At 44.9% G+C, this 143,493-nt stretch overlaps 6 protein-coding genes across 8 annotated transcripts in view; 2 read left to right on the top strand and 4 right to left on the bottom strand.

Moving 5' to 3' along the window:
- Positions 1 to 587: 587 nt before the first annotated feature.
- Positions 588 to 11,800, top strand: parp16 (poly (ADP-ribose) polymerase family, member 16). Its single transcript, XM_018746759.2, has 8 exons — positions 588 to 909; positions 1,544 to 1,623; positions 4,257 to 4,468; positions 5,239 to 5,376; positions 5,532 to 5,738; positions 6,045 to 6,216; positions 9,303 to 9,447; positions 9,899 to 11,800. The coding sequence occupies exons 1-8, from the start codon at positions 845 to 847 to the stop codon at positions 10,032 to 10,034; spliced, it is 1,155 nt and encodes a 384-aa protein (XP_018602275.2). The 5' UTR covers positions 588 to 844; the 3' UTR covers positions 10,035 to 11,800.
- A 15,647-nt stretch (positions 11,801 to 27,447) lies between these two features.
- Positions 27,448 to 34,488, top strand: cilp (cartilage intermediate layer protein, nucleotide pyrophosphohydrolase). The gene is made up of 7 exons (XM_029253553.1): positions 27,448 to 27,499; positions 29,045 to 29,314; positions 29,688 to 29,876; positions 30,229 to 30,543; positions 30,773 to 30,881; positions 31,037 to 31,194; positions 32,018 to 34,488. The coding sequence occupies exons 1-7, from the start codon at positions 27,448 to 27,450 to the stop codon at positions 34,375 to 34,377; spliced, it is 3,453 nt and encodes a 1,150-aa protein (XP_029109386.1). The 3' UTR covers positions 34,378 to 34,488.
- A 5,455-nt stretch (positions 34,489 to 39,943) lies between these two features.
- On the bottom strand, positions 39,944 to 46,060 carry LOC108931143 (eukaryotic translation initiation factor 3 subunit J-A-like). Its single transcript, XM_018746750.2, has 9 exons — positions 45,988 to 46,060; positions 45,383 to 45,563; positions 45,168 to 45,256; positions 42,881 to 42,941; positions 42,711 to 42,805; positions 42,395 to 42,509; positions 42,068 to 42,229; positions 41,912 to 41,985; positions 39,944 to 41,046 (listed from the first exon to the last, which is right to left on the bottom strand). Exons 2-9 carry the CDS (start codon positions 45,402 to 45,404, stop codon positions 40,915 to 40,917), a joined length of 750 nt encoding a protein of 249 aa, XP_018602266.1. The 5' UTR covers positions 45,405 to 45,563; positions 45,988 to 46,060; the 3' UTR covers positions 39,944 to 40,914.
- Positions 46,061 to 48,215: 2,155 nt separating this feature from the next.
- Positions 48,216 to 64,040, bottom strand: LOC108931164 (CTD small phosphatase-like protein 2-A). Its single transcript, XM_018746781.2, has 13 exons — positions 63,865 to 64,040; positions 55,526 to 55,734; positions 54,424 to 54,562; positions 54,027 to 54,176; positions 53,524 to 53,763; positions 53,209 to 53,302; positions 52,888 to 52,999; positions 52,610 to 52,696; positions 52,391 to 52,453; positions 52,186 to 52,265; positions 51,469 to 51,595; positions 51,234 to 51,329; positions 48,216 to 50,987 (listed from the first exon to the last, which is right to left on the bottom strand). Exons 2-13 carry the CDS (start codon positions 55,709 to 55,711, stop codon positions 50,922 to 50,924), a joined length of 1,440 nt encoding a protein of 479 aa, XP_018602297.1. The 5' UTR covers positions 55,712 to 55,734; positions 63,865 to 64,040; the 3' UTR covers positions 48,216 to 50,921.
- Positions 64,041 to 66,375: 2,335 nt separating this feature from the next.
- LOC108931148 (protein CASC4-like) lies at positions 66,376 to 74,431 on the bottom strand. 3 transcript variants are annotated; one of them, XM_029253277.1, is made up of 10 exons: positions 73,313 to 74,431; positions 71,051 to 71,105; positions 70,862 to 70,961; positions 70,588 to 70,678; positions 69,930 to 70,014; positions 69,687 to 69,767; positions 69,249 to 69,557; positions 68,819 to 68,965; positions 67,579 to 67,670; positions 66,376 to 67,337 (listed from the first exon to the last, which is right to left on the bottom strand). In XM_029253277.1, exons 1-9 carry the CDS (start codon positions 73,637 to 73,639, stop codon positions 67,603 to 67,605), a joined length of 1,263 nt encoding a protein of 420 aa, XP_029109110.1. In that variant the 5' UTR covers positions 73,640 to 74,431; the 3' UTR covers positions 66,376 to 67,337; positions 67,579 to 67,602. The 3 variants fall into 3 exon arrangements, with proteins under 3 accessions (XP_029109110.1, XP_029109109.1, XP_029109108.1); XM_029253276.1 differs by having other exon boundaries at positions 66,376 to 66,959; positions 69,930 to 70,017; XM_029253275.1 differs by having other exon boundaries at positions 69,930 to 70,017.
- Positions 74,432 to 75,881: 1,450 nt separating this feature from the next.
- The window catches only part of LOC108931163 (protein FAM189A1-like), an 82,656-nt gene continuing 15,044 nt past the window's right edge, over positions 75,882 to 143,493 (bottom strand). The window contains exons 2-12 of the mRNA XM_018746780.2: positions 117,734 to 117,790; positions 90,954 to 91,064; positions 85,341 to 85,472; positions 81,859 to 81,966; positions 79,920 to 80,080; positions 78,810 to 78,945; positions 78,401 to 78,479; positions 77,429 to 78,130; positions 77,002 to 77,073; positions 76,542 to 76,873; positions 75,882 to 76,426 (exon numbers count right to left, since the gene is read on the bottom strand). Coding sequence (XP_018602296.1) covers positions 76,211 to 76,426; positions 76,542 to 76,873; positions 77,002 to 77,073; positions 77,429 to 78,130; positions 78,401 to 78,479; positions 78,810 to 78,945; positions 79,920 to 80,080; positions 81,859 to 81,966; positions 85,341 to 85,472; positions 90,954 to 91,064; positions 117,734 to 117,790 — 2,106 coding nt within the window. The 3' untranslated portion in view covers positions 75,882 to 76,210. The remainder of the gene's footprint in view (positions 76,427 to 76,541; positions 76,874 to 77,001; positions 77,074 to 77,428; positions 78,131 to 78,400; positions 78,480 to 78,809; positions 78,946 to 79,919; positions 80,081 to 81,858; positions 81,967 to 85,340; positions 85,473 to 90,953; positions 91,065 to 117,733; positions 117,791 to 143,493) is intronic.

Raw genomic sequence — 143,493 nt, forward strand, 5'->3', positions numbered from 1 at the left:
TTTGGACAAAAATTTACACTTAACTGTGTGATATTTGGCTAATAAGACAATGAGGTTGATTATATGGTACCTATTGTCATCTCTCATATGTGTGAAATCCAAGCAAAAAATTAAAGGAGAAATCAAAGACAAACCAAGTTTCCTCTTAAGAAGGTCCAACCAGAATTTCTAGGCGTGCCCATAGAACCAAAATACATGAAGAGCTTTTTCCGAGACACCTTCACAAAATGAGCACCTAGTGTCAATGTCTTTTTTAAGTCTTTGGGTGAAGCATGTACTTGGGTAAATTTTATTAATTCATTTATAGGAAATCTCATTTTATTGGTCAAAAGAAACACCAAGGCTAAAGTCCACACCTTTTTTTCCAAGAGACATTATCAAAAGATCTATTCCAATATGGCACTGTAACATGGAACAAGGCCTGGATCCTGCTGTCATATCTGTGAAGACTGAGTGAGTCTATGAACAAAGTGACACCCTCTCCCAGTCACATGACAACATCTCTGGTATACCTGCGCAGGCAGGTCCAGAGACTATTTTTCCTTGGGTCCTACACCTGCTCCACAGGCACATCCACAGACAGCATTTTTTTCAGGGTTTACTCTTTTTCACAGGCATCTCCGCGGACAGCTTTCACTGGGTCTCACTCTTTTTTATAGGCATATCCACGGACAGCTTTCTTGGGTCTTAATATTTGTGACAGGCGAATACACAGTGGGTGTAGAGCTAATTGATGAGGTCTTGCGCAGTCCTTATTGATTATAATATTGTTTCATTTTAAATTTAATATTGGCATGGCAGTTTTTAGGATTTATTTTCTGAATAAAGATTTTAATCATTGGAAATGATGAATGGAGAAATTTTTACCTGTCGAATTGGGCAGTGTGTGGAACTAGACATCTGCTGCTGGTAATTGATTAATTAATTTAATTCTGATCCGTAAATCCCTCTGGCGAATCCGGTTGTTACTCCTCGTGAAAGAATCTGTTTTTCACACAGTCCTTCAGAAATAATAACAGAGCGATTCGCTTTCTGTTTCAAAATGAAGTTACCATCTTACCTTTATCATGTCACTGCATTGGAATACCGGCTTTTATCAAAGTATCATAGAGAAAGTTTGCCTGCTGCCTCACAAAACCTTGTTTGTTAAAAAAAAGTAAGGAATTCTGTTTTAAGATTACAGCATACACAAATACTACCTGGTAAAACATTTCCTGAAAAAAATTAAAGATGGGATAGATGTAAATTGTTCTTTTTGTAAACATCCACCCAGAAAACTGCTTCACTTTTTCTGGCACTGCTTTTATACCAAAAAGCTATGGAGAGATGTCATTATTGATAAATTGTAGGATTTTACTTTGCTTTATGTATCTGTACCGTTCGGATTATGACAACGAGAAACATATTATTAATTTATAATTAACTATCTTAGCCAAATATCATACACAGCTCCAGATTTACAAACAAAAAAATTCTAAGAATTTAAACAGTACATAACATTTGATTGCTTATTTAGAAAAAAACGCCTTACTGTTTTCAACAGGCACATCCACGGACAGCTATCCTTGCTTCTTACTCCTGTGCCGGACAAGTCCATGTCCGGAGCTGTCGGGGAGCCTGCAGGTGAGTTACAGTGACCAGCATAACATCGACGTATGTGCTTATCGTTGTTGCCTGTTTATCTGTAAGCTGCAGTAGTTACATATTCTGTATTTGCAGCATTGTGTACTGTCAAAATTATCTGGTTTGTAGTCAGAGAAAATATCGTTTTCTGAAAAAAACTAAAAAGTATTTCATTTACTCACTGTCATGAGACTAAGAGCATTGATTGAAATATGACAAGTCGATACGGGCATTGTCTTTACTACTGCCGCAGTGAGAAATGCAAATGGACTTGTGCGCCTACGTTCTAGTGACGTGTTGTGAGGTAATACACGTGTGTTTTCATTCGGAGCATCCGGCGCTGACGTTGCCGTACTTCAGCTCGTGTTCGCTTTTGCGCTGACTGAGTTCCAACTTTGTGGCATTTGTTCAACGCTGAAGTTAATTTGAACCTCCGTTCCAAAGGAAAGGAGACGATAGAAGATGTTACGCAGCGAGTTTAGCGAGTGCACGGAGGAACGGGCTCTTCTCGGGGCGCAACGATGAGGAGCACACGGCTATCAACACGAGTTAGTTTACACGCGCAATGAGTCGCAACAGAACACTGCTGCGCGCCTCGAATGCAATGAATGTAACACAAACAGTGTTGAAGTGAAAAGACGTGCAGCGGGGCTTTTTCCGCCATAAAGAAACAAGAGAAAACGTCGTTAACTTAATCATGTGGAGCGAGCGATGCGAATGCTTCTCAAGATGCTAGACGTTTGACTTAATCGATCTTTGTAACCTACATTATTATTATACACAGATACAATATACAGTATATACAACCCGTGGCAAAAATTATGGAATCACCACACTTTTGAGGATGTTCACACAGCTTTTTTACGTTGTAGCAAATAAACAAATCACAGAGAGAACACAAAACAATTTTTGTTTAATAGCTGAATAGTCTGGGTTCATTAAACATACCTCAAACAAATTATTTTAATTAATGGCAATGTTTTTTTCAAATCAAGTAGAAATAAAAATTATGGAATCACTCAATGTTAAGGAAAAAAATGATGGAATTTGGTATTTGCATTTTTAAAACAGACACAAGTCAAAAAATACAAATTAGTCTGCAGTTAGAGAGCTTACTGAGCTTAACAAGCTGTTGGACTTGACTAATTGAAAGGAAACATGGCCCCAACAAGAGAGTTGTCAACAGAAACAATGGAAAGGATAATAAAACTTCTTCAAGAAGGAAATCCAACACGGAGTGTGGCAAAAGAAGTCGGCTGTTTCCAGTCAGCTGTGTCTAAAATTTGGTGCAAGTATAAACAAAATGGGAAGATAGTAAAAGGAAAACATACGGGTAGACCAAGGAAGACGTCAAAGCGTCAGAATAGAAAACTGAAAGCAATATGCCTTGAAAATAGAAAATGCACAACAAAACAAATGAAAAACATATGGACGGAAACTGGAGTCAATGTTTGTGACAGAACTGTAAGAAATCGGCTGAAAGAACTGGGATTCACATATAGAAAAGCCAAACGAAAACCAGCACTAACACCTAAACAGAAGAAAACAAGGTTACAGTGGGCTAAAGAAAGGCAATTGTGGAGTGTGGATGACTGGATGAAAGTGATATTCAGTGATGAATCACAAATCTGCACTGGCCAAGGCAGTGATGCTGGAACTTTTGTCTGGTGCCGTTCTAATGAGACATATAAAGATGACTGCCTCAAGAAAACAATCAGATTTCCCCAGTCATTTATGATATGGGGGTTGCATGTCAGGTAAAGGACCAGGTGAGATGGCAATCATGACCTCAGCAGTCAATGCCCAGGTGAGCATTGAAATTTTGGACATTTTTCTCATTGCATCAGTAGAAAATAGGTTTGGGGATGAAGTAATTTTTCAGGATGATAATGTATCTTGCCACAGAGCAAAGAGTGTTAAAGCTTTTCTTCAGGAAAGGCATATCAACTCAATGACATGGCCAGCAAACAGTCCAGATCTCAATCTGATTGAAAATTTATGGTGGAAATTGAAAAAAACTGGTCCATGACAAGGCTCCATCCCACAAAGCTGATCTGTTAACGGCTATTCAAGAAAGCTGGAACCAGATTGATGAAGAATATTGTTTTTCCTTAGTGAAGTCAATGCCTCAAAGAATCCAGGCCATCGTAAAAGCCCAAGGAGGAAAGACAAAGTATTGATTGTATTTTTTTGTTGATGATTCCATATTTTTTTCCTTAACATTGCTTCCATCATTTTTTCCTCTACTTGATTTGGAAAAAAAATTGCCATTAATTAATTAATTTGTTTGAGGTATGTTCAACAAAGCCAGAATGTCCAGCTACAACACAAAACATTTTTTGTTTAATATCTGTGATTTATTTGCTATGAAGTAAAAAAAAAAAAAAAAAAAAAAGTTGGGTAAACATGCTCAAAGTGTGGTGATTCCATAATTTTTACCAGGGGTTGTATAATCTTAATATGTGTAATTAAATCATGTAGCTATACTTGCATAATGCATTCATCATCTAATCGTCAGTCGCTCATTGATTCTCGCTCCTTGTTTTTGTCGCTGTGAGCCAGACCTCCAAGCCACATGATTCATGATAACAGCAGATGACACTTGAGTTTGTTTCCTTTGTCCCGCTGTCCAGTACCCGGAATGCAACAGCAGCACCCGCCGCCTTCGCTTGCGCCGGCCACCGTCCGCGAGCTCGTGCGCTCGTGCCTGCGCCGGGACCCCGTGGCCGCAGACCTGCGATGCAGCCTCTTCGTTGCAGCCGCCCAGAGCTACAAGCGCGACTCGGTCTTGCGGCCCTTCCCCCCGCGCTATGTCTTCGAGGACAACAAGGAGTTTGATGCGCTGGTGAGTTCACTGGATGGTAACAAGCCAGGTACAACACAGCGTGCACGCAATCCTTACATAACAGGCTTATACGGTTATTTCGAATGTCCATTATTTCTCTCAAAATTTTATCTTGCTGGTCATTCAATGTTAGACGTTTTTTCTGTCACACACTCACTACCATTAAGAGATTGTGGAGTGTAGGATCTCTGTGGTCAAGAGTCTAACCTGAAAGCATAGGACATGAGACAGGGTACATCCTGGATAAAGACATTTTGATATTTTCGCTCATGGATGTTCATGATAGAAAGAAATAGTTTGCAAGATGACCACTGACAGCTTTCACTATGCAATGCAGACAGGCATCTTACGGTTTAAGTGCTGTGTAGTGACAGTGGGTAGTGTAGTGATAAGAGCTACCACCTTGTACTTGAATGACCCAGGTTCAAATGCCTTTTGCTGATGTAGTATCCTTTAGCAGGGTACTAACCCTTACTCCAGTAAAAAAAAGAAAAAAAAAAAGTATCCAGATGTGTAAATGCGTGAAACATTTTAAGCAACTTAACACTGCAGGTTGCTTTAGAGAAAAGCATCAGCTAAATTAATAACACTACTAATAATGATAATAGTAATAATAGTACTGAATCTGCTGTTTTAGTTGTGATATTGGTTGAGATTATTAGTAATGGTCACTCTCCCGTGTTACTTTGTGCTAAGCATAATTAAGTTTCTGTACATAGTTAAATGAATTTGTGTTTTGTTAACTGCATGCCTGTGTGACTGCACCGTAGCTGGCAGACATGAGCTCCATGCCAGGAATGAGGGAGCTTGTGCGTCTGGGACCGGGGGAGGGAGAGAATCACCTGGCCCTGGCTCATTGGATCCTGTCCTCCAAGAACTTTGCTGTGAAGACGCTGCAGAGGGATGAGGTAAGGGTAGTCAGGAAGCGGTTACCAGTAGTCACCTTGGAAGCAGTACTTGGCTTCAAACAACACCGACATGATTGGGTTCAAGATTCATCTCTTTCCTGTTTACCAAATTTTGCCGTTGACCTCTGTCATCCTTCCTTGTTCGACTGTGCCAGTACACAAGAATTCGGGACCTGACAGAGTGTGATGGGACATCCATCCCAGTCCCAGACTTCCTTTTTGAACTGGAGTACTGCGACCAAATGAATGCCAAGTTTGAGAAGACAAGGGGTGGGCGTGACCTCCTGTATGCCTTTCATGGCAGCCGCCTGGAGAACTTCCACTCCATCATTCACAACGGTTTACACTGCCACCTCAACAAGGCCTGTGCTCTCATTGTTTACTTCTGCAGTATAGTAGTGATTTCAAGAAAACAAACTTATACCTCTGACTTTTATTAGGATGTACAGTATCGGAGGTATATTTTGGCTCATGTTTGTTATCCATGAGTTCTTTTAAGCATGTGTAAATGTAAAAGTGAGTTATTCCCAGCTTCAGTCAGGTAGTACTATTGCACATAAGTTAAAATGAGGCAGTGTGTAACATAATGGTAAGTTGGAGTATTAGCACTAGCGCCTCTGAGTGTTTAGTGTTCACTGGGAGGTGAATGGACTTCTTCTGCTTTACAGACCTCACTGTTTGGTGAAGGCACTTACCTCACCAGTGACCTCAGCCTTGCTGTCCTCTACAGTCCCCATGGCAACGGATGGCGGGAAAGTCTTTTAGGACCACTGCTAAGCTGTGTTGCAGTTTGTGAAATCATAGACCACCCCGATGTAAAATGCCAGGTGAAGAGGAAAGGTAAGGCTTTGACCAGACACACACAAACACAATTAGGAAAAACACTTAGCTCCAGCCTTGTACTTGTAGTGTATCTGACATCTGGATCTGAATTGCTCCAGTAAAAATGTCCAACTTTTGCATTTCAGGGAATGGCACACCAAAGTAATTATATGGTTTTAGGGCTGATGCTGCAGTTTATATACATACAAATCCCTTTATTGATGTTTTCAGACTTAATGTAGTGGACAGATTTTATGAAATTTGAAGTTGATGAGTTGTTAATGGATTTTAAGATGGAGGCTGTTGAGTGTTTTTGATGTATTATGATTATTGGAGGGTCCAAACCACACTCTTGGTTGTCGTTCTCTATCGCCCTCCTGGCTGCTTCCTGGATGACCTTCACATCTTGTCGAGCTGTCTCACGGAGACATCATCCAGTTGATTTTGCTGGGAGATTTCAACCTTCATGTCAGGGCCATTCATGCAAGCAGCCTAGTATCACTCCTGCAGTCCTTTGACCTCTCTATGTCCCAGTCCTCTGTTACTCTCAAGGCCAGGAGTCACTTCGGCCTTGTTTTCTTTGAAAACTGTGGCTTTCCTATCCTGTCCGTTACTGCGCTGCATGTCTCTGACCATTTCTTCATCTGCTTCCGGCCCTGCATCAATGCTACCAACCCCTGTGTTGCCTCTGCACCCTCTGTCACTTTCTGCTTCAAATTAAAATCTCTCTTGCCCTCTTCCTCCCCACTGCAGTACTAACCCCTCTCCCCTCTACTGCACAATTCTCAGCTATCCACAGACAATGCTACCACTGTCTTACTGTCCATCCTGTCTACCTGTCTAGACTCTCTCTGTCCTCAAACATCCAGACCAGCATATCCCAGTTCCACCCCATGAATATGAGATGCACTATATGCCAACAGGACCATACTCCGAGCTGCATAATGACTCTACGCAGTATCAGATGCTCTCTAGTCAGCTATAATGGTCTCTCTCTCCTCAGTCCTCATCCTCCTCAACCTGTCTGCAGCATTTGACACTTTTAATCACCGGATTTTACTCTCCTCTCTTGGACAGCTTGACATAAAAGAAGCAGCACTAAAATGGTTTGAGACCTGCTTATCAGGTAGATCTTACCAAGTGGCCCGGTATGGCTCTCAGTTATCTTCATAGCCTCACTCAACTGGTGTTCCTTAGAGCTCAGTGCTGAGCCCCCACTGTTCTCAATCTACACTTTTTCATAGTGTAGCGTGATCGCCTCCAGTGGATTTTGCTGCCTGCCATTCCTATGCCCTTCTTTCCTTACACATTGTTGGTTGCTTCTCGGACAATTCTGTCTGGATGTTTGATCTCCACCTGCAGCTCTCCAAACAGAGATCCTTCACCTCCAAGCCAGTCCATCCTGTTGAGAACGCTGTCAAACTGGACACTCACTTCTCTCATATTTCATTGGCTAAGAGCCTGGGTGTAACTGACTCAAGTCTTTCATCATATTGAATCCAGGATAGAATTGCTCTCGTATATAAAGTGCATTCAGCAATGATTCAGACCCCTTCACGTTTTTTTTATGTTGCAGCCTTATGCCAAAATCATTTACATTTATTTTTCCGTCATCAATATACACCCAATACCCTATAATTGGAAAGTGAAAACAGAATTTTAGAAATTTTTGCAAATTTATAAAAAATAAAAAGCTGATATCACATCGCCATACAGTACTATGCAAAAGTTTTAGGCACTTGGTTGGGGGAAAAAGCGGTAACGTGAGAATGCTTCTAAAAATGTTGCTCTTAATGAACTTCCTACAAAGGTTACTAACCATCAGTTGTCAGTAACCACTTGTCCCAAGCGGGGTCGCGGCAGGTTTGGCCAGGTCCTGCTCTCTGGTGGGTCTGGGGGTCGAGTCCTGCTTTGGGGTGCCTTGCGATGGACTGGTGTCCCGTCCTGGGTGTGTCCTCTTGCACCCTGTGTATCCGGGTTAGGCTCCCGTTTGCTGCGGCCCTGGTTGGGATAAGGGGTTTCAGACTGTGTGTGTACTTTCTTTCTTTAACGACATACAAAACCCTTACTGCAATACTGTAACTTTTTGCAAAAGCAATGCTTATAAATCTAAAATATGCTCTTTCCCATTGACACTAATGCAGAAGACATTAAATAACTGTCTAAAACAAATATTTTTGTGAAACATCTAAGTGCTTAAGACTTTTGCACAGTACTGTAAGTATTCAAAACTTTTACTTAGTTGAAGCACCTTTGACAGCACTGCAACTTCTGGTCTTATCCATGGTGATATCCCACCAGGACTTCAGCGACTCTCTCCTGTCTTTCCTTCTGGCCTCTACCATTAAACTTTTCCAGCTGGTACAGAATGCTGCTTCAAGAGTTGTTTTGACCTACCAAAGCGTTCCCATGTACGCCCACTCTTGATCTCTTTCCAGTGTCTTGCTATAGCTGCTTGCATTAAGTTCAAGACTCTGGTTACTGCCTACAGTACTATCAACAGATCTACTCTCTACCTACAAGACCTGATTGCTAACTACACCCCAACTAGACTTGTATGCTCCTCCACCTCTGCCCGCTTGGTGCTCCCACACACAAAAGGTCCAAAATCAGAAGTGCAAAGTTTTTTTTGGCTCTGGCTTCAATGTGGTAGAATGACTTCTCCCTCTCACTCAGAACTGCTCAATCTGTCTACATTTAAGAACAGTCTTAAAACCGCTTCTGCCCTCATCTCCCATGTGCTCAAAAAATGTGTATGTCATCTGTTTAATACTTCAGCAAGAAAAAACCAATATGCTTCTACTCATAATGTATGCTACAGTTGTATGTGACAAATTTACTTTACTCAAGAATCGTGTCTGCATCCAAATGTCTCATCCTGCTAGTGAAATGCACTTTTTGTATTCTCTGAAATGAACGTCGCTTTGTAGAAAAGCATCTTAAGTGAATAAATGTAAATTTTTTTTTTTTTTTTTTTTTTTTTTGTAGTTTGAATTTGTGTCCTTTAAGTACTTGATCGCAGTTTAAGAAAGTTTAAAAAAAAAAAAAAAAAAAAAACTAGTGGATATAACAGTAACACCAGAAATGTCATTGCTGGGCTTTAGACTCGGATAGCATCGACCGACAGAGGGCAAGGGTGAAGAACAGTGAAGGAGGGGAGGTTCCACAGAAGTATTTTGTGGTCACAAACAATCAGCTGCTCAGAGTGAAGTACCTGCTTGTGTACTCCCAGAAGCGTCACCATGCCAGGTAAGTTCTGGTGCAGCTGTGTGTGGGGTGGGGGGGCAGCAAAAGTAGAAATGTTCCATTTCTGTGTCATTGCTGCCTGTAGCCTTGACAGGTCTGCAGTTTTTATTTTGACCTACCTGGAGGTAGGCAGTAGCATGGTAGACTGTAATAAAGCCTCTTGAACATGTACATGATGACATTGGTTCACTTTTTTTCATGAAGAAGATAATGGAAATTGTTGGTTTTGTCTTCTGTTAGTGGTTTTTCATTAGTTCATTTATATAAAAGTTTTGCTTTTACAAAGTCACTGTTAAAGAGCTCAAAGCGTATAGTGTATTATTTAGGTACCTTACAAAATGTACCTAATGATATTGTTTTTTGCTGTGCGTAACTTCCGATGCTGCAGCGTTGTTTTGCTCCCTTTTCCTGCCAGTGTGACCTATTCGTGTGTGTGCCTGTGTGTGATTTTTAGGCATGCACCGGGAACCTCGTGGTTTGTCCGACACCACTTCGCCATCATGATGAGCCTCTATTTACTGTTGCTTGTGCTCATCGGTGCCTTCAACTCTGCTACCTTCCAGTCCTTTTGGCACAGACTCTTTCGCTGATGGAGACCTTCTAAGGCCCTCTTCCCCTGCCCACCATGTTCCTTCCCACACAAAGTGCCTTCGCTTTTATCCACAAGCAAAACGGCCAGGGGTATGTCATTCCTCCTCCTTCCTAATTCATGGGAAGGAGATCATTCTCTGCCTTATTTGCCCCACTGTATTTGTGGATGTTTGCATGTGCAGTCAGTGGTGTTGGTCTACCTTTTCATGAATTCCACATTGTTGTCGCATGGAAACATCTTTCACACAAAATGTGTAATTCTTTTTGAACTTTTTATAGCTGCTTATGTCATTCCTCTTCAGGTAATGCACTACTCAAATTGGACGGAAACTGTAATTTGTCACCATATTGTAATTGGGGATGATTTTACCAGTCCCTTTGTGTCCCTTAAGGAGTTTTACTCCTTTGAATGTTGGTTTGGTCTGTGCTGTTTGTGGAGCATAAGATATTTCTTTAATTTGTCAAGCTGTATTGAGCTATATGTGTTTAAACCATAAAGGCACTGTCCGGACTTGTCCACAAAGACCGTGAATCCTGTGCTGATATTCTAGACCTGGCCATTTGTCCTGGCTTCAGTAGAAATTCTCCAGAGTTTTCTGCAAAGGAAACAAATGGAGTACTAGTGGCATTTCTTTTAGCATATTTTAGAATGATATAAAGTTGTGCACATTGCAACTAAATGCTTTCATCATTATCTTTGTAAGTCCAGAATTTTCAGATCACATAGTGCTCTTAAATGACTGGAAGATGGCTGAGAAATCAATTATTGTAAATTTGTTCTTACCAGGTAGTTTGTCATGCTGTAGGGTCGCTTTTGTATCAAAATCATAAGACTTTTGGGAGAGACAAATTTTGTATTGATTCCTCTGTTTACTCTATTGCCACACTTCAGTATCATGCATTTGATTTAAAAATAGCAAATACTTGTTAGTCATGTGAATGTTTTTTTGTCATTGTTTTTTGTTATAATACCAGATTCATTGTAATGTATATACATTTTACACTGATTCTGTCAGTGTTACTGGTGGATTCCTGCATTGTGTAACTTGTAAAATTAGGGAAACAGCGGAGATGGTATGTACCCTCATACATTGTTAGATTATGTCTCCAGTTTGCAAGGTTTTGGTCATGCTTTTTTCATTGCTTAAGTTTGTCTGCTACTGCTTATCAAACAAATGTTTTTCCATTCTACGGACTGTTATACATTAGAGCACCCTTATACGTGATTAAAGCAGTTTAGTGCACTACTTCTCTCAGAATGCAGTTTCTCTCTTGTGTTGTCAAAGTATACAGTTCATAAACAGTTTAAAAAGAGGGTCAAAAATTTTGATTTTTTTTGGCTTGGTGTTGCAATGACTGTAATTTTCTTGTGTTGTATAAGAAAAAAAATTCCTGGATGGTTCCAGGATGAAATGAAGAAATCCTCCGCACTTCAGCCTCTGAAGGCTGATAGACTGAACTTGTGACCGAGAGGCTGTTGAACACTCCCCTATAAAGTCTCTGTTGCAGCAATAATTAAGGTCATTAGCAAGATTAGCTTCTGTAAATCTTAATGTGTGAAAATGGACTTGGTGTAAAATTGTCCTTTCCTTTGAATAATGATCTGTGCTCAGCAAGGTTGTGGGTGTCCTGAGTGTAAAGAGTATAAAGTTTGGTGTAGCAGGTAACAGCTGTTAAAATAAATCCATGAAATCAGTTTCTATGAAATTGGGGCTGGTTTTACATGGTTAAATGTTTGTCTGACCATAAGTAGTACCAATCATAGAACTTTGGTTCTAATTTTTTTTTTTTTTTTTAATGCAGAGAGTAAACCACTGTTTCAAGTCCCACTTTCTGCTCAATATGTTGAATAATGACACAGGAATTGTTACATAGTTCAAATGGCTATTAAAAAGGTATATCACAGCTTGTTACATATTGGAGAAGCCAAAAAGTATTAGTAGGGTTCAGCATAAAACTTTTATGACAATTGTTCAAAAGTGACTTGGAACTTCAGTCATTTCTTATTGTAGCACGCAGTGCTCTGGGTTCAGATGGGGCAAAGCAGGATGCACATTCATGATCAATGTTTATTAGAACACCAGCACACAGCAAGAGGTTTTGGAACCAATATGAGGGGGGGGAAAAAAAAAAAAAAACACCCTCTTGGTCCAAGGACCCCTTTTCTTCAAGGACCCGCACTTCAAGCCAGCTTTTCCAGCCTGTTTAGCCTTTTTTAAGCTTTCCATAACCTTTCACACTGTCCAATAGACACTCACCCCCTTAATCCGTCTGTTCCCACAGCGGTTGAACAGCTATTTTACATATTTCCCACAATTCCCAACTATTCACAATGAATATCTCTTCCCACTCAAATATCACACTAAGTAATGCAGGTCATTTCATTATTATCTCGTTTCTTATTGAAAGATGCTGATTTGGTTGTCATTTGAACAATTAGTATTTCTTCTCTTGCAGTACAGGTATTTGTAATAACTCTTTTTGGAGCATCTTTATAAACAACTTGTTACTCAGTAACCAGCCTCCTTGCCCCAGTAAGGTTGTCCTAAGTGGTCACAGGGCAGTGTGTACAATAGGTGTTCAGTTAAATGTGTGTGTGTGCGTGTGAGAGATAGAACAACTTTTGCTGGACCACCTGAGCAGCCTTCACAGAGGCAACTGATCTGATCTCTCCCTTCAGTTAGAATTTGGATCCGCTTTTCAGGATGTTGAAACCCCACCCCAATGTAGCAAGTGTGTGAGCTTCATTTTGTACAGGTGTAGATGTTTATTTTGTAGATTGCAAACTATGGTAACACACAGGAAAATGGACAGTAGTAGTGCCTATTTAATAGGTGGTAGTATCATTGTAATTTTTTAAACAATTTTTCAAAATTATTTTACCACTGGTCACACATTTTTTCAACCTCAGTAATTATAATGGAAAAAACAATAGTAAAAAACTAAATTTGACTTTAAACATTGCTATGTTTTAGTGTGATTTAAGTCCTGTACCCACTTTAGGGTTCACTTTCCTTTCTGTAGACATCCAGCTACAGAACACATGAAATATCCCTCAGTGTTACTCTAATAAACTAAATTAACAGTTTTCACTTTATAGAACATTTATAGAAAATCCTCTTCTGTAGCTTGTGTACACATTTTTGGTCGTCTCTGGTGGTGGCAGAGCCATTTAGGGCCAATATGCAACATGCTACATAAAGGCCCCCACCTTTAGGTTTTGGTGACACATGTCTGGGTGGTGCATTCTGGACAGCTGACTGGGAACACACTTGCCAAAGTGCTTCACAGGTGTGGTCATCATGGCCACAGCTCTGTGTGCACCTGGGATGCTGGAGCACCAGGCAGCTAGAGCAAGATGTGTGCTGGCAGGACCCATGGCATACGTGCTTCTCCAGGGCCACAGACCTGCGGAGGATGGCTTAAGTTAGCAGGGTTACAAGTTGCCTGAGGGTAGAAACAGGGTGCCTTTGATTTCATTCACCTGGCAGACCAAGTCTCGGAGGGGTGCTCCTGGCAGTACTTCCAGGTGCATTCTGGGTGGCGGGTCTCTAACCGTAGAGGGTCTTGCACTGCCCAGAACGGTGACACCTTCACTGAAGTCTTTGTTAGAATCATTGATGTATTCGTTCTTTTTGGGGGATGGAAAACAAGTTGAAAGACAAGATGGAAAACTGAAGTAGTATCACAAACTGAACAGAAAGTATCACACACCACTGCTTTTCTTTTCATTAAGTGTCCCTTATCTTTGACTTGGTGGGCCAGTGTGTACAGTATGTGATTTCTGAGCTCTTCAAACTCCTGAAATGCCTTATATACAGGTGCCCACCCATACCTACCCTATAGTAGAGTAAATGGTCAGTTGCAGTTTGATATTATAACGTCCTATGGAAAGATCACTAGTGTTTGGCTTTTTAAAATTTTGTAAATCCTATACCAGCTGGAGATTGTAAAATAATTGAAGCATTAATTACAGGTGCAATTTAGATAGACTCAATTTGTAACATTAGTTTCTGTAGTAGTAGCTATATTGAATTCAGTTTAAATGCAACTATTTATTCATGATTGCTTCATTTGACAGCTATATTGTATAAACCTATCCCATAGAGTTGGTGGAGTTTTACCTTCTCTGCAAATCTCCCGATGCTCTCTGTTTGTCTCGCCTTCTAGGGGGTCCTGGAAGACACACAACAGTCCCTTGTCACATTTTCCCACGTGGTCCCAGGCTCCTCCACCACTCTCCCCAGTGGTTCGGGCACAGACAGGGCAGCAGCCACACAACCCCATGGTCAGACCGCCCTTACGCTGCAGGCGGAGGGCACGATGCAGGGAACAGTGGATGTTCTTACAGGGTGGGCAGTGAAGCTCATGCAGGGTCTGTTCTCTGGGCCTGGTGGCCCCTGTACCCCCCACACGGTGCTGCAGCAGGAGCATGGGCACTGCTGTCAGAAGAAACACTTGAGAGGCTGTCAGAATCATTGCTTGCATGTTAACCTGTGGCTGGAAGCAGACCTGCTGCCTCCTTTTATACACCTGATACCTCATGCATTTATGATTCTCGACTCCCACCTCCACAAAAATGCCACTAGCAGTTAATGGATAATGTTTTCTTTTTTTAAAAAAGGAGTCATTGTTACTTATCAACAAGTATTATCTTCAGTCTGTGTTTTTGCTTTTCCAAGGGTTCTTCATCTGAACAATTTTCGATTAGTTTGAACAGTATGAATAAGAGCCCTGTGACGTGGCTCATGTGACTCCCAAAGTGGGGGGGGGGGCAATTCTTTGTTATAATAAGTGATTTCCCATTAGATAAGATTAAGTCCTCACTGTGTCTGCACAGTGGTAATAAAAAAAAATTGATTTACCTATGGCAGTGCCCTTAACATTCACGGACACACCTCAGACACTGGTGTGTAGTCCTTACTTGGACCAACACAGATAGCTGCCAAATTGTCCCTGAAATTACTACTTTTATAATACAGTATTATACAATTGTTGAAACAAATTAGGCTGGTAAAGAATTTCATAATTTGCCTGTTGGAATTAGAAAATGTTCTACCTAAAATGATTTTAAAAAATAAAAGAACACTGATATATGAGCAAATAGCTATTCTCTGTTCAAATGTACCTTCCTGAAAGTTGCTCAGCTGTTTGCATTTATGTCTGTGGAACTCTTTCCATGACCAGATTATAATCCATGCTTGTGTAGAAGTCCGATGGTGTTAATGTGTACAGTACTGTAACCAATAATGAATGACTGTCTGATGACTAGGTACACGGTGTAATTCTAATGGTGATGCAACATAAGGTAAAAATGGACATGTAAATTAACCCAGAACCATATGACAAGAAACCAGCCGGGTAGAAAAAAGAAACTACACTGATTTCCGAAAGTTTTTTGTCATACCTTTAGATGTTATCACTTGCTTCATTGATCTGGGAGTAAGGAAATCTCTTGAACTTCCATGTGTAAATCATTTTCTAACTTAAAAGTATTGAGAAAACCAGCGAGTTGTTTGAGTAAACTAGATTTTCCCAAGTGGTCAGTCTTGCTCCTGGAGGCCTGCAGCACCTCAAGCTTTTTCTCATCCTTGGTGCTGAAATATTGGTATTACAACCATCAGTCAATGATGTGATCAGTGACAAAACTCAATGAATGGGAATGTTGAAGTGACAACAGTACAAACCCCTCTGGACAGACACTTTCACATAGACCCCTAGCTACAGTTAAACAATTAGTTGCCATGATTCCCCTATTTAAGGCCCTTCTAATCACAGTAACAGAACTTCTCCTGGAGTAAGAGATGGCAGGGTTAAGGAATTTGTCTCCACCTACTGTTCTGATTTCCATCTTCTCGACAACTTCCAACTTACTGAGCAGAGGAGTTCCAGACTAAAGACCAATGAATCCGGAAATCTTGTGTCAACGTTACACAAACTAAGCTGTTTGTCACTGAAACTAATTGTTTTCTGTCATTGTAAGGGATGGAAGAGTAGTGTCATTTTGGAGGTCTTCAGGTAGAAGACTTTTAAGTAGGAAGTCCTGAAGAAGGTCTAAAAGTATGTGGAACAGTACATGACTACAGAACGTCACTCCTTTTGATTTACCCTCTTTAAAGGTACCAACTGGATGGATTTTTTAAGGCATGAATGTACGATTGGTCCTGTTAGTTTCTGTCGCATTTTGCATCTGTTAGGTTGCAGAATGAAGAACAAACGTGGTATGTATGGAAAGTATGGTCATGTATTAGCGTTTGTTATAACACACGTGACAGTGGGTATGATTCTCTTGGGGTCTGGGTTAGAGGTTCAGGGACTGGGTCTCTGATCTGTTATCACTTTCTGTTGTTGTTGTTATTATTATTAGTCCTTTCAGCTTTACCCCAGGCACAGATAACTCTGGATGAAATTCTCAGGGAATGATTTCATAAAAATATCTATTTCCATATATGAAAAGGATTGAGGAGTGGGACAGTGATTAATGCTGCTGCCTTGCATTTTTGTGGACCCAGGTTGAAAACCCATATTCTGTTGTAGTACCTTGTAGTACCTCGTAGAGTGCTGCTGACATAGCAACATCCAAAACACATTAAAAGATATTTCTTGTGAACAATAAATCCCTTGATAACAGAAAATGAAATAAGAACAGCATTGAAGTAATTGTGAACGAAAGGCCTGTGGAACAGATGGGATTGCTGCAGAAGCAGAACTTGTCAAGCTGCTTACCAGTCTAGCCAAAAAATCTGGAAAACCGCAAAGAAACCAATAGGCTGGAAAAAGATCTAATTACAAATAAGAGATGCAAAGGAATATGCAAACTTCTGGACAATTTTCCCAATTTCAGATGCTAGGAAGGCCATGCTCAGGGTCCCCCAGCACAGAGTGCAGTTAGACTGAAAGAGAACAGCGTGATATACCAGTGAGGTTGAGAAGAGCAACAGGAGAGGAGAGGAGCTCTGCATGTCTCACGGACCACAACCAGCAAAGCCCTTCATCATGCTTACCATGTTAAAAGGTAAAGAGGGCATACCAGAACACCTCTTTGTCCTCGCAAAGAACTCATGCACTGGACTGGAAACCTTACAGTCCTTTTTTCAGAAAGGTTAGGTGGAGAGTAAAACATAGAGTTGCCGTGAAATTTGAAGAAAACTACAGTGGTAAATTGTACTACTTAGTGAAGATGTATACGTTGACTTCTGTCTCTTGGTGAGAAATCGATGATGAGAAATGAAGAACGAGGGATGTGACAGTCAAGAGGAACACTCAAGACAGGCACTTGGAAGAGCTGCAGTGATAGTAATGCTTTGGAAGGTTTAAGGAAAAAGAAGAGGATGATCAGCAACCAGGTGGATGGATTCAATCACAGCAGCAATGGGTACAGCCCATTCAGCACTAAGGACACTGAGCGGAGGGTAGAAGTTTCTGAAGATCTGACATCAGTGAACAAAAAATAAATGCATATGTCACTGTAAGTATCATTACTTGTAAGTCACTTTGGAGAAAAGGTCTAGTTAAATAAATGTAAATAAAATGTGCATAGCACCTCTGAAGGCACCAAAGGCCGGCTCATTATATCGCCCAGCATGTTTGTTTTTATGTAATATACATATATTTATATATCTGTACAACATATGTGTTATGTTACATAGGTATATTTACATGTTTTTAAGTTTATTTTTACTGACAATTTTTTTATGAACAATTATGATGTATTTCTCATAACCTAGTTTAAATATGCACCATTATTTGTTGTATATGACATCATGACATCAGTATGCTTTGTGTGGTGTCCCAGTTACATGTCATTTTCCTCTTTTCAGTCTGTCAGTCCTAAAGTGAGATGCCAGACCACGGTAAGTCCCTCTGACCCAAGCGGTGTGCCACTGAATCAGTGTAAACCATTTGTGTGTGTGTGTGTGTGTGTGTGTGTCTTTTCCTTGCTTTGCCATCATCACAAGGGGTAGTCATTTAATCCACTTTGCCTGGGTCTCCTCACCATAGTTACTTGTTGCCTGCTTTAGTGTGTGTATGTGTCTGTATATATATATGTATGTCAAGCAGATATATAAATCTTACATATTATATACATTATATAATTATGTGATACATGAATGTATTTTTTCTAAAATTGTAAGTCACCTTGTGTCAGCCAATTAAAGAATAATAATAAATGTACTGGAGTACTGGAGGAGGTAAGTATGGTAAATGGTACTGGTATGGCAACAAAGCAGTATGTTACTAGGGAAGCGGGCCAAGTAGCAGTTAGGGATGTGGACTTGTAGCCTGAAGTTTTTTGGTTCTAGACCCACTCCCTACTGTTTTGGTAGTGCCCTTGAAGAAGGTACTTTCTGCCCTAGTAAAAATATGCTGCTGTAAAAATAGGTCAGTTATTATAAGTTGCGGAGCCAAAAATTAATGATTTGGACGGAAGGAAAGAACAGCTGGATGGTGAAAAGCGACGACACTGTTAAGACTTGAAATGAGCCGGCTTTCCTCATTTGTCCTGTTTGAAAACATCTGAGATGTGGCTCTCACAATGCAGTAAGTCATTAGTTCTCCTTCATTTGCTGTCTATTTAAAATTTACTTTGATTTTAGCAGGATGACTCTTTATTTTCAGTAGGGTAATGCGGCAATGTGTATAGCACATTTTTTAAAAAGAAGAGATGGTTGTAGAATATTTAATTTAATATTAAATGCTTTTATAATTTATAATATTTATAATATTAATTTTAATATTTAATGTTTTCAGGTCCTATTGTAATGACTTTTTGTCACACTTGCCATACATTTAATTTTCACATATTAATTTTGCTGAATAGACAGATGCTCCAGTACTGGGGGGAAAAATGTGTTATTAATAATACATTTAACACACACATCTTCAAAACCTGCAAATTTATTAAGTAAAGAATTTAAAATTCTTCACACCATTTACCCAGTAAACTGTACCTCTTTCACTTTGAGAGAGGGTGATGTCTCCAATCAGAGGAAGACATCTGAACTGAAGTCCCTTATAAATATTAATGAGAAAAAATACAACTTTCAGTTTTTTTTTTTTTTAGCCAGTCTGGATTTCTGCCCTGTAAGTCCTTTCACTCATTCAACAAGCAGGGTGAAATTTTTTAAATAATTTTAATGGAAAATCGTAAGCTGATTGTTTGCAGTGGGTTTCTGCCAATGTCTTAAGACCAGAGTATCAGGTGCCTCTGTCACTGGCAAGCCTGACATATCTCACCACGCTGTCTACATCTGGTCGATACCAAGTGTCGGTGTTCCCATTTTCCACTTCATTGGTCCAGTGAATTCAGTATTGCAAGATTCCACAAGCCAGGTGTCGACCAACTTCATCTTTTGCAGGAATGAATCTCTTTTCATGAAAGATCCCCCGACAAAAGAATCCTTTGAAAGGACTTATTTCAGTACTGCTGGGGTCTTCAGTGAGGAGTAAGGAGAGAGGTGAGAAGTATTTGAGAGGGCCATGTCTTTGTTTTATTCAGAACAAGAGAAAGGACATTTACAATCAAGCAGAAGTAATAGCTCAAATCAAGATCTGTTCTAATGTGCTTGATACAAAGAATCAAAGGGTTCATAAGACAACAGTAATATTAGGATGAAACCTATTGTGCAAAAATTATAAACTAATGTCTGTTCAAAGATGTGAAGAAGAAAGAAATAAAATTTAAAAAACCAAAAACAAGCTGAGAGATGAATATAGAGGATTGGCTGAAAATGATCAGTATGTATGTATGTAAATACATATAAATGACATACATACATCTAACATGTAGTGTATCTGTGAACACACAGCCTTATATCTGCTTAATAGCAATTTACTTTTTTGCAGGTTGTCTTTTCAGACCACGCATACAAAATCAGAAAATATTAGACATATTAATGCATAATAATGTCCTCTGGAGTAAATGAGTAATTGGCCCTAATATTTCAAGCTATGAGATGCTACTTCTCTCCAGAATACTTTCAAAGAATAAGTTAATACAAAAGTTTCCTTAACTTGCTTACAAAAGACATGCACTTCTTCCACACCTGCAAATGTATTAAATGAAGAATTTACAGTGTAGTGTGTGTAGTGTGAAGAATTTTAAACTACCTCTTTCACTTTATTTGAGAGAGGGGGGGTGTCTGCAATCAGATCCTTCACTTATGAATCATCTGATTTTTGGAGTTGGGGTACTGAACCCTCTATATCTGGCTCAGCTCCGGAACTGGTTGAGACAGACTTAGTCGCCAGTGACCACATGTTCCTTACTCTTCTTGGAAGTCCGTGGACTCCCCCGAGTCTCCGTGCGCCCCCTCTAAAAGAGAAACCTCAAATCCAGCCTGTGTACTTTTATCGCTTTTATACTGCATGTGTGATTCATCAGGGAGCATACTGGTAATGGTTACATTCCTAGGATGTGCCTGTAGTTTATGTTTTGTGGGCTTTAGGGGTCAGTTCTTCAGTAAGCGTTCCTCCAGAGCTCAATTTCAGGTGCACTGTCAAAACCTTTATAACCTTCCAGCTCTTTTGTAAGACGAGCGTGTGGGTGGAAATGACGACCGAGTACAGGTGCCTACAGAACGAGACCTACCTTCCCTCCTCCAGCTTAGCCACACGATTCTGACCTTTGCCACTTGTTTCACACCCTTCCCATGACCGGCCTGCAGCCTAAGGACCGGTCAGCACTGAACAGATTCGACTTGTGGAACTTTACTCCGGAGCCCATTTAGTATTATCATAGAAGAGTTTCAGTAAAAATTGTAGATACGTAACGGAACTTTGTGTTTTTGGATTCATTCATGCTGTTCAGTCACCAAGACCTTCTCTAAATGTACTGCATGGTTTAGGTGTTAATAGCACCCATTCATGAATACAGTGCCCACAAGGTTTACACTGCAAGATCTTTTCTCTTAAATTACGCGAGTGTTTTATGTCAGCAGTTCACGTGCACCAGCAATCATCCATGGAATGCCATGGGCTATTTGAACCCCTGCCCCAGTCCCAGTTTCTGCTCAGCCTACAGCAACTGGGCACAGGAAGCGGAATGGTAACTTAGCTGAGAAAAGCAGCTCTGAAAACACCACGCGGACAGTCCCAACCGCTCCTTAAGCGATGTTGCAATGTGCGTCCTTTTGTGCGCAGGCTGTAAAGGTTGCAAGGAACTTTCTGGAAACGCCAGCCCGCTTTCTGTAAAAAGTCCAGATCCCAGGACTTGGGCCCCTAATGATGTTAGCAGAAGCCTCTGTGTGGACATGGGCTGCTGGAAGCATTAGAATTTGATTCCCCAGAAGCTCTCGGCGGCTTAGCCACGAACCGCTGGGACCTCTCCCCTGCTTCCACCCCCCAACCCCGACCCCCAACAGACATGTTTGTGATTCTGGAGCCGGGTTTTGTTTCAGATCTTAAACAGCTTCCTCTGTGAGTTCCCAGCAAACAGGAATTTTAAAATGTATTTTTCGTGTGAAGTCAGTCTTGGTTTCAGTGATGTTTTTTTGATAATATACTGCAAGCAACTTAGTACGCTGGCGCAGCGGGTTTGGCCGGGTCCCACTTCCTGGTAGGTCTGGGGTTTGAGTACTGCTTGGGGTGCCTTGCGACAGACTGGCGTCCCATCCTGCTGTGTTCCCTCACCCTCCAGCCTTGCGCCCTGTGTTGCCGGGTTAGGCTCCAGTTCGCCACAACCCCCGTTTGGGGCAAGCGGTTTCAGGCAGCGTGTGTGTAACTTAGCAGGGTAGGTACCCAGCAGGCCTATACTATCGGCCCTTAATTCGTTCCTGAAAATGGGGTGGTTAACAGAAAGGTGGACAGTGGAAGCCCATTTCCTGTAGTTCCTTATGGGGAAAATTATAGCTGGTTACCAGCCCATCCCAAAAACCTTGACTATCTTTGACAAATATCTGTAAAATTTACATAAAACACTTCAAATAATAATATTGTTATGACCTGTCTGGACTTAACTGATATCAGTAACAATATGAAATTACATTACAGTTTATCTTGCAGTAGACGTGTATGCAATAAACTCAGCTCTATTCAACGGAACCCTACCATTCATCAGTCACTGAAGCCCCAGTCTACTACAGGTATGCTTAAGAAGTCAAAAGTCTGAGTACACCCGGGCAGTTTGGCCAATACTTGTATGGCAGAACCTGGACAGAAAGGAAAAAGTGAAGTTTATGTGATAAATGTGCTACATCTCAGAGAACTGCTGCACAAGACCCAGGAAAACATGTCAGCTGATCTCCTCAATCTTTTTAAACAAATGCCTTCTGAAAAAAACTAACCTTCAGCAATTGTACTCACACTTTTGATAAGGCATTAATCTTGCACAATGTCATTCTCCGTGCAGGCCGCCAAAACACTCTGGGCCTTGTCCTGTTGCTAGGCAACGAGCAAATTACAGTGTTGGTGCTCTTCTGCTTCTCTGTGCTCTCTAGTCCTCTCCTTGTGTTGTTTTCACTGAAAATATGCCATCTTAGGTGTCTCATTTGCATACAGTTGCCTTTTCTTAATTAGCTATAAACATTTCTAAGAACTGTTTGTTTACGGATAACAAACGTCTCAATTTTCTTTGGGAGGCAGTGTTTCGGAGTTGTGAAAGCAATGCAGGTGTGACGAGCCTGTGGGAACGGTTAAGGCTGAGTGAGGTCATTGTTGGCTTCTGCCAGCTGCCATGTCTGCCTTTTCCTCCTGACAAACACTGCTAGATTCTTCACATGGTATCTTACCACATTTACTTCTCCATCTCTCATTTTCTCTGGCTCAAGCAAGACCCGATTATATGAGCCGTTAAAGTGCAATTGTTTTGTTCTCAGATATTTGTTTGGTTTGCTGGGTTCGTTAATTCAGAACGTTGGTGGTTTTCGCGGCGTCTCCTGAGATACTTTGCAGAGTACCCAAGCAGACATGCGCACACAGTTTTTCCATACAGTGGGATTTCCTCAAAAGCACTTTGCCTCACCTTCCATTTGAACTGCATACGATTCATCTGTACAGACCAGATGGTGTCCTGAAACGCTTCATTATTAATGTCTCTACATGTGGCAAATTACTGCACGTTTCCAGACTCACTTTACCTCAGTCTTGACACCCTGGACCTAAACTTCATGAGCCAAATACTTCCTCATTTTTCCCCACACCTCAAGGGTAGCGCAATAAATAAAAATATCGTTGCCTAGGAAACATGAAGTAATATTTTGTTCATAATGCACCCTTTTCTATTTAAGCATTTCCTGCAGGGTGACATGCTTTACCTTTGACACTGGTATACATTTATGTTTCACTGTGCTTATGTCATTATCAAAATTCAACTGCTCCTGGTGTTGTTCTATTCAATTCAATTTATTTTTATAGCACTCTTCTCATGCAGTGACACAGAGCACATTAACACAGGCATAAGGCAAGAAAAACAAATACATCAGATAAGAAACAAAGACAGTTGACTAATGACTCCCATAATATAGTACTTTTATAGAGCTATAAGTAGGCCTACTGGCCACGGAGAAAAGGAACAAAAACTCCCAACTGAAAGTTGAGGGAGAAAAAACCTCTGGGGGTCCAAGGGCCAGTGGTTGCCCACCCCTCCTGGGCATTCTAGATTAAGTAACAATTCTAAACCAGTTAACAAGTAATAATGATACCTTATAGCAATAATATCTTGAATCCCCAGCTCAGCATGGAATGTCTTGTCCATCATGGCTGTTGGTCATCATCTTTAGTCAGAATGGGATTCATCTGTCACCACTGGCCAGCCTTCTCAAGTCTTATGTAGTGAGGTAGTGCTCAACAAGAAGAAAGAGCAGAGTTTGTCATTTGTAACTTAAACAAGTCAATTTAATATGCATTTGTATAAAGGTGGTAAAAACAAACACAGGTAAGAGGAATTACATTTCGAGGTGGAATGTCTGAGTGAACATATAAGTCTTTAGTCTGGATTTGAAAACAGAAACAGACGGGGCATTTCTGACAGTAACTGGTAGACTATTCCACAGTTTAGGTGCTCTATAACTAAAGGCACGACCTCCTACTGAGGTCTTACTGATCACAGGTACTTTAAGGTAACCTGCATCTAATGAACAGAGATATCGTCCTGGGATATTAGAGTCAATAATCTCACCAAGGCAAGCCGGAGCAATGCCATGTACTGCCTTATAGGTCAAAAGAAGGATTTTATAAGCAACTCTAAACACGACTGGGAGCCAATGTAACAATTTAAGTACTGGTGTTATATGGTTGTACTTCCTAGTTTTAGTGACAATTCTTGCAGCAGCATTTTGTACCAACTGTAGCCTGGATACAGTCTGGTATGGACAACCCGACAATAAAGCATTACAATAGTCCAGCCTGCTTGAAACAAAAGCGTGAACCTGTTTCTCAGCATCCCGTCTACATAGGAATTGCAGTAATTTAGCTATGTTTCTTAACTGAAGGAAACATGACTTAGTCAAAGTATTTACATGTGATACAGATAGCTTCCCATCCAACACGACACCGAAATCCTTGACACAATCCGTACGCTTGAAGCTAATTCCATTTGTTGTAAAGATTTGCGTGATTATGTCAAGAGTTTTGGCATCACCACCCACCACAAGTACCTCTGTTTTACTGGCATTTAGAGATTAAAAAAAAAAATGTACTCATCCAGTTTTATACTGGTAAAACAATTAGCTAAAGACACCACATGTGATAGATCATCAGGCTTAAACGATACATATAACTGTGTCATCGGCATATGAATGGAAATTCACATTGTGTTTGCAAATAATGTCACCTATTGGTAACATATAGAGTGAGAACAGTCTAAGTCTAAATCTTGTTAAGATTTCTTGGTTTGTGCTATGGAGCTGATACACTTACTGCTTCGCAGGGCCAAGGATGGGTTATGTGGGACCCCTGAGCAGGTCTGATTGTGTATGACTGGGAGAGGATTGTTTAGGATCCAATTTGTACTTCTGACCTAGGCTTCAGACTTGCCAGTTTCCCTCCAAATTTCACACACTGCCTTGTAAATTATATGAGGCAAGGTAGTGAGTCATGTACAAAAAAAGAAAAAAAAAAGTTCTTTAATGGTCCAGGACTGCTCCAAGTCATCACAGTGATGTATTTTTTTGCGGAATCCTAACGCCAGCCAACTATTCCACTAAACTAGAAAGAAAAATAAACCGTCATGCATTTTAAAGGTCACAATTAATTTCAAGAATCATGAAGGCTTATTTCTTTATAAACAACATTACTAGTTGTTTATAATATATATTTTTAATTATATATATTTATATATTTATGTTGTTCCATTTATTAGTTTATTCATGCAGTTTGATTTTAGAAAATGTGCCATTCTGAATTCTTAGGCATTGTACGAATGTTTTGTTTTAGGTGTTTTTCCCTTTTGTCTGACCTGATCAGGACATGAACTAGTAACTGAGTGTATTTTAACAACATGCAGAGCCCAGTTTCAACAGAAGTGGCTTGTTTTGTGGAAGTCATCTCCGTTATACAGTACAGTGTTAAGAGTACTGGAATAATTCATTTTTTTAATTACATTTTCTATTATACATTGCATTCAGAAATTATTCAGATGCCTTCACTTTTTGGCTTTTTCATGATACAGCCTTGTACTAAAATCATTTAAACTCATTTTTCCCCTCCCAAATCAGCACTCAGTACCTCATAATAACGAAGCGAAAACAGGATTTTTGCAAATCAGATCCTCTCAAGCTCTGTCAGATTGGATGGGGACTGTCGAGGGACAGCTCAGATCTCTCCAGAGACTATAGCACAAGGCTGCAACAAAAAAGTGAACGGGTCTGAATACTTTCTAAATGCACTGTATTTGATAGTTTCCTACTGATTCTCATAAAAACTTAGTTGGGAGGTGAAACATACTGAATCTCATTTGTCATCTTGGACTACAAAGACCACATAGATATGTGATATGTATGATGTCGAAGTTACTATAACTTAAAATTGAATTTATAAATGTTTTTCATAAATGTCCACTTTAACGGGCTGTAATCTGAAATCACCTTTAGAGAAAGGTCATTGATGATGTTATATAGCAGTAATAATACAGGTGCACAATTCCTTTTTTGCAAAAATGTTTATCTGGATTATTTATTTTTAAAGTTGTGTTTAACAACAAGATGAAGACATTCTATTATACATTCTAACATGATAATTCACAGTTCTGGCATTGGAACCTGGATGTTTGGCTTACTTTGCTTTACACTAATTTTATGTTAAGTTTTTGTGCACTTATTTCCAGTACTAGAGTTTTCATTATTTAGGCTATAGATTTTCTTACAGTTGGGCTATTTGGATTAGATAAATGATAGTGAAATGTGGCTGTGGGACACTGACCAAGTCCTTGCATGCCTGTACTTTTCCCCTGATGGCTTTGTCTCCACTACCCCCACCCATGTCCACACAGAACATCAGGAAGGGAGTCCACTTGAACATAAACTCTCCTCCAAGTGGAAGGAAGCCCACCCCTGTGTTGCAGATGGTGGTCTATAAAAGAGGGACGAGAAGGGGGATGACCCAGCACAGCTCAGTACGCTGTACAGACGGACGCTCACTAAGGTAAGACTGCACCTTACACCGCTCTTCAATCCTGTCATTCCCCCTTTGCCTGCTACTGAGCCTCACTCTTCTTTTGAAATTTGATGTGTCTGTGTCATAAATGAGAATATTAAGATTTTGAAGAGCCTGGGAGTTGTAGATTTTTCTTGCGGTTTTTTGAAACTGTGAATTGTGATTTGCGGAATCTCTGTGAATGTAATTTTCCGAAACTGTCATTTCATTGCAAAGGTACCATTAACAGGAAAAGAATTTTTTTTTTTTTCCCCTCACTCTCATTTTGGGGTAACTGTGTAGATGAAGAATAATGCCTGTGTAGGCTATACAGTGCTGTGTGTAGGAGCTGTACTGTACATGCCTGTGTTTTCCAGTTCCGTGCAGAAACATTTTAGATTTCCCCTGACACCCATTGATGAGTCCTGCAGATGTGTTACTTGAGAGAATCTTTTTACCTTGGTAATGTTCTTTCCATTCTGTGTGTTTGCTCAGCCCTTGTTCTTGCTGAAGGAGAAAATGTGTCTATTACGGCTTTCCTTAAAGAGAAGCAGACGGAAGACAAAGCATTCAGTTCATATTCTAGACTTCACTGCTAATTTAGCACCTCTTGAAGCCCATTGAAAAATTCCTTCATTTCAACCCACTTTTGACCTCCTTGTGTTTTACATGTATTGAAAGTTCTGTTGATACTTATTTTCAGGAAAAAAAAAACTACTGTCAAGATTGGAGAATAAGATTTTGGAATAAAATTCTCAGGTTATGGTGACATCGAGGATGTGAACGTGTCTACTTTTTGTCTACCATTGGGTTCTTCATGCTCTTCTGCAAGAGGTTTGCTCTATGACTATACTTACGGTTCCAGTTCCCCAGCGGGTGGAGGTCATCAGCCAAGGTCAGAGGTCAACAGCAACACCTCCGTGCAAGGATGAGCTGCCGATCATCTGGTGCCGCCTTTCTTCTCATCGTTGAAGTGTTGTCGCGCACCATAGCACAAGGTCTGAATCTGTTTCTGAACGTTTCCATCTGTGTGAGTGTTTTTTTTTTTCATTTTTAATTTGAGCCTTCAGTCAGATAGCAGTCTTATAAACGCAGCTGGTTAACCTTCAAGCAAAACATTAGCAAACACTTGATCTTTTGAGATTTTGATTCAGATGGATAAAGAGCTAAGTATAAAACTGCCTGCTTTTTTAGCCACCCTTGATAAAGGCAGCAGCGAAGCAAAGCTGTCTCCACTTCCGCTGGAAGAGAGAAGTGTGATATATCCCCTTACATTCCCTTTGTCCACACCCACCATGAGGGTTTGTACATGATCCCTCAGAGGTACTGCAGAGACCCCTGTCTGGCACAGTGTGCTACAGTGAGCTGGTGAACCCCTGCTGAACCTCAGCAAACAACCACTGCAGGGGCTGGAGGCCACTGGGGGAATGGTGGTAGGGTTCGGGGGATTTGGCGCTGCTGCAGGCGCCTAGAAATGCTCAGCGATTTGGCCGATTTAGAAAACTGGAAAACTCTACGCAGATTTATACTGTTATCAAAGCATAAAAACCAAAAATACATTTGCACCTCTTCTCTATAAAGAAAGCTTTTGAAAAGGGGGTAATTTCAGGCAGCTGGGAGCAATTTTTACAGGAGCAGATGTTTTGTAATCGCTCTGTTCAAGTTATTTGTCTGCAGTTTTCTTAGACTCCTCATTAGTGGTTATGGTACGTACATATTTCATGCAGCACAAGAAAGGTATTTCATGTTATTTTTAAGCAGCAAACCAGAAATTTTTAGTTACTGCAGGGATTCATGCCTGTGGAACAGAAGGCAGTGGCAGTTGATGAAGTAAAACCATAGCTTTACATACCTTTGGTTTTACACAATTTGCATCTTTGCAGTTTATCGTTTTGTTACAGCTGCATCTTAACTGAAATGGTTAATACGTTGTTAAAGATTAGTGTCCTGTCCTGGAATTTTCAAATTATTTGGTGCCACTTCCAGATTGCAACCCAAAGACAAGTGCAGAAGGAGGCAGTGGTACAACACTTCCTTACACTCCTTTACCATGAAAACCACAAGTGGTCACTACCAGTTGAATTCAGCTTGACTGCACTTTCCCTGGGTCTGGGGTTCAAGTCCCGCTTGGGGTGCCTTGTGACGGACTGACGTCCCGTCCTGGATGTGTCCCCTCCCCCTCCGGCTTTATCCCCTGTGTTGTCGGGTTAGGTTTCGGTTCACCGCGACCCCCTTTGGGACAAGCGGTTTCAGACAATGCGTGCGTGCGTGCGTGCTTTCCCTACCTACCCTCACTTTTCATACTGCAGTGAAAATCTTTTTTTTTTTTTTTTCCCGCCACACTGTGGTGGTGATGTCGACTTAGAACAGACAATGAATTTCTGTAGCACTAGAAAAACCCATTTTGCTCTGTACAATGATGTTTCCCTTCTTCATGCAGACGACTCTGAGTGGAGCACATGGTTCAATGTGGATCACCCAGGGGGTCGTGGGGACTACGAGCAGCTGGATGCCATACGTTTCTACTACCGTGACCGTGTGTGTGAGCAGCCCTGGGCCTTGGAGGCACGTACCACCGACTGGATCCCAGCACACAGCACTGGAGAGAAGGTCCATTCTGACCCAGCACTGGGCTTCTGGTGTAACAATGCTGAGCAGCCAGCTGGGAGGAACTGCTCCAACTACGCTGTGCGCTTCCTGTGCCCCAAAGGTGGGCTCAATAGCACTAACATATTGTCATATATAAAATATCTTTAATATGCCAAGGATACTGGTAGAGGATTTACTGTTATAATGTGTACACTTTCCAAGTACAGATGCTCACTTTTGTAATAGTTATGTTAGAGTATGGTTTCCCTCTTCAATATTCAGTGCCACCTTGTGTCTTTATTGATGTTTGGGATTGCTATGGCGACATAAGTTGTGTGAATTCTAAGATTTATTGTGGTTGTGAATCAATGGTTACCACTGCCCTCTGGTTGCGCGGAGCAACGCACAAATGTTGGACTTGTTCAAACGAAGCACTTTATTCTTTTTCCAGTACTGAAAAAAATCGTGATCTGTTTTTTGTTGTTTTCATACAGGACACCCTGTATCTGCAGTCCAGGCTTCATGGGGTCCCTGGTCTGACTGGAGCCATTGTCCTGCCCAGTGTGGCCAGGTGGCGGTACAGGTGCGCTCCAGGAGCTGTAATTCCCACTCCCACCACTGGGAGCAGCAGTGCAGCGGTCTGACTGTGGAAGGCAGAGTATGCAAGGGGCCAGAATGCCCAGGTCTGAAAGACCAGGTGTCTTTTTGTTCTTTATGGAAACCCACACATCCATACACATATGCAGCATCTTTTATACTTGAGATAACAAGACTACCCAACACCTTGAGACATTTGAAGATACCAATTCTGAATTAAAGGTTGCAGTCATTGCATACAGCCTTAGCAAGATGCTAAATAAGGAATGTTTCCAGTAAATATACCTCTTTAACTATCCTTGAGATAGACTCCTGCTAATAAATTCAGTAGCAGAGCACTGCGAATGTATACAGTTATTCAGTTTCAGAGAACGTAATGAATTATAAGTACTGGAATCAAGCTGACAGTGTAACACTGATTTTGTACTGCTGTTGCAGTGTGCACCCTTAAGTGTGGTATGGGGCAGGTGAATGCAGAGTGTGAAGCCTGCATGTGTGAGGACCACCTTCTGCTGGGTTCCATTCGCAGAGCTGGGGGGCTCCCTGCCCCCGGGGCTGCCATCCTTCGGGATGGCCCTGCCCCTCGACTGCTCACGCTTTCAGACCACAACGGCCACTTCCGCATCCCGGGCATCTGCCCCGACGGTAACACCACACTGGTGGTCCGGCTGCAGAAGCACGTACCTCTCTCCTTCGTCGTGCCTCATACCATGGCGCACACCTCTGTTTTCCACCTCAAACTAGACAGAGCAGGTAACACGATACAGGTGTACTTGTGGTTTGTGATGAGTCTTCTGCACACGTAGTAAGGTGTACATAGGAGTGCGGTAAGAGCACTTATTGAGGTAATCATTCTTATGCAAAAAATGAAATTCTTACTTAATGAGCTACCAGCTATTTGTCTTTGTCGCGTTGAATGGCTTCTCTTGACTCATGCACTCTGCGGTTCTTCATGGCCTGTCTGACCTGCTATACCCCATAGAGAGGCTCCAAGTGGTGAAGAGTCCAGAGAATAAGGTTCGACGACTGGGCCAGACGGCTGCTTTCTGCTGCAAGGTGTCTGGATCACCGGAGCCTGAGCATTACCAATGGTAAGAAATTCCACCTCTGCACTCATCTCCCATCGTTTAGATGAAAGTGGCTATTGCCAGATTGAGGTTCTCTTTTTTTCTTAGCCGTCCAAACCTGTCGTTTAAGTTTGGGAATTCAAAGCGATCCATATAGTCTGTTGCTTGTGTTATTCCAGGTTCCACAACGGCACTCTGCTGGACCAGAAGCAGCTGAAGTATGACAGCACGCTAGTGCTGAGGAACCTGCGCATGGAGCAGGCCGGGGTGTACTACTGCAAGGCCAGCAATGAGGGTGGTGCCATCAAGTCCAAGCCAGCCATGCTCACAGTCATAGGTGATCTCTCACTGGGAATCCATGTCACTTCTCTATTAAGACAGGATGCAGTCATGCTGGCTGTGCAAATGTGGGCTGTTTCCTAAGTACCAACAACAGAAAAAATTTGCAGTCTTGTATACTTTTGTTTATTGATCACTGTTGAGCCACTAAGGTTCAGGATTCTGAAAGCAACAAAAATTTTGGGCATCTTGAAGTTAGATACTGCTGACAGTAACTTAGGTTCAATTTGTTTTTGGGCGAGATAAAAAGCAGAAAATGTGTATAAAGGGTGTGCGTTACACATGGACAATAAAGGTACAACTTTTCTTCGAAGTTTGTCTCAATTTGCAATACACACTGTTGTTGGTTTACTTAGTTACATTTAGCTTATCCTTTCTCCAAAGCGACTTACAGTGTTAATCTACCTACAAATATTTACCCATTTGTACAACTGGGTAATTTTACTGGAGCAATTTTAGAGTAAGTACCTTGATCAAGGGTACAACAGCCGGAGGTGAGATTTTAACCTGCGACCAAAGGCAGCAGCTCTAACCACTACACTACCAGCTGTACTTAAAATGGGAAAGGAGATGTAGCTGTATAAGTATACAATACATAAATGAAAAAATACATGGCATGAGGTTTTTCAGCTATACTCATTAAATGCGTAGCCTGCACTGCGTGCACTTCTTAACTGACAACAGGTTAGTCAGTAGCAAGAACTCACAAATGGGCATTCATTTGATACAAGGTGAAAAACACTAAGCAATAAGATAACATGTTATTTGCTAACTTTAAAATAAATGTTTGTTTTTACTGTTTTATGTTCTCCTTTCATCAGGTGCTGAAACACCTTCCTGCAACCCTAAGCCTAAATCCTATCTGATCCGCCTTCCACATGACTGCTACCAGAACACAACCAATTCATTCTACTATGATGTGGGAAAATGCTCTACGGCAGCATGTGTGGGCCAACTGGACAGTGGCATTCGATGCCAAGACTCTGTGCAATTCTGCTGTGGGGTGGCAAAGTTGGAAGAGAAGCAGATATCTTGCCAAGGTTATAAGCTTCCCATCATGGTGACCATGCAGTGCGGCTGCCAAAAGTGTGTAGACATGAAGGCCCTTGTGCGTGGACGGGCTGTGGCTGCAGACAATGGGGAGCCTATGAGATTTGGGCACATCTTCATGAACGGCATCAGAGTGAGTCGCACAGGCTACAAGGGGACCTTCTACATCCAGGTTCCCTCCAACACAGAGAGGCTGGTTCTCACCTTTGTGGACCACATGCAGAAATTCATGAACACCACTAAGGTGCTACCATTCAACCATAAAGGCGGAGCCATTTACCATGTGGTAAAGCTGCTGAGGAAGAAGGAACCGGTGACTCTGCGCTCGACAGAGACCAACATGCTCTCGCTGGGAGAGGTAGAGTCTCAGGACCCTGTTGCTCATATCCAAATCCCACCTGGTTCCTTCTATCGTGAGAATGGAGAGGTGTTCATGGGCAACGTGAAAGCCAGTGTCACTTTCCTGGATTCTAGAGATCTTTCCACGGCAGCTGCTGCACCAAGTGACCTAAACTTCATCGGTGAGGAAGGGGACATGCTTCCTCTGAGGACCTATGGGATGTTCTCTTTGGATTTCCACGATGATGACACAGGTGAACCTCTGAACGCAGGTGAGGTTAAAGTGCTCCTGGATTCAACTCAGGTGAAGATGCCTGAACACCTGAACACCATGAAGCTGTGGTCCTTGAATCCCAACACGGGCCTGTGGGAAGAAGAGGGGGACCTCCGCATGGAGAAAAAGCAACGAGGCAAAAGAGAAGAGCGGACATTCCTAATTGGAAACATGGAGATCAGGGAAAGGAGGCTGTTTAACCTTGATGTTCCAGAAAATCGAAGGTGCTACATGAAGGTCCGAACCTTTCGCAGTGAGCGGTTCACTCCCAGTGAGCAGGTGGAGGGCGTGGTGGTCACATTGATCAACATGGAACCCTCAGCAGGCTATTCATCCAATCCCCGTGCTTGGGGTCGCTTCGACAGTGTAATTACTGGACCTAACGGTGCCTGCCTGCCTGCATTCTGCGATGATCAGAAGGCAGATGCATACACTGCATATGTCATGGCTAATATGGGTGGGGAGGAGCTTGAGGCAGTTGCATCTTCTCCTAAATTCAATCCCAATACTATTGGAGTCCCTCAGCCCTACCTTGGCAAGCTCAGTTACAGACGGACAGATCATGAAGATCCCAGAGCGAAGAAGACAGCCTTCAGTGTCAATGTAGCCAAGCCAAATCCGAATGCAGCTGAAGAAGGCAATGGCCCCATTTATGCCTTTGACAATCTCAAAGAGTGTGAGGAGGCCCCTTTCAGTTCAGGACACTTCCGTTTCTCCAGGGTGGAGGGAGATCGGTACGATTACAACACTGTTCCTTTCAATGAGGATGACCCAATGAGCTGGACGGAGGACTATCTGAGCTGGTGGCCCAAACCCATGGAGTACAGAGCCTGCTACATTAAAGTCAAAATTAATGGCCCTCATGAGATCAACGTGCGTTCCCGTAACATGGGTGGCACCCACCCTAAGACTGTTGGTCAGTTGTATGGGATCCGAGACACCCGCAGCATTCGTGACATGGACCAGCCCACCGTCTCAGCTGTGTGCCTGGAGTTCAAATGCAGTGGGATGCTCTATGATCAAGACCGTGTGGACCGCACCCTGGTGACAGTGGTGCCCCAAGGCAGCTGTAAACGTGATGGTGTGGGCCCCATGCTGCAGGAATACCTGGTCAACCATCTCCCCCTTGCAGTGAATAACGACACCAGCGAATTCACCATGCTAGCACCACTGGACCCACTGGGTCACAACTATGGCATCTACACTGTGACTGACCAGGACCCCCGTACAGCAAAGGAGATCGCACTGGGGCGTTGCTTTGATGGCACATCTGACGGCTCCTCCCGAGTCATGAAAAGCAATGAGGGCGTTGCGCTCACCTTCACCTGTGTTGACCGGGAGGTGACCCTACAGAGTACCTTTCAGGCTCTCCAGAATGCTCAAGGACCGGTCCTGGTCAGCGGTGTCCGAGAAAGCAGGAGGAACCGAAGGCAGAGGGGAGGGTCCGTTGCGCTTCGTAGCAGCCGCAGGCGCAGCGCCAGGAACCCCAAGGCTACTCTTGGCAGGGTCAGTGGCTGAGCTCCAGGGAGCTGCATAGTGATTCCAAACCCCATAGACAGGAAGTACCGTAGCAAATGCCTTGAACTTTCTTACAGTGCACGGTATGTATTTTAAGGGTGGGAAAAAATTTTCAGCCCCTCTTTGTCTTGTTAATTCAGTTTTGCTTTAATGAGCTTTTCAATTTTTCTAACTGTAAACAACTATTGTCCATAGATCTAATGTGACAAATATTTACTACTTGAAACTGTAAATATTGGGATATTTATTATACCAAACAGCAAGTGGTCTTGTGCATTCTTGACAAATCCCTATTAAATTGACAATGTTCATTTTTTGTGTTTTGCACCTTTTCACAAGACCATTTTCTTGTGCTAAATAATGTTCTAAGTCAACTGCTTTGGTTTTCCATCACCAGTTGCTCTCCAAACACCCCATTTCTCAGACAACATATTTGTACACGCAATTATTAATTCACACAAGCAACAGAACCATTTGGAACTCCTCTTTGAAAATATTTTATTTATTAATGTACATTATCTATAAGCACAATACATTGAGAAACGTTCAATTCATGCAAAACATACAGCCCAAAACACATGCCATGGCCCATACTCTAAAAAAAAAAATTGTACCACCACATATCCTTACATGAGTATGGTCTGAAATACATTACATCCATTTCATTGTATTCTTTAATCACAACAATACATTTAGATGTGTCCATGCAGAAACACTTAATCTGCACAACAAATGTACTATATTATTTCAGACGACTCATGTAAAACTATAGTTTTCACTCAGAATAGTGTCCTGCGGTCAGCCCACACTGCTCTCATTAATGATCCTTTTTAACAGCTGCTTTTCTCCACAGAGGTTTACAGCGCTAGGTTTGTACCCTATACTACTTGTGATGCTTTCCTCATGTGCGCAGCTGGGTAATTTTTACTGTATCGGTTCAGGGTGAGTATCTTGCTCAACGGTAGGATTCGAACCCGTGTCCTTTGGCTGCAAGGCCAGCCAATATGCAACCTGCTGCCTCTCAGACTTCCAGCCACACTTCCTCAGTTCATAGAAAAAACACGTTTTACATTCCTACGTTTCGTAAAAAGACCCTGGTACTAGGGCGGCACGGTAGTACAGTGGGTAGCGCTGCTGCCTTACAACACCTGGGGTGTTAAGGAGTAGGTTCGAGCTAATTTGTGTGGAGTTTCCGTGTTCTTCCTGCATTTCCTCTGTGTGCTCTGGTTGCCTCAAAGTCCATTTCCAAATTCCATGCATCTCAGGTGTGTCAGTTTGTCCAGATTTAGATTCCCTTTAGTGCGTGAATACATGTATGCAGTTACCTTGAGAGGGACTGCAATCCCTTCCAGTGTGTACCTTGGGGCCCAAGCCTCCAGGATAGGCTCCAGACTGCCGTGACCCCAACTTAGTGAAACAGTCAATGACAGTGAGACTATATCACTCCAGTGGTGAGAAAAACGGTGAAATGACCTACGACACACACACACAGAGGACTGGAAACTCGAGTCCATAGTACATCCAACTCCGTCTGAATGCGTGAGCAGTACTGCACACAGACAGTGCGGTGTTGAGACACTCGCTCGTTGCCCGAGAGGAAGGGAGAAAGTGAGTCACGTGACGGTCATCCGGGTATCCGGAGTGGCGCGAGAGGCGCCTTGATGCAGCGCGGGGATTCGACTGGCGTACGGTGCCTCGCAGAAGTTACTTCAAATTGAAAATAAGCACATTTTTCTCGCATTTTTTTCTTCAAGGAAACCGAAGTAGAGCTGAGAGGCAGGTAAGTCGCCGTTTTACCTTGTTTCGGCAGGTGCGGAATGGGCCCTTGCTAGCCTAGTTCTGTATGTTAGCTGCCGGCCGACCGCCCGCCTCACGTCAACGTCACAGCACGGCACACTGTTTTTTCGTAACGTTTTTTTTCTTCAAAGAAACACTCGACGAAAATGGGAAGTGTTAACCGTAATATTTCCTTTCTGGAAGCTTTGGTTTGTACAAAATAATACTCTAGTAATTTAATAATACAAATTCAGCTGCTCCTCCCAATCAGTCTGCCTCAGACGAATTTGTATGTTGTGTGTGTCACGTCACACAGTGAGTATTTGTCAAGGGAACAGCTGATTTAGTCAAGTTTTGTCAAAAGTAATGCCAAGTTTTTACAAATCAATTTGAATTACTTGCATAAAACACAAAATAGAGAGCACAAGTATTCGATGTCAACAAAAATAGCTAAGATTTTTCTTTTTAACTTTGAGGTAGGTTACGGTAACTTACAAATAAATACATAACTCCACAAATCACTGTATCCCTATTTGGATGCCTCTTGTTGTCATCCAGGATCACTAACAGTCTGTGGGAGTCTGGGCCACCAACCCACTGGTGATGGCTTTTTCAAATTTCCTGAATTATTCTTCTTAGGTTGGAATATGATCAGATTATTGTGCAGGTTCTTATTTTCCAGCTCATCTACTTTTGCTTAGTATAGCCCAGTTTCTCACTTCAGGGCAGCTGTTGGTTGACTGTGTTACAACTAGGAGCAGAACTGAAAACAGCTGTTTCTTTGAATGTGTCCATAGCAACTGCTCTGGGCTGCAGGTCAGAGTTCTTTTCCTTGGTTCCCTCTTCAGCTCTTTTACCTTTCTGAGAGCAATTTATATATTCCTTCAAGGAATCCTTGCCTTGGAGAAAGATGTAGCAAAATCTGTCTTCCTGAAATCAAGAGACAGAAAATGATCAATATAGATGTAGATATCTAGAGCAAAGTCAGAATTTAAGCAGCTGTCTGAATCATACTGCATGGCACCCAAAACCTATGTATTTTACTGATATTTAAACAGCTGTTTTAATATTTAAAAGGAGCAGGGATTTATACTAATCAGTAACTGTTTCCACAAAATCAATATTGCAGTAACAAGAATTTGATTAACATAATGAGGAATCACTTGATCTAGCTTTGGCCTGTTTCTCTGCTTGCTTGAAGTTTGACTTGCTGATTGTTTATTAAAAATATTCAAACATATGTTGATTAAAAACTGAATTGAAACAATCTGAATTATGGTACCTGTCCCAATATTTTCTCATTATACATGAAGTTAGCTCTTTCTCAGTTGGTGATTTTTGTGATTGGAAATGTATTTTGGATATATAACACTGTATACTCATAGGTAGTATCATAGTTTTATATTGTTATGAAAAAATGTCAAAATAATTTTCAAATGCATTAATGTGAAATTAGTGTTTCTGTATTCATTGATAGGTTAGAAACTGTGTATGTAAATTATGGATTTGTTAGACTGTACATTTATTTTACTTGTATCTTTATGGAGTGGCACAGGAGGTAGTGCACTTGCTTCACATGCCTAGGCTGTGCAAATGGACATAGGTTTTCTGTGTGGAGTTAGCATGTTGTTCCCTTGTTCATAGGTTTCTTCTCACAGTTCCAGGACAAGAGGGTAAACCTTTATGCACCTACTTGTGTGATGTACATAGGTTCATGTACTGGAATGTGACAAATTATCTGTGCTTTAGAATCACATGTCTGCATCCAAGTCTCTTTCTGTTGATGTAATGCACTCGTATTTTTCTGCGAGATGTATGTTGCGTTGGAGAAAAGCGTCTCTTAAATGAATAAATGTAAATGTAGGTGTGTCTGGTCAGCTAATGACCCCAAATTGCTCTTAATGTGAGAGTCTGTGCATGTAGCCTGTGATGGATTGGCATCTTGGCACAGGCTGCTCCTTACCTAGCATCCTATTTTTTGAGGATAAGCCCCAGTCCACCACAACCCTGCACTGGTCAAGTGTACTACAGTTGGTTGAAGTCCAGTAGCAGGTCTCATACCACAGTTTACAGGATATCTGTACCCCTGGGACTAAGGAAGCAGGACTGGGCACCAAATTGCGGGTGATACTGTGCAGACTGTGGATATTAAACCTGGGAAGGAAATATCTAGTGGGCAGTAGTTAAAAGTTGGGTATAGAGAAGTTGGGGTATGGGGGTAGTGTAAATAATGATCTAATGGACATTCTGAGTAAGATGAAGGGGACAGCTAAAATGAACTGGACAGATTAGGGAAGGTTATTTATAGCTATGGGGCGGGTTGGAATAATGCAGGTGGGGAATAGCAAAGTCAAGGCGGCAGGTAGCGATAGAGGTTCCTTCAAGAGAAGGCTGCTTAGAAAGTGAGAGTATTAGTTTATTACAGGTGGAGATAAAAACATGATCAACTGTGTTAAGGAGGGCGAAGGCTCTTGAGAAGGAAGAGGAGGAAAAATGAGAGAGTCAGGGTGGTGTTTTTCAAAGATCCATTTTAATTTAAATAGACCTTTTTTGGTAGGGAAATTTCAAATGAGTTTCAAGTTGCTCAGAAGGAGAGAAATCTCTGTGGTGTTTTTGGACTTGGTCCTGAGATGTGGAGCTGTATGATGGTGTTTCCTTTTTTTCTTTGGAGCGAGGTGGTGAGGTTGGTGGTGCTGGGCCTTGTGTACAGCCATTGATATATGATTTGAATGTAAAGTATACAGGGCAGAACAATAAATTATATTAACATGCCATCTGGTATCAGTTGTTGTGTACACTGTACTAGTATAGTACATTTACATTTATTCATTTAGCAGACGCTTTACTCCAAAGCGACGTACATCTCAGCAAAAATACAATTTGTGCATTACATTAAGAGAAAGAAACATGGCTGCAGACATGTGATTATTAAGTAAACCTAGTTTACTTTCCACTTGATGCATCGATGTTCATCACTCAAGTAGGTGCGTAAAATGCAGGATAGATGAATGCTGATAACCTCCTACCAATTTTTTTTTAAGAATAAGGTACACAAACTAGTAATCACATACAGTGCCAGAGGAGCAGCTGTGTAAAGGCCTATCTGGGGAAGATCATAAAGTTACGGTGCATGAACATTTACACCACACATAAGCTGGAGAGATCTTGGGTGAAATGGGTCCAGAAAAGGTGAGTTTTCAGACCCTTCTTGAATGCAGACAGTTTCTGCAGTTCTGAGTGAGAGGGGAAGGTCATTCCACCACAACGGAGCCAGAACCGAGAACCTCTGCGGTTTACCTTTCGTGTGCGGGACCACCAAGCAAGCAGAAGTAGACGAGCGAAGGGGTCTGGCTGGGGTGTAGTGGTTGATCGAGTCTTGAATTTGATTTGGGCAGCTATAGGAAGCCAGTGCAGAGAAACGAGTAGAGATACATGGGAACTCACTGGCAAATCAAACACAACTTGTGCAGCAGCATTCTGAATCAGCTGTAGAGGTTTGATGGCAGTAGCGGGAAGTCACCATGGCCTGGACAAGTAGTTGGGCAGAGTTGGTTGTGAGGTAGGTAGGGATCCTATGAATTATGCAGCGTGTATCTGCAGGACCAGGTTGTGGCTTCGATGTGCTGAGAGAAAGACACACTCGAGTCAATCGTTACTCCCAGACTCTTGGCCGAGGAGGTAGGCAAAATGAGCGAGTAGTCCAGTTTGATTGTGACAGGAGGAGAGGCTACGGAGCTGGAGGTGGTGATCAGACATCGATGCCCGATGCTCCAGGTGGAAAGGAGAGGAAGAGCTGGGTATCAGCGTAGCGGTTCAGTTGGTCCCAAAAGTGACAGAACAAGCAAACAGAAACAAATGCTTTTTTGCAGAATGATTTAATTAAATTATGTATAAAACACAGCAGACACTGTGCCCACTTGCACTGTTGACTTCTCAGCTTTTGTAATTCCTTATAAAGCATCTTCTAAAATATTAAAAACCCCAGTGTTTCATATGTATTATAGCGCAAATGAAAACACTGGGACATCAGTCATGAGCCAAAATCCGTTAACTTGCACATCACAGTGCTGTGGAAACCATTTTCAAGAAACCAGTTATTTGAAGATGTCCAGCCCCTTTATTTAGTGGAAAACATTTGATGCCTTGAAGCAGTAAATGCTGATAAATTTTGTTTCTGCTCACAAAGAACCAACACAAGTGTTTTGTGAAACATCCTGGAAGGCTTGACATGTTTACTTCACATTTGTAATTGATTTTACCTATTTAGTTTTTACAGTTAGTATTTTAGCCAGCCAACTTCTCTTTGCATAAAAGCTATGTGTGGAAAAAAATCAGATGATCATAACTAATTTGGCAGTCTAGCTTTGGGGGGGGGGGAATGGAACATTATGTTAGAAATCGCAAAAATGTAATATGCTTAGGAGCTGCAGACATTCTGGCTGAAGTATTTGCATAGATGGTCTAATTCAATTACACAAAAATGCTGTTGTCAAAAAAAACTTATGCAGGTCTTCAGTAAACTGCAGAAATGGTATCTAAACTTTATAGAAGTATTTTCTAAAGAAATTTGAGGTGTAGTTATCTTTATTCTCCAGGACATTAGCTTTGGAGGGGGGCCACAATGGACACAAAGGCCTGAGGAGTTCTCTGAAGACATTTTTACCCATGAAGACCAAAGACAAAGGGGGTCTGTATTCCTACAATAGTGTTGAACAGACTGAGTGGCTGAAAGGAATGAGGTGGGTCAAGGTCCAGCCTTTGTCACATGAAGTCCTCAAAGTCTTGCACATAGCCTCCATCAAAGTCCCCATAGGCCTCCAGGTCATCCTTTAGTGTGGCCTTTAGGCCTCCCCCTGGAAGGACACCTTTTTTCTTCTTCTTTGCCTTGTTTTGCTGTAAGAGCAAAGGTCAAAGTATTAACTGCACCCTAACCACCAAGGAATTCCTGGCAAATGTGTGTAGATTTGTTTAGCAGATGCTTTTCTTCAAAGCGACTTCCAGTGAACTCTGTGTAGGGTTACCAGCCCACACCCTTATTCACCAAGGTGACTTACACTGCTAGATACACTACTTACAACATAGATCAGTAGAACACACTATGGGTGAACCTGAACAGCATGTCTGGAGGAAACCAGAGCACCTGAAAACCCACATCTTCTCACACCACCCAGGAGCTGCAAAACAACAGTGCTGCTTGCTGTGCCACTGTGTAAAATGCTATACTGGCCTATGTTACTAGTCCTTTAACAGACAAATTTAATATGACCCCTTTGTTCTGTGAAAAAGAGCCTTGGTGGTAGGTATCAAAGGCTGTTATATTTGAATGTGTGACCTTTAGGTCCAAAGGCAGCAGCTCTAACCACTATATTACCAGCTGTACTTTATTTTTTATATAGATTAATGTAATACATGCATGGTGTAAATGTTCAGGCACTGTAACTTCATGAGTATCCCCAGATAGGCCTTTGTACAGCCCCTACTTCGGCATTGTTTGTGTATTATAATAAAAAAAATTGGTAGGTGGTTATATGGATTCATCTATCCTGTGTATTATGCACCTATGAGTGATAAACATTGGTGCACCAAGTGAAAGGTAAACTAGGTTTACTTAAGTCACATGTCTGCAGCCATACCTCTTTCCATTAATGTAATGCACAAATTGTATTTTTGCTGAGATGTACGTCGCTTTGGAGAAAAGTGTCTGCTAAATGAATAAATGTAAATATTACAATCAAAGCTAAAAGTGATCATGTGTTACCTTTTCCTGCTTCTGTTTTTCACTGAGTAGTACTGTCAGAGAGTTGCTAATTTTCTTTAGGTCTTCCACTTCCACTGGAGAAAAATGTGTAAACATAAATAGAACTGTCTGCAACACTGTTAAGGTGTACATACTAAATATAAAATTAGGACTCACGTGAAAGGCATAGGTCTCGAAACAATGACTCCAAAAAGCTGGAATAATGCACAGATTTTTCATATGAAGATATTTTGTCTTTCAGCAACTTCTGAAACTCTGTAAAGTCATCTTTAGAGGATGGGTTCATGGCATCAATTCCTGTAACATTATTAGTTATACCTACAAAAAGAAAATGGGGGGGGAAGCTTTTAACACAGCTTGCTCTTAACTTTGATTGCTAAAAACATTTGATTTAGCTGATGCTTTTCTCAAAAGTGACTTAGAACCCTAACCCTGCAGTCCTATTGTAAGCTAAATGAATAAAAAAAAGTCTGCTGCTCTTACCAAATGCCTCCTGTGCCAGTTCCAGATCTGCCTCTTCCTGCAGCTTCCTTACTCTTACTTTTTCTGCCAATTCTTCATCTGGTGTAAGCTCTTGGTCTTGTTTTGATTGTGCTACCTGGGGAAGAGCATTTGTCCATGCTGAACCCTTCAATCTTCAAAACTTTGCTACATGGTTCAATATGTGTAGAAAAAAAGTTTACTTTTAAACATGTACCTTCCAGTATGTCTACATTCTTGATTTGTTTGAATTTGTAAAAATCTAAGTACAATATTTGTATTTAGAATGACAAAAACAAACCAAAAAAATTAATCTTACCGTTTCTTTCATCTCATCTTGTTTCTTCATTTGTATACTTTCTTTCGCTTTTATTTTTTCACTTAGTTTTTTTTTCTCTGGTATTTTTACTTCTGAAAAAAGAATTAAAAGCAAATAATACATGTCTGGAAAGCCCCCCCATTTTTTTTTTTTTTAAGTAAAGAATTTTACCAACTTACCTTGTTTTTTCATTTCAGCCTTCTCATCCTCATCTTCATCATCCCAGTTTTCCTACAGGATGAGACAATAAAAATTAAAAAGTTAAATGTCTGAGTCTGTAGTTCTTGGCTTTAGCATCTTTTTTTTTTTAAAGCCACACAATGTAACAACAGTCTACACCAGTATTAAACAATGAGTTTTTAGCATTAATGTATGCTTGGTTAAGGGGAAAAAACTTGTCATTCAATGCAAAAAGATGGGAAAATATATCTATGTGGACTTATCCAAATTTTTGTTCGTTCATTCAACATACACAGGATATGATGATACAGCCCATGTGCTTATTACAACAACTGTACACAAGGCCCAGTCCAAACAACATTTTGGAGGTATTTCATTGTGGTTGTCAAGTGGGCAGCTCCCTTTGTCGGTGTTGCATTGAATGAGGCCCATGACACCTCAGGAAAACTGGACAATCGCTGTGCACTGCAGAGAAACATACGGTAACTACGCAGCTCCCATGCATTGCATGCCTCCAACGCTTTGTGCAAAGTTTCGGCAACTCAAATGCTTTTTTTAATTTCTTCACACTTTTTACGTAACTCCAGCTTTACGCAAGTCAGGGATTGGGGACTGTCTATACAAATTGCTGTTACACACGAGAAGCATTACTTAAAACAAAACACACTGACTTTCAGAATAAGGAAAGCCATTTTACACTTTACAAAACACAAAAAGTGAGAAAACACACAAGTCAAGGTTCTAAATACCCTCTACTAAAACTAGTATAAACCTACCGACAACTGAAAATGTACAGTCGTGTGCAGCTTAACGATGTTTCACTTAATGACCGACCGCATATGCAACTGTGGTCCTCTAAGATTATAATGGAATGAAAACTTATTGACTAGCGACATTGTAGCATGTATTACTCACGTGTTTGTGGTGGTTCTGCTGTAAACAAACCTACTGCACTGCCAGTTGTATAAGTATAGCACATACAATAATGTAAAGTACATAATACTTGATAATGATAATAAACACCTATGATACTGGTTTATGTATTTATTATACTGTACTTTATCATTATTTGAGTGTACTCTACTTATAAAAAAGTTTACTGTAAAACAGCATGCTGTGTTACGCCAGCAGCAGTGTCATAAATTGTGTTTACCGCATCTCTTGCATTGAGGCTATACCATCTAGGTTTGTATACTGTAAGTACACTCTATGATGTTCACCTAATGACATTTTTCAGAATGTATCCCCATGTCTGTACAATATAGATATTCAACAGGTACAACAGCCACGTGAAGGAAAAACTATAGAGCAGGCAGACAGATATACACACACAGTTTCAGCCCATTGTGTCTAGGGACAATGGAACCCAAAGTCCCCCTTATTAACTCCTATTAACCTACCGATGACACCAGAGGCCCCAATAAGACAACGATAAGTCGAGTTCAAAGGCTATGCAGTGAACACTGACCATTCGCCCCATGGCTGATGCACACAAATTCCATTACAAACCAGTCACTTTGCAACTGCTGCCTTAGCACGTGACACTCTCTTGTCAATGTAAATGACACCCAAAATCGGTTAACTTTCAACTCAGCACTTTTTTTTATTTTTTAAATAACCACTGACTGACTCGACTGAGCCATCGACGGCACCCAATCCAATGGCAATGCCGGACCAACTGGAGCCCCTAGGCTATGTGACACTATGTAACAGAAACACCAGGCACGCGCCGCCACAGCGACTCGGTACTGATGCAGTATCGGTCCGTCGCGATAGCTGGAGCGCGCGGCCTCCGTCGCCACATAAGCGCGCGCGCACGCGCAGGCGCCCCCGAGTCCCATCACCTCCTCCTCCTCCTCATCACGATACACTGATTGAAACGCGCACGTCCGACACGAGTCCCGGCGTAATTTCCCGCTGAGGATTTTATGAAACACGTACCAGAGTGGTTGCCTGGCAGTGGCAGTACATTTTTTGCGGACAATACAGGCGAACACTGACTACTCATTGTCAGTTATTTCATTAAAGCTACTGCCTGGCTTCACACGAATCTGTCTCCCCACATGTGAGGCGCCCAGCATTCGAATCGCAAACGACGGTCGACATGTGTGATGTAGCCAACTTAGCGAAACTAGCAGGCGAGCTACAGAAACAGAAATAAGTCTTAGCAGGAGGAGAGCTGCACACAGCCTGAGCCTCCTTCCGTCGCCGTCGGCTAACAGCAAAGCAGCGCAGTGTGAGGAGAGGAGCGAGCAGCAGCGAGTGCAGTTTCGGTACCTTCACATCCTCCTCCTCGTCCTCGCCTTCCCATCTGTCCAGCGCTGCCGCCTTTTGGATCGGTTCGTCCGGCTCGAAGTTGTCCGCATCTACAAAAGCACGCAACACATGGTCATTTACTACGTCCGACAGAAGCCTACAAAAACTATATATGCGCCAACAGTTACGGTTTCCAGCCGCGTAGCCAAAAACATTTCAATCGGCGCGTCACTCACCCCACGAGTCGACGTCCGCCATCTTGGCTGTGGTGTCTCGAGCGGAGCCGAACGGCGCGGGAACGACACTCGCCCTCGTGACGACTACAGCGGAGGCCCCTATTCGTGACCCGCGGTGCTTGTGCGCCCCCTGCTGGTGGGCGGAGGGACACGACAGCGATTCGCAGTGTGCCGAGCGAGTCTGCGCAAGTCAAGGGGGTAAAACAGTGCCGTTTACGCCCATCCAGTGCCTTGTACCTGTGAACCTGTTCCCTGAGAAAAAGGGAAAAGCACGCGACGCTACTGCAGGGTAGGTCCAACACCAAGCGCACAGTCCCGGAGGTAATTTAAGAGGTAATTTAAAGCGGGTGTGTGAAGCCACAAGTGTGACGTTTTACCTTTTTTAATAAAGGTGGAAAGACCTACGTCTCTCAGTCCTCCAGTGTTGCAGAACAGGATGCGAGGAATAAGCAAAGCAAAAAAGCTAAAGTTAATGTCTCCTTATTTTCCCGTCATTTTTACAAACGCTGCTGATGAGGGGGAGTAAAAAAGTGCGCTGCCTGGGGCACTGTATAATTGTACCCTGTACTCTAATACCCTGTACCCTGCTCGGACAGTGTACTCACCCTCCACCAACTGTGCACACAACATCATGGCTCAAGGTCCTTCGGCCGCATTCCGTCTGAACACCATGTTTTACCATGTCGCCAGTGGCGTCACTAGAGTTGGTGTCACCTCCTGTGGACCTCCATCCCATCCCATCCCATACCAGACCATACAGAATCCTTAATGTTATTTGTCCTAGACTAATGTTACTCATAAATCGTTATTGCCCTCTATCACTGAATGTAATGAGGATAGTAGTGATATAAACAACTAACAAAATTAAAATGACACCTTTAAATTACAAATATCATACGCACAGCCCTAATCATCATGTATTTAGTTTCATGTGGGTTAAATGAAAATTCGGTAAGAAAACGACAGAATTCTAAGTTAAAAAGTTTAAGAACTACATCAAAATTATGTTTATTGTAACGTTATTGATACAGGTTCACAAATACTAATGACCACAATATTGTAGCTAAAACACCACAAAGTGTGACAAAAACAGCAGCGACGACGAAAACAAGAGCGCGTGTTTGTAGCGCGTGCGGACGAAACCACGTGATTCAAAGCGTCACTGTAATTGGGTAATAATGAGAGCTCCGAGCGGAGCGTATCGGAAGGTTGAAAAAGTAAATGAGTATCGAGTTTTACCCTCGTAGCTATATTGATACATGGAAACTGGGCTTTATTACGAAAAATGTTTTTGCTTTTATAAATACAAGGATAATTTTTATAAAAATAATAAATTTCTGCTGAAACACTGCACAAAATTTTTCACTGCACTGTCTTTTTTGTGTCACCCGGTGCGGTCCGCAACCCCAGTGACGTCACTGCGTGTCCCAGGGAAGAAAAGCGGCGATGAACAACACGTGACACATCGGTACCTTTTTAAAACTGCCGGACACACTATCCGACCGACACCTGCCGTGTCTCCCGGTGTCCTGTTTCACATATTATATTGTAACGGCCTCTCGTTACTGTTTTAGGAGGGGGGAGTGTGCTTAATGTAAATAGTTACATTGTGGGAATAATGTGAAGTGTGGGTGTGCAACCACTGGGGGCACTTCGGGGGAAAATAGTGGGGGGGGGGAATTGTGTTTCTCAGTGTGTTAAGAGAACCTGGGGTCGCTAAACAGGTTGGGAAAGCCGGCTGTAAGTGCAGGTCCTAGAAGAAACAGGGTCCTCGGACCGAGAGCATTATGTCTCTGGTGCAGGTGTTGTAATGAGTCATGAGTGCTGTCTCCGCGTCCTTTTTCGCCCCATCCAAACCCACGGTCCTGCGTGCCACATTGGCACATATTGTCTCTATCCAGACATTATCTATTCCGCCTTAATACGCTTAGGGTTTCTACTGGGAGAGCAAGCAGTTGATACAGTAAAACAATGAACATATTTACACATTTGAAAAAAGGTGCATTCTCTGTTCTGTTTTACTATCGTATATCAAGATTGCAGTGGATTTCTAGTAAAAGAGATGGTCATCCATTGTTTTATTAAGCAGGTGGAAAAACTTCAAAGCAATTAAGTTCACTGGAAGAACTTCAGAGGCAATGATTTTTCTTGATCTTCTGCCCAGTGAGTGGCTCAACCAGTGACATTTCAAGAACAGCAGTAACTCAGATTCTAACCCCCCACCCCTCACATAAAGCTAATAATTTGACAAAGTTCATAATGTAAACGTTTCACTTCAATGTACTGTTACAGTAATTCAAACTATGTCAAATTAATTTGGAGTCAGACGTTCCACACACAAGGAAACTGACACAATGAGGCAAGGGAAAGAAACGCACGAAAAACAGTTTTCGGGTTTCAAAACTTTAACTTTTAAATTCTTCTCCATTGAAATTTTATATACATTTTACAAGAACGACAGAGTAACAACATAAGATGCCCCAATACATGCAAAATACCGCTGCGTAGACTGGATTTTAAAAAAAAAAAAAAAAAAAAAAAAAAAAAAAAAAAAAAAAAAAAAAAAGTGAAACAGTTGCTGTTTTCTGCAGAAAAAACTGCCATGATTAAAATTTAATGAAAGATTTTCCTCACAGAACAGGCTTTTTCTACATGCTAGTTTTTTAAACAGCTATGTGACAATGTGCTAGACCTACATACATATAGTAAGAAAAAAACCTGATGTAAAGTTAAAATCTTCATTAACACTTAAAAAGTAGACATAACATGCCTCAAAATCAAAAATACAAAAATTAAAATGTTTACTTTAAAAAGATCTTCCTTATTTTAAAGTTTTTTTTATAAAATGAAGCTGCATTTATTTTGTACAACACCATTGTACAGTAAAACAAGTACTACAAATAAAACATTAACTGGTTGTACATTTGAAATACTTCCCCACCCCCATCTTTCTCCATAAAATCTCTACTAGTCTTTTAACAATCATATAAAATGAGCTAGCTCTTCATAAGAAAAGTGCCAGAACCCAATAAAGAAGGGGAGGTCCTTCCCCAGCCCCATCTTCACACCTCACCCCAGGGGTCAGCACAGGTGCAGATGGGCAAAATCTCTGGGCTTTACAGGGAGGTCAGAGCTTGCATATTTGGAGTTTACCGAAGGGTTAAAAGGGATGCGATGGGAACGAGGCAGAAATACATTTCAAAAGTCAGCCTGCACCCATGGTTAGACGTTACATGTTCCGTGACATTTTGAAAGTTACACTTTCAGAAGAAACACTGCTGGTATTTTGTGTGTTCCCATTACACAGACACACTAAGGATAGATGGAGTGTTTTGTCCCTCACCTCCCAGTGAATAAACAATGATCATCCACTACTCCCGAATAATATAAAATTCTTCATCGAACCACATTACAATCTCCTGTCTGAAATAAGATATTGCCTTTAATGATGCCTTCCAAAGTAATTTCCACCATGATTTTTAAGGTTTTACTCATCCACACAGTCTGATGCCCAGGGTTCCCAAACAAGGGTCATATCCAAAAATTTTTCAGTGTTTTCCTTTGGCTGGTGTGTAATTTTCCTAACTGCTTTAATGTGAACAAACCTTAAGACAACAAAGGAAAAACCAAGTCAGGAAAAAACCAAAGTGTTAACAGGTCCTCCCCACCCCCCATCCCTATACAAATTTTGAGAGCTTCGGGTTGTTTTGTTCGTTTTTGATTGTCACCCACTTGCACGCTAAAAGTAAACTGCATGTTCTGGGGGCTTCACACTTTCTAACAATAGTTGTGGAAGGTTAAAATAAATAAAATACAAATCAGGATTATACAACCCCTTGTGCAACACTCAAAGTGGAGAGAGCACAGAAAGGTTAAGAAGAAAACATACATAATTACAACTTTGTTGCTTAGGTGACATTCACTTAGCTGGGCATTCTGCAAGAGGAACACTGGGCAAGTACCTTGCATTATGGTACTACAACAGTGGTGGGGAGGGGAGCTTAAACCAGCAACTTTCTCCTTGCATCTTGACTCCTACAGTAACAATACGTGCATATTTTTGCAGTAACAGGCAAAAGCTCACCCTTCTATATGAAGAACCACATTTTCATGAAATGTATGTGGCCCTTGGACCAAGAGGCGACATTGACAACCAAGAGAATGTGAAACAAGTAGAAAGTCAGCACTCTGAAGCAGACAGGAGACTCATCCGGAAGAAAAAAAAGACTTCCCAAAGTTACAAACCAAGGCTGGAGGGGGGAAATAAGATTGCGTTCAGCTGTGCTGATGAAGTGTGCCACCAACATATGGGCGCTACAGAGTTTCCAACAGGTGAAAAGGAAACCAACTGGCCAGCCCACGCTACATTGGTCTGTTTTCTTTCAGAAACTCTCCCCTCCAGACCATATAGGCCTGTGGATATAATGGAAGGGTAAGGTTGGCTTAAGATACTTTATTCCCTGGGGAGAGAAGGTGGGCATTCTAGAAGTCTCCTCAGATACCAGTGGGCTATCAGCTGCCTGCAGTGTGATACATCCATCCTCCATTCAGCACTAGCTCTCCTGCACTGTATGAAGACAGCTGCTGTGCAACTGGCAGGGGAGCATAGGACCAGAGGAGTGTGCGTCACTTGCCCTTGCGGTATCCTGGTGGGAGCTGGACACACGACTGGAGCTTGGTGTAAGCCTAACTGGGATACTTGGACACTGAAGATTCTTGTCATGATAAAGCCTTCACCATGGTTTAGACATCTACTGCATCATGATTTCTTCAACCACACTATTTCATACAGAATACTTCTCTTGAACTATAATGGAATATCTTGATACAGAAACTACATAAAATTCATGTTTTGATTTGACTTGGATTAACTAGTCACATTGCCCTTCCCCATAAAAATACATATTTTTCAGGCAGACAGATGAGGGGAAATGGCAAAAAGCATTAGGTAAAATACTAAATCTATTGCCAAAGTCTAAAAAAGCGTTTAAACTAAAAAGGAATGCATACTCCTCGGCTAAAGAAAAAAAGTTTCAAAAATCTGAAAGGGAAATGTATATGTACATGTCTTTTTACTGGCAATTCCTGTTGAGTCTGTAGCCAGTGAGTGTCAACAGTCCCACTCGAAGCACCAATCATAGTGAGGGCAGTCCCTTAGTGCGCAGCGCAGTGCAGCGCAGTCCGTCTGCACCAGCAGCAGCACCACTGACACCACCACACTCTGCCACTGCCAGGCAAAGTAAGGAACTGCTCCAAAGAGGAAAAATGCCAGTCAAAGCTGAGAAACTTTCTTGGTCTTGTCTACAGTTAGGCGAGTATATTTATAATATATTTATATATATATATTTATACATTTATCTGTTATTTAAAAATTTCTATAATTAGAGGTGTTGCTTCAAAAAATCTGACTCTTTTTTAAAGCAATGTAGGATTTTTTTTTTTTAAAAAAAGGTAAAATTTCCAACAGTGACGGCAATTTTGTAATCCAAAGTTTTTAGGCTGCTATGAGCTTGACTTGCTTTATCCTCACATGTTTGGCTCAGTCCGGTGGCAGGAGGTCATGCAGACGAAAGCGTTCCCGGATGTGAGGTCGTACGTCCTCATTCTGTGGGAGAGCAAGAAAGGCATAAACACAAAGGAGAGGGCTGCGGTTTCAATGCTGGGACAGTGCCTACACTGCACTACTGATTTGTATTTACAAGTGAATTGTACAGTAGCTCATGAACTAGTTGTGGATTAGCTATCTCATGCTGGCTTCCATGCATCATGGTCTGGTTTAAGAGGGAGAGAAGAATCCATATATTCTCATGCCCACCATTTTTTGTAAAATGAACAAAAAGAATGTGGATACCAGTTCAACTAGCTTTTCCAGGAAAGGAACCAGTTTCAGGAGTTCATTGTCATTCTTATCCATGAACCAGCTCTCAATGGGAATCCCGTTGGAAAGCTGTTGGGGTACAGGTATGTGTTACCAAGCCTTCACAATTTCTTTAAAAACGAATAAAATACATTCAACCCTGCTCACAACAATGTGAAAGATGGATACAGAAAAAAGAGAGAGAGAGAACTTAGGTGCAGGAGCTCACCTGATAGGCAAAGGCTTGAGGTGAATTGTCAATTATTACAGTCTTGGACAAATCCCTCCCGAGAATGTTCAGGTCTTTAATGTAATTTCCTTGTACACAAACACAATGCTCACGGAATAACCTGTGCCTGAATTCATTTAAAAAAAAAAAACAAGAAGAAAAAAAATTAAACCATTGCTGGGCTCAGTCAGTGTGCAGCACACTGCTGGAAATCCTGTAACCACAGTTAACTAAACATGATCTGTGAAACCACCTCAAAAAGTATTAATCGCCACATCACCAGAAGCAGGCACTAGTAGGGCATTTTTTATTCATTAAATATGTTGCTGGTGTAGGGTATGTGTTCATGGCAAGGGAGGGCTAGAAGTTTACAATTACCTCCTTTCATACATGTCTTTGGACTATGGGAGGAAACCCATGACAGCAATGGGAAAACATGCAAAATCTACACAAACGAAGTCTGATTCAAACCCTGGTCCCAAACCACAGCACAAAAGTTATAAGGCACAAAAGTTTCCCACCGTACCACAGTGCTGCTAACATTGTACACCCATTGTTTAATGAAGTGCAATTATTTGAAGGGTGAGTTTAACCTGTGACAGCTGAATGTAACAACATACAAAAGATATATATATATATATATATATTTTTTTTTTTAAGTTTTTCAGCTGCCAGGGTTGGTGCCAGTTGCAGGAGAGCAAAAACTCCTCTGCTTACCTGACAAGCTGCTTCTTGGGATCCAGGATGTTTAGCAGTTTGTCAGCATACACTTTCTTAGAGGCAGTGAAGAGAATTATCTTTTTGGGGAGTTGGGAAGAGAAGGCTCAATCAGATTTACTACACTACAGACAAAAGTAACAAGGAAAAACAGGCGATCAAAGACAAGCTCGAATAGCCACAGCTTGCACATAAAGTCTCTTACCTCGTAGATTTGAGACATTCGCTCAAGGAACTCTCTGAAGAACGGCCTTAGTCGCACATACACCTGCACGCAAGGACACACAAGTCAAACTGTGCTGCACCTTCTCTGGACTCGGGCAGTCTGCCACATCGGCCCTGAAAGCGTGTCTGTTGGAGCTAAAATATGTATGGAGGGAAATAAATGAATATGATATAGCTGACAAGGAATACAAAGCTCTACCTGGTATATGACGTCTTGAAAGAGGACTGGGAAGGTAAGAGCCGAGTCTTCCAGCTCGTTCAAGCTACAGTGCACTAACGTTTCATCCTGGTAGGGCAGGAGAGAGAGAGGGGTGGGGGTGGGGAATGCACTTCAGCATCCTACTGAGTACTCGTCAGAGACGTCTCCAAAGAGATGCCACCTCCGTAAGCAACTTCTATTCTCCATCATTAGATCTTTTATGAATAATAGATGAGATTTATGTGAATGCATCTGTAGGAGGCACTGCTCCAACTCACAAGGTCCAGGACAAGGGAGAACTCAGGTGTGCTGCGGGTCTTGAGTGGGAGCGCTGGCTTGCGGGTCAGTTGTTCCTCAGTCAGCGGAGGCACATGTTTTATGAAGAAGTACCTGGAGAGCATGATCTACACTCAGTACCCAGAGTAATGACTCTGGCACTCAGAACTGGACACCAAGGGGGGGGGAAAAAAAAAGCCTTGGACAGGACTGCTTTCATCACTTTTTAATCCAACAACTGAGCATCAAACCATGTTGTTAAGCATTTTTGTTATTGGTGCTGACCAGCTATGTTTAAGAATCTCCAAGATGGCTTTACTTACGGGTCAAAGACCTCCCAGTCCTCCTCATAAGCGCCCTCTGCAGGGGCTGCAGGTGGGGCATCTGAGTAGCTGCTGTCTGCAGTGGATCCAGGGGCTGCAACAAAAGGGGAAATAATTTGTATTTAAATTTTAAATGCTTTTTTAGGGTGACATCAGGCACAAAACTTCTCAGGTCAGTTCAATTCAGACCAGCAAAGTTAATGTAGAAGCACTAAAAATCTATAAATGTTTCCACTGTAGTTACATACAGCGAGCATATTGTGACAGGCGTGTGTTTTTGCATGTTCAACTCCTATATACTCCCTCAATGCATACCAGTGAGAGGTGGCAGGTCAGTGCCTGTTACCATCTCCCCCTCCTCCACAGCTCCATCAGAGGGGGCCAGGGATCGCAAGGGAAGGGACAGGGCCTGGCTACCAGGGTACAGAGGAATACTTGTGGTCTCTGTGGACGTGGCTGTGCTGGTTGGGGTCTCCTCCACCTGTTCCATATCAAGCTGCTTCACAATCTCCTCTGCTTCCACTGCCTGGCCAGGGGAGTCTGAGCCTGATGTGCCTTTTGGAGGGAGGAGCCAGCTTATTACTTTTGACAAAAGGGTTAATGTTAGTGTAACCCTAACGCTGCCAAAAGGAACTTGTCAGCAACGTTCACCCAGAATTCATAGCAACTTAACTCCATTTCAAAACTGTTTCAGATGCACTTCCTTCACTTTAACATCATGTGACACCACTAAGACTGAGAACCATCTTTTTTTCCTAGGCTGTTCCATGTAACCACATGCAGTTCTTACAATGCCAAGATGTGTGCGGGACTATTACCATTTTTGCTGGCTGGGGAGAAGAAGTTGAACACTGGAGAGAAAATAGTTCCCAAAAGAGTGGTGCGAGGGGGACTGCTCACAGCCTCCCCTGACTCCTTCAGTTTTCCATTGGGCTTTGCTGGTTTGTTTGGACCATGGTTGGTGGCATCTAAGGACATTAATAAAATGGCACTAATACATCTTCCCACCACATAACACCATTAACATAAATCTAATTGCTGCAAAAACACTCTGGATTTTTTAACAAATGTCAAGACAAATTTCTACAAGTGTGTGCGAACTCATTTTTCAGAGGTATGACTTCTTTACTAAAAAGAGAAAAATCCATACAAAAAAATATTTCCACACCAGTCCCCACCCCTCCCAAATGGGAATGCCATCCACCCTGAGCTGACCTCCATTGACGGGCCCTCTCCGACGGGCCCTTGGGATGGGTGTGCCAAGTGCATCAGCTGACTGTGGCGTGGAGGAGATGAGGTCTTCATCTAGGTGGTGGTCAATGCAGCTCCGCTTGGCTGGGTTCTCATGCTCCACCTGCAGGGTAAGAGGTGTCACGTGCAGTCGACCCTTTCAGAAGTTCTTAATTCTTGCATACAAGTGACCAGGGTGCACTCATTATCCCCAGGGTTTTCCAATATTAACTCCTGACAATTATTATTATTTTTAAAACCACAAATACAACTTATTTCCTATTTCAGTTCTCAAACCCTCTCTCTTATGACCTGTATCAAAAATTTATGAGGTGAGCCTGACATTTTGCAATGAAACAACCAAATATACTAAACAAGCAGCTGCAAAATATTTAGGATACCAATAGATTCTTCTTCACAACAAAAGTTTCCATTTTGAATATCCAGAATAATTAAATGGGGGTAGCTAACAGGGTAGTGTTTTGAGCTGCTGCGTTCCAAAGGTCAGAGGATCAAATGTTACCTAATGCTGTCATACCCTTAAATTGTAAGATACTTACGTTAAATTGTAAAAAACTCAGTAAAATTGACCAGCTGAATAAAATGCTTACAGAACTGTAGGTAGCTTAACAGTAAGCTGCTTTGAAGAAAAGCAACAGCTAACTGAATACGTACATGTAATCTAGCTCAGGTTACAGACAATGCCCGGCAATAAAACACATGAAAAAGTTCTGAATCTGAAACTGGAACCTATTAGCAACAAATCCCAAGGACAACACTGTCAAACATACTGCACACCGGTTACATCCAATCCTACACACTGTCAAAGCACAACTGTTCCAGGACCACGGCTATTCTTAGAACCTGGCTGAAGTTCCCGAACATGCAGCAACATTCCTGGCAGAACATGACACTTAGCCCTGACAAACTCTGAATTTACATCCTAAATTACAACTAGCACTGGGCAAAATTTGGAGGAAAAAAAGGACTGCTTGTTTTCAAATAACAACTGCTCCTGAAAGGTGACAAGTCATTTAAGATTACAAAATTTGCAGGACGTTTGCTGGAAGGACCTGTTTCTGTGTACCTTAACAGCATTTCCTCTGATGAACTTCTTGATGGTAGAAAGGAGCCCTGTATCACTCTTCTCCATTCTGCCCCCGCCCGTTGGGGTGCACTCCTCCACTTCCGAATGTCTCCGCTTGGTCCTGGATGGGCGGGGAGCATGGGCAGGACTCGGCTGCTGAGAAGCCTTACGCATTCTCAGCCTCATCGTCTTGACCGTTGCATGTAAGACTAAGAAGGGGGAAAAAAGGGGTCAGAGGGCAAAACAGATACACACACAGGAGTGGAGACAACGTTGAGTGTGAGGTGGAAGGCAAACACAGCTGTTTGTTTACTTATGCAATTGTGCAGCAGCTAACAGTTCAGAAAAGGAAAAAAAATGGCACACAGTTATGTCAAAAGTGGAAATCCTGAAAACATTAAAAAAAAAAAAGCCTGCTTTGTCAACAAAAATCAAAACTATCTTTCAGAATGTACCTTGAACAGTACTATGAAAACATGCCACAGTGAAGGTACCACTTACTCATAAACTGCCAGTGTATCTTATCTGCATAGTGGACTGAAGGGAACCCTGTCTCCACATGTGCGGAGTGCATTAATCCTTATATCATAAAAGCGTTCATATTTCTTGCATTTTTGGTCTTTACAAGCGTATGTTTGTGAAGGTCAGAGGTCTTTTCAAAGATCTCTGGAGCACAGCTTTGCAGATGTCTAATCTCCTGCTTCCTACAGTTGTGCAGTTACATGGGGGAGGGGAAAACTTACACATACCAATTAAACCATGCCCCTTCTTTTTAGACACGCTGGCTCTCACCAAAATGCTTTCTTTTAAAATCACGGCAACATTTTCCGAACTACTGAGCAGTTCCTCGACTTATCTGACACCGCTATCCCCTTGCAAGGAAAAAAGGAAAATCCTAAAAGTAACCAGAGCTCCCCACCATCCCCCAGCGCCACGGCTTACGCAACACCACTGACTGAAAATGTGCTCAGACATGTCCAGAGCGCGAAAGGCATGCAGCCAGCAGAAGCCATACTGCACCAAGCCTCAGTAACACAGCCCCCAAAGCAAGTGTTAGCCTCATCTTTTACAGTGTTATTGTCCCTTATGCTACATCTTGCAAGTGTGTTAACACCACACTCAACACTGGGAAAGTGTAAGCAAAACAAAGCCTTTATACATGATGAAAAAAAACACCGCTTTCCTGAACTTGCAAAATGAAAACATAAGTATGCATGAAAACAAAAGACTATCAAAAGTAAATATTGATTAAGGAATGTGAGAATAAAAACAAGTGCACATTTGTATAAATTTTTCTTGCTGTATGCCTGTGTTAAAGCGCTCTGTGTCACTACGTGAGAAGAGTGCTCTATAAAAATAAAAATAATAATATTAACATATTCTGTACTACATTAAAAAAAAGCTATTAATATTAATAAACTTACACCAACACAACATAAATTTATTTATACAAAAAATAAGGCAGCAGGACACATTTTCAGAACTACACCAGATATTTTCCAGTTCAATACTCAACTTGTTACCCTTGCTATGACCCCTAGAGTGCATTTGATCTTGACAGTAGATGCATGCAAACCATGCACTCAAGCTGTGGACAATGTGAGAAAGACACATAGGTTTACCTTACCATCACATACATTAAAACAGGCCATCACCCTGTGAGCCTGGCCTCAACCTAAGTACACATATGTTTATAGCAGTCATACAATACAACATCTATCACATTTTAGGGCATCTGATTGGTTTATGGAAAACAACTATGCTGTTCAACTCTGACATTTTTTCCTTGCTAAAACTGAATTAGAAAACGTATTCTAAGTATGGACCTTACTCGTACATACACAGCAAGTTCACATATTTATTACGTCCACAGTAACAGTGGTCTAATTTGTTTAAATATACAATTAAACACAATGGTTGTAGCTATATATCTATAAGCTGCGCTTCCATAGCTGCATGCATGTATTCTAGCCCTCTATTAAGGATGCACTTCCATCTACCCTTAGCTATATGTTGCTTTGCAGAAAAGTACCTGTCAAATGCATAAATATAAATGTCTATTAAGCGTTTGAGTTTAACGTTAATGTTTACTGCTTTTCAGCCAACAAAGTGCATTTTAATAATTTTATGTGCCAATCGTGCATCATCTGTTTTAGAGAATAACTTTTTCATAAATCTGTTGCAGAGTGATGTACTTTCTGCACAAAGTGAAAATGTTCTACTGCGAAAAGTCATATTGCATACTACTCAAGCAAACTAGTGTTTGCATAAACTTGCAGCTTTAAAGGACAGCTTCACATTAAAATATTGGCAATTACTAGAATGTTTTAGTGTGAGGCTACAGGGATGACTGCAACCACAGACAACCCACTACTAGCAAAAACACTCCACCACAGTGAAGAGTTAACAGCCTGAAGCCAAAAGAAGAGAAAGGATGTCCACCTGAAAACGTATAGGCAGCAGGCCAGAATTGCTGTACTGTGACAAGGAAAAAGACCCTCTCCACAACCCCCATATGTCCTATTAACCAAGGCTTGAAGGACAGAGCTGTCAGTCAAAGTGGGAACAATGGGCATATAAGACGACAATGGGAGGAGACCCAAGACAAGTGATAAACCCTGCTTCAGAAAGAGCCCTTTCAACATAGTGGGAGAGTCCAGCAGTCACTAAAGTCACAGTTTTCCTCCTGCTATAGAAAAAAAATTAAAGGAAGACAAGTATGCAGACCTCACAATACAGACAGTCTCCGACTTGCGTAAATCCGACTTGGGTAAAGCCCGAGTTACGTAAAAAGTGTGATGAAATATATATTATATATATATATAAAGAGCATTTGAGTTGCCGAAACTTTACGCAAAGTACTAAGGTAAAACGTTGGAGGCATGTGACGCGTGCGAGCTGCGTAGTCCCCATCTCCCCAGTTACCACGTGTTTCTCTTTCTGTCAAATTGTCTTCAGTGCACTGCGATTAAGTCCAGTTTTCCAGGTATTTTTGCCATTAAAATCACGGCCAGCCGTAAACGCTCAATTGAAAAGTGAATGAGCTCATAAACCAGAGCAGATTGATGTGGAAATAAAACAGAAAATAAGGAAATATGAAGGTGGTCAAGCTATAAGCAATATCATGCAAACTCGAGTTGTCTGTGTCAACAGCGAATACTGTTGTGAGGGATTCTGCTCGTATACAAGAGCACGCGAAAAGAAGAGCATCCATGCAATGTACGATAAAAAGAAAAAGATGCATTAAAGTCAAAGTTGTTGTCTATTGTTGTCACTTCAACCATATACAGCTGGTACAGTACACAGCGAAACAAAATAACATTCCTCCAGGACCACAGTGCTACATAAAACAACACAAGACAATAAACAATAAACCAAGTATTAGCGAGATGGAAAAATTAGTAATGTTGTGGACGGAAGAATAGATCCAGAAACATGTTTACTAACCCTAATGACGATCCGAACAAAGGCACAAAACCTTTATCTGATAATCCCGATACGCAGTCATTTGCTGCAAGTAATGGTTCGTTTGCAAGATTTGAAAACAGCGCAGGTTTTCATAACATTACGGTGTCTGAAGAGGCTTCTAGCAGCGATATCGGCCAAGCAAAAAAGTTATCCTGAATGGCTAGGAAAAGTTATCGATGAAGGTTCATACTTGTGCAAACATGTTTTTAATGTTGTTGAAACGGGTGCATACTGGAAGCAGCAAAAGTTGCCGAAGCTGAAAAACAGGAGGCAGGAGAACCAGAGGTCGAACCCAAACGGTTCCTCACAAAAGAGATGGTCACAGCTTTCTGAGAACTATACTAGTTTTTGGTTCTGTTCAGAATGTGAATCTCTATGCATCTCGTGTTCTAAAAGTACAAAAATCAAGTGAGGATGCCGTTGCTTGCAGTCAGGAGGTACATGAACACAAGAAGAAAAGGTGCTGCTCACACATCTCTCGACGGAATCATGGGGAGGGCTGAGAAACTGAACACAGGTCAGCAGTGACCTCAACATGTCATACCAGCATCCAAATGTCAAGACTCAAAAAATGAAAATGTTCAGCCCATTGTCCCACCACCTTTATCATCATCAATTTTCTCAACATTAAAGTTATCCAGTAATTAATTTTGGTGAATCCAGAATGATACCTGTTAAAGTACAGAATACTGTACACTGTAGAGTACCAATTTTTTTTTTACTTTTATTATCTTAAGTGTTTGTACTATAAAGTACTGAATGTTTGTTATTACAGTATACTCGCACAAAAGGGGCAGCTGGTAGAGTAGTGGTTAGAGCTGCTGCCTTTGGACCCAAAGGTTGCAGGTTCAATTCCCACCTCCAGATGTAGCACCCTTCAGCAAAGTCCTTACCCTAAATTGATCCAGTAAAAGTACCCAGCTGTATAAATGGGTAAATAGTTGTAAGTACCTTAACATTGCAAGCTGCTTTGTAGAAAAGCATCACCTATATGTAATGTTAATATTTAAATTTTATACAGTATTTTTCAGTATCTGTTTCTTTAATTTGTATGTCCCTTAGTAATGTATTGTCTGACAAGTACTATATGTTTTAAGTGTTTGTGCTATAATTGTGTATACAATCGTTGGAGAAGGGGCAAATGTGACATAGGTAAAATCTGACTTACGAAAGAGTCTGAAGAACAGAACCATTAGGGAAGTCAGGGACTGTGTACTTTTATTAAAATCAACTAAAAACTGCATTTCCAGTAACAGCATCCAAGAATGCTCTTACATTGCCATCTTAAGCCTGCATGAAGGCCATTAGGAACCAGCTACACACTAAAAAATTAAAATTAGGGGGGGGAAATCATGTTTGCAATAATGCTATCCAAGCACAGCTCAAAGATATGGCAGCCTACCCGCAAACACACGCTCTGAATTAGAGAAGGCAATTATGGGGGACGAAGTACAGACACAGACAATAGCTTTGTTGCTGCTTCGCAAGTCCCTCTGCCTATTTTTACCAATCCATGGTATGACTCATCTCCAGCTCCCAACACTCACCAAAGAACACCAGTCATGCTGGAACCCTCCAAGGTTAGCCTTCTCTCACACACACACACACACACACACACACACACACACACACACACACACACACACACACACACACACACTATAAATATATTAAGCTGATGACAGACATCAGACCATTCTCTCTTCCTCCGGTTACACCACCACCGGACCCGTTTTCTGAAATTACAACCAGCTGTTGCATATACACAGACAAAAAGTACATGCTCTCACAAACATACAAATCTGTTCTCCTTTAAACACTTGTCCTTTTTTCATTATTATGATGGATTCATTTTGCTTGGCAAATTATTTTCCCCCTATTTAATGAATAAAAAATTCAAACAGAGTATCCGAATGTCTTGTAAGGTTGGCAATAAATGAAATTCATTTTTCACAGCTTGTATTACCTAATTTATTAATTTACAAAACTAGCTGACAGAATTTTGGTATGAGATATCAAAAGTGAAATAATAGTCACCTTGCCCCATTTTTGAGATTTCCCAAGGTGAAAGAACTGTTGCCTCTCCACACCCATGTCCCAGGTGTTAAACTCATAACATCTGCTGAGACTTAGCAAACCACTTCAGAATTACCTACAGTTTGATGAGCAGAACACACAAACCCTCAAAACCAACCGAGACACAAACCACTATAACTCGTTTGTGTGATGGGGATTTTCTGGATTCAAATAAAGACAGGTTTAAATTACTCTGATAGGTATGAAAGCTTGCTTTTATAAATGAGATTATGTGTCAAACTGATCAGACTGAAGTATCTGGCATCTTCAGCTCTTCAGTTGGAATGAATGAAATTTATGACGCACAGTGGAGCAGCAGGTAGTGCTGCTACATCGTATTGCCTGAACGGTGCAACTGGATGCATATTCAATAGAGACTCAGTCTATGTGGAGTTTGAAGAATGTTCTCCCATTTTTGCATGGGTTCCCTCTAAGTGTTCTGGTTTCCTCTCAGTCTAAAGATGTGTTTCAGATGAATAGGTGACTCTCAAATTGCTTTTAGCATTTGTTTATGTATGTCTTGCAGGTTTAGTGTAGTGTATCTAGCACTGAATTGATTGCATGAAGGCGTCAGCTAAATCCTACATTGTGCATGCCTTTGGAGAAAAGCATGTGCTAAATAAATAAATGTAGATATTTAAACACTGGCAACTGAAAAGAATGCCTAAAGGGTGTAAATTACCCACTGATACACAGTTAAAAGCATGAGTTGCACACAAACTTATTAAACCTTGTAAAAGGCCATTTTTTTGTGTCAGAGGAACAAAACTGAACCAAATAATTATATTTCTCTTACACTGACTTACACAAGGTGTATGAGATGTCAATGCTACAAATTCAGCTCTTCCCTACGAAGACTAACAACCACGTTGGTGCCGGAAAAGGGATAACTGCTGAATTGGTGAGGTATGCCATACTCACACAGCAGGGTTAAGAAACTATATTCAAAAAAAATAAAAAATTAAAAGAAAACAAGAGCTGTCCCTTGTGAAGAGGACACTGCAGCAGGACACAAATCCATACCGGTGCAGACACCAAAAATACCAGCATGTTGATACGTTTCAAATACAAATGCTTAATTGAAATCTGAGGGCTTTGGTAACACACACACACATTTTCAGAACCGCTTGTCCCTTACGGGGTCACGGGGAACCGGAGCCTACCTGGCAACACAGGGCGTAAGGCCAGAGGGGGAGGGGACACACCCAGGACGGGACGCCAGTCCATCACAAGGCACCCCAAACAGGACTTGAACCCCAGACCCACTGGAGAACAGGACTGCGGCTTTGGTAACGACAAATATAAATATTATCGTTGCACTTGTTAATATATTCAACTGAAATTGTGCTTAGCTGGCACTCTTTCAAAATAAGCCTGAAGATAATCATTTTTGTCCAAATTGATCCAGCGCCATTCATAACAGCACTGCCCTCAGAATAGTGACAGACGGTACAGTTCAGCTAGACTCTAGAGAGAGTGTGACCAACAGAACAGTAGTGAAGTTACCCTCACGGAGAGGTACCTACATCACTGTACAGAGCCCAGAAGCGCTCCCCGCCAAAAGTGCTCATCCCGACTTTATCTGAAATGTCAGCGTCAGGCACCAAACTATCAGGCACGTTGGGTTTGTGAAATCGGCGGCTGTGATGCTTCGCAGTAAAAGCGGACTTTCCATCTGAACTCTGGCTGGTTGCGCGCGCACGTGTCCGGAGGAACACAGTTTACAGTTGAACCACCTGGCTGGCGGGAGATCGCGAAGGAAAGGACTATGTATGATCGCACACGTAGGAAGTGCCTGGGCACCGAGGGGAGACCCGGCGCTTAACACTCGGTTCTGAGCCCAGTCTGCTCTGGGCAAGAAAGGAAGACACGAGAAGAGCAGGCGGTCTCAGACAAAGAGCAACGCCCCCCTTGTGAGGCAGGAGGACGGATGAAAGCAGCCGAGTCCGGGCACACAGGAACCAAACACGGAGCTCCACGACCAGCTAATAGCACAGACAGAGGAGCTCAAGGCGAAGCGCTCCACCGCGCCCGTCCGCCTGAAACAAGGCACCCCGACACGGCTGCTGTGTACTGCTGGCGAACAAGCTAAGGAGGTCCAATGGATGGCCTTCCCCACGGCGAGAGGGGCGGGGACGTGAGGGAAACTCGGAGTGTCTCTGTACTCAAGCCCGAGGCGGGGGACAGAAAAACAGGGCCTCGGCTTAAAAAAACTCCATGATGTTTCAAACATTCAAACATTCCCCAACTATGCTTCAGTCAGTGTACATGGTGGTAAACAGCGCCCTTCATGAACACACCTACCTAGTCGACGGTGTGTCAGCCAGCAAAGAAACACAAGTTCCCGCAGGTGGCTAACTAGCGCTGCGGTGGCTAACTTGTTAGAGGCGGCCAGCTATAATTAGCAACACATTAGCTTTCCGAGATTCAGTTTTTGATAAAATACTACCCATCAGACACAGCAGAGCAGAGGGACGATTCCTTTGGACTGTACCTAACCACACGAACACTGTGACTGTGCCTGTGTTGGCATTCATTGTCTGATTAAAATATCAAGACAGTCCCCCCCCTCACTTCAGATGACATATTTTCAAATTTCCCGGAGTAAATCAGAGAAGAGCTGAGATTTGAAACACAATGAGCGCGTATCGCTAGCTGGCTAACGAGCTAGCTACCTACTGGAACGTGTACACCGCTGCTAACGTTGTTACCTATGATCGCTGGTAAATATTTATTTACGCGACACCACATTCCCTCACAGCGAAAGCAGGAGGGCCACCTCCGCTCTTACTTACGTGCTAAGGGCAGCAGTATCTCGTCGCCGCGGAGGCTGGGTTTGCCTGGTAGCTGTAGCGCGGGGGGGGTGGCCCGCTGTCTCTAAGCCGTCTCTAGTCAGCCGTATTCAGGGAATGTCCGTCCACCTCTCCGCTGCGCCTCTGGACGCCATTTCCCGCCTCCTTGCCGACGCTCAATGGCGAAGACCCGGATGAGCCGAGCTGAGCGTGCGCGTTCTACGCGCGCTGCCCATCGCGCACCCGTTCAGCAGAACGCTTCCGAACACCTGGGACGGAGTCGAGAGAGTGTTCGTCGTCGCTGCGGGTTGTCATCGAGAAGCGGGAGAATGCCGCTGCCAGAGCTGTCCGGTTTGCCCGAAATTTGTCAAGGCGACATGATCAGCAGCTTTTCGGCGACTATCATGCTGAAAAGCGCGCCGGCTCGTGGCACAGTCTATCTGTACCGCAGTCACGTCCAGGAGCGCGCAGTGAGGGATGAGGGAACGGTGTAGGAAAGTTTTTACATGGTAATCCTCCATTTGCCAGTTCTTCGGCGTTTGTATTGTATGATTTTACATGTACCTTTCATTGGCCCAATTGGGTGCTGTTAATACGCTTTAGGAGTTAAAGAGCCAACGAGAGCAACGAGAATGAAAAACGAAGACGTTTTTGCTCGGTAGAAATTGTGATGAGCACGCGCTGCTGATCGTCATGGTAATATCATCTTTAGGGGATATCATCCACGTGACGTGTTGTTATAACACTGCGCAAAAACACGGAAGAAAAATCTTGCTGCTGTTTTGAAAAATACACTTTACTAACCTTGGCTTTTTTTGTTGAAATGGAGTTGCAAGAGTTGATTGAAATACTTTTCATTAAAAAAAATCCACGAATAGGTCCCCATAAATCATAATTTGAACTACAAAGCAATTATACTTTTTTATTGAATGAAAAATAAATTATAGAGGTAAAATAAAATCCTTGTCTTCCAGAGTATCCGTTTATTCAGCAAGCACTTTTTTTCCAAAGTGCCTTACAGTGTCAAGTTTGTACACTAATCTACTTAGAATGATGAGTAAATCATGTATCCAGCTGGGTCATATTTCACTGTAATTTATACAGCTGGTAATTCTTCAATTAGGGGTATGTACCTTGATCAAGAGTAGGACACAAAGCGCAGGAATGGATTTTGGATGCTACAATTACAGAACAATGGCTTTAACTATCATGCCACCTGCTGCCCCTATCAGGATGTTCACATTTGTCATGTCAAACAGCACAGGGTGTGTATTAGAAAACCCATCTGTAACCTGCTCCTAACCTCTGTAAGTATTCATTAATTGTGCTGTCCAGTACTGCTCTGTGTGTGGGTTAGAGATCACTGAGTATTCCACCTGTGGATCTCCATTCAGAAAACATGGGGCTGAAGGGCCCCATGTCCACGCGTCAGTCGGACTATGTAGAGCCTGGCTCCACGTGCGGTGCCAGTGAGATAACGCTTTAATGAAGGCAATTTAGTTTTAAAAACAGCAGATGAAGAGTTCAGATAAATGTTTCTATACTAACGTAACCATGGCACATTAACAATGTCCCTCAGGCCAAGAGAGACCAAAACATACATTCCCTCCCACCAGAAAACTACAGTTTCCTCACTATATCCATAGAAAACAAGCAACATGTATGAAGCAAACACTGTGAATGGTTTCTAACATGTTAATACAAAAATTTAACATACATTCAATTGTTTAGGATGTATCTAATGGCAAAAGCTGAAATTCAATTTTTATACATTATAATACATCCTGGCCTTTTCCTTTGCTGATCTTCTCCTTCCAGCTTTATGCCATTTTCAAAAAATTACAGAAAAATTTCAGGAAATATATTAACAAGTGCAATGATAATATTTATATTTGTCATCATCAAGCCCTCAGATTGCAATTTTACAATCTTATGCTCTAATGTGATATGATGAATTACAAATTCAGACTTGCTGCACAGATTACAAAATGAACCATCTTAACTTCTGAGTTTCCTTTACACATGGTGTACATTCTGTATCCTCAGTGTACTTTAGTAACATACCTGGTTACTAAGCACCTGTAAATTCATTTTGGGGGAAAGATGTCTATCAAATAAATACATGTATATGTAGATGTCACCTGGAAACCATGGACATATTACACTAGTTCTCAGGCTACTCAGTAAAATTAATCATTCTGCCAACAGTCTGAGAAGGGTGTTATACAAAAAATACAATTCAGCATTCTGTAGCGAAAGTGTGGTTAAGAATCTTATTTCAGTTATCTGCAAACTATCTTCAGCAGTTAAAACTGACCTCTTTTCTTGTTAATATGTACACAAAACACTTAAACTGTGGAAAAAAAAAAAAAAAATGATAAAGCAGAAGGTGTACGCAATACCAAAAACCTTTGTGTAGCTATAATCACAGAATACAGTTTGTTACATGTATACAAGTGTTACATGTAAACATAACTAAAACAATGAAATTTACTGTCTTACGGTGAAGTATGATGGGATATTTCTTCAGCTGTTCTATTAAAAAAACAGCTACACAAAGGAAGAATGAGTTTCCTTTAATAAATTAGTATCAAAAGTTGAGAACAAAGTTTTTGTGGCAATAGGTAATACACACCTTTATTTCTAGGACGAAATCTAAATCTAACAGCCATTTTAATGACTTGAAAGATGTTTGCATACATTTTACAATATGGTTTATCCTTTCTGTGACAAGGAAGATCTCACCTTCAGTTTTGCTATGGAATTTTCCTTCAGAGTTAATGTTTTTAGGGATCTACTTCAAGATTTTAGAAACTGCATATGTAAAAGATACAAAGGGCACATTTAATAGAACAAATCTCAGTAAATTAAGGACTTCTTAATGCCAACCCCAAACTCTGACATTGCACTGATCTAGTTCATATATTTCATCAGGATTGTTTCCAACACCAGCTGGTGTGAAGGCAAAGTGTTCTGCTGCACTCACAACACAAGTGCTGTCCACTGAAGCACAGTAGTGATGACTTCGTGGGCTGTTCAGCTGTCAAAATGTGCCACTGTTTTCTTACAAGGTGTGATGTACTCAAAAAAGGCTGCCACTGCAACCAAGAAGGAAAAAAAAAAAACATGAGAAAGATAAGATGAATGTCCTTGTACTGTGCAGCAGTTTAATTCCCATCTGTGTGGCAAGCCATTACAGAAATCCCCACTGAGACCATGCTGTATTGCTCATAGCCTGTGGCTTGTAAGAAAAATTGAGGAAAAACAAATGTTCCTTATCAAACAACATTTTTTTAAAAGAACAAAAAATTCAGTTCATATGCATATTTTGCAACAAAGAAAGATCAAATTCTATCCCCAAGATCAGGTTCTTGCTGAGATTGACTGGAAGCCTAGACAGGTAATCCATTTTGACTGCAGAAAATGACTCGTAAAGGATAAAATAAGGGGGGGAAAAAAAAAAAATCCTTCATTCCCTGTAAGAAATAAAAACACAAATAACAAAGGACTGAACTTTTAAATAATAGTATAAACAATATACCCAAGTAGAAATACTTACTGTACATTTACATTGCTGCCTGACAGCTTGAAATGTAATTTATAAAAACTACGAGTAATTTAAAAAATGATTTTGTGCACTAATCCATAATAAACATACCACTCTTCACTATTCAATCTCAAGACAAAATGTTTTTACATGTACATATCCTTTTCTACCTAAATTCTCAGTCTCACAAAGGTTCACAGCATGTCCATGGCTTGGTGTCGCTTCATCTCTGCACCATTTTTCATTGCCTTTTGATCTTCATCTGCAATAGCGGTGAATGGGGGGGGATGGACAAGAGAAGAAAAAGACATAAGTTCTGGGCAGGCGGTGAGATGTAGAGAAAGATATAGACAAACTCCCTCAAACATGAAGCAGCTGTTAATGACAATTATAGAAGAGGAGCATCTCTCATATCTGTACAAAATCCTGAAGGACTGAATCCTATGGGTCAAAAGTCTAAACTCACTATCATGTGAAAATCCACTGAAGAAAATTAATGAGAATGTGTCCCTGATGTAGATTGCCTTTCATCCTGCAGTGATCACATGCAGTTTGCTGTGGCCTGGTGGTAGTGTCAGGGAGACATGATGAACTGCCAATCTGGAACTGATTACACCACGGATACTGGCTAGCACCACCATAGGCACACAGCAATCAAATGTTGTTCTGCTGAAAACCATTAGTTTATCAGCTCTAGCATCACCTTGGAGGTGGCTTATGATGGCTTCACGGTGCTTAAAACATCTTTTTATGGGGCCGTGTGAGCTGCACCCGACAGCTTTCTCATGAAGGGTCAGGAAATAAGTGTTTCTACAAAGACAAAATGAGTCTCCTGTTCTTTGGTAATTGCAAAAAAAAAAAAAAACACCACCATTTCATAGCACTTTACATATGAACTGTTTAGTCATCATCAAAATAATCATCCCCTTCCCTAAGAAAAAGAATTCATTTAGAATGAATGTCCTCTCATCACACAAACATCTTCACAAACTGGAGGTTTAGCGGACTTGATGCCTGGCAGAGACGACATCCAGAATTTTCCTCAAGTAGGTCCATAAAAAGTGGAGAAGCACAGTTTTTCTCTGTTCAAGAGCCAGATCTCTGCTGTTCTATTACGGCTGGAGGTTTGCTCCACCGTTTCAAGTATGCTTCTACATTAATTAAATGTTGCTAACAAATGAGGTTACACAAACGGGTAGATGCAAGGAGTAAACTGCATCTGAAAAATACTAATACAGCAAAATACAACCAAAAAAAGTTTACCCACCAAGTACCATCACTACATAATTATGTAAAATATTGATTACACGTGAAAAATGAAACTGCAGAAGTAACAGCTTGTATGCTTTATAAAGCAAACGAGATGGAGTGCTAGGTGAAAAATACCACCATGCACACAATGCCACTCACTTTGACCATGTTGGGGGAACTCTGCAGGGTGCAGGTTCTTGTTGACATCCTTCTCCATAGGTTTTGCCAGGACTTGGATAGGTTTGAGAGCTGGCTGGTGTCCTTCATGTTTTACTTCCATACCACCAGTCTTTACACTGTCAGGAGCTGAAGAAAAATGGGCTAAGGCAGAGTCAATCAGCCATACATAATGCCAGTTGGGAGAAGTCGTGGCTAAATCTTAAATAACTAAAAGGTTCAGATCCCAGAACCTATGAGTTTTAATGCAGAACAGCAGGCAAAGCAAGGAGACAAACCAAGGAGTACAGGCATACAAGTCAGCTGTGCATGGTTAAGCTTACTGACATTGTCTACATCCACTGAAGGAACGCTAAAGACATGCTGTTTAAAAGAGAAGTGGGTACTAAAGATGGGCAAACTACTCTCTCACCCTTTATCTGTCCATGCTCCTCCTCTTGTTGCTCTACATAAGCATCCTTCTTAATACCCAGTATGGGCTTGTTGTCCAAGACCAGTTGATGCTGCTGGAGCAACTGACCCTCATGGTCACCCCCATTGCCAGCCCCTTTCTCTAGCTTAGTGTCCACTGTTGGGTGAAGTATCCCCTTTCCCTTCTGGGCACTCAAAGGGTCTCTGGGGAGGTCTATCCCATGTCCAGGGACATCAGCTCCTGGCTTCTGTACCATGACTGCTCCATGACCCTGGAACTGCATCTGGGTTATGGCTGGTTTCTTCAGGGCTGGGAGGATAAACAGAACTGACCTGGTGACCCTCTGATGTAGTCATAAAAGAATCACTGTGAACAGCTAAATATCACACATGATGTGATGTGTGTGGCTCTGGAAAGGAGAGGCAGAGGGTGGCCTACCAAACTGGACATCTTCCAATTTTCCCACTCCATTGTCCTCAATACCAAGCATACCAGTGTCTCTGACAAGCCTATCAGATTCTTTTTGGGGCACACAGGAGGTGGAAAGAGAAGCAGTTAGGCTAAGGTTACAGCTCTGCACAAAAACAAAGTACCTGGAAGAACTTCATTAAACCAAATATTTTGCCAAAAGAGGTACTGCTTTGATTTCACTAAGTAATATATCCAAGCAAAACAAGTTACCTTTCACATTAGGAACATTCTGCTGATTCCTGGCATCCTCTGGGTGTCCTCCTACTGCTGCCACACCTTGATTATCCAACAAGTTCTGCTGAAAGGGAAAGCAGCCAAGCTTAAAAACAAATAAAGTACAACCACTGGTACATTACCATTTAAGGAGTGGGATCTTCACAGAATGATTTCAGCCAGTGAAGAAACCCAGATTACTACAGTAAACCATACACCTTTGGAGCCCATTAATAAAAATAACCATTAATCAAAACAACAAAAAAGTAAAAGAGGCTGTACAAAAACACCTTTCAGACAACAAATGGGTTTGAGAAACAAACAAGCCAAAGGAGAACTGATTAGACACAAAAAATGTTTTTCACCCTTAACCACAACAAATCGCACAATAAAAATGTGTCAGTTTGAAAACAAAGTGATATTTAAACCAAATGACACATTCAAACCTTGAGAACTGTGAGAGCAGTTGTGCACAGTGACAGACACTAGGTGGCAACACCTCAATGAGAAAGGATGTGCTGCACACTGTGGACACTGAACTGTTGCAGCTCAAGTACAATGATGTTCATGGAACTACTAATAACTCAAGATTCAGGAAGTGGACTTTTTTCCCCCTCTTTTTTTGCTTTCAACCAGTGGCCCACAGAACCCTCACCTTCTTCAGCTTCACCAACTCCTCTTCCAGACTCTTCTTCTGTTCCATGTGAACCTGTTGCAGTTGGATGATTTGCTGCTTGCACTGTGAGCTGGCGCATGTGGAAAAAAAAGACATGTATTCATGCACCAGGCGCAAACACACATACATGAGTGAGCACACAAACAAAGCAGACAGAAACTGTAGCCAACACCAAGTTGCTAAACAGGGATTCCACTGTAAATTAAAGCAAGCAGAAAGGTTTAGTTGCTGAGAATGCTTCCCCCTTACTTACCTCTCATATTCAAGTTTCTTCTGCAGTGTGGTGTTTTTCTTCATCTCATGAAGCTGGCTCTCTTGTTTCATGAACTCATCCCTCAGCTCCTTTAGCTGCTCTGTACACACAGAGTTTCCCCAGTGTCTCAGTTTGTTCTACATGGTGCACAGTAATCTTTAACGAGCAGTAGCTGTTCATTGTCCTTACCTTTCAATCTCTGGATCTCTGAAATGTGTGCTTGGGATTCACTCTGAATTTTCATCTTAAGAGAGGAAAAAAAAAGAAATATGATTTTTAAAAAAAAGTGCCACCCAGTCAATTCCCTGCCCAACCTCAAATTATTACCTTGCCAACCCAGTTCAGTAGGATTCTTGTGTTGACTTGGTTCCCAGGCAAGGTGAAGGCAAGATAACATGAAGTAAAAAAATTCATTCACCTCAGTATTTGCATACAATTATACCACAACAATTGTGGTTTTCCAGAAAAGTTACTGAAGCAGGGGAGCTAGGACATATAGGAGAGGACTGCTGGAAGGATTGACAGTAACTAACGTTTCAAAGTCTCCTTTAAGATTTTGAGACCAAGCTGGTGTCAAGAAGAACAGGAAGAAAAATCAAGTGTCACTTAAAGAAGTTAATCATTGCTGGATAGTGTCCCAGCACAAATACATTTATTCATTTAGCTGACACTTTTCTACAAAGCAACTTACCAGTGTTAACATATTTACAATTATTTACCCATTTATACAGCTGAGTAATTTTACTGGAGCAATTCAGGGTAAATACTTTGCTCAAGGGTAATACAGCTGGAAATCAAACCTGTGACCTTTAGGTTGAAAGGCAGTAGCGCTAACTACTATGCTACCAGCTGCCTAAATGCATGCCATCTTCCTTTTTCCATTGTAAGTGATCTTCAGGGAGGAGAAGGGGGGGGGGGGGGAAGTGCTACAATAGCTTGGCACCCTCGAAGCAAGGATCAGCTGACAAAGACAAACATTTAAACATTCTGGCTGCTTCAGACTTCTTGGGCCCTTATACAGATATATTCTCCTGAGAAATCCTTTCTGGTTTGTTCATATCCAGAACTGAATATTGGAATGCACTTTTTACAATATTTTTCCTTATATAGAGTAATTTTCTGTAGGATAGGGTACATTGTGTAATTTTCACTAATCCTAAAGTTAAAGACCGGGGCAATACCAAATGCAGGTAAGGAATGTCAAGAGAATTCCAAGAAGAGGCTCAGGCATGATGTCTTTATCCATGGTATGTACTCTTAAAATGTTCAGAAACACCTTCTTATATGAGGCTGGAACTGTTACAGCAAACAAGAATCAAAGATGATCATCTGTATAACATAATGTGTAGTGTTAAAATGTAATTTAGGTTGTAGTAGTCATTGTTTGGACTGAACTGTTTTAGGTTCAGTACGAGGCAGAGTTATCTTCATATGCAGGACACTGTTCGGAACAGTCTTCTGTTCAGTCAAGGCAAAATTCCTGACTTGACCCAACACATAAATCACATGGGCAAATGAACATCAAGATGATTACTGTAAGAACATAACCTGACAATGTGCCATTTCAGCATAACTTAACAGGGTAAAAACTCTAGGGTGCATGGCAGGAATAATAACAGAAGGGACAAGCAAATGTATTGTTCTTTACAACACCTATACTGTCTGCTTTGACATAAAATGAACACCAAACTGATCTGTCTGATGTGTGAACTTCCCTGAGTGATACTCATGACAAAAAAAAAAAAAATCTCAACTTAAACACCAGTAAAAAGGCCAGCTAGACTTCCCTAGGGCAGTGTCATAACTCAGGCCTACCATGGACAGTTATGGATATAACTAGTATTGAAGACCTTGCGTGTGCATGTGTGCGCGCGTCTGCATCCTGTCCTGGGTGTGTCCCCTCCCCTTCCAGCCTTACGCCCTATGTTGCTGGGTTAGGCTCTGGCTCCTCACAACCCCACTTGGGACAAGCAGTTTCAGACAATGTATGTGTGGTGTGTGTGTCTTATTGTACAGGGTGAGCCTCAAGAGTACGATTTCCATCTGAGGAAGGAGCTTTGGATTTGTGGTGAATCCGCAGGTTCCTCTGAACACAAAGGGGAAGAGCCGACCGGAAGCGCTGAGGCGAGCGCACGGACACCCGTGGCACCTGTTGGAGGGGCGCAGCCGGCTCACATTTAACTGTTCAAACATCCTGCTCTTGTGCTCCTTCGCGGATGCAATAATAAATGAGCACAGCAGCATGTGAGCTGGGGTTAGCTTAATGTGGACAAACAACCATAATACAATACAGAGGCAAATACCTGAGCTGACGAGTGCTGAGGAAACAGCTTAGTAAAGTTAACGATAGCCTGCGACAGTTCTGGGCCTGAGTGAGGCACCAGAGGTGTCAGGCTCGCAAATCATGTCGCTCTTACGCGTTCAAGAAGTGTTTCCAGCCCCTCTCCTCACCTTTTCGTCCGCGCACTTCTTGTTCTGCGCTTCGAGCGCGCGCACGTTCTCTCGCACGCCCTCGTAGTCGCTCTGCCGCTTGTCCGCCTCCTTGCGCTGCGTGTCCACCTGCGCCACCAGCTCAGCGTTGCGCTTCTCGAGGCGGCCGCGCGCCGAGTCCGTGCGGCGTGCCTGCGCCTGCGCCTCGGCCAGCTCGTCCAGCAGGCGCGCGCGCTTCCTCGACAGGTCCCAGCAGTTGAAGGAGAGGAAGAGCACGAGCGCCGCCAGCGCCAACGCGACAAAGGGCGGGAAGCGGAGCCCCCTGCGACCGCCGTTAAAGCCCAGCATCCTTGAGGAGCGCGCAGTCAGTCCAGCGGCTCGAGCTTGTCGGCTATCTGTTCTTAACACTTTTACCTTCCCTCCCAGTGACAGAGCTACCTGCGAGTTGTCATTTTCCTACACACTACCTAGCGCCTTGCAGTCTCTCTTGAGTTTTTCCTTCACTATTAGTGCCCCCTCTGTAATTCAGATGTGATCCAATGACAGCCTGAAATTCAACTATCACCTTAAACACACACGTATATTATTTGCACTCCTCACCATCTTAAAATGTCCCGTCATTCACCCATCCATGACGAACAGTTAACAGTTGAGCCCACGTCTAGCTGTACTTTATTCGCAACGGAAGCAACACCAATTTAAAGATAAAAAGACAAAAGGAACTCGCAGCTTCCTTTTTTTACATTCAGACGCGCTGTTTCTCACTGCGAACTGTGCTGCTAGGAACAACCACTTTTGTACACTAAGTCCGATGTCATTGAGGAAAAGACCAGAGTAACTCGCGTAATAAATCCGTCCGTGTCCTTAAATTTCTAATAGAACGAGAACATCCTTGTATTTTTATACTCCCTTTTATCTTGTAGTCTTCCACTCTTTCTTTGGCGGAGGTGTTTACAGCCAGACATCTGAAATGCTGTCTGGCACATTAAACAAAATGGTAAAAATATATACGTGTACGTATGTCTAAAATGATAACGCGGCAACTTATTCCGCGCCCCCCTTATTGGATGTACTGACGTCCTCACCAAATCCAGACGCGAGGTTTCGATCCAACGCGCAGCTCACCCGCAGGCTGCTCAATTAAGGAAACCGAACAATCTCAAAATCCAATCAATAGACACGTCGGAAGACCACAGGCGTCTCCAATTGGCCAACTCTAAAGGTCCCGCCTGCAAAATGAAAGCAATTGGAGCGGCTTCGTGATGGGCGGAGCTGCAGTGCCACTCAGCGCAGCCTGTTTCTAGTTCCGCGTTCGTAGGCAAGGCAGCGTCTGCCACATCCCACACCCCGCAGTGTGCCGAGGGACCGGGCGCGCGCGCGCGCGCGCGCGCGGCCCCTTCTGTGCCTCGCGCTGCGCTCAGCCAATCCGCTGGATGCCTGGCTGAACGGCTAAGGCCACTAGGTTCGTTCATTTCAGCCGACGGCACCGTCACTCTCGGTCACTCTTCATATTGTTCTATTACCGACGCACCAACTTAACCATTAATTAGAGCAAACTGCACAAAGTGATAATGTATTACTAACCAGCAAAATAAATAATAAAATGCTGCTTGGATGGGGAGGCGCAGTGGGTTAGGCTGGGTGCTGTTCTCTGGTGGGTCTGGGGTTCAAGTCCTGCTTGGGGTGCCTTGTGACAGACTGGCATCCCATGCTGGGTGTGTCCCTTCCAACCCTGCGCCTTGTGCTTCCGGGCTTGGCTCTGGCTCGCCGCAACCCTACTTCAGATAAGCGACTTCAGTCAGTGTGTATGTGTATGCATGCATGCGTGTCTGTGTGCTTGCATAGGGCCTTCAGTGTTCTTACCCCCTGGCAGTGAAAACAGGGAGTCCTGCTTGTGAAGATCACGTGGCGGACCGACCGGATGAACTGCAGTATTTCACATTTTGCCTACATTACACTGAACACAATGACATAGAATGCATGGCTCAGTTTTTTTTTAATTTTGACACATGGACTTCAGAAGGGTTTCTTCAACCCAACTGCCAGGATAAACTGGCTTTTCCAGTAGCAAGAAAGCTGAGAAATCGGACTCCTTTTGTTCCTGCATCTGCTGTTCAGCCTCATACAGTTGTACGTCCTCTTACACCCTAAACGAGGATCAGCAGCTTCGTCGAAATTGCTTGCTGTGATCTTTTCCATCGACTCCGTGCCAAAGAAAAGAGGAGGGTAGTGGAGCATGGTAGCCGAGAAATCAAAATGCTTCGGAAACATTATTTACTCAACGAAATGTTTTTTAAGAGTACATGTGCACACTTGAAATATTTTGTATCTTCCTTGAATATGCAGTAATTATATTTGTCTACTTTTTTAAAAAACACATTAACAGGAAATGCTACAGTTTTTCAGTTATTTCTAGGAGTGGAAAGATAATTAGAACCACACAATGTAAAAAGTTTTCTTTTATTATTGTAACACTGATTAAGAATTGCAACACACTGCAGTTAAATAAATAATCTGAAGTTTTGAATCCTATTGTATCGGTCAGCAGGTTGAACTCCTACAGTTAAAGCCCCTGCTCTTGAGGGGCTCACATTCACAGTTGCATAAAAAGTTCCTTTTTCTATTTAAAATTTCATATAAAATTCTAAGATTTCCCTGTTAGATTGACCTAAAAAGTCCTTAACTTTTTTTTTTTTTTAAACCTCACTTTGTTTTGTACATAAGGTAAGAAGGGCAAACGTCCCATGAAGGCAGATATTTGGGTGTATTTGATCAGTACAAAGAACCTGTTACTCTCCCAGATGTTCTTGCTCCATCAGGGTGGTCCTCTGTGGATGAGAGACTTGATCATCGCACAATGTTGTGCGACAGAGATCTTTCGTGGATGGAGGTCAGTGCAAGTGCAGGGACCGTCAGAGGTCAGAGGATGGTCTCTCGGCACACGCTGACAAGCCGCTGAGGTCGGTCGGACAGCAGGGCCCTAGACGTGGTGGAGCTGCCATGGGTACCATTGCGAGGACGGGGATGGCGCAGGGAAGTGGATGGAGAACTCAGAGCCCCGCAGCTACGCAAGTGTAAGTCGTCGCAGTTGCGCTTCCTGGAACTCTGAGGACCTGGAGGTGTTTGCTTCATCGCCTGGAGAAATAACAGATTAAAGAAAAGTCATCAGTTATTTATTCTGTTGTTGAAATGTTGGCTCAGTCAAAGGTCTCTGAATTAAGAAACTTTTGGAGCATAGCTTCAGTCTCACCCGGTCAATTACGTTGGCACTGAATATGGCCTCTTCCATGTGCCTCTCATCAGACTTGATGACAAACTTGATGCTGTTGACCACCTGCTGGACTTCTGGGGGAAGGCTGCAACTAGAGTGCTCCAGGAACTTGGCTACCAAGATTTTGGTGTCCTTGTAGGTCTTGAAGTCGGCTAGCGAATGCGGCCGCTCCTTGGAAACTGTCTGCATGGCTACAGGCTTGAGGCGGATGTCCACTTTCCCACCCTCCCTCCGCTTCCTGCGGCTAAGGGGACTGTGTTTGCTCGAGTCCTGATAGGAGACCACCACTGCTGTGTGCTCTGGGCAGGCCACTGAAAATGAGCAGTGCACGTCAGCCTTTCAGGTTCAGCACATGCGTGAAAACGTTTCAGCTGACTACGTGAAGAAGGCGTGCCCACGGAGGTCACGTGCCCATGGCTAAAGCTGCCTGGGTTGTTACCTGTCTCAGGTGAGGTCTGTGGGGAGTCTTCAGGTGGTGGATTACGAGCAGAGGCAGTTCCACAGCCATCGCCTTTTGGGCAGAGACAGATAGGAAAGGATAAATAGCCTGGCAATAAAAAGCAGAGTGACATCCTGCTTAGCCTTTCAGACAAGTGGGAGAGACAGAAATACCAACAGTGATTCCGATCACGATCTACGGCTTACTGGAAAAAAAGGGCAGTGTAATTTTCAGTCACAGACACTCTACACATTTTATGAGGCACACAGTTATTTTGGATTCCTGTCCAAATATTCATTTCTGAAGCCACAAGGATATCAGTACATGCTGTGAAATATACATTTGTATCTCCTAAGTGTCTTTGCAGCATTTGGGACCTGGGTGGCCTGTTATTGATGCACATTATACATAAGGGAGACTCACGTACTTCGAGCCATGGAGGTACAGGAAATAGGGTCACTGGTGGAGCGCACGATTCGGGCCAGCTTCGAGTAGCACCTGCCCGACCGGCGGGGGTTGGGTCGGTCGGAGGGGGAGGAACTGCTGAGGGCGGAGCTAGAGGGGGGCTGCGAGGCCGAGGATGATGAGGAGGGTGACCATACACTGAAGCACAGCTTGTGACCGCAAGGTCGGGGGGGCGGGGAGGGGGAGGGACAGGCAGAGGGACTCGGAGCAGAGTCGGTCACCGCTGGAGCGGTAGAAGCAGAGGCAGAGGTGGAAGGAGAAGGCAGGGAAAGAGCTAGTGTCCTACTGGCTTTCTCTCTGGAGTGTGTGGGTGTGACTCTGGCTGGCTCCTCCGTCTCCAGCGCGCTGATGTTTTCCGAAGACCAATCGGGGGAGCGGTCTTGGGTGCAGTTGGTGACAGAATCCTGAGTCTGGGAGGACTCGCTGTAGCCACCATCGGCGTCCTCGCCGCGGTGAGCACAGTGGACAGGGCCGTGGTGCCGAAGTGAGCAGCGGGCGCTGTGCTCCAGGCTCGTGCAGCTGCCATCGGTTGGGGCGGTGCGCATGGTCCCATAGGGTGAGGAATCGGAGGTGGAGTGCAGGGAGCCCAGGTCCTCTGAAGAGCAGCTACGATACGGCACGTCTGCCACCTCGGACACGATCAGCGAGGCACTGTCTACCGAAGCTGCAAGGTCAGGCCACAGCCGTAAGGGTCAGCGTACATCCCGCATGCTTCAAATTATCACCTGAATTGTCAGCACATCCTTCAAGTTACAGTACGTAGCCCTAAAGTGTAGCTAACAGACAATTCAGTAACAGAACTGGAACTTTTTACTGGCATATTTCTCACAGGGGTTTACTGAAAGGAGTGGACAGGGCTGACAATGAAAGAAGGGTGACAAAGGACACAGGGGGACGATGCAGAATCCACCCTTGTGAGCTCAGTTGCCCTCACCCTGAGTGCTGAAGCCAGCTGTTGTGTTTGGCTCACAGAGGCTGGACTCCGTGGCCTGCTGCTCTAAGCTGGTGGTGACCTGCAGGGGGCGACACGCGCACACAGGAAAACACAAACTTCCGCTTACTGCATTGAACGTATTGCAGCTGCCTTTTCAGTGTATCGTTTCCATGCATCCCTATCAAGTATTTGAAAATAGCAGAGCAGAGCAATTTTCCATAAGCAAATGCAATGTTATTTTTCCCGTTAAATGAATGGACCTTTCACATTTTCAGCTGGACGGAGGGCAGAGCTTATCTTCTTGAAAATATACAGTCAAACATAGGACTTTGTGTCAGAAAAAGGAGAGGCTGACAAAAAGGTATTTGTTCTCCAGTTCATGCAGTCAAAGAGTGCTGCATGGCCTCACCTGGCTAGCTGGAGTCTGCCCCACCACAGCTTCATACGGTGGGGGCAACTCAGAGGGGTAGAGGGTCCCTGGGCTATTGATTGTGACACCATAGATGGTACTGAAGGGGGAGTGGGGAAAGTCCAGATGCAGACCCCTGTAAGAAAGAAAGAGACACACTGGTGAAACTGGCCCCTCTGACATGCAGAGAGGCACGGTGAGATGCATAGGCCATCAGTGGTGTCTCAGCTGGCCAAGGCCAATGCATTCCTGTGACATTGCCATGACTGCCCTCAGTGCAAAGCTTCGCTCCGCCTGCTGACATCCTCCAGCTGGGGACAGCAGGAGAGCACAGCGGCAACACACGAGAGATACGTATTTACATTTATGCCTTCAGCTGACACTTTTCTCCAAAGTGACGTACAATGTTGAGTTATTTAGTTATTTATCCATTTACACAACTGGGTCAGTTCTGCTGGAGCAATGTAGGTTAAATACCTTGCTCAAGGGTACTACAGCAGGTGGTCAGATTTGAACCGGAGTCCATCAAGTGGAATGCAGCAACTTTAACCGCTGTGCAACCTGCTGGTCCTAGTTATATCATTATATCATTTTATAATTTATTGCTTTTATTTTCCCAGCAGATGCTTTTACTCTTGAATACCATGACCAATATCATGTAAACCCTTACCCAGCACACTGCCTGCTGCTGCTCCTCTCTTTCATCAAATGGTTCTATGACAGTGGCTTCACAAGAACATAAATCAAAACGTTTGTTAAAGTATTGTGGCTGCACTGTACTGTGTCTTTGACCGGTCCACAAACAAGGTGGGTCCAGCCTAATCTTTTCCCTCAGCTGACCTGTGATAAAAACTGGTCCTCCAGGCTCTATGTGCAGCTGACAGCAGGTTTTCTGAGCTGGTGCGGACAAACAACTGGCTGGTATGAGCGAGAGACGTAGCGGCACTGCGGATGTGCAGGCACCACCACGCCGGCTTTGATGCAGCATTATACCGCAGCTCAGAGCCTTTAGGCTGGACTGCGATTCATATACACTGAATAAAGTGTAGCTAGAGCAAGGAAAGGAGAGACACTGGACAAGAGGGGCTTGGGAAGGGTGTATCACTGTACCTCTGTGTGTCCATGCCGGGGGTGCAGGTGTACTCCGGAGGATAATAGGGTGGTGGGGGGATAGGAGGGATGAACTCGTCAAAGTCGAGGGTCTGGTGCAGGAAGGATCCGTGAGGGGGCATGCAGTCGGCATTCAGGGCACGGGATCTGTGTGGCATGAACTGGTACAAAGGGGAGGGGGGGGGGGGGGGGGGTCACCAGAGAGACTGACTGACAGGTTTTATCCTGGCAACAAAGAAAGGAGCTCCTAGCGATTGCATTTCTGATTTGAGTGAACAGAGTCATTATCTGTAAGCATGCTTCATCAGCGTTGGCGAATTACAAAAATATCAGCGGTGATAGCACCGCGAGTGCCGCCTCCCGCCCCTGCCCTGTCACAGGCAGAGAAACAGACAAGGTAAAAAAAAAAAAAAAAAAAAAGAAAAGAAAAAAACTGCTCTTTAAAAGTGGAGGATAAAAAAAGCTACGTATGATCAAAACAAACTGCAGAAACAAGCACAAACTAGGGATTACGTGTTGAAAGACAGACGCTTACAGAGAGAAATGCCAGAGAACGCCGGCGATGACAACAGCAGAACGACGCTGTGAAGCGTGTTTATGTTTGAAGGCTTGGATGAGCACATCGGTTTACAATGCAGCTCTGCTGTCTTTTTGTGAAACGGCGCCGCTTCTTGCATTGCTTTCCTCACAATGAGCCAAATGGCACCAGCTCAGATTGTCTGATCTCTCCTGGACCTCGGCCTACTCGCTCTCAGGCGTCGCACACTTCTGTCACTCAAGATTCAAGAAATTCTAGGTTATGCGTCCTGCCTGCTTTTGGCACCGAGTTTGGATGTGTCTTTTTTAACAATCCCTGCTCATTGCTGCAAAATGCCCTATTTTACTGCATCATGTAGCAACGACCCCATCTGCTGCATTGTTCGCTGCTTATTCTGCAACGAGAGACACTTTACAAGACGTTCAGTAAAGGAACCAAACAAGGTTGCTCTGACCTCACGCTGATGAAGTTGGGACTGAAGGTACACAGTTGATGCCATTAATTCCCCTGACTTTGACAGCACTGCAATAGACTGGCACAGGTCCGTGGAGGGACCGAGCTGCTGAAATAACTGTCAGTGCTCCGACTGCTCGCAGAGCCACCACACCCCCCGAGAGGAAACAAACCTTCACCTGCAAAGTGGAGCTACAGTTTCTGCTGGTAAAACTCAGCTCCATCAATCACAGCCTTTGGCATTCACTGATCCCATCTACAAGGCGACACAATTTACTGCGAGCGCCATAAAATGAACAAAGTGTACTCGTATATACTATTAAAATTTTATGTTCGCGGAACTTTATTACCCTATAATCGAAAGGTCTCGCTGGCGAACGTGGGTGGACGTATTAAATTGGTGTCAGTGACATCTGTGTTCTCCCCTGCTCTCGTCCTTAAAGCAGAGCATACAGGAGATAACCTGTCAGCTGTCATCATGTTTGATGAATCGATGTGCTCTAAGGCCTTGGGAAGCCTGTGGACGTTCTCAAAGACCGTTTTAATTTCCCTAGATGACTCAAAAGCATTGCAACCTGGAGCTTTTAACCTGGAGGTTGATTCACTTCCAGTGAGGAGGAAGGAAAAAGGTCATTTTAAGGATGAAATGTAATTTGGGAAGAACCAAGCCAGAAAAATTCTCTAAAATCCTCAGCGGTCCCATCAGAGATGGAGACTCTCTCTCTGTTTTAGGCACTCACATCCTCAAAAAGAGACTCAGCACTGCTCCTTTTAATCTCCTTTTACATATTCAGCACCTCAGTGATGGTTCTGTAAAAAAAAAAACCATTAGTGCCGATCCCTGCGAATATACTGTAGCAGCGGAAGCAGAGACTACATGTGAAGCGCTGAGGACAGGTCAGGACTGGTCACAACCGTGACAAGATCACGAGATGTGACCAAACTCACCATGTGCAGCACATCGGTGGAGACCATCTGCATGCAGCACATGGCTGTGGCCAGAGCGCAGACGATGGTGGAGACGACATTTAGAGCACAAACGCTGAACAGCAGCTCCTGCCAGGGGGAGAGGAAGCGAGGGAGAAGAGGAGGGTGGAAGAGGAAAAGGGAGGGAGAGAGACACCATTTGCTCTTGTTGTAGGGAAGGAAGGGTTTTATTTTTAATCTGTGAGCAGAACTATACTTGAGGTGATGAAGACACGTGGGAAGGAATGAAAGAACAAGAACAGGGTCAGTTAGTCCACAAACTTCCACACACACAAAAATAAAATAAAACCTTACTGGGCACAGCCACTAAGGTGATGAGAAAGAAATAAAAAGATGATCAAACTGACATAAGTTTATGTGTAATTCCAACCAGTACCATGAACTGGTCCTACACATGTAAGAATCACACTAAGTGACACTAAATCTTACATGTCAAAACTGAAACTTCATACACAACACTTTTCTCCAAAGTGACTTCCAACATTAATCCAACTACAGTTATTTACCCATTTATACAGTTGGACAATTTTAGTGGCACAGTTGAGGGTTTATATTTATTCAGCTGACACTTTTCTCCAAAGCAATTTACACTGTTAAGGTTACAATTCTTTACCCATTTATACAGCTGGGTAATTTTACTGGAGCAACTGAGGATAAGTACCTTGCTCAATGGTACTACAGCCAGAGGTGAGACTCAAACCTGCAACCTTTGGGCCCAAAGGCAGTTGTTCTAACCACTACGCTACAGGCTGTCTCCTGTAAGGATCTTGTTCAAGGGTACTGCAACTGAAAGGGGATTCGAACCTGCGACCTTCAAGTCAAAAGGTAACAGCTATAACCACTACACCGCCAGCCATCCCTTTATTATTTATTTCTTTATATTTTATTTAGGTGTGGTGTGTATTTAAGTGTATGTATAACTAACTGTATTATTATGTGATTCAATAAATTTCTAGTACAGGTACAGTATATATTCATTTTCACAGAAGTTGTCGCGGGCCGCATTACATGCAACGACGAGGTGCACATCGCACACCTCCAACTTCATGAGGAGAGCACAAGGAGCGGAGTAACTTGTATTCTCACACACACACACACACACACACACACACACACAGTTTCTGAACCGCTTGTATTCTCATCTACCTCAGTTTGAGAAATTCGGTACCTTGTATGGACAGCGGCCCTCACGCCGGAGACCGAGCTGTTAATTAATACTGGACTGTACGGTTTCGGAGGGTACTGACCTGAGAAACCACTAGCACAATGCCTACAAATGTCCTTTTGACATCTCTCTTTTAGATGTGTCCTGCATATAAAAGCCTGCGAAAAAAAAAAAAAAAAGTCTGTCTCTGCGCTTCTCCACCTCAGTAGCAAATACTCACAGCAACGGCACGGAAACCTCTGACGGTTTTGGCTGTCAGGTGGGGAGCGTGACTCCCATATCGCAGATGCATAAATAACTTGAGTGAGGAAAGCTGCGCAGACGGTGGCGTGGGAGAGAAGACGTCTCTACCTGGGTCGTCTGATGTGAGCGGCGGCTCGGCACAATCTGCTGCTTTCACAGACCTCCTTCGACTGGATATGCATAAGAAGCACTTCAGCATCGCTCTTCCCATTAAAGAACCTCTCCCGCCACATGCATACATTACACATCAATGGCGCATATCCACCTCTAATTTCACCTCACCATATCATAAGGTTGGTCTACAGGCTCTTTTTTCTCTTGTAACAAGCGGTGCCTTATTCATGCAGCATTTCAAAACATCTGGCCCCCAGGTGTGAGTGGATAAATAAATATGGTGTCCTCCAAGCAAATATTTTTATACATATTTCAGCAAAGCTGTCAGAAGTGAGCCCGTGACTAACCTTTGGGCACATCAGTATGAGACTTGTTGGCGGGCCGGCGTGCTGAACATCTACCGAGCCCTTTCCTGCGACAAGCCGCAGGCTGAGCTGCTTATGAGGCGTGGATGTGAACGAGAACCGCGGCGCGCGCGACGAGCAACCGGGCATCCTGGAGCAACGCAGGGAGCATATTAGTGCTAACAGTAGCTGGGGAAACAAAGAGTGCAAACAAAAGGGAGTGCAGCGTGCACGTGCAATTATCTTCAGCAACAATTTATCTGCAGATTTGCTTCAACCCGATGAGGATTTCAAGTCTTAAACAAAGAAACAAACACACTGTCTGAAGCTGCTCATCCCAAGTAGGGTCACAGCAAACCAGAGCCTAACCTGGCAACACAGTTTGTAAGGCTGGAGGAGGAAGGGACACTACCCAGGATGGGACTCCAGTCTGTCACAAGGCACCCCAAGTGGGACTCAAACCCCACACCCACTAGAGAGCAGGCACAAGCCAAAACCACTGTGCCACCGTATCCCCCATCTTAAACAAACCAAAAAATTAAATGTTATTGCAGCAAATGTTGATCGTAATGTTTTTCCATCTCAGAAATTGTGTCATACTCCAGTTCTCTCTCACTAAGTGTCTGTCGCGTAGAAGGGCGTAACAGGGAGAAGATAATGGGAGACAGATGGAGAAACGCGTTCTCACCATGAAGGACAATACCTATTAAGCTTCTAGAGATTAACGCCTTTGACAGTTATTCTCGGCATATGACTTTGACCACACGCAGCAATTTCACAGCAACCTTTAGCAGCTCCACAGAAAGAAGTACAATTATTTTTGAGACAAAAAAAAAAAACATGCTTTTAATTCCAGATTCCCATAATGAAAATGCTAAAGTAAAATGCCACCGGGCGCTTAAAACATGGTGATCAATAAAAAAAACAAAAAATGAGTGTTGTCTCTTTCTAGTAATGTATTAGCCAGCATTTTAATTCCACCACATAGTATTGATGTAGCAGTGTCAGAGACTAAATCCCACACAGCGCCTTCCTGCCAATGAACGCGAACCCGGAGCTTTGGAACGAGACCAAGGGTTCATGGGGCGTCCCTGGTTAGGCGCACATCTAGTAAGAGAAAACACACGGCTTCTGTTTCCTCTGAGCAGTGCTCACTGCCCCCGAGTGTCCTGGAGTTTAATGTCTACAGCGGCTTCGCAGTCGTTGCTTTCATCTGGTGCTGAGCACAAGATCCACGCCGCCTACCGAGACCTCGGTTTCTTATGATACTGTGAAAATGTACACAGAGACACCTCTTCAACACTTCAAGGCAGATGGGGGATGTAAGACCAAGCAGTACCTTGCTTACACAGCGGGACAGACCTGCTCTCACTTCTTTCTCTCACTCTCTGTCTCACACACACACACACACACACACACATTCAAGGGAATCTCAAACTACAGAATATGTCTCTCATGCAAGCAAACACAACATCAAAGTGTAAAAGAGCTACAGAGCCATTGCAGAACACCCTGCTGATGCTGGAAAGAGGAGAAATGGCACGAAAGCCGTGGTGCGGTGCAGGACAGGGGCCCACCTTGAGGCGCAGCCGGATGGTGTTGCAGTCATGCAGGGGGTTCAGCTTTAGGGTCTCGCCCAGGTTGGTACAGCCCGAGCTCCTCTGGTGCAGCTCACAGCACAGACACACCCCATCACTGTCAAATTTGATCTGTTGGAGGAGAAAAAAGGACCATCTGATGAAGTCACATGGTACGGACGGGCAGTCCTTTACGTTTTTAGGGGCAGCAGGACCAAAGGTCGTGACGAACTGTGCCCCTAAATTACTATTATTAATTTAAGTGACACCTCTGTCCAAGGCAACTTAAACGACGTTTCTACAAGGTACTCACATCTGTCAGCTAAAACACGCAACTCTCCTACTGCTGTTTTCATTTCCACACCTATTGAAGGAACCAGAACGTCAAACGTGACTCATTACGTTTATTTATCGAGCTGATACTTTTCTCCAGAGCAACACTGCACATCTTACAATACTTCATGCATGAATGGGTAACTTTCCCTGGAGCAATTCAGAGTAAGCACCTTGTTCACAGACACTACAGCAGTAGAGGGGATGTGAACCTGTGACCTTCAAGTCCACAGACAGAAGCTCAAACCAGTACTCTATATGTTGCTCTGACTAAGGGGCCCCTCACGATTTCCAAAGTAGGGGATTATACTGGGGTGGTTCACCGTACCTTCCTCCACACGTCTTTAGACTGATGGGAGAACGCGCAAATTCGGCAAACGCTGAGCCACATTCGACCCACATCCAAACTCGAGGCCCAGCGGCCTTCCGATACAGCTAAATTGCTAAGAAATTCAAAAATTAACCGACATCCCCCTGCGCGCGTCACTTTTGACGAGAGTCTCATAAGCAAATATATACCAGCGGGTACGCGGACAAACATCGCGCCGCCATTAGAAACAATTTTCTCTTTTCATGCCCTTTTATCGGAAGAGCAGATCTGTTCTGCAGTACAACAGACACCAGGCATATGTTTTGCCAAGTGAGATTAATCTACACAATTGTGTAAAAATGCAGCAATTCAAACAAGACAGAACACCTGGTGGCCTATATACAGGAAAACGACGGTCGCTCGGGGGCCTTACAGTCAAACAGCGATCCTCCTGGCATTCCTCTGTAATCAGCGGAACCACAATTAAATGCAAAATGTCCTTCTCCATACAGTCTTTATTCCGCTGCTGGGGCCAATCTGCTCAGATCACCTGACACCTGCAGGGACACCACCACTCTTGATTACTGCGTGTCACAGCTTGCTGGGTGACACAGCCCTGTGGGGAAAGCGGGAAAGGACACGCTGTCTGCCGTGGCCCGAACACAAGAGGAAGCATGCGGGATTTTCTCAGGAAGTGGCAGACAAATTACTCCATTAGTATTTCAGTCACTGCAAGAACATCCAGCGGGAGGTGGGGGGGGGTCTTGTCTCAACACCAGCCCATGTGTGACAGTAATAGAGACAGACTTCCCTGCTTTAGGACCAGCTAGGACCACACTCCTGGTGGTCTCTAGCAGCTGCTGTCCTCCCTGCCATGGGTTTGCCCGGGCCTTCTGTGCTCCTCCAGTGGCAATGGACACGTTCCTGTTCTTCTCCTCGCATTGGCCACCTTTCTTTACCCTCTTCACTTCTCAACCTCTCCACAACTCGCTCATTTCACCTACTTCATTGGCTAAGAGCCTGGGAGTGATCGACTCAAGTCTGTCTTTCAACATATCGAAGCTAAAACTCTGTCCTGCAGATACATACGTAACATTTGCAGGATTTGCCCTAATCTCACAGCCAACTCTATGCAACTCATGGTCTGCGCCACGGGGACATTGCGTCTGGTCTACTGCAACTCTCTCCTGTCTGGCCTTCTGGCCTCTGCCATCATACCTCTTTAGCTGATACAGAATGCTGTTGCACACGTTGCGTTTGATCTGCTGAAGGGTTCCCATGTATCACCCCTCCTCATCTCACTCCATTGACTTCCTATAGCTGCCACATCAAATTCAAGACTCTGTTTACTGCCTACAAAACCATCAACGAATTTGTTCCCTGATACCTACAAGACCTGATAACTTACTACACCCCAGTCAGACTGCTATGCTCCTCCACCTCCTCCTGCTTGGTGGTCTTATGCACAAAAGGTCTGAATAAAAAGTACAAAAATTTTGTTCCCAATATGGCAGAATAACCTCCCTCTCTCACTCATAACAGCTGAATCTCTCTCTACATTTCAGAAGGTTCTCAAAACTCACCTCTTTCGGACTCATTTGTCCCCTGATCTCCTCGTGTGCCCGATAAATGTGTACTACGTTATTTGTGTAATAATTTTGAAAAAACCTATATGGAGCTACTTGTGTAATGTACACTGGTTTATACAGCGATATGTGACAAATTGACTGTACTCAAGAATAACATGTTGGCATCCAAATCTTTCCTTATATTGCACTATTTCTATTGCTCTCCGAGATCTACGTCACTTTGAAAAACATCACCAAAGTGAATAATTGTAAATCATTTCTGTTGGCTCAAAGGCATCATGGACTTAGACCAGATAATGCAAGCCCTCATTGTGTGTGCGCAAATATATATGTACGTGTGAGAGAATGCCTTTGTGTGTGTGTGTGCACTACACCTGAAAACTGTTATTCCTGCTAAGTAATAAATATTCAGAAACTAATTCCGCTTCCGTGGAACAAAGTCCATGCATCGGTCATCATACACCTTAAAAGCAGCATTTAAATGATGTGACACAACTAGTGACTGACATGTAGAATAACCTCTTTGTTTTGTTTCACACAATTGGTTCTATTTAAAAGTTTTAATGAACGCTCTTTACATCAAGTAACCTTCAGGGGATTAGTGACACAAAAAGTCACTGTTTTGCAGTCTGTTATAAAACAGGCGGCATGAATCGCTTTTGACAACAATGAGGTGCTATGAAAGAGGTATTGTTGTTTCCATGGAAACTGCCCATATCCTCTAACAAAACGCTTGTCTGTTTTTCGTATCGTCTATTATGTTTTTACTTAAAGAAGCACAAGCTATATTATCAGCTCATTCAGAATATCCAGACTATAAACAAAAACATCAAACAAAGAAAAAATTATTTGGAATGACAATCACCAACTGCAGGCAATGATGGTGATGGTGATGATCAAGTCGAGAATAGGCGACTCCCCTACGTCACTGTTCAAAGGAACGACGATACTGGATGCATAAACAAAGTTAATTAAAGCTTGCTATTATGAATAATGAAGAAAAGGAATCCATTGTGTCCCGAGAGCAGCACAAAGTACATAGTGGGGTACCGTACAGTACGGCCTAGAAATGGCCCACAGAGTGACTTCAACTCAACGGTACTTGCTCTGTCTCATAACTCGCGTACAACTCGAACCTGACTCATAGCAAGCACTCGAGTGCTTTCCTAGATACGGCGGGGAATGGAAGTGGTTTATCACTTACCGTTGCCTTTTCCCACGCATATCTAAGGGTGCAAACACGGGAAGAACACGCAAAGTCTGCACATCCTGAGCTGGATTCAATATGCACGGAAGAAAATATTAACATAAACCTGTGCAATGGCACGTGTGACCCTTACAGGGCAACACTTGATCAAAATAGCTTCCGCAAGCACAGGTACATATGTAAATGAGTGCAAGTATGTAGAACTAAGCTATTTTAGTCACTTGGGATAAACTTCTCTGCTAAGAATAGAGATTTTAAAAAAATCAGCAATAGAACAGGCAGTTTGTACAGTTAATTCCATACAGAGTCCATAGTGTCATTTTACCTACATTTATACAGACATCCCCCGCTGGTTAGTCCTTGAGAAGGTGTTCAGATGGGAATGGGTAACATGGGCAGTGGATTCTGCCAGTGGAAGCTGAAGCCAGTTCCTCTTCCCAGTCTGAAGCCTCCCCAAAGAGCCACGACATGAGGAGCGGCATTTAAACGTGAAAAGTTCACCGAAAAGGGCACGGAGCAGCACGGTGGCGAGTCTCTGTTCACAAGCCACAGCTGCTCTCCGACAAGAGAGAGAACCGCACTCTAATTGATGTAAGCTGAAATCCTTTCATAAAACATGGCCCTTATTGAGGGCATAAAAATAATTTGTGCTAAGTTGCTATTAAAAAGAAATTTAGAAAATGAAATTAAAACTTGCTGATGAATAGTAGGGCTACAGCAACGAGGTCAACTCCTTTAACAATAATCAGAGGCAGTGAAATAAGCCCAATTTCAAAGGTCAATTGCTAGTTTTCTCTTTGCACGTCCACGAGTATATATAGAGAGTTTAATATTCCACATTGCTGAGATAATTAAAATGTAATAATGTGAGGGGCAGAATCAACATGATCTCTGACACTCTTCAAAGCGACCTCAGAACTCTCTGTAACATGCAACGAAACCCAAGCGGTTCGCCACACGTGCATATGCAGAGGTGCAGGACGTGACACACCACCCAGACGCACACGAGGCTCAAATGAGGCCTACCGCCACGTTGGCCGAGCACCCTGAAGCACCCCTGGAGATGAAGCCAATGTGCGTGCGAGAGGAGCACCCCTCTCCCTGTAGCCTGAACTTGCATCGCTCTCAGAGGTCAAAGGCCCTCTGCGGCCGGCTGTCTCCAAGATGCCAAGTCACGCGGCACGCCACTGACCTCCCATCATTCTCTGACACTCTATTAAAACAAATGAACTGGGAGCCCCAGGCATGTACTCTAATGTTTGCATTTTGTAACCCTGCTGCGTTCAGGGGTCCCCCTCTCTCTCTCTTTTTTTAACGATCGCCCGAAGTGTGGCGCGGTTGCCAGGATACTGCAAGTGTTCATTTCCTCGTCCTTACCTTCGACATATGGCGTGTGACCCCCATGTGCCAGGCAAAGCCAGCCACTGATCGCAGTGATGCTTGGGAAAGGATTCAAATAAGCTGGCCTATGCCTCAACAAAGGGAAATATTATTGACGGTCCAGCTGCACGAATGAGAAAGTTGTTCCCCAGGCGCCAGAGGTTTCATTTTTTGATAATTGCGTTGCGAGCCCTGGTGCCTAACAGAGCAAGAGTAAAGCACTTAATCATAATATTGGCCAAGGACTATACTGACAGGCGCTCATTTTCATTCACAGGTTCCAGTAGTTGGTGCACTAATTAGAAACATATGAAAGACCTCAGGGTGCACGGAGTAAGACCAGAGTACCACATTACTACCCACACATGGCTGGCTGGGACCAAGAAAAATTGTCCAGCAGGTTCCTGTAGTTGTGCCTGTAAGTATGGATTCCTGGCCTCAGGGATGGACTCGTGGATTTGTAACGGAGAGACCGAGAACACTGCAAAAGGAAGGTGCCGGAATCTGTTATCGCCCACCAGGTGCTAAAAAATAACTTGATAAAACAAACTATATGGGAATTTTAATAGAGCTTCTCGACAGATTATTCCCCTATATCATGCAAGGTACTCGGAAAAACAATATTAAAAAAATCTATATTTTTTCCATGTAAATTTTTTCACAAAGCCCAACCAGCATACTTGCCGCCAGCACCCGTGTCTGAAGGAAATGCCTTTTTTCCAGGGTAAATGAAACCGTGGCTTTAGGAGTCTGCCCATGGATCTGCTGGGAGAAGAAGTTTGTCAGGCCCTTACCAGCTGGCAGTCCTCCAGGGAGTTGACCAGCTGGGCGTTCTGGCAGGAAAGGATGGAGCCGGCCAGGTTGAGCATCACGCACACGGCCGACAGCAGCATGAAGAAGGTGATCTGCGCGGAGGAGCAACAAATGTTCGTGAGAGAGGAGGAGGAGACGCGGCACCGACAAACAACGGGGCCTCTTCGTTACAGTTCTACCTCGGGGGGAGCAAACCATCCCAACCGCTTTGTCCCTCAGCTTTGCAGATGTTCAGGAGAGAAAACAAGCAATTAAATCTGTGTAAAAAGTGCACAAGGCATAATTATGCGTGTCAGACTTTTCCCACAATACCCCCAGAATCCCACTGCTACTCAGCAGCAGGTACACACCTCATGCGCCAACAGCTGATTAGCAACGGCGAGAGTCCCCCACTAACCCTAAGTCACTCCTCGGTGGCGCTTTCTTGGCTACGTCCCCCAGACAGACCCCCACTCGCTCCCCCGCCATAAACCACAAAGGCAGCCAGGTCCACGGTGCTCATCCTCCCCTTATTAACGCCCGTCCGCCGAGTCTCGCAGCCCACCACGTGGGGACATCTGTCCTCTTACGGGGCACCCAGGCTCTGTATGGCGGGCTGTGAGCATCAGCTCAGGTGTCGCAGGTGGGCTTTGACGCTGTCAGACACCCGGGTGTGGAACTCGGTGACACACAGGCCCACGCGCCGAGCTGCACGTCAGCCGCTGCCTTCCTACACAGCCTGGTGATTTACCACAGTCCTCCGCCTCCTTATGGTACATTAACCCTTGGATAGCCGCAGGAGAGGGGCGGCGACGTGATGCAGACACACAAGCTCAGCAGCCACAAAGACGCGCACACACACACACACACACACACACACAGATAAGTAAAGAGTGGTTCTGTGTCCAGCAGCCAGCTGAAATATTTAGTCACTATATTAAAAAGACAGAAATCTCAGTATTTTTGGGAATACAGAGCGACCGGGTAGAAGACGAGAGCTGCACTTTCTTTATAATTATCCACAGTGTACACAACATTATTGAGCACCCCCCCCGCCATTATTTTTACCGTAAAGTCAAACAGACAGCACTCTCATTGAAGGGACATTAATGACAGGTTAAAGGACATGTTGCAGACAATGACAGAAACAAGAAGATCAGGCATAGAACAGACCCCCGCTGCGATTCTGCACACCTGAAGCTGCTGTGAGGTTTTCGGGTAGCCAGAACCTGCAGGAGCAGCAGGTGCGCACCACTTCCATAAATCCTCCAGTACAGGGGAGAGGATTCACAGTAACGCAGGAATTTATACGACAATCCCTCAATCTCCACACTCCAGTAGGGAAGATTTCAGACAAAGGTTTTCCCGGATGGCTGGAAGGACGCCCACGGGAGGGGTGAGGGGCAGTACACGTAGTGAACCAGTGCCTTGTCTCCAGCAGCTCTCTGTCATCTGGGCGAAGCAGATTGACGAGCGCCCCTGGCTATACGACTCTGAGCTCATGACATCATTGCGAACACACTCATCCTGCCTTCACCGGGGGCCACGAGCAGCGCCAGTCACCCCTACGCTGCCGTAAACCCCTGCCCAACCACCGGCGACACGTCCCTCAAAGGAATCTCAGCCAAACCATCCTTACCCAGCTCAGCTCATACCAAAGAAATGAGGGACGAAACTAAAATGAATTTTCAAAGTACTCAAGATGCTGCTTCCGGATTCTTGTTTGCGCTACGATGAATTTCATCGAGTTAAAGGAACCTTTGAAGCGTTTCGTATTCAGCGGGGGTACAGGTGTTGATTTATCGCATAGAACTGTGTTTTCCCGCCGCTGGACAAACGGAGAAACTGGACTGAGGAAAGGTGCTGTTTGAGCTCTGGGCCACAGTGCAAAAGAGGAGTATCTACTCAACACAGTGGGAAAAGTAAACAATAGCCACATGCAGTCATTAAATGTAAATATTGATTTGAGTTTCATTTTGATAAATAAATTAATGTAAAATGGTATTTATCAGACACTTTTCTCCAAAGCAACTTCCAATGAACTCTGCATAGCGTAATCAGCCCACACACCTTATTCACCAGGGTGACTTACACTGCTAGATACACTACTCACACCGGGTCACTCATCCATACATCAGTGGAGCACACACTCTCTCTCTGTCACTCACACACTGTGGGTGAACCTGAACAGCATGTCTTTGGACTGTGGGAGGAAACCAGAGCACCCAAAGACTTACACTGCTAGATACACTACTTACAACAGGTCACTCATCCATACATCAGTGGAACACACTCTCTCTCTATGACACTCACACACTGTGGGTGAACCTGAACAGCATGTCTTTGGACTGTGGGAGGAAACCAGAGCACCCAAAGACTTACACTGCTAGATACACTACTTACAATGGGTCACTCATCCATACATCAGTGGAACACACTCTCTCTCTCTATGACACTCACACACACTATGGGGGAACCTGAACAGCATGTCTTTGGACTATGGGAGGAAACCAGAACACACCCATGCAGACGGGGGGAGAACATGCAAACTCCATGCAGACTGAGCAGGGATCGAACCCACATCCTCTCGCACCACCCAGGCACTGACGCAGCAGTGCTACTCACTGTGCCACCATGTGCCCCCATTTAAACAGGGCAGTGCATAGCATCGTGTTTAATGTCACACTGCACAAGAGGGACCCACGTTTGAATCGTCACTCCCGCCGCAGTACCTGTAAACGAGCTACTTAACCTCAATGAATACAGTAAAAATGACCCTGCTGTATAAATGGATCAATAACTGTAAGTGCCTCAGTACTCTCAATCCATTGTACAGCAGTATGGTGGCACAGCAGCACTTCACAGCCCCTGAAGTACTCATTCAGATATAGGTTCAAATCCAGCTAAGGGTGTGCGGAACGTAAACGTCCTCCCTGCATCCACGACCCAAAGACACGTGACGAAGAAGTCAACGGTACACCGCTTGCGTGCCCTCCATTCGCGCAAACACTGCGTGAGTCGAATTGGATTCTGCGCACTGACCCATATCAGCACGCAGACCTAACGCTGTAATTTACTTTGGGGGAAACTATCAGCTAAATGAAGGAATAATAACCGACGCAATCAAGGTTGGCTGTGTCAATATTTAGAAAGCAGAAGTTATCACGATAGAGCGGTAACAGACAAAGGGCTTGGCTTCACGGTCAACGCTGGAGGGAGCCGTGTCATGGTGTCGCAGCCCTGGCCCACGGTCGCGGCTCCTTAATTAAACTCTGTGCCCCCACGCCGCTCCCTTCTAATTGCCATGTGGAATCGGATAGTGCAGTCGAACACGCGCTCATTAATTACAGCCTGGCTGGCGCTTGCATGTCGGGAACACGGGGCTATCGGGTAGCACTCTCAGGGTGTCGGGTCGTTGCCCGTGACCGTTTAACACGTCCTGATTAAAGCCAGAGGTGGACTCTCACCGACTTTGGCTGCTCAGCGGTGGGGGAGGGTCACGGGGGCGACACACAAGATGCTGACGGTTCCCTTGCTGTGGATTAGTTACCAGGTGTGGCAGGTCACAGGTCTAGTGCGGGGCGCCGGGCTACTGGAGCACTAGAGGCTCAGGGTCCTCACATGCATCCAGACATCCCCAGACAGGGGCCCCGGTGAGGGAGATGGGGAAGGGGGGAGGGGGAGGGGGAGGGGGGGGTTGGCTGCAGCACAGGCTGAGATTTTGGACACTGCAATGCAGGTGCAGCAGGCGCATGCACACATGAATGCTGATGAGCAACACCTCCCACCTCCAGCTCATACACAGACACAGACACACACCAAGCAAATTCCCCCATGCAAGTACACAAGCGCGGACACTCAATACGGTAGCGCTGACGACGTAGTCCCTGAAAACAGACACACCTCACACGTGGCCGGCACTCATAACAGCAGTTTCAAATCTTTCAAATCTAGACTCCCAGATATAATGTTTCAGCAACGTCTTATCACTCGACTTATAAAATGCATTATTAAAGCACTGGGCACTTTGGACTAAATGTACTACAGAGTAGACTTGTGACCCAACACAACATGATTGCAATTGAAATTCGACTAGAAAATATAACAGTGCAAGTTTTAAAATTCATAGTGATATGCGCTCGCTCTCACACACACACACACACACACACACACACACACACACACACACACACACACACACACGAGTCCAGCCACTCACGGAGCCCTTTCCCACAACCATCTACCTAGCTGCTGGGGGAGGGGTGGCGGCTCGAGAGAAGCTGGATTCATAATCCATCAGTTGCTTAAACCCTAGACACGGTGTCGGTCCGAGTCGAGGAAACACACGGGTACTGTTCTCTGCGAAAAAGCAAGATCAGCAGAAATACACTTGTCCCACATAAAATTCAAATGCCATTTTTGAGCAAGTGATAGGAAACCAAGCAAAACAACTAATAGATGGTACGTGGCGGAAACGTGTGGCCATGTGGTATCTGTACCTCAACGTTGACACTGACCTTCTGATTGGTTTCTTCACACCAAACTCTATTCCCACCCACATCACATTTACTAAACTTAGCTGATGCTTTTCTACAAAGTAACTTTGTAGAATGATCTCTTTAATCTCATGAACTTTGATCTCTTAAGTTCACGTAAGGTAGAAATGTTCAGGCCCGTAAGGTATATACGTTCACGATTGTGCTCGGATCAGTCCTTTACAGAGCCACTCCTGCAATGTAATGTAAATGTTTATATGTATGTATTTCCAAAAGAAAAAAAAAAATTACTAGGAAGGCGATTAGGAATCGGCAATATTCTGGTACAGTTTTATGCAGCTGCTTGTGTGATGAACATCGGTGCATATGGTGAAGAAAATAAACTGTACTTAAGAATCATACATCTGCAGATATGTCTCGTCATCCTAACGTAATGAACACATTGTATTTTCTACGAAATGTACATCGCTTTGGAGAAAAGCATCTGCTGAATGAATAATTGTAAATGTAAACTTAGTAGAAGGATTTCATGATTTACCCATTTATACAGCTGGGAAATTTTTACTGGAACAAATGAAGGAAAGTACCTTGCTCGACAGCATTATGCGGGATTGAAAACCATGATCTCCTAACCCCGTGGTGTCAGCACTAGACACTATGGTGCCTGTTGCCCCTCTAAATTAAAAACAAAACAATAATCCAGTCTGGTTTGTTTTTTTAATGAATCCTAATTCCTTGGAACAACTAAAAAGAAAAGGTGTGGCAGGTGTTCTGAGAGATGGAGAGTGTTTATAGAAGAGTGTGGAAATCATACAGTGGGAGGGATCAAGGGTGTGTTTCGGAAGGACCGCTCTTGTGCTCCAAGCCAGCAGGTGCCGTCCGTGATCGCCGTGGGTCCGGTCAGTGGCATCGCTGCTAAATACATCTATTGACGAGAAAGGGTCAATAAAGGAAAAATAAACAGAGTTAACGTGGAGAAGAGGGAGAAAATGACCCCTGAGGAGTTCATTAACGTAATTAGCCATGACAGCGCATGCCAGCGTGGTGTGAGATGATTAATAGCTGTATTAATGGGGTTCCTCTGGCCCTGAGTGGCCACATGCCGACGCCGCTTGCATTTCCTCCTGAACTGAATTGCTATGGTAAACAAAGTATTTAGGAAGTGGTGATCCGCATCACTCTGACATCAACAGGAGTGGATTTGCTGGGGACACCTGGAGAAACGAACCTGAACTTTTTTGTTCCTACTGCAGAGACACACACACACACAAAAGACATGTGCAGCTCAAAGGCTTCTCAGGGGAAAAGGTTCCCCCAGATGCTGTTGTCCAGCCATAAGGTGACTTGGGGGAGCAACGGAGAGCAAGGACTACGGTTATGTGTCATTTCACCGTTTCCGCCGACTGTCCCGAAAACACTGCAGTACCGGCAGTGCTGTTCATTGCAATGATTTACTACGGTCCCGCCATACTGGGCCTCTTAAGTGTACGGATTTACACGACGTTTCTTCAGTAAACATGCACTCCAGTCAAGTTGTACTTGCACAGGCATCTTACATACAGCGACACGTAATTCATGTTCTCCATCCAAAGATAACGAGGGGGACGGTGTGAGGAACATTCCTTTTTACCACGTGCACCTACTCACAGGCTGCCGTATTGAGTCCCTGGGGTGGCTGTGCTAGTACCACTGAGCAACGCCTTTCCCTGCAATTCCTCCAGTAGAACAAGCACAGGACAAACAGGTAAAATAATATGTTTTTCTGGGTAAATGAAGCAGCATGGTAGTCAAAGTTCCAATTTGGCTCAGGGGTGTGGAGCCTCCACGTTCTCATCGTGTCTAGAACCCAAAGAGACAGAAGGTGGAAAGAAGGCAACAGTAAACCGTCTCCAACTCTGTGTCCAGTGTCCGGTGTCGGAATGCATTTCAACTTCCTGCCGCTGATTATAAGAATCTGCTTTGACCGCGGTGAGTCTAGTCGTGGTCTAAACATGCAGTAACTTCTGTCTCCGCAAAATAGGTCTAGATCCGTTTTACTGCGCTCACCTTCGGAAAACATCGTCCGGAAGTACTTTCTTTTGATATAGTCTGTCGGCACGACTGCTGAAATGTATAGAAATGGGGAAACTGTTGAGATTTTGTATTTTTTAAACCAGTATAACACATTCAAGTGTGTCTCAACTAAGTTTAGGGGGCTTGTACATTTTTTAAAAGTAATAATTTCACATTAATTTACATATATAGTAATATTTGAGGTTGTATGTTATTGTTGTTTCCTTTTCTACTAATTTCAGTTTCGCTCGATTCCAGCTGCATCCCGTGCTGAACTGGTGGATGCGGAATAAATTCGTCGTTCAGCAGCCGCACGCGTTTGGGAAGAGTTTATCCATCTGTTCGGTTTGAGCAGGGCAACTCTTAGCGAGGGCAGAACATCACCACCCCCCCATCACGAACTGCGCATGCACCTGCACAACAGTACATGAACAACACACGAGTATCGATGTAGGCCCAACTCACAAGGCACAGGTTCACATTAGCGGCACCGCCCGCATCCCGTCTCTGATGCCACGCCCTGCTGCGGAGGGAAGTGCGAGTCACACGACACTCACGCGGAGTTAAAGCAATAACTTTAATTAACTTAAATACACTTTAACAAGTCGAGACAGTTAAGAACGCCCCGCTTCGCCCGATTTTGTGCAGTGTGCATACCTGTGAGACACCGACTCATTTCTGTTCCGCTGCACTGAACGTTTGGGCCGTGGGTTAAAACAACGGTGTGTCACGGTCATGTTATCAAAGTCTCCTGTGAAGGCAAGGCGGTAGGTAAAGGGAGAAGAGCAGTGTATAATGAGGTAAAAACAAAGGATAGTGAGCAATCAGAGAACAAACCTGGCGGCACAGCTCAGGACAGCTCTGCAAAATGTGACGCTGGCAAAAGCAATTTGGCGCTTTGACCTGACGGAGGCTGGAAGCACAGAGTAATTAAAAGAGTGCGCCAAGCCAGATGCCTTTGGGGCACACGGCTCTATGGGCACGCGGCGCAATTAGCACCAAATGGATTTCATCCCGGTGCCCTCAAACACATCGCCGAGCCGCCTAACAAATGTTGTTCTTCAGCGCCATTAAATCCCCCTTTTCCATTTCACAAAGGTCAAAATAAACAGCGTCTACGTTGATCCTGCAAGAAAACAATCATTTTGTGACATTTCGGCTCTTAATCAACGAGCTTCTCCGTGGCCGAAAATGCAGAAACTGTCAGTCAGCGCCGGCCTGTCGGACAACCGTTTCGGCATCTCGACGCCAAACCCGAGACTCTACGATACGCGTTCTTCGCCCCGTCTCACATCTCACCTTTGGATCTCTGCAACGGTGCATTAATCCCCTGGTGGTGCACGCCAAAGGAGCCTCGCAAGCTTACGATCCCACTAATAAAGCCGTTTAAACAAAAGCATAGCGACTAAACAGATTTTAGGTTCTTTCAGTGCTTTTCTTAAGACTGAAGATCCCTTCGTCCAAGTCAAAGGTACGGCAGAGGACCTGCAGCAGTCATGAGAACAGTCCGCACGTTGAGCTGGTTCCGCAGTGAGTTTCTTTTTAAAATGTGGCTCCATAGATTGGAATTGAGGCTTCTTGAACTGTCAGTAGGGGGTGCGGTGGCGCAGTGGGTTGGACCACAGTCCTGCTCTCCAGTGGGTCTGGGGTTCAAGTCCCACTTGGGGTGCCTTGTGATGGACTGGCGTCCCGTCCTGGGTGTGTCCCCTTCCCCCTCCGGCCTTACGCCCTGTGTTGCCGGGTAGGCTCCGGTTTCCCGTGACCCCGTGAGGGACAAGCGGTTCTGAAAATGTGTGTGTGTGTGTGTGTGTGTGTGTGAACTGTCAGTGTAACAAAGCAGATCATCGAGAAACGGGTTTAGGGCCAGCAAAAAGGACGATTTTGGCCACCGATTTTTACCTGAAACGAAAGCAACGTAGAGGCAGAAAACATGTGACAGGATACGTGAGCAATGAGGTCAGAGAAATAAAACAAGAAGAAACTGCAATTCCACTGAAGGAATGACAAATAGGGCGGCTCGACAACGCCATGCTCTCGCAGCGCCAGTCGCTAAAGCCAGGCTTCTACATGAGCCAACAGTAGGCATGTTTAAAATAAAAATGACGTACATCCACAACAGACTAACGCACCTGAGAGATTTAAACATCACTTTGCAGAGATGTGACGACTGTTAGTTTGCACACCACAGGTGGTCCTCACACTGCACTTTGAGAACCACTGGCTTAGAGACCCCCCCCCGGTTCCGTGCTGGTCGTCACTGCATGGTGGCACAGCAGGCAGTGCAAATTCAGACGGACTGATCGCTCCAAACCGACAACGGCGCAAGAATGTGCGCGCAATTGCCCTGTGACAGAGCGGTGTTCTGTCTAGTGTGTACCCCGCCTCGACAACTATGCTTATGGCACAGGCTCCAGACCACGGCAACCCTGTACCGGACAAGCAGTTACCAATAACGAGTCAACGCAACCGCTGGTTTGATCGGTCATTTTTGGTCTTTGCCACACATTCCACTTGTGCGAGATGCTGGATTTCTAACGGGTCACTTCAGGTTAGAAGTCTGGCTTCTTGTGCAGAGTGTTTCCTGCTGCTCTGGGCGCCGAAGCGGAACACTTTAGCGAGGGTGTGAGAGCGCGTTGCTGCTGCGGCAGCGCTATCGGAGCGTGGGCCGCCAGCCTGTTGACACTGCCCTGGTGTGCCTCGTTGACAGCCGCTGGCAGGGAGGAGTCTGGGAAAGGGGCACAGACTCCGGCCTCCACAGTCTGCTGCTGTGCAAATTAGTATTTAGTTGGCAGCAGCTCTGCGACAAGACATCATTTATTTTCAATTAGATGAGCTTGTAGGATCTGGGCGGACGTTTTTTCTCTTTTTTCCTCCACGCACGAACCTCGGCGTGTCACCAAGATGCCGGGCCTCTGTCTCAGCCTAGCAGCTCCCGGTGGTGGAGAAAGCCCACCTACCTGCCCACCTGCTCACCTCCCCCGGGGTGAGACAGAACAACGGTCAGAGTCTTGCTTGTCTGTAGCTCCACACTAGAATCCTTCAGCGTGCTTTCTGATGTGTGAACAAAGCAGATGAGAAAGGTGAGGGCATCTCGGCAGGTACGTCTGTCTCACCTCTGCCCAGCGGGAAGAAAGATGGAGACGTTGAGATGTCTCCTTAATCACGGAAAAAAAAACAGCGCGCCTCCATATCCCAGGTTCCACACTACATCGTCTCACCCCAAACACTACTTGGTTCTAGCGGGTGCAGGGCTGGAATTATTGCAGTTGAAGTGAGGGGAAGGGTCTCTCTGGCAGTGGCAGCTGAGTGAGGTGCGATGGGCAGCCATAATGAATCCCATCCTTCTAGTGTTACCTTTGCCAAAACGCGTAAGATCTCGAAGCACATTTCTTGTCCCCGGCAACGAGCGCAAGCCCGACTCCAGCACAGGTCGCTTTCCGTAACCCAAAGGGAGCACACCTTCCGCTGGTGTTGAAGGCTGAAAAGAGCGAGACTCCCACAATGCTCCACAGTGTTCATTTGGCATCACAAGTAAACAACTCATCATCAGAAAGATGTGGAACGCTTATCTGACCAATCGGACGTCAGCTGGACACGTCGATCCGCTGTTTACATCTTACAGAGAAAAGCACCCAGGAGTCGGTTTCTGACTTATGAGCAGTCTTGAGCAAGAAGAGAATAAAGTCATCACAGGTCAGCGCAGTTAATGTACTCTGTCCTCCAGCACTGGCAGGAATAACCAGCTGAAACAGCCCAAGGCTGTACAGAGTGTATCAGAAAATGAAACAAAAAGACTCTATAATGGGACAAAGTTACTTGTGAAGAGGGGGGCGCAGCGGTGCAGTGGCGCAGTGGGTTGGACCGGGTCCTTCTCTCTGGTGGGTCTGGGGTTCGAGTCCCGCTTGTGGTGCCTTGCGGCAGACTGGCGTCCCGTCCTTGGTGCGTCCCCTCCAGCCTTACGCCCCGAGTTGCCGGGTAGGCTCCGGTTCCCTGCGACCCCGTATGAGATAAGCGGTTCCAAAAGCGTGTGTACTTGTGAAGGTAACTTTGCGCTCTTGTGCAAAAAAAAAAAAGATTTTTAATCATCTTCTGGAGAAAAGTTCTGACAATGTCTCATTTTCTACATGCACGCTGAAACATTAAATAATCAACTGCAAAGACCAAACACGAAGCCTCCAGGAGAACACGTGAGACGCCACTGTCAAAATTGAATTTTTTTTTTGTTGCCACGCTGCTGTCCTGCTCCTCACCTTAAACACTGTCGCCGTGGTCGCCATTTTTCAGGAAGCAACAGCGCTAATAAAACAGCTCAGTAAATGCCCTTTTTCTTTGATATAAGCATCTCTGCGAAGATCTGGGAGGGGAGAGCGCGGGGGGGGCCAGACATGACAGAAGGAGAGCATGGAAAACAGAGAAGGAGGACAGAATGAGGGGAGAGGGTGACAGTGCAAACAGGGCTGGGGAGGAGATAAGGGGCGGATGTGCTCAGAGAGAGTGATTGTACCCATCTGTGTAGCACTGCCCTAGGAGGAGTGTATTACAGAAGCACCCCCCCCCCCCCCCCCGATGGCTCATTGATTGAATCAAGCAGAGGAGCGCAGAGGGCCCTGCGAGGGTCAGCCTGTGATTAACCCACACTCAACTTTTAATCAGTTTCTGACCTCTCTCGGTGAAGACAACGAGCGCGGATGGACGCCTCGCTCTGTGGGTGGAAGTGAGATTCGGCTTTGATGGCTGCGTCTCCCAGTAGAATAAGTCGCGTGTGTGTGCGCGCGCCCGTGCGAGACAAAGAGAGGGAAAGGTGCCAAATGGGATGAGACAAAGGGAGATGGCATTCCCAGAGAACAGTGCCACGTGGAGAGGACACACACGCACACAAACACGCACGCACACGAAATGTAAGGGCAGTGCTAAGAGCTCTGGAGAAGCGATGGCAAGAGCACAGTGAATGAAAGCACAAGCACAGCGCTCAACAGCACAGCTCCAGCAGCACTGCTGGGAACAAGAGGAAGAGGAGGCAGTCGTCATGGTAACTAACGATATGTCCCTCACCCTGACATGCAGCTGGTCAGCAGAACGTAAAAGGGACCTTCAAATGACTTCTGCAGCAGTAACATGGGACAGGGATGCTCGAATTGCCTTCCCTCAGCCTCAACAATTGTACTTTGCAGTCCCTCTACAAATCTAATCCTGGAGGCGTTGTGTTATCATAAATCAAAGAGAGCAAGGCAAGAAATGCCAAGAGTGTGTGTGTCCAAGCAGAACAGAGCAGTGGGCTTCCTTCTCAGCCAAACGCCTCAATCGTGAGGCAGACGAGCCATCGTGCATTTTTATGGGCTGTCTTCAGCTGATGCTGCAGAAGACTCGTACAAACAGGCAAGAAGGAACTGTCGGAACAGCATAAAGAGCAGGTCATCCCAAACCTGGCGAGACAGTAAGATCGCTTCCTGCCAGCCGTCCATCGGCTGCCACTGGGACACTCTGGTATTCTCTCAGCATCAGTACCCGAGTCGCAGCTCTGTTAAGGACATGAAGGGTGCTCATTCGACTGCCTGGAGGGGCCCCGCTGTAGAGGCCCTGTGCGAGGTACTTTACCTGAACTGCAACAGTAAGGTACACACTGATAAAAACTGAGTCCCAGAAACATAAGGCGCTAAACTAGTCGGGGAATACTGTAGATGGGACACCAGTTCATTGCAGGGTAACCACACCTGCATTCACTCACAATGTCACACCCTACAGGCAACATAAACCCACCTCAAACGTGTCTTTGGAGTGTGGGAGGAAACTGGAGCATCCAGAGGAAATCCATGGGAAGCCGGGTAAAACATGCAAACTGCACATAGATCGAGCCAACACCCGAGTGCGCAGCTCATAACAACGACAACAACAACAACAATAATAATAATAATAACAAAACAGGGATTCCAGAAGAAGGACTTTGTAATCAAGGCTGAAAATTGAGCAGAAGAGAACACTGACACATGGATAAGATGCGTTTCCTGACTAATCCACTGTATATGAATCCAGCTCATTTCCTAATGACATCTGCCAGACATTAAACACCTCTGGGGGTCTAGAAGAAATGCATTAGTCAATGTCACCTAAAAGCTGAGAACTCCTCCACCCTCCTGTGCCCACCCCACCCCCCACTAACAGAGGCTCTAGAGCATCATCCGTTAGGAACGGTGGTGGCTGAGGGGGGGTTGCGCTCTTTGGCCGGGATGCACAGAGGGAGTAATCCGCTCTCAGAGGAAGGCAAGCTAAAGGGGATATATTTTTGTTTATTCCCAGCCTGATCCATCTCAGGCACCAGTCAATTAGAAAACCCAATTTGGAAAGAATGGGAAGCGCAGATGGGAAAGGACCCTGCGCTTTCCTCGGTCAACGTGAGCTCACCCTTTCAAACAGAAACAACTGATAAAATCAGAGAACAACGGACGTATCGGGGGTTGTATGTAACGAGCGAAAACCACAGCAAGGCGTAACAAATTAAAGTTATTAATGTGAACTGAAGGAGCGCATAAAAATAAGAGCTAGCATTTCAGTGAAGTGGCCTATAATTAGCATTTTGGGATAATAAGCATTTTATGTGATCCTCACTTAGTGACACACAATTAGTGTGACACACTTGTGCTTCTGCGATGCGCATTCTCAGTGCAACAAGGAGGTGATGTTTGAAACAATAAGTGTGATTAAATGAGGAAAATTAAGTGTGAATAAAATGTGCACATTTTTAATGTGACTTTTGGGGGAGGGTGTGCACCGGAATGAACACATCACGCACAGGGAGCACTTTGTGTCTGTGCACATGGAGGCGCGATCTACTGCAAATTTAAATTTAAATTGATTCAATACAGCGCTTTTCCCACTCACAGTCCTCTCAAATGCACACTGTACAAATCCCCAGAGCATGTGAAATCTCACGTAAATCAACATTCACACTAATCAAAAGCTGTGTGTTTTCATGACCTTCTTTTTTTCCATACACATTTTCCTCCAAGCACAAAGCGATGGTGGGGCAATAAAATGCCTGTGAATGGGGTGGAGTTAAAAGATTGCCTGTGGATGGGGGGGGTCTGGGCTGGATGGGCAGGCCGATAATGAGAGTAACACAAAGCAGCACAAAGCCCAAGGACAGGCGAAATGCACCGCGATGGCGGAAGGTGCAGGTGCGGTGGGTGGCTCGTCTTTGGGAAGCAACTGCATTGCGTTCCCCGAAAGGTAAAAATGTGAACGCCAACTTGGAGACCTACATCAAAGATCATTTATGCAGGGCATATTGGTTCAAAGTGGCACATTTCAACCACCCTCGCTTGCGAAGAAAGCATTCTCAAATCAACAGGCAGCTCATGCCCGAAATGAAAGCACTGTGAAATTGGGCTTTTTTCCTTGCAGAACGTGAGCATTTGCTGCTTTGCCGGGGAAAACAAGAGTGGCGAAGGGCTGCCAAGCACGGCCGGAGGACACGGGTCACAGATACCGGGTCCTTGTTCGGTTCTGAACCTTCGGTCAAGTGCCTCACTCTGCAGGATTCTCGGAAACCTCAGAAAAACAAATTAACAAAAAAAGTATGACCTGACAAGACTCCCTGCTGATCGTTCTGACTGTATGCTGCCAATGTGTGTGAAAATGTATGTGGTGCTTATGTAAAAGTGCACCCGAAATAAGCCCATCTCTTTTTAGGAGCTTCAGAAGGTAGCGAAAGAAATTCGTTTGTTTTCTGAGTAGCTGTCCGTGGTGCTGATGCGATCAAGCTATAGTAGAAATAACAACAGAAAAATGATGTTTCTGTGACATGCAGCGCGTGGCCTATGTGGCGAACGTGCCCCTAACGCTGTCTAAATGAAAAAGAAGACATCAAAATAATGAAATTAAAACACATTTGGTCTACAGACATGCCGTCAACACATTTTACATCTACTGTCTGACTGTACGAGACTGTATATGCAAGATTATGTTGGTGCCATAATATTAAATAGCTGTCTATACACGAGGCATCCAGAAGCTACCCTGCGTCTCTGACCAAGGTCTTTGCTCTCACAGGCATGCAGAATTTTTCCTCTGCTCTCCAGCAAAATGTCAGCCCATCAACAGACAGACATGTAAATAAGGAGTTTCTCAAAGCGAACCTTGGCACCCTCTCTCAACCCGGTGCTATTCAGATATCAGATCGTTCTCAGATTTCAAATGTTCCACAAAAGATGTTGTTCCAGCAGCAAACTTTATGCAATTATTTGCAAAAAAAAAAAAAGGCATTCCTGAAACCATTCGCCCCTCTCACGTCAAAGCCTTGAGAACAACAGATGGAAGGTGTCTACAAAGGCATTCTAAACTGTAGCCACAGCATGAATTAGCTGCTTCTTCTCACAAAGCATATGTACATACCCTGTGTGACTCCTTTGGCACTTCAAAAGACATCTGACACCACCCTCAGCTGGTGCTTTATATCCATACGAAACTGACCACGTCTCCACTTTTCTACGTAACTGCCGCTGTACTTTTACTCCCTGGACAACAGTCCTTCATGAAGTTGCTCTACACTCAAATGCACCTTGGTTCTTCCTCTGGAGTCAAGCTGGCTACTGTGTTCTATCACCTTGGAGCTGGCGGATGCCACCTGGCACACTGTATGTGCTGTGTGTGAGGATTAGATGCATGAGCCATCTAACCTTAATGGATTTGGTGTGGATATCTTATGAATGTACTGTATGTACAGTGTGTATATGCTCTATGCTTGCTGTGCCCGTGCTGGGTGTTTACATGCTGTGTCTGTGTGTCTGGTGATTGTGTTAGCTGTGTGGCTAATCTGTGTACACATGAGCTACATCCTTTGGTGGTTGTGTGTCCCGTGAGCGTGCTCTTACTTTTAAGCCAGATCTTAGAATCGCCGCATTTTAGAAACCCTAGTTAAGAAAAATTAGAAGAGCATCGGAACCCATGGGACTACTGGCCTTGAATGGGTAAAATTTTTAAGGACCACCCTCAGTCCTTACAACGCTTTGTCAACTACCAACAACAACAACAGAAGGACCACCGCATTACAAACACTACTACCATATGACCACCGCTCATGGAAAATGTGTCTTTCCACATGCTACATACTGCATCTAAAACGTGTGGCACGGTGGCACAGTGAGTAGTGCTGCTGTATCACAGCACCTGGGTGGTGCGAGAGGATGTGGGTTCAATCCCTGCCCAGCTGGTGTGTAGTTTCCATGTTCTCCCTGTGCCTGTGTGCATTTCTTCTGGGTGCTCTGGTTTCCTCCCACACTCCAAAGACATGCTGGTCAGGTTCTCTCATAGTGTGTGAGTGACAGAGAGAGTGTGTTTCACTGATGTATAGATGAGTGACCCATTGTAAGCAGTGCATCTAGCAGTGTAAGTCACCTTGATGAATAAGGTGTGTGGGCTGATAACACTACATAGAGTTTATTGGAAGTTGCTTCGGAGAAAAGTACCTGATAAATAAATAAATGTAAAAATGGGGCATGACCCAATGTGAACAGTGTTAAGAAAAGTGCTGAGCATGATGGATGTTTGGAGGGTGTATAGTGTCTGAACCCAAATGCCCACACATAAATAAAAACAGTCCCCGTACGAAGCTTGGGGGAACACCTGAGCTTTTCCACGCTAAAGCATTCATAGCACCCAGATGCACAGCCGGATATTCACCCCTATGGTACATAAAGGTGTAAATTTAGTTTCATTTAAGAGACAGCATCCCAGATGTGTCCAAACAGGCCTGGTTTCTTCCGCCATCAAAGCAGCGGCATGTGTCAGAACATTAAATGACTTATCCCCAAACTGTCCCGCTGCACTCCATGTCACACCCCTCACAGAGCAGGGGCACAGCAGAGGAGAGGCCATGGGAGGAGAGGGGGGTTCAGCTAAGGATGCTCCGCCGGTGCCTGTGCTGCTGATCAAAAGCTGGAGGCCCAAAGCGCTTGACGGCTTAGCAGCACTCAGTGCTCGAGCGAAGAACTTGGGTGTGTTCCTCTTAAACCACAGAGGTAATAGAGCCTATCAGAGGGGAAATAATACGATTAGAATGCCCTCGCTGCACCCTCCCCCCACCCATCCCGCTGGTGGTTCATCACCATGACTGCATGCGGGTTGCGACTTTTCTAATCTCCGTGCGGATGAGAGGTGCTCGATTTATTTTCCTGTGGTGCGTGCTCCATCACGGCCCTCTCTCTCATATTTATTTATGCGATCGCTACATTGAAACGGGTGCCGCAGAAAGCATGACGTGTCAACACCGCCGGAAAGCGCAGCTTACGAAAACACGCACGGTTGTTTTGTGAAGTCACCTGCGCGCAACGTGCCGCCCGTCACGTCACCTTGTGACTGGATGCTAAAGAGACAAGAGGACAAGAACAAGGACACGGACCGAATAGTGGCTAAAGGCTCGGTGACCACCAAACTGAAGCACCAGAATGCAGGTGAGGAACTGTTGCTCTACCTTCGGGAAACATTCGTAAAACATCCATCGTGCCACTGTCTCCAGATCAGCACCTGAGGACAAAGGGCTAAAGCGGAAATGTGAGCGGGGCTAAAAACGAGAGGCTTACACTTTTTCTATGTCGTCTGTATTTGCCACGAGCAAAAATGTTGACGTGAGACAGGGATCCACTTTTGCATCGGAAAGGCATGTTGGCATGCAGGAAGGCATATTCACCACAAAGAAGTGCTTGACCCCTTCAGCACGGTGGGAGATGAGCGTGTCAGAGGCCACTCTGCGAGAGCACCAACCTACACCCCACTTTCATTACTTTATACGAGATGTCATAGAGCGGTGCCTCGGATGTCGAGGTTGCCCACTGTGATGTCCGAGTTTTGCTTTTTGAACTTTTCTGCAGTCAGCTTGAGGAGGCGCGGTGGCGCAGCGGGTTTGGCTGGGTCCTGTTCTCTGGTGGGTCTGGGGTTTGAGTCCCGCTTGGGGTGCCTTGTGATTGAGTGGCATCCTGTCCTGGGTGTGTCCCCTCGCCCTCCAGCCTTATGCCCTGTGTTGTTGGGTTAGGCTCCGGCTTGCCACAACCCTGCTTGGGACAAGTGGTTTCAGACTCTCTGTGTGTGTGTGTGTGTGCGCGCGCGCGCGCAGTCAGTCCCCCATGTAGAGGAACCGTGCAGGCCCCGCAGACTCACCCAGGGAGCATATGAGGAAAAGCGAGGGCGAGAGCACCTGTGACAACTGAGAGGGTGACGAAAACAGCAAGAGCGGTCTCAGGGCAGCGGCTACTGGGAGTGACAGTGACAACAGCAGTGATGGAGAGGATGACAGGAACAGCAAGGTGAGAGCGACGGTGGGGCTGACAGAGAGAGGGGTGGGTGGGATGGAGACACTGTAAGTGACACAGGACGAGAGGGAAGCAGACACTGTGAGTGACAGACAGAGGAAGAAACTAAGACAGCCAGAAGGGATAAAGACAGCGAGAGGAACTGAGACGGTGGCAGTGACAGAGGCAGCAGCAGGGACAGAAACAGATGCAAAGCAATTACTAGTGTTCAAATGACTGCTATCTACTGTCCTTTGCTAAGCTGCACAGAGTGGACTTTTGGACCAGTTCCATTTCCACGTTGCTGCAGCACGGAGCCAGTGTGTCATGTTTCCTCACACACCTGCATTTAGTAGTAAAAGACAATAGAAGATGGACCAAGAGCCCTTCAGTAGGGCACCTTTCACCGCTGGCTTACAGCTACAGAGGCAAGCAGTGAAAAACAACATTAGTCATTCGTCCTGTTGCTCCATGAATATAACATTATCCGTGTTCTGGGACCGCAGGCCATGGAACCTGTGACCTTCCCCACAAGGACTGTGACCAGCATAATCGCGCTTCCCCTTTCATTTCCAAAACCGCCGAGAATCACGTCAGACCTCCTTCCTGCTTCCTTTCCCCATCCCCAGTAAGTGCTTCCACATGCCTTCCTTTTTACTGCAAACGTCTATCTGCACACAGGTGAGCAGCGTGAAGAGAAGAAGCGCGATCCAGTGTCCTCCAGGAGCTGCTCAGACAAACACGCGCTCAGAGAACGAGCTTCTCCTTCCCCTTCGATGGCGGGCGCGTACAATGAAATACAGCTGAAGTTAACATAAACGGTGCAACGTTCTCCTTGCGAGGAGACGCTGCGAGGTGACCAGAGCGCTGCTCTGGAGGCTCTCCGTGGAACCGTCAGGACACATCCTCGTGGAACGATGGGTGCGCTGCATGGCCGACGTCCCGGTTGCCTCGCCAAACATCCACTTCGCCGCAGATCACGGAGCGTTTCTTCACGCCGCCACAGTGATTACTCCGCTTCGGCGCCTGGGGCGTAATCAAAGCTGTCAGCCCCACCCCCTCCCCCCACACCCACCCAGCTCTCTTCACACGCCGCCCGTCTAATCAGTCACGTCAAGGAGCAGATTAGCGAGTGATACGGAAGCCACTCTCCCCCGGTGCTTGGGGACTTTTGTTAGCATGACCAGGTCGTACATCATAAGCACGCGATGCGGCGCCTGGGCCTGCCCGGGACAGCACTTCGCCCACCTCTTAACTATCGAGACGCGTGTTGAGTTTTACCCGCGATACCTTTTGGAAGACGAAAAGCACCCGTTAGACTTGGAGTGAGAGATCTCACAGGCCTCGGCCATGTAATCCTCGGTATCCACCTGGTTTTCCACACCCTTCCGCCACTCATTTTTGAGTTTTACTCATCCCAACCCCACCCACGTGCTGCGGACCAGGGTTAGCGTTACATTTTATTGCATTTGAATTCTTCAAAAGATTTCTTATCCCCGGGAGGACTGCCAAGCGAAGCTAATGTTCAGCGGAGCAGGAGCACCGTGTTAATCTTCAGTGTCACCTCGGGTGGCAGGCGAAACGGCAGGGGGGTTAATCTCTATTAGCGAGGCAGCATGTCTCCGCGTGGGGATTACCTCCGGAAGGCCCGCATTGATCTCGCTACACACTGGGAGACAAGGGAAGCCCCGCATGGAAACAAAGCCTCTCGACTTCATAAAAATATCCCTTTGTTGTAAAAAATGAAAGCGCTGCAATCGATAACATTTCGACAGGAATACAGAGTGGAATTTCAGGGAGCTAATGGCTCCGCGAAAACTCGAACGCGGGATGTTCGTTGGGCTCTCGCATTACAGTCGGCGGTGCTTCCGTTAGTTAGGGACCTGGAAGCAGGTGTCGCGGCCAATCAGCCGAGCGATCTGTCAATTACTCCGCTCTGTAATTATTTATGACTGGGGGCCTTCGCTAATTATTTCATCAGGAACCTTCTTGAACAAATATACTGTCTGTTACATGTACTGCTGCGAGTCCTCCATTGCGATGTCTGCTACGCAAACAGGTAGAGTGAAGACAAAGGCAGATGAGTGTTGCGAGGGGCTTCCACAACATGACGCTACTTAGAAAACTACCGTATTTTCACAGCTACAGGCCTTATTGGATATGTAGCCTCTGACCTGGTAGCTGGAAGCCCAGGTCATCAGTAGCTGGCATCGCTCGAGAATGCTGGGCATTGAGGTGAGAGCGCAGACGGAGGTGCTGTGCGTAACAGATACCGTCGGAGCGCTTAATGATTCATGAAGCGCTCTGCTGCCAGGCGTGGGGAGGCTGAAGAATGATGCCATTGTTGTTTCCGTCAGAAAAATCGAAATGATTTAAAAAAAAAAAAAAAACATACCTGCCCGAAACTGCTGCGGTGACAGGAGAATGTAAACCATTCGTCACAAGCAAACTCAGGGAAGGACCTTCGTTGTCCACCATTACCTCCTGTGCTGCTCTCATAACAGTAGCCAAGTGACACTTCCACACGTTTGCGAAAAATAAAAGATTCTGCGGAAAGAGACACAAATTAACAGAACACACAAAGCCACTGACAAGCCTGGTGCCCCAGTCCAGCTTTGTCGCTTTATCAGAACGTGCCACTCCTTATTCTGCCAACGGGCACAGATGCTCATGGCGAAAGCTGTGTAATTTGTGTGTGCGTGTCTCACAGGAACTTGGAGTGAAGTTGCGTCTTTGCCATTACCCCGGTGCTAAAGACGTTCCTCCGAGAACTGCCTTCCGGCTCTACATGTGACCAGTACAGAGGTGAGCGGAGCGGAGTGAAATGAAACGAAATGAAACGAAACAGCTTGTGGCGAAGCCGAGCTCTGGCACCTGCCTTAATTTGCTCGTATTCAGACACGCAAACAGAGCCAGATTTCAGGACAAGCGTCCACCGCCGTCGCCTTGCCAGGATCTCGATCCGCGCACGAAAGCGGGGGCGCCGCCGACGGAGCACACGCAAGAGCGAGCGCGACGCTGCGCCGAAACCGGTCCGAGCTGGTTCTGCGGTGACCGGGTGTTCACCGCTCCTCTGGATGACGAGAGAGCTGATTTGAGAATGCTCCTTGCCACATGGGATTAGCTGTGCGATAGTATGAGTATGACAACACATTTCTTTCCTCTGAAAGGCCTACACTCAGATGTGCAAATCACTTGGCTGATCGCTCGCGCACAGGACACACACACGCGCGCACACACACAGGGAACAACGCACGTGCATTTTAGAGGAGGCCGGATCCACGCGTTAAGCCTCTTCACGCCGATTGCCTCCGATGCCCGGTTCTCAGGGGGTCACGACGACGCCTGACAGAGGAGTCCGCGAATCTGCGGCAAATCTGCGCCAGACCGCGTGCCCATCTGTTCCCAACGCCCGGAGGAGGAGTGCTCCCGAAGCGCCGAGCAGATCTTCGACGCCAAGGCGGGGCTCTGCTACACTGGAGATGGGGTACCATGGGCGGCGAGCAGGCAGCGTGTTGCACGAAGCCATCCCTCCTCCCCTCCAGATGCACGCTTCCCTCCAGACTTGGACACAATAGCGGGGGAGCAACCCCAGCTGCCTTGTAGAGAGGGCCTTCATGGCGGAGCCCGTGCGAACAATACCATTTTCTCGTGATACGGCACTGAGAGAAAACCGAAACAAACCGCTCTTTTGTGGATTCGCTGCTGTAATTTGTTTACGTTCCAATTAAACGTTTTCATTGTGCTCTCTGAAGCGCCGCACCATGAGGGTAGCTGATGGATGGCTGCTCTTCTGCGGTAAATCTGTGCCATTCATAAACTGCCAGTCACTAAGCGGATAGGCCGACTCAACATCAAATATTCATTCTTATTAATAGTTACCTTTTCGCTTGCCTGCATTTACACCGGTTCCTTCTTCCTTGCAGAATGAAACAATACGGGTTAATCGCTCAATCAGCACCCTGCATTACGAAGCACTGATGCACTTTGTGTTCCAGTCCCAATCTATCCCTACCTGCACTGACACAGTTGCCACAGTGAGGAAGTTCAAAAGGAAGATGTGGGGCTTCCAAAGGTGCCAAGGGGCAAACCTCAGCATGCTTTTCTCCTCCATCACTGCGGACTCCTTATGATGACACAGCACGAGAAGAAACGGTAGAAAACAGCTGCTCTGACAGGCGTTCCCCTCCGACATCAGCAGCACATTGGCCACGCGGTGCCCTGCTGTTTCGTCGTGTGAGGGCCCGGATTGTTCTGTCGCCTGTCAGCGCTGGGCTGTAGACTGCAAAACTGGGAAAAAAAATTAAAGAAAAATAATAATAAATACATAATAATGAAAAAACTCCCAACCCTGGTGCGGAGCCATACAGGAAGTGACAGTGTGCCTGTCGGCTGATTCGCCTCTGCTGTGGCCTCTGCCCTGAGCAGCACCCTGCCACAGACGAGACATGCTGCCGCCACTGCCGAACCCGATTAAAAATTCAACACGGGTGCGCAGCCACTCCTGTCACTCCAGAGAAGCTGTTAGCTGCGCCGGAGCACCTCTTTTTGCGAACGAAGCAAGTGAAACGGCGAAGGAGCTACTGGCATGAATGTAATTCACCAAGAGGGCAGAAGAAGCGGCAGTTGGTTGGACATCCCGGACAGCAGCGCTGTGCTCGACACCCAGTGAACTGCCGCCAGCGCGACCGTGAGCTGGGAGCATTGGGTTTGTCGCCCTCAGAATACCGACTGGAGCTTCTTTCAGTCAGATTGTCCCAGTAGTGGCAACTTTGGTTCCGGTTGTGGAAAGGTTAATGGATGCAGTAGACGCCCAGCACAACCCCCCACAAAGGCGGTAGGGGACTAGGAAACACTGCACTTTCCAGGATCATTCACTTGCAGTGCTAAATGCACGAACCCGGCTAGGCCATGCGAACGAAGAGGTCGTCGGTGATGAATCCGAGCCTGCGGCCACGCGCTGCACCGCCGGCTCCTATAATGTGGATACACACCGGCAGGTCCGTAGGGAATTAAAAGACACCTCAGTACCTTTTTCATTTGGCACTCTGCCTCACCCTCGCTCGCTCACATAATGGAGCTCTCTCCATTCCATTTGCCGTTTAATTTAAGCGCTGCACGGCACTCTGGGAAAAATGTGAACGTGTGCTTCATAATACTGTATAGCGAGGAAAAAGGAGAAGCACATCAATATGTGAAACGGGAGCGATTTAAGCCTTATTTGCGGCCCCCTGCCCAACCATGCTCCACCAAGATCTAATCCCCGTGCCCACGGCTCCATTACAGGTAATTAGACCTGCAACACCACTCTATTTACCTTCTGTCCAAGTGGCTGCTATTTGCTGCCTTGTCTCATCAGTTAAGTGCACCCTCTCATCTGCGGTGAAACTCTTAATGTTATGGCAAAGTCAGCATTCGCTCCTCATACTTCCAGCTAAGGGTGGATTTCAGCTTTTCCAAATGTTGCTTGGTAACCTTCCTTTAAACATCCCATGTGCTTTGAGCTACTACTGTTACTAGAGCTATAATCTCTCTCACACACACACACACACACACACACACACACACACACACACACACACAGACAGTCTGAAGCCACTTGCCCCAAGAGGGGTCTTGGCGAGCCAGAGCCTAACCCGGCAACACAGGGCGCAAGGCCAGAGGGGGAGGTGACACACCCAGGACAGGATGCCAGTCCATTGCAAGGCACCCCAAGTGGGACTCAAACCCCAGACCCACCAGAGAGCAGGCACATGCCAAACCCATGGCACCACCATGCCCACCTAGAACTGTAATATTTACCATAATAATTACCCTGTTTCATACAACAACTGTTCCATGAAATCCTTTGGAGCAAACTAACAGTTTAATTTTTCTGCTTCTATGTACTTGTTCTTTTTTGATGAACTGATGGAACGCATGTTAACTGCTCTTACACACTGTCAAAGATCTGGTCACCTTTATGGAATTTTTCTTAACATAGTGATAAATAACCCCCCCCCCCCCCAACATACTACAACCTTTTGCTCTTGTGTTGTGTCTGTATTTAAATGTATTTGCATTTCCTTGGTGTGCTGACTCTGTCTCTATATTACTCTGACCCAGTCTGCTCTGTACAGCCGTTAATTTAAAAAAGGAGAAGAAACTACCCTGTTCTGCTGCGACGGATTGGCGTCCCATCCAGAGTGAGCTGATGAGACATCCGGCCTGTAACGATAGTCGCTAGCATTGATAAAAGGTACGATTACTCCACTGTCCACATTCACACATAACATGTGCCCAAGAGTGTGCACATTTCCCCTACCTCTGACAGCTCACAACTCTGCCATATAGCAGTTTATTCAAAATATTCAGTACCGTGCAAAAGTTACAGGCAATTAAGGAAAAAAGCTGTAAAGTGAGAATGCTTCCAAAAACAATGCTCTTAATTAATAAACTTCCTACAAAGCTTAGTAACCATTCATCATCAACAACCGCTTGGTGCGGTTGCCTTGGCTGGGTCCCGCTTTCTGGCGGGTCTGGGGTTTGAGTCATGCTAGGGGTGCCTTGCAATGGACTGGCGTCCCGTCCTGGGTGTGTCACCTCCCCCTCTGGCCTTGCACCGTGTGTTGCCGGGTTTGGCTTTGGTTTGCCGCAACCCTGCTTGGGCTAAGGGGTTTCAGATAGTGTGTGTGTTTGTGTGTGTACTTTCTTTCTTTAACAACATACAAAACCCTTACTGCAATACTGTAACTTTTTGCAAAAGCAATGCTTGGATCTAAAATGTGCTCTTTCTCACTGACACTAAGGCAGAAGCCTTTAAATAACTACACACATGACACACAACACACACACACACACACACACACACACACACACACACACACACACACACACAGTCTGGTCCCATACAGGGCTGCGGGAAGCCAGAGCCTAGGCTGGAGGGGACACACCCAGGACGGGACGCCAGTCCATCACAAGGCACCCCAAGCAGGACTCGAACCCCAGACCCACCAGAGAGCAGGACCCAGTCCAACCCACTGCACCACCGCGCCCCCCATTAAATAACCATCTAAAACAAATATTTTTGTGAAACACCTAAGTGCCTAGGACTTTTGGACAATACTGCAATATTAATCAGGAACTTATTAGTAAAATCCAAGTTGTTTTGTCTTTACCCCCCTGAAGCTTCCCTGGCTGAGCGGTGGGGAATTCGACATTCACTCTGCTCCCTGCTCTTTGGGGGGGTGTGGGGGGGTCGGATTGGTGTATTTGATTGGGGGCTGCTGAGCAGAGCAGTGTGAATAGAGGAGGAGGGGCTGTGATCTACTCCCCTTCTTATGAGTCACTACTGAGATGAAGTTCACTCTCTCCCACAGAGCCTTAGGGACAAGCTACAGCCACAGAAAGGGTAAGCCTGTTTCAATGTACCCCCCTCCTCCGCAGATTCAAAACGACCCCTTGGAGTCCATAAAGGGCAAAAGTAAGCAGTGTTTGGAGCAATGTAGGAACATGCTTTTTCTGTACTTGAGGTAATTAAATATCAGTGAATTAGAGATTCCACCTTGAGTGCTCACACAAGATTGACATCTGATTTAGAGGGCTGACTGTGCTCCTTGATTTCGACCTTGTTTCCACCACAATTTACTGATCTCCAGCTGTGTCCACTGCTTGGCTGTTAGCAGTACCCTGCATTCTGTGCAAGACAGCATCCAGAGGACAGCGCGGTTCCTCTCGATGTACAGCCAACCGCTGTTTCTTACACCATCAGTTACACTGCGGTACAAAGGAAAGCTCCTAGTGGTCTCATGTCAACTGTGCTCCACCCTTAAGTGTTTCTCAGTCCCCACCGGAAGACGACAGAGGTCATACTCGAACCCTGTGATGAAGGTGTCTCTGTATAGCTGTGCCTGGTGCACAATGGACAGAGCTGCTGGCCTGAGGTTTTGGTGTCTTGTTCCTTGGCTGAGGCACACTGGGAAGTCATCAGTACCAAGGCAGAGCTTCGAAACTTTGGGGTGAAATACAGTGAAAGAACACCAACGCCTCCGTGCTGGGTTAAGATCCGACTGACAGACACTAGTGACCTCAATCCCTAGGCTCATTTGTTTTGCCTTCATTGCCCACATTAACAGAGGGTAGAAACATTTTGTTGTGGAACACACTGCCTCCACTTCTCATAGTACATGGTAGGATACCTACATTAACCACAAATAGCTCCAATGAGATCTCCACAAACCATAAGAGCCCTGCAAGCACAGCAGGAATGAAGCATAAAACCTCCCAGTATTACCATCATGGAGAGAGTAGAAACATCTATATTTAGTCATTTAACTGACAATTCTCTCCAAAGTGACTTACAATGTTAAGCTACTTACAGTTTTCAGCCCATTTATAGAGCAGGGTGATTTTACTGGAGCAATTTAGGGTTACGACCTTACTCAAGGGTACTATAGCTGGAGGTGGGATTAAAACCCGCGACCTCTGGGTCCAAAGGCAATGGCTCTAACTGCTACACTACCAGGTGCCCCTACAGATCATAAGATATTTACCATATGATCGTAACGCAGTATAAGCAGGACAATGTTCCATAAGTGTTCCATTTTATTTATTTTTTTTTTAAACTCAGGACAGCGGATGTGGATTTAGTAACTGGGCCTCAGGGAGCAGAGAGATAAATAAATAAAAAAAAACCTTTCGTTTTTGAAGATGTCCTTTTCCAGGTCACTAGTTTATGTGTTATGTCCACCCTCAGGGACAGGAGAGCTGTGATGGGCTTTTAACACTACTTCCCAACAGAAACTTGCCACCTTTTGTGACCACAACATTTCATCCACAGCGCCCAGAGGGCCAGAAATGGCAGCCCAAGCCAGGCGTGAGGGTGGGTCGAAGGGGTGGGACGGCGCTGGGGTCGGGTGCCTATTTTCAGAGAAGGGGCCGACCGCATGCTGCGGGAGAAGGGAGGGGGTCACTCACCACCAAGGAGAGAGGTCTCTTCCAGGACACCACTCCGATGAGGCCCGACAGCAACACCTGCAAACAAACACCACCGCTGTCATCATCGCCATCATCATCACAGCTGAGCCAGGACGACAGAGAAGCAACCAGCAGCGGGAATAGGGAAGCCACACACAAAATGCTAAACATGGCTACAAACTTTACACTACTGAGCTGTTTAGCAGCACTTCTCCCCACACAGCTATACACACAAAGCACTTAACACACATGTGAAGAGGTGCCTGTTTTTCAAAAGTAAATTGAGTTAATCTATTGAAACCAGGCCAGATTACTGCACTGGTTTTCACCCCTGGTCCTGACAGACTCCTGTATATGTACCTATGCTGTTTCATCCCATCTCTGTCACTGACCGATCGTATTCGACCGACATGTTGGTTTAATTGCAAGATTCGGACAACGTAGAACTCAATTTAAATTGAAATTTTATTTGTCACATACACAACCATACTTAATACGACATGCAGCAAAATGTTTTTCCCGACTGTCCGTAATACATACTAATACCACACACACACCCTGTCTGAAACCGCTTGTCCCAAGCGGGGTCATGGTGAACCGGAGCCTAACCCGGCAACGCAGGGCGCAAGGCTGGATGAGGAGGGGAGACACCCAGGACGAGATGCCAGCCGGTCACAAGGCACCCCAAGTGGGACTTGAACCCCAGACCCAGAGAACAGGCACAGGCCAAACCCGCTGCACCACCGCACCACCCCCCCCATATTTATAGTATAGATAATAAAAACAAGGCAATACAAATAAAGTAGAAATTAGAAACATACTACATAAATATGAGGAAGATATAATGATAAAAACAGGAAAAAATGAAGTAAGATAAAAATATAGTGCTAAAATAAAAATACAGTGATCTAAAAATGTGGAATAACAAAAATATGATAAAAGTGAATAATATATATTTTATATTATTATAATTATTATATAATATAAAATATATAATAATATATTATTAATCATATGTTTTATTTTTAGATATGGGGGGTGTGGTGGCGCAGCGGGTTTCACCAGGTCCTATTTTCCCGGGGGTCTGGGGTTCAAGTCCGGCTTGGGGTGCCTTGTGACGGACTGGCGTCTCCTCCCCTCCTCCTCCAGCCTCGTGTCCTGTGTTGCCGGGTTAGGCTCCCGTTCACCGCGACCCCGCTTGGGATAAGCTGTTTCAGACAACGTGTGTGTGTGTGTATTTCTATATTATATATATTTAATATATATTTATGTATATAATATATATAAAATATATATACATTAAATAGAAATATACAGCAAAATAGAATATATCTGAGGATAAAAATGTGACACGGTACAGATCTATTCAAGTATATGTATGGAATGAATGTAAAGTCCAATATTAAAGATTAAATAATAAAAAAGCGCAGCGTGTGCAATGTTGTGCAAAAAATAAAATAAAATAAATGTTACCTGAAAAATACATACAGAGCGAAAAGATTGGTAGATGTTCGGTTACTTTTTCTTCTCATTACATGCGGGTCATTTTTTAAAGTGAGCTGAAATTGTGCGCACAATGAGTGAGCCTTTCAAAAAACAAGTAGCAAGTGATGTGTTTTCAAGTTTCAGCAGTTTTCAAATGCTGTAAATGAAAGATTTCCTTGGCGGAAAAAGAGCACTAATGCTTTTCTCATAAACAGAAACAAATTTAGTTTCACCCTACAGTAGCTCTTCTGCATCCGGGTGCTTTAAGTATGTCACTCGGCACATCAAGAGCCAACAGGAAAGTTCCTGAAATGGTCCACAAACACAAAACTGCGCACAAGAGCCCATCTTGCCAGGATGAGGGCTGAAAACCCGTGGTCACCACCATGGCATCAGCACCTCCAGCGGAGTGAGAAGGCAGACAAAACCACAGGGCTCCAAACTCAGCTCTCTATTATGTCTCTTTTTTGTAGTTCCTCTAATTTTTCTTTTTTTCCCCTTAATTATTACCCATATTTGCAATTTATTCCAGTCTATTTATTTTATTGGTAATAAAATATTTATTCTTGCTTCTTTATTCGTTTGCTCTTGCTTATTGTTGTTGACAAATATGCGGCGCTTTCATAATGATGTAATTATGGAAAAATATTCAATTTTAGGAAGTACAGCACATTAGAGTCAAAATTATTACCGCTCTAAACAGCCATACATACAACCATGTTCTGTAGTGGCGTTCACTGTTAGGGTTGTAGTGCTTACACATAGCATGCATACATATACACACACACACACACACACACACACACACACACACACACACACACACACACACACACACACTGTCTGAACCGCTTGTCCCCAGCGGGGTCGTGGCGAGCCGGAGCCTAACCTGGCAACACAGGGCACAAGACTGGAGGGGGAGGAGACACACCCAGGATGGGATGCCAGTCCATCGCAAGGCACCCCAAGCAGGACTCGAACCCCAGACCGACCAGAGAGCAGGCCCCGGCCAAGCCTGCTGCGCCGCTGCACCACTGCATCCCCCCTTAGCATGCATATAAACAGTACAAATTAATATCAGTAATATGTGCAGCAATACTAATAATACAGTTTTTTTTTTTTTTACATTTTCTGAAGTTTCCTTTCCTGGAATTCCAGCATTCGGCACAGTTGTACCAAATTTAAAAATACATCTTAAATGTTTATTTAGTTTCTTCTTCATTTCCATAAAGCAGAAAAAGAGAGACGCACGGCCCTGACTTTCAATTGTTTCTCATGAATGATTGATCCTCCTTCCCGCTGGGACAGAGAGACAGACAGAGAGAGAGAAGGGGAGACAGGCTGTCAAGGCGCTCACTCAATCATGTGGGGGATGGTGTGTGTGTGTGTGGAGGTGGGAGGACGCGGTTTTAAATCCATGCCGCCAATCTGACCCCTGAACCCTGCGTGGGCCCGTTTCCCCCAGTCTCCCGTTTGTTGCTGTATACAGCAGTTGGAAGCTCCCTCTCCCTCTCCCTCTCCCAGGAGAGAAGTTCATCCAGCAGTGCTACACAAAGCTGAGAGACATGAATAAATCTCCATGTTGAGTATGACGGAGAAGCTCCGCTATCTCGGTGGCAGATCTTCTGGGACAGCTCCTTTTATCTCTGACGTTTTGCATTCCTATCGGGACTCTCGGATAAGGACGGAACCCCCCAGCCCGCCCCCAACCTCCAGCGTGCCTGCAATGTGGGGAAGCAAATGTGTAACGCTGCCTGTTCGAGGGGTGACTTTTTCGGAGCCCTGTCTGACCACAGACTACGAGAGGCTGGACTTATCGTCATGGTATCTTTGAGACCCACAACATGAAGAGACAGCGCTCAGGGGCACGGGGGGTCATGGTTTGAGGTAGGAGCAAAGCAAAGTACGAGAAAAAGCATGGTCAGCGTCAATGCACAGGGGGTTTCGCTGACCACAAGGTTGCAGGGTCAACTCTCAGGAGGGAATCATGGAGCTTCAAGGTGCTTCACCTAAACAGCATCAGAAAAAATCTCCAGTTGCATAAATGAATAAACCTTATGCTACATTTATCTGCCGAGAAATGAAATGTAACATGTTGGGAGGAGGACTTATTGAGGGAAAGCGGCCTTGTGGGGGCCGCGCTTCCTTTCCAGGCAGCCTTTGAATGTCACGCTGGCAATTTCCACTCAACCCACTCAGATGGACCGAGACCAGGCTTACCAGATTCGACGGATAATTAGCAGCCCAATCAGACCGAAATGCGGCCCAAATCTCAAGAAACTGCAGAAGGAAATATTTTTCAACAAGTTGTGGTTGCGCGCGTGTGTGTGTGTGTGTGGGGGGCGTCTGACAACTACAGATGTCAGTTCATTTATTCCCAAAGCTGCGCAAATGCTCATAAGTGTGGGGCGGAAGTGTGACTATGTTGGTCACATTTCTCTGAAAGAAGGCCCTCTCCGCCCGAGATCATTAAGATGCACTCGGATCTGGACATGAGAATATTCACCACGAGCATTCATTTCATCTCCCGAGACACACAATATCCTTGCTTTTCCATCAGGATTGCATTTCCGTTCTTTCCTGCGGTGTTTCAGTTGCGACGCTGCCAGAAAGCCACTACTACGCTGCATTCGTCCGTTCTTGGTGGATTGATCGGTAGCCTATTATCTCACTCTGTGAGCCACCCCCACCCCCCAACCCCACACCTTGAGATGACTGTTTAACTTCCACCCCAATGTCAGCCTGTAAGGTACTGCTTTAGCCAGACAGTGACTGTGATTTAAACGAAGTGACCCTGGACATTTTCAGAAGTCCACTGCAGAAACCTAGACAATATTGACACCATAAAAGACCTGGGTAAGGACAACCCAAAAATATCACAACATGCTCATCAGCCTAATTTTCCTGCATAAAAATCTGAAAAGAAGCCTGAATGGGTGCGAAACTGCCTAATCTGGCAACAGTGACTAAGACACAGGACTTAGCAACACTTAGCAACATGATCTTCCAAAGCCTGTCTGTTTATCCCTCCGCTCTCCAGCAGCAGCCAGACAGTCTTCTCCACTGTGACAGAAACACACACACACACACACACACACACACACACACACACACACACACACACACACACACACGTGTATTTAGAGATGAATGAATGAATAAAATAAAACTTAAAAAAAAAAACCTTCTGTCACCAACACACAGCACTAAATGTATCTTTTACCCAGAGAAATGTGGAATAAATTATTGTCCTCCTCCACTGGAGACACGTCACAGAATGTTGTGAGACCAGCTGTCCCCAGCAAGGACGGGGAGAAAGGCATGATTCTCATTCTCTGGTTAAACACGACATCTCGCTTACATCTCAGTCTCACTTGAGTGTGTTGGAGAAGAGCTTCTCGACACCTACACAAGGACGCATAAACGCACAGTCGCACAGGATCACGCACGTACGCTCAAATTCCAGCTAGTGACATGATTTAAAGCTGCTCCCTTGTGTTGTGACAGGTGCCCGGCAGCGCCGGTCCTGGACACAGCCACGGGGAAGTAAGAAAATGGGAGCCACTCCGATGCCCTCACACAGCTGCCATCTAGTCATTGAGAGAACATTTTTTCCCAAAGCGACTTACAGCGTTAAGCCACCTACAACTATTTACCCATTTATACAGCTGGGTAACCTCTTTTACTGAAGCTATTTTAGCATAGGTACCTTTCTCAAGGGTATTATAGCAGCGGCTGAAAGTCGAATGTGCGACCCTTGCATCTGAAGGCAACAGCGCTAAACACGGCGGCATCAACAGCCCTGCCAGTCTATTCAGACAGAGAGGAGGGGGCTCAGGGCCCAGGTGTAGGTGGCGAACGTCTATCTTCCCAAACCAGATATTAGCGAAGCTCAGGAGGAGCAGTGGAAGAGCTGGACACGTCGACACTTGGGACTCAGTGCCAATTAGGCTTGGCTGTTCTCTGATCCCTCCCCAGCAATGAACACACCCATCCTAATCTTCCTAGTGTGCGGGCGGGGGGGGGCCTCCTGGAGTCACATATAATATTTACAGCCAGTCATTGCAATTATGTCTTCGGCTGTAGCATCACATTATTTCCCTGAAATTACCGAGGTCATAGCCACCCTCAGAAAAATGCTAGGGAGAGTACATGCAGCCTTTACACATCCTCGCGCAGACTCCGAGCCAGGCGGTCTCCACTGACACATCTGACCATAGGCCCAGTCCCTACCATAAAATACAGACACACACACACACACCAGTCTGAACAAGCGTTTAGAAATCAAGGTTTCACACGCATCCCTCCGACCCGAAGGGATGTTTCCCTAGCAACGCTCGGACATCACACTGGCCAGAAACCACAGTTCGAATTTTCCAGTTCTTCCAAAGTGCCGGTGTGTGTGTGTGAGAGTGTGTGTGTGACTGTGTGTGCGCGCGCGCCACTTACACTCATAAACACATGGCACTCCAGCCAGCATCCCTTGGGGATGTGCTGTTCACTACATTTATCTGGCACATTATTAGATGGTATTTTAACGACGTGCCTCTGAATCCTGTTGGGTGACGCTTCATGCTCTGGTAGCACAAGCTGAACGATGGCCACTGAGCGACAGGATGTTGTGTTTCTCTCCTTCTGCTCTCAACGAAGGGAACGAGCCAAGACCCCGCAGACAGTGTGCTCTGTGGGGGAAGAGGATGGGAGGGGCAGGAGTACGGCACACTGGCCAAACCTGCCGTTCCCAGCCTTTTCTGCGACGGCGGCGGCCTGCTCCGCTGTCCCCAGAGGCCTCGGGCTGCGTTGCGGTCGTTGTTCTGTTTTCGGCACCTCTGCAGTCGTGGTGAAAGGTGCGGTGTCGAGCACCGTTATCGGCTTTCCTACCTCCACCGAGCCGACGCAAGCGCTCCAGCGTATCTGCGCATTTAAATGTGTTTTAGGACGACAAAACCCAGTCTCAACAACAATGCCAACAAACAGCTCTTCCCTGTTTATGAAAATGAACACATGCTCTTTCTTGTACCGACCAAAGTAGGAGGAGTTTTAACACGGCCAACACGACCAACATCAAACTCAAACTGTCCGGCAAACTAAAAACAATACGGACGCCGCCCGGCACCTCTGTGACATCACGTCAGTATCGCCTCCTCTCGCCCCTCCATTTCGGTGAGATTTCTACGTGGGTGCAGTCAGCCCTTCTCCTGCACTTTCCCGGTCTCGCACATGCACGCGCACCCCCTCCCTTTCTCCTCTCCCATCACGGCAAGCTCCAAAAACGCACCTCACCTTTATCGCCATGGAAACAGAGGAACAAGAACAGCTTCCCTGGTGCAGCTGGAGGTGGGGCATCAGTCGTTCTACCTGTGGCAGCCTTCGTTCTCCCAGGCCATCTTTCACAACTCCCTCCATGACGGATGAAGCGTCGTTCCTCAACTCCCTCTGCCGCTCACCTCCACGGTTTCCAACGCCTGCCAACTGACCACTTTCCGTTATCTAAAATGACTGAGATTTGACAAGTGTTATAGCTGAATAGCACTATGATTGCTCTCATTATGGGGTGATTATTATTCATTAATGTTAATTATTATTCATTAATCAGTCTTAATGGAAATTCATTTATGCACGTTTCCAAAGCAGCTGAAATCTGCTGAAGGCCTCGTCAGTTTGGTTTTAAGGTGCTCCGTCCTGTAAATAAAGCCGTAACTACCAGGAAAATGGTACGCGATATCACCTAGACACACAACACGGAACGCATTAAGATAAATGAAATGCACCAAAAAAGGTTTGTTTTGAAATTCTACCAGCCGAAACGCAACAATAGAAGGAAGAGAAAGTTAACAGGCGATCTGAAAGGCACTTGAAATACCTGTACAGATATTTTAATTAGCACCAGGTATGGGGTGCTGCGTAGCGTCACTGTCGAGGACGTTTCGTTTGCAATGTGCAGGTTGCCGAAGCGAGTCCCATGACTGCTGTAGTGGTCACGGGCAAGATAGCTTCCCTGAGCTGCTCTGATAAAAATAGCCAGTTCCAGAGTTTAGTGAAAAATTTCACAGTAAAGCACTCTGAATGAAGGTGTCACCTAAGCAATGAATCCAGAGTAATAATAAAGGCCAGGATGACCGAGATTCCATCTGGGAGCGTTAACCTATTTTACATTACAGTGACCCCTCCATCTCTCCTCCAGGCTGCAATGAGATGCTGCAGTTTAGAGGCACACGCTGTGGAAATAGGTCTGACATCAGGCTCTTCTATCTTGGGAAAAAAAATCCAATGCCTCCTTTAACACAAGAAAATATGTCCTTGAAAACACACTTCTCCAACACGGATTATGGGAGAAGCGCAACGAAGGCATTCGGATCAGAGTCGCACTGCTTCCGCTTAGTGTCCTCATTGCGAACAGCAGTCCTTCACCCCATGGGGACTCTGTGTGTGTGTGTGTGTGTGTGTGTGTGTGTGTGTGTGTGTGTGTGTGTGTGGGCGCACGTGCATGTAAGGTAGAATAAGTGAGCCTTCAGAAGTTCTACTGTCCCACTAATTAACAGGACTGATTCATCACCAGCCATTTAGAGCTGGTTTTATTACCTGTGCTTGTTTTTTCATTTAGCTGAGACCCTGGGGACCATGAACACCACAGAGCTATTGAACATGATCAGATGTTAATTCAATAAAAAAAGAATGAAAAAAGTGGAAGTGGAAATAAAACATATGACTACGTATACTACGCTACGGTACACCTGGCAATGGTCCTCAGCAGACATGAGAAATGGCTACAAGGGGTTTGACATTTCTAGAAGACCCCTATTTCTGCCAGGCTGCCTCGGATTGAGCAAACTCTTCTTGAGCGGAAAACAAAACACACAAGAATGTATTTTTTTTTTCTGTCTGACAGCGTGGAGCACCGCATTCTCTCCAGGTCTCATTGCGTCCCGCACAGTGAGCGCCTCATAAGAGCAAATAGCGCTTGATTAAAATGACAGATTTGACACCCCACCCCTCCAAATACGAAGAAATCAATCCGGGAGCACAATAATCATACACGCGGTATGAAGCAAGAGGCCGTTATCTCGCCTCTCAAAGAGACAAGATCGCAGCTCTGTCAATTGCTCATTACAGAGTTGGAAACAAAGCCCAGGGAAATATACAGTGAGGGTGAGAGATAAGCCCACCTCCTTTGCCAGAATCCGCTAAAGTTAATTGAACAAGGCACTTAAGATAACCAAATCTGCACACAGATTTCCCCTGACGGAGGAACAGCGGACAAGTGTGCTCACCATTTCCTAGGAAAACCGTCCCTTGGGGTTGGCCAGCAATGAGCCAAGGTCACCAGTGGAGCTCCACCTCAAACCTCAACATGATCCATCCATCAGCGGCTTGGTTCTCAGCTACCTACTGAGCTTTGTGCATTTAAAAAAAAAAAAAAAACAATTTTGGGGCCATGTTAACCAAGTAATAGTCAACTGTTGCTGGGCTACCATCACCGAGCAACAAGATAATTGACGAATAAGAGCTCTTGTCATAATCCTCAGCCAGCTCACTAAGAAGAGGCTTCACATGCGGGACTGTTTGTTCTCAAAAAACCTGGAGAACAGCGGAGTTCCTGAGTGCTTCCTGAAGGAAACACGGCGGCATCCCCTCACCTACACTTCAGCTACCCCGGGTCGTAGCCAAGTGAACAGGGTCTATTGAAGGAAGTGAAAGCTGGCAGCCACCCTGTGGTGTGTCCCTGTGTCTTCCCTGGGGGGTGTGATGGACAAAGACCCATCAGCACCACCTTCTCCACTCAGTTGTCCACACAAATCAGAGTTTCAGTGGGTGAAAACCAGCTTTTACCTCCGTAAACTGAACGGCTGTCAGATACTGTTTTCTTGACCCCAAACGTAACGTTCACAGGTCTGGTAAAGGGGGAAGGAGGCCTCAGGTGTGGCTGTGTGTGTGTGTGGGTGTGTGTGTGATGAATGCGCTGTGGCGGCAGTTCTCTTCCATTATCTGATTTCCTCACAATAAACAAACATTTGATGAACGTTCCACTAGAACTGGAAAATACTGCAGTAGGAGCACTTAGATATTTCTCAGAGTTGTCTCAACGTGGTAATAAACCCTTTCCAAAACAGAGGTCTAAGGAAGGTACTGGGTACTTATTACGGTAAAGTGATAACGGTACAGTCATTTGTCTCTTATTAACCAGTGTCTACATGTCTTCTGGAGATTTCTGTTGGGTAACTTTTCTTAAAAAGTCCATTTGTATGGCCCATGCATGTGGTAATGAATGCATATTTGAACAGGTTTGAATGTGGAAGCAGATCAAACAGTTTTTACTGTACCATACCTACAGAAAAAAATGACAAACGCATAAAACCGTAAATAAGGGGAGCATGGTGGAGAAACAGGTAGAACATGTGCTTTGCTCTCCTCTGCTGCAGCTCTGGATACAGGTTTGAACCTGGCTTAGTCTGTGTGGAGTTAAGCATTACTCTCTATGTTCTCAAGGGTTTTTCTCGGGGGCTCTGGTTTCCTTCCGTGGTCCAAAGGCATGTTTCAGAATTTGTGATTTTAAAGTGCACCAATTCGTGTGAGCGAATTGATGTCCGACTGCTCTGCAATGGACTGGCGCCCCACCCGGATTGTACCCAACCTCACTCCCTATGTTTCTGCTACAGGCTTCTCACCACTGCGACCCTGAATTGGAAATAATAGAAGGATGGATATCACACACACACACACACACATTTCAGAACCGCTTGTCCCATACGGGGTCGCGGGGAACCGGAGCCTACCCGGTAACACAGGGCGTAAGGCCGGAGGGGGAGGGGACACACCCAGGATGGGACGCCAGTCCGTCGCAAGGCACCCCAAGTGGGACTCAAACCCCAGACCCACTGGAGAGCAGGACTGTGGTCCAACCCACTGCGCCACCGCACACCTGCACAGGATGGATATCAATAAAGGAAAAAAAATCTTCAGATGACAGAAATTAACATTCAGGTGCAGGAGATCCTTCATTCCTAACAAACTGAAACATTTTGGCAGCAGATACAGCAGGGCTACGTTCCACAAGTGCAACCCAGCACAGCACAACCGAGAATCGGTGGCAGTAAATGTGGGTTTGTTTTCGTGCTTAGTGACGGTCCAGCTAAAGACACATCAGACGGCACAAATCCTCTGGTATTCAAAGCGTATGCACATAGGCCACTTAGCCTGAAAACGGCTAATGTAAACATGTCCCATCCCTGCTCATACACACATCACACGTACCAGTGCAAATGTTTTCTTTTTTAAAATCAAAGCACTTCACTCTGAGATAGAGCCTAGAAGGAAAAGTGACCCATTGCACAAGGCCTCTAATTTAACCACAACTTGTGTTCTTATAAGGGCACTAATTACAGCTTTTCAGTAATTATAGGTATCAACTCCTAAAAGGCACAAGCCTAGACTAGATATAAAGACGTTTTAGTATTCCCCGGGGATTCCATGGTCTCAGGATTTGAGTGTAACAACTGGGCTTGACGTTGAAGGCAAAAAAGTGCAATTATGAAATCTTGTGCTAAGAAATAGAGCAGTTATCATTTAAATTTACCATTCAGAAACGTCTTGCAGTTTAGAGTTTTAAACAAAGAGAGGCCATTCCTGTGAGCAGTTCCACAGTGGGGAATTTACGAAAATATAGCTTTAACACATGCTGGTGTGCAGACAGTGATGCACGTAAAAACAAAAAGCTAGGCTCAACTTGCCAAATATTGAACGTTTGTACGTTACAGTAACATAATTATATTGCTTCGTTTCGCTGCATAGCAGACAGTTTCTTTTTTTATTTTTGCAATTTAACTTAAGGTTAAACTTTTGCATCGTGCCATTAATTATTCTGGATATTTCTGCTAAAGCAATTTCAAGGCAAATTTACCACTGAAGCAGGCTACAGCAGACCATTAATGGGACATCAGTGTGCAAACTTTTGGATAAGTTATGTTCCTTAACCACTCCACTGAGGTTACATCACACACACACAGACCCTGAAACCACTTGTCCCAAGTGGGGTCGCGGCAAAGCAGAGCCTAACCTGGCAACGCAGGGCATAAGACTGCAGGGGGAAGGGGACACACCCAGGACAGGGTGCCCTAAGCAGGACTCGAACCCCAGTCCCCCCAGAGAGCAGGTACAGGCCAAACCCACTGTGCCACCGCACCCTTATGAAGGAGACAAAATGCGAGTTATTATCATGGACTGAGCCATTCCACCCAAGTTTAATACCACCAGTTTCAAAATAAAATCATTCAGAAACACCCTATGCCTTGTTTACATGACATTTAATCCATAAATTCCAGACTACATAAATCGTATGCCTTTAACAGGGGATAAGATGTTGTTACCTTGGAAGCCGCCCTACTGTTTGTCATACGTTCGAGTGACTCCGCACAGAATCATCCTGAAGACATGAGAATGCGGGCACGTATCTGTAGACCATGCTGTCGATGCAGAAGAAACATATGAGTGTGTAATGGGGGGTTGGGACTGAAGATCAGGAGCCATCAGCATGGCAATGGGTCCTGAGAGCTTAATGGAGCTGTGCTGTGCCAGTGGGGGATATGTTGGGGCACAACAGAGGTTCTGCGTTTCCCATGATAAAAAGGTCCAGTTTGTTCCCATCTCCCCTGGATGGTCCACAGTGTTTGGTCAGACTTCTAATTCTAAATCTTTCTGGGAGACCATCAACGTAACAACAACATACGTGCAGCGGAGCATTAAATCAGAACCAACTCAGTTACATAATAAGGCAGCTCATAAAGGCAGAGCATCAAATAAACATGCAGTTTTTTTTTTTTTTTTTTTGACGTCAACACTGTGGACCGGAGACGGTCTGAACCTGTCCACACAGGAGACCGGCACAGGTGCAATTACTTCATATGCCAGTTCAGCAGCTCAGTTCAGACATCCTAGCCTCCCGTGGACTTCAGAAACACCACCACGGGAATCGAACGTTCGCTGGTGTGTTTTGCGTTGAGGAAGTCCGAGTGAGCAAGGACATGACTTTGCCCACCGACCTGGAACAAGAACATCAGGAAGGCTCCTCCTCGCATTGAAAATTAAAGGTCATGTGACTATAGTCTTATTTAAAAGCCACAAAAAATAATATGGCCCTCCCACTCCCAGCTGTACCTGCACCAGTGGACACATCATCATGTGCCCTTATACAGAGGTGCTGTTGTGGTGTTTGTGCACAGCCCTCTATGTGGATTAGCTCGAGGCAAACAACACTGGTGTTCTTACACACTTCCATTTAAAAAGAGGACAATATTGCCCTTTTGAGAAACCTCGGCATTTTCATCTATTGATCCCTAAAAAGAACAGAGATTATCTTTGTGCTCCCTCTGTGGCAGAGAACATGAAACACTGCAAACTGGCTCTTACACCCATTAAATCCATCCCATTTGCTGGAAGTGTAATAAATTAAACAATGACAGTGCCAGAACTCAAGATATTACGATGCCCTCCTCTACAGCCTCTGCAGAGCTAATTTTCTGGCCGGTGTCCAGCGAAGCAGGGCAGTTAAATACATACCAGTGCAGCATATGGTGTTGGCGTTCCTCATGAGCTGGCCAGGACTACAGTGTGACTAAAGTGTGACTACAGTCTACAGCTACAGTGCAACTGGACTCTTAAAGAAGGAGCATCACCTGCATACACAGTTGCAGCTGCTGCATACAGACAGTTTGCTCGAGGGGTCAACCTTCTGTACTGACCGACATTCAGAAGTCAGAGGGAAGGTGGTCGGTACAGTGGCACAGCGAGTAGCCCTGCTGTCTCACAGTGCCTGGGTGGTGTGAGAGGAGGTGGGCTTGATCCCTGCTCAGTCTGTGTGGAGCTTGCACGTTCTCCCCGTGTCTGCGTGGGTTCCTCCAGGTGCTCTGGTTTTCTCCCGTAGTCCAAAGACATGCTGTTCAGGTTCACCCATAGTGTGTGAGTGACAGAGAGTGTGTGTGTTCCACTGATGTATGGATGAGTGACCCAGCGTAAGTAGTGTATCTAGCAGTGTAAGTTACCTTGGTGAATAAGGTGTATGGGCTGATAACACTACATAAAGTTCATTGGAAGTCACTTTGGAGAGAAGCGACTGCTAAATAAGTAAATGTAAGATGTTTCTTTTGCGAAGAATCTCAGTTGAGTCGGGATCTTGAACACGAACCGGATGCACCGACAGAGACTGGCTTCTTCAGCAGAGTACCTGGAAAAGCTCCAGGTTCTGCTCTAGAGATCTGCTGGTCTCAGCATAGAAGGGGCCTTCTCCCAGCAAGTCCATAGGTATCAAGGGTGATGGTGGGCGTAGCCTTGGAGCCCTGGCCCTTTGTGTTCATGCACAAATACTAAAGTACATCTGTGAAGTTGCCTGTGTTGGCATTAGCGTCACAGTGTGCTTTAAAGTACGGAATTATTAAGACCCATAATTTGCAGTACTGGTAAAGGCATTGTACTTGCTTCCAGACAAACACACAAATTGCCCACGGATTAGTCTCACTCTCAAAGCCAATTATACCCCCTTTTCCCGTTGTCGGATCTACCACAAAAGATATCATTTAGGATTATCAGTTAGTCGATTCCAATAGAGAAGACAAGCTGTTGTATTGGATTAATACGTATTTTCGGTATGCGGCTAATATATTCAAATTACAACTATGGAACTTTTGGGGGGAACCAAATTAATCCTTTATCTAAGCTCAGCTGAGTACAAAGAGATTTCAAGGAGCTTTAAGGCAATAGGAATCGAGTCACCGCAATTTCTGAAAACAGGTCATCAATAAGAACAAATATTGACATTAAAAGAAATACTTTCACTCATTTGCGTCATTTCTGTGAGCAATTCCCAGCATCCGAGCAGCAGCCCGACGTGTTTGTTCTGGTTTGTTTTCAGGCGCCCAAAAGTTCAAAGGACTTTTAACTGAAAAATAAGATTTCCGAGTTATGAAGCCGTTTGAGGTCTTTTATAATCTAAAATGGGTTTAAAAAGTGATAAAAAACATAATAAGAAAAGCAAATCTGCAAAGTCTTTGCCGGCGTTCTTCGGTAAATCTCAACCAGAGGTGATTCTGACAAGCGTGAGAGAAGAAGATGTGTTTACATAGCTGCTTTCAGCTCACATTCCGTCTGTTAATGGGTGAAATTAAAGTTTTTTTTCTTTCTTTTATCAGCACTTCATAAGCACAGCAAATGGGGGGGGACAGGTAAGGCCCAAACGGCTCATTAGGTATTTGTTATGTGTTGTCGCCAAGAGCGCTGCATTTCGAAAGGACAAGGACTGCGTGCCCAGCAGAGCAGGCAGTCGGCGAGCCTCTCCCACCGGAGAGATTAAAGGCCTCCTCCCTGTCGCGGCGCTCACAGTGAACCGAGAACATAATATTCACGAGCGGTTTCCACTTCACTTAGCCGCCTGCGTCACCCAGGCTGCGTTTAGACGTCGGTCCCCGGCTCCCTGTGGCTCAGCGGCCGCCAGCTGTCAGTGGGGTCCACGTGGAAAAATGCCACGGCAAGGTGGCCTAGGGTAACACACACACACAAAGTGTAGCAGGTCCCACTCAAAGGTCCCAGTACATCGACATCGATTCATTTTTGCAGACGCTTTTCTCCAAAGCATTTTACACTGAACACGATGTAGTATTTAGTCGACACCTTTACCACCCGAGGTGACTTACAGTGCTAGATACACCAGTGACTTGCTCATCTACACATCGGTGGAACACACTTCCTCTCTCTCTCAATCATACACACGCTACCGGTAAATCAGAGTCACCAATTAACTTGAAAGCACGTCCTCTGGGGCATGGGAGGAAACCAGAGCACCTGGAAGAAATCCAAGCAAACACGGGGTGAACACGCAAACTCCACACAGGCACAGCATGGATCAAACCCACGCCCTTGGCACCATGCAGGCACTGTGCCACTGCACTTCGTGACTTTGCAGTTCAGGGGCTGTGTCATGCATGAGAGGTAGCATGACACAACGGTGGAGTGCGCGTGAGGGAGGGAGGGAGAGAGGAGGGCGGAGCACAATGGGGGTGCGAGGTAGACGTCTCACCGTTCCGCCGAGTCCTCCTGCGTCACATTTACTTTCCTTACTACCACATCACAGGTACAATCCGAGGTGGAGCGTGGAGGACAGGGGCAGGTAAAGGCAGCGCACACCCCACTAGTTCGCCGACAGTCCACACACACACACACACACACACACACACACACACACACACACACACACACACACACACACACACACACACTTCCAGAACCGCTTGTCCCTTACAGGGTCACGGGGAACCGGAGCCTACCCGGCAACACAGGGCGTAAGGCCAGAGGGGGAAGGGGACACACCCAGGACGGGACGCCATTCCGTCGCAAGGCACCCCAAGCGGGACTTGAACCCCAGACCCACCGGAGAGCAGGACTGCGGTCCAACCCACTGCGCCACCGCACCCCTTCGCCGACAGTCCACTGCACACTAATTCTAAATTAAAGCCAACTGTTATGAAGGGGCACACGTCCTGACGTTTACACCTAGCGCATGTGTGTGTAGGCGCGCCTCGCTAACTCCGATATCCCGCTATCCTATCCCAGGATTAACGCTGATCTCTGCTGCCATGATCCTCCAGCACTCGCTATGTCCCAAGGAGGAGCGTGAGGGCGCAGTCTGCCGGAAAACCATTTCTTCCGATCATCTGCTGCAGCTGTCGGCCACCCGTCCTTCCCCTGGCCCGTGCATGTAAGATGTGAAGACGTCCCGCTGCGTGCATGGACAGCGCTGCCGTTAACCGCGTTATGCGCAATAGCCCTTTCAGCCTGACATAAAGCGCTGATCTGGGTTTCTGGTCAGATGCTTTGCGACCTTTCAGCTCTTACTGCAGAGATGAGTGAGGACGAAAGGAGAAAAGAATGGAACAGAGAGGCGCAGCGTCCTCTGCCTCCCTCTCCTTGTCCGAGTCACCCGTCCACCAGAGGAAGAGGCCCATACCCGAGGACGATAAAGATCGTACATATTTTTTGTTTTGCCTACAATTTCACCTCAATGTAGTGGTTCCCTGCAGTGCTCCCAACATATCTGCAAGCAACTTCTGCCCCCACCACCTCCACCTCCACCTCGCGTCTCTAACCCCAGTACAGACAGATTCCTCAAGGGCAGGGTGCAGAACCCCTCCGACACAGCTCTGTGCGCAGCACCGCGCCACAAGGAACAACAGCGTCGCACAAGGCGTATAAATAATTCTGGAACGCTGATGCGGCGTGCTACGCAGATGTTTACTTTTCCACTTGCGAAGATGGGAAACAACAGTCGAAGTTGAGGAACTGAAGACCTGGCTGATGAGCCATTCACAGAGCGGCAGCACCGGGGGTTAAAAGAATCCCGGGGCTTTTAGTAACGGCAAAGCACCAATGTTTACAATGAGCCAGAGGGGAAAACCTTCCTGTCATAACAATGTCTTCATCTTAACATCACTGCCTAATGAGAGGGATGGCAGAGCAAGCGGCAATGTGAGCGTAATAATGAGCAGCGGGAAACAGCAGCGTGTCACCAATTTGCTCCACCGCCCACCCTGAGCGGAACCCGCTCCCCGTCACCGCCCAGCACCCAACTCTACAGCCTTTGCCGTGTGTGTGGGGCAGCGCACGCCGCACCTGCTCGTCAGCTCCACCGCCAGGCCCCCGCCGGAGAAACGCTCCAAATGCTTCCGTGTGGGAAGACACCAGAGGACGCAAGCGCTGCATGCACTCCTGTGCCACGAAACCTCGGTGAAGAAAAGGCCAGAGTTCATCCCGATGTCCCTCGCCTTGACAAGGAAGCAAGATGCACTTCTGAGGAGCATTTTAACAATCCCCCCCCCCCCCCCCCCCCCCCCCCGAGAAACTAACCATAAAGTTTGTGTAACACCAAACCTCGAGGAGAAACACTGCTGTTCCCATGGCACCGTGGTGCGACTGAAACGGTGCGATTCAGGTGGAGACGAACAGCAGCGGCACCGGTGACACGGAGCTTATTAATGCAGATTCCACTTTTATCCCGTGCTCTCTCACCCCTTCCTTTTTAGAACATAAATCAAGATTCCGTGACAAAATCCCTCGAGGAGACGCTGCCAGCTCTGCTTACGCTCAAACCAGAGGTGAACTAGTATGGCTCTTCTGTGCAAATCTGTAGCCATGGCTGGGGAGCAGCTAAACAGCCACTAACCTTAATCACATGACATCAGAGAGAAAATATACACACACACACACACACACACACACACACACACACACACACACACACTCATATATATGTATATAAATATATAAAAGCAGAAGAGGCCAGTTAATAACGTGTGCGCGCTTCAAGCGGACCGGTGAATTTGGTGCTAATGGTGGAGTAGAGCATGGGCACAAATGGCTGTAAGGAATAATGGCTACATTAATTACGCTGTTCTGGAGCAGCTCTGCCGTGACAAGAGAAAAATAACCACGGAAACACGCTCCCCTTAATGGAACCGACATCTTCTCAAGCCACGAAACAAGGCCGCTGGACCACAGCCTTTTAATTCCACTTACGGTTTTGATATCCACCCCGAACAAAGTGCTTCCTGAACGCAAAGCCTCCTCTGAAGCCAGCGGCGAAGCCTGTATTCAGTGAGCCCGCCAACACGCTAACACGTGTGAAGTGCCTCTTCTCCCATCACACAACATATCATCCGCATTTCAGTGACTGCTGGAACCGTTCGAGCGCTTACGGAGGACACTTCCACGAATTTGTTGCTCATCTAGAGAAAAATTTCATCAGCTGCATGATAACTGAGACTCGAACCGTGTGTGTGTTTGGGACTCTTACTCCAAGCCTCGCTCCTACCAGCTGTACACACTTGTGTCTGGTTACACATGCCGTACCATGTCCAGGACACTAGCAAAGTGGCTTGCTGTAGACCTCCCTCCACGCACAGCCACTTGGATCAATTATACCGCTCCTTTCGGTACTCACTTTGGTGGACCGCCCCCCCCCCCAATAAACAGCGGGGACGTGACAAGAAAGAGGACGAAGGAAACACAGCACGGTGCTCAGGGGGAAGATAGGAAGCCCCACGTTTAAATGGGTGTGGATCGCACTGCTTTCATGTAGAAATGTCCCCCGGACTGTACAAAACACCTGCGATGAATGGGCAATAGGCAACAGGAGGTTAGCGGCATACGAGCGAGAGACATGTGGATATCAAAGACCCTCTGCACAGCCAGAGGACACGAGATGCCTCTTAAACAGAACGCGGTAACAAAAACTAAGCTGCTGTGACGTGTGTCCTCAACAGTGACTAACCTGTTCGAGCAGGTGTCAATTTTTTGGTCATTGCTTTGAGTGGGCTCAGAATTCGGCAGCTGCTGATGCCCGAAAACCCACCCATGATTTAAATACTTGAGTAGTTCTGCTGGATTTTGACTTGAGGGTGCAGTAATTGAAGAGGGGAACAGCTCTACAGGATGAGTCGCATGGGGACCGCAGTGTACTTCTAAACGTGAATACGGAATGTGCTCCTTATCCTAAGTCTCGTCTGGAGGGAGCGCGGGCATAATAAATAAAGAGACAACAAAAGAGGGAAAAGAGAAAAATGGTGGAAAAACTCTCACCTCAGACAGACACATGGGAATGAGCTCGTAATTAGCGGGACCTGTATTTAAAAACCTTCACATTAAGCGAGCTGGCAAAACACTTGCGAAGGCTCTGCCAGGCAGGAGAACAATGAGGAGGCCATAGATTCCTCTCCTCTCTGGCTGTAACAGCCCACCACACCGTGGCATCCGGGCGGCTGTTGCCAGGTCCCCGGGGCTGGAGGGGAACAGACGGCCTTTGTTACGTCTTGCGCCCATAGAGCTTCCCCATACGGCTGGGGTCGCTCTCGTCCAAGTCCACTGCACCTTGGCCTGGGGATGGATCAAGACCCCGCGCACACCCCTGCTCTTGCCCTTCTTCTCCAATTAGCCTTGGCAGGACATCACCTCCCCTGGAGCGGCGCAAGAGCAGCCCGAACAGATAGAGCTAACACACGTTAGGAAGAGTGGAACTCATAGCACCGTGTTTGGCCGTGTGTTCCTCCCTGAGTGAAAGAGGAGAGCTCACACAGGAGCCAGGATAATCACACCTTATGCCTGTCTTCACACTAATGCCTCTTGACTTGAGGGCGAGAAATGCGTTTTGAAACCAGGAATTGTATGTAAAATTGCAAATCTAAGAAAATGACCCTTAAAAGCTCATGGATTGTTTTCTCCAAGACGCAAGCAAGTGTATCGTGTCCTGAGAATTCCCACATTTTATACTGCGGTGCTGCACTGGACAAGAAGGTATTGATAATGGACACCTAATGAAGAGTTACTTTGTCATAACATATCAGTGAACAACATTCCTACTGTTGCCATAAACAACGTGCGGTAACACGTTTCAACGATCAAAAGCATTTACATTTAACTTCAGTGAGCTGAAGTCTTCGGTGGGACACCAATCGGATCCATGGGTCACACGGTAACACACGGCAAAAACCGTGCTTTGACAACCGGCCCTTTGGTGCGGGAAGTAATTACCTTCCAAAGAGAAAAAAACATTACACAGTGACAGATTTTTCACCTCTGTCCCCAAAAGATCCTTGGAAAAAAACTGCAGTTCCAAACGGCTGGCTCATTCTCATTAAGCTGTCGAAAGGAGACATTCTGCGGAGATTTGTTGGACCATTTTATCATTTGCTTCAGCTCTTTGTTCCCCTCAAGGTTATCACGTGGCGGGAAGTGGAGATCTGTCTTCACTCCAGTTGGTCAACACAACACTCAGTAACCCCCCCAGACAACACACCTTTCCTCCTCCAGCTCTATAAGGCTGGTCAAACACCATGTTTGCAAGAGGTTTTCCCATTAATATTCATTCGCTTAATTCGCAAATTTCACCGCACTGCTTTGTAAAAAGGCTGAGCTGGCAACTCGTACAGAATTCCCCTCCGTTTCCCTTGGAAAAAAAAAAAGTTGAGTACCCTGTATCAAGTGGTTGTTATGGATTTATGTGATTTTGCAGGTGCATGAATCTACTTTACAATATAAATTATTGTGAACTACGTCATGAAAGCTGTAGTGTGAAAGATGAAGCCTCTTGATGCCTATTATTGAAGTCAACAAATTCAGAAAGAATGCTCTTCCGCTCTTCTCCATTTGTCCAGCTAGTGATTTGCCGGAGCAACATAAATGACACACCTGACAGTGCACAAAGCATTACAACTTCTGCTGCCCTTTTTGTAACAGCCAACTAAACTGCACCTTATACAGTATTTCAACATCATATTCCTAGAATTCTCAAAGATTAAACCGCCTCCCGCGACACACTAACTCAAAACACGGTGTTTCTACAAACGTATCCCACACCCTTCCTACGGACCTCCTCTTGGCTCTCCCACATCCTTATTTACCACGTTGTTCCTGCAGTTCACGGGTTTTCATCTTTGCACAAAGTCACACATGGGGAGTGTGAAAAACGGGAGCACAGATTACACCGTAACGGCCTCACAAGCTGTCTGAGGGCCGAGGCTCGGGGCTGGTCACCACAGCCAGAACTGTGGAGTCAGAAGCAATTACTGGGTTACTGGAGTCGGGATCAGTAAAAACGTACCGACTCCGACTAGATACCATATATGCCGGCATATAAATCGACCCCCAGAAACTAGAGGTGCAATATAGGTTTACGCCTATATTCGCCAGATAAGTCGACCCCCGAAATAATGTCCAACTTTTGGGTAGTGCTGTGGAATCGGAAGCAATTACTGGGTTAATGGAGTCGGAGGTTTTGTGTACCAACTCCACAGCCCTGACCGCAACTCAGCTGCCATGGTGCACGGGGCTGTGTGGAGTGCTGTCCGATGAACAGGAAGCGGAATTAAATGGCCCGGAGGAAACAGGCGCAGGCCGCTGCCAGCAACCGGGATGGAAAATGGCAATTTGCAGGCCTCCCGCTCTGCCGATTCGTGCCAGCTATTCATAGCTCCCCGAACTCACAGAGAGGAGGGCACATGAGCAGGGAGCGCCCACCACCTTTGCAGTAAAAAGTGCAGTAACATTAGGAAATCAAATACCAGCACTGGACATTTAACAGAAGTAAATGCTTCTCAACAATTTCACACAGTACCATTATGCTCTACAGCATTATTACCTTAAAAAGAAAACAAAGGCGTGCGCCTGGTTGCTGCCGTCACAGTAAGCATTTAAAAAATTAAACGAGTATATACCCTGCGGGCACTAATACCTGCGGCACGACCGAGTGATGTCTCGGCGCTTCGGAGCTCAGCTTCATTTTTAAGTGATGAGCATTACGGTAAAGTAGGTTAAGGAAATCTTTGCACAGGTGCAAGATAAGACTTAAGAGGTTAATGGCTGTGAGGTTCATTTAACTGCGAAACAAAGTTGGGGTCTGAGACAGCGCTTCTCAAAGGTAATAAATGTGCGCGTGATGAATACGGGAGCTGACAACTTGTTTCTGTGGAGACTGAGCGCCTGTGGAGAAGATTCTGACACCGGCTAAAGGAAGGGGTTTTATGGGTTAGGTCTCGTCAGCTCGTCAAGGAAAGAGCATTCGACACCCTGGCACCGCGCCGCGCCTTCCGCCCACTCGTCGGCAAAGCTTTTGTTCGCTCTTCTAAGAGGCTTGGCAGAGGACCAAGCCGAGCTGCTGTTGCCGGGGTGCTGCACCCGTCTCCTGTCCGATTCCTGAGCTCCAGGCTCCAGGAGCCACCGCCCCGGAGGCAGTAAAATACCTCATCCGGCTCCTTGCTCTCATCTCCTCTCCCTCCCAGCAGACGTTTGCTCTGTAATGCAGTTAAAGGACCTGCAGAGCTTTCACATTTTAACTCCCTTCTAACCATGCTGTTGCTGTTTCAACACATTTTTTTTTTTTTTACAGCATCGCTCTTTGAAAGTGACATTTTACATCCCCAAAATTTATTTTCAGTAGAGAGAATGACAGATAATAACCCTGGACTACATCCTGGCCACAGAACCAAAGCTGAGAGCAGAGACGCTCCATGGATTTATGGAATGACGGCATAACATGGGTTTCACTCCAGGCTTTCGATCTGTTGTCAGAGGTTTCCGCCACCATGGCAAAAGTCTGATGAGACAAACAGTTGTGTTTCCAAACACATCACATGCATACGCACACAGCCTTGTCCCAAGTGGGGTTGTGGCGAACCAGAGCTTAACCCAGCAACACAGGATGCAGGGCTGGAGGGGGAGGTGACACACCCAGGGCGGAATGCCAGTTCATCACAAGGCACCCCAAGCAGGACTCGAACCCCAGAGCCACCTGAGAGTAGGCACAGGCCAAACCCACTGTGCTACGACACCCCCCGCTGTTTCCAAACAGTTACTGATATTTCATGGAGATATATGCTGGCAATGCTGGATGTTGTTCTCTGTGGCTCCATGGTGAGCTTGGTTGGACTGGGTCCTTGTGTACAGCCGTTCTAATATACGCATGGGGTGTAACATCTTGTCCCGTGTATCTTGAATATCGCCATTTTAGCTGTTATGCCTCCTTTCAAACATGAGAAAAAAAAAGAAAAAAAAAAACTGCTAAGCTCAGGCACATTTTCGGATCCCTCGTTTGCCAGAGTTTAAAACAAATATTACACAGTGAAACAGAAAACAAGCATATTCCCGTCTCCTATCTTTACTTAAACAACCTGATAAACACCTTCTTTTTTAATTAATCTCAACAGAGGTACGAGGAAAAGCATGCTTTCAACCGATACTAACAACAAAGAGTTTCAGTCCTGCCCAGTTCTCCTCGTTTTCATAGTCTATTCTGGCTGAATGCGAGACGTGGCTTCAGTGACCCCACCACACATTACATCTCACTGCTTGCTTTTATCAAAATGTCTAATAAAATTCACTGTACTCAGCGGTAATAATTCTCAGCATCCATCAGATGCTCTAGGTCACCCTATGGAGGAATGCAAAGCTAAGAGTGTTCAAACACAACGATGCAAAGGACTCGGCATTAAAAGTGGATCTTTCTTACTGTTCTGATGTCTGCCAGGAGGAAAGCTTATGCTTCTTATCCCCAAGTGGAATCAAGGTAGCCTATGACTTTTTCCACTACAGAAAAGGGACTGCAGGCACGGTTCGAACATGGGTCGTCCTTTTGGTCACAAGCGGCTAAAGGCCTTTTCCCGACCACAGGCCGGACCCTCCAGTTCAGGTCCCATTTCGAATCAGAACTGCGTCATTCACCCCAGGACAGCAGGACAAATTTGCTCATTCTGCAACGGGAGGGGTCAGTATTCTTGCTAGCCGACTGCTTGGGCAGACGCAGTGCCTGTGAGATGCCGGCTGGCAGTGACGGGCGCTCGTCCCCTGCTTCAGTCAACACCTGACTGTCTGGCAGGGTGCCGAGGTTATTCGCAGTGCAAAAAGAGGGTGGAGACCACACACAGACCTGGACTGGAGAAACAGGGACCTGCTGTCATGTGCTCACTGGTGAATATGGAGTAGTTGGAGGTAGCAGGGTCTCAATGAAAGGTGGAAACAGGTAAAAATTGGGGGGGTCAGCCTCACCTTCAAACAAAACAATTAGCCTTCTCTCTCTCATACCTAGATGTCTGCATATATTGTTTACTGGAGCCTTTTCCACTCTGCACCTGCTTTGGCACTGCTTCTTCAGAGCAAACACAACAGATTTTTCCAGTAAAAACAACATTTATGAAATATCCAAATGCTTCCAGATGAAAAGAACCCAGTCTGTCTGACTTTGTCATACATTTATTCACTTAGACACTTTTCTCCAAAGCAACTTACAATGAACTCTATGCAGTGTTATCAGCCCACACACCTTATTCACCAAGGTGACTTACACTGCTAGATACACTACTTACAATGGATCACTCATCCATACATCAGTGGAACACACTCTCTTTCTCTATCACTTACACACTATGGGTGAATCTGAACAGCATGTATTTGGAGTGCGGGAGGAAACCAGAGCACCCGGAGGAAACCCACGCAGACACGGGGAGAACATGCAACATTCGCTGTGCCACCCCGGTCAATGACAATTCCTGCTCCATTCACTTTGTTATCTGCTGAACTTACTGTTCTCCAGCAAGCAGCTCACCGAAAACCTAACATCTTTGGACAACGCACCTTTCCTGCTGGACTTTTCACTTGGGCATCTCCACAGAAAAGAACAGCAGATGTCCATGTTAGAAAAGTAAGAGTGATTTGTTCCTACACTTCTTAAAAAAAAAAATCCTTCCCTGGCACTGTCACAATGATTTTTTGCATGAAGTAACGTGCAAGACAAACAGAAGCGGAACTCCAAGTCTAAGTTCCATCACAACATCTAAATAATGGGAAAGAACATTTCCTTGATGCGAAGGATGCTGACAACAAAGCATGCTGTGTTAGATATTATGGCAGTAAAAAACACATTTCAGCATGGTTCTCAATGCTAATTGTATGTAAAAGCTCTTTAACATGCATATCTGCCACCCCTGCTGCCATCATTAATATGACAAGTGTGGTGGGAAAACAAGACGGCTGCTCCTCACAGTGCAGCCCAAACTGACATTTTATTTAGTCTTGGGTCAAAAATATGAAACTTTACTCAAAAACTGAGACATTTTCCATGTATGTGGATCAAAAAGCAGGAAAGCATTAATAGATATTCACAGGGGCCTCTAGGATGACATTGAGACAGAAGTAATCAGCCTTAACGGGAGTTGGACATTTCTAAAACACGCAATAAATCCAAGGTCAGGATCATGTCAAAACCAGAAGGTGTTAAACCATGCTGAATGCTTCATTATTGAGTCAAGCATTACAGCTTGCATGGGAAGCGGAGAGTCGGATGTATTTGCAAATGTGTGTCTTCCATCATCCTGAATTAGATAACCGGTTCCTGAAAATGGATAGATGGAGGGATACTATTTAAGACGCATTATGTTAATTTCCCAGACGAAAGTTATCATCTGCTTTGATCATGAAAGAAGAATCCACGCACTTCAAACAGATGCCTTGGTAGTTTAACAATCCCAGAGTGAAGGTCCTTCCAGATGATGGCTTTCAGGACAAACAGTAAGGAAACCATCAAGGAAAGTGCTTCCTCGTGATATGTCGGAACACCATAAATGCTAGTGCAACAGTAAACTTCCCAGGGCTAGCAGTAATATAATTATGTCCACTAACTACCTAACCCACTCAGACTTCACTCTAAATTCCTCGTGATGACATGAGAAAGGTGAGATCAGGATGAAGTTGCT

The sequence above is a fragment of the Scleropages formosus genome, chromosome 7 (genome assembly GCF_900964775.1).
Source record: "Scleropages formosus chromosome 7, fSclFor1.1, whole genome shotgun sequence".
NCBI lineage: Eukaryota > Metazoa > Chordata > Actinopteri > Osteoglossiformes > Osteoglossidae > Scleropages > Scleropages formosus.

What these genes read in the sequence shown, in the direction of transcription:
- cilp (XM_029253553.1), top strand. Translation starts at nt 27,448, where the DNA reads ATGACTATACTTACGGTTCCAGTTCCCCAGCGGGTGGAGGTCATCAGC. An exon ending in GGTGGAGGTCATCAGCCAAG is followed by an intron (nt 27,500 to 29,044) that starts GTCAGAGGTCAA and finishes TTCTTCATGCAG; the next exon opens with ACGACTCTGAGTGGAGCACA. An exon ending in CCTCAAACTAGACAGAGCAG is followed by an intron (nt 30,544 to 30,772) that starts GTAACACGATAC and finishes TATACCCCATAG; the next exon opens with AGAGGCTCCAAGTGGTGAAG.
- LOC108931148 (XM_029253276.1), bottom strand. Translation starts at nt 73,639, where the DNA reads ATGCTGGGCTTTAACGGCGGTCGCAGGGGGCTCCGCTTCCCGCCCTTT. An exon ending in AAGAAACTTGAATATGAGAG is followed by an intron (nt 70,679 to 70,861) that starts GTAAGTAAGGGG and finishes CACATGCGCCAG; the next exon opens with CTCACAGTGCAAGCAGCAAA. An exon ending in ATTGGAAGATGTCCAGTTTG is followed by an intron (nt 69,558 to 69,686) that starts GTAGGCCACCCT and finishes TTATCCTCCCAG; the next exon opens with CCCTGAAGAAACCAGCCATA.
- LOC108931143 (XM_018746750.2), bottom strand. Translation starts at nt 45,404, where the DNA reads ATGGCGGACGTCGACTCGTGGG. An exon ending in GAAAAAACAAGGTAAGTTGG is followed by an intron (nt 42,806 to 42,880) that starts TAAAATTCTTTA and finishes TAATTCTTTTTT; the next exon opens with CAGAAGTAAAAATACCAGAG. An exon ending in ACTGGCACAGGAGGCATTTG is followed by an intron (nt 42,230 to 42,394) that starts GTAAGAGCAGCA and finishes TTCTTTTTGTAG; the next exon opens with GTATAACTAATAATGTTACA.
- parp16 (XM_018746759.2), top strand. Translation starts at nt 845, where the DNA reads ATGATGAATGGAGAAATTTTTACCTGTCGAATTGGGCAGTGTGTGGAA. An exon ending in GAACTAGACATCTGCTGCTG is followed by an intron (nt 910 to 1,543) that starts GTAATTGATTAA and finishes TGTTTTCAACAG; the next exon opens with GCACATCCACGGACAGCTAT. An exon ending in CAGAAGCGTCACCATGCCAG is followed by an intron (nt 9,448 to 9,898) that starts GTAAGTTCTGGT and finishes TGTGATTTTTAG; the next exon opens with GCATGCACCGGGAACCTCGT.
- LOC108931164 (XM_018746781.2), bottom strand. Translation starts at nt 55,711, where the DNA reads ATGAGGCTGAGAATGCGTAAGGCTTCTCAGCAGCCGAGTCCTGCCCAT. An exon ending in TCTCCCTTGTCCTGGACCTT is followed by an intron (nt 52,697 to 52,887) that starts GTGAGTTGGAGC and finishes CTGCCCTACCAG; the next exon opens with GATGAAACGTTAGTGCACTG. An exon ending in GAATGTCTCAAATCTACGAG is followed by an intron (nt 52,266 to 52,390) that starts GTAAGAGACTTT and finishes CTCCCCAAAAAG; the next exon opens with ATAATTCTCTTCACTGCCTC.